The following is a 144179-nucleotide window of genomic DNA, read 5'->3' as shown; positions in this document are numbered from 1 at the left end:
TGCATGAATGAAATTCCCATAGATCTGACATTATTTGCATTTTCTAGCATATGTGAATGAATCTCTCTCCATAGTAGGCCGATAGTAACCCATACAAAAAAAATTCTTAGCCAATGTTAAACCACTTGAGTGTGTGCCACAAATACCTTCATGAACATCATTAAGAACTTTCTTAGATTCTTCTTGTTCAAGACATCTCAACAAAGTACCATCTAGACCACTCCTATATAGGATATCATCAATAATAGTATAGCGAGAGGACTGACGGATAAAATTCCTTCTCTGATTGTGGGATAAGTCAAGAGGAAGGATATTTTCTTTTAAATATTGATAAGTTTGCCTGTATGAGGATTGACTAGTTCCTGATATATCAAAAATTTGGTAGGTATGCTGGGATTGAATGTTAGGGGTTAAGATATCTTCCACGAGAAATTCGTAACGATGTTGTTTCTCCTTATTTTGCAAGAGAGATGCTATGTAGCCATTGCATCTGCTGCTTTATTCTCACTTTTTGGAATTTGGGTGAATGATATTTCTTTAAAGTGTTCTTTAAACTCCTCTACCAGCTATTTATATGGCATGAGCTTATCATCCTTAGTTTGATAGTCATCATTTATTTGGTTGATGATAAGTTGTGAATCACCATACACATGTAATTCTTTGACATTTCATATTGGCATATGTGCAAAGCATGATGACATGATGATATTGTATGTTGTCATTGATGTCAATATCTTGAAGTATGAACCGGTATGTTGTAGTAAGCAAACTAGCAAGAGAACCGGTATGATGATGTAAACCGGTATTTGTAAAAAAGTGAAGCGGTATGTTTGTCCAAGGTGAACCAGTATGTTGGAATGAGAACTGGTAAATGGAAGTTTTGTATCGGGGTTTCATTTGGCATGACTGCCAGTTGGTAGTCTCAACTTCAAGGTTTCCAGATGTTGCATTCCAAGATTGTGCAATTCAACCGATGAAATCTTTTGATGAGTTAGCATTGTATGAAGACCAAATAAGTGTTGCCACGTCAGCCTTGTGTGCATGGAGGATTTCCTTGAGGATATTGCATGGAGATTGATCCTATCTACCTTGGGAATGAGTTATCAGCTTCCTGAAGTGAAAAAGAATGAATGTTGAGAACATCTTGAGATCTGTTCAAGACTATTGTATTCGATGTAGTGTAATTAACGATCAAGATTGAACTGATTGGATTGTAAAACCTAAATGTTTAGGGTTTAGGGTTTATACTACTGACCTATTTGTTTCCTAAAAGGTCAATGATGTTTTTCATTTTGAAGTTGTTGGCAAATGTTATGTATGTATCCCAGTGAGTGATACTTGATTCTTGCCAGACTGAAGAAGTGTGTTGATACCTGTAGAGTGTGATTGCAAAAGAAAAGGAGCTAAAGGGGATATGCCTTGGCATTGAGTGCTATTATTAGATCAGTGCATTACTTGTTGACTTCTAACCATTTCAGTAGTTGGAAAATGCCTTAATTGGGTAGCTTTAACGGGCTTTTGTGTAAATCCTTTAACAGGGTGACTTAATTCAATGATTTCTTCAAATCCTCTTGTGAGGTAGCCTTTAACAGGATTCTAACCTTTAACCAAGTATTTAGCCATCCCTTAACCGAGTGATCCCTAGCAGGATTGGTTCCTAGTAGAACCTATTGTAATAGTCTTTAATCGGACTAGACTCCTAACAAAGTGGACTTCAAAAGAGTTCAAGAATAGCTTGTGGGTATTCATCCCCACCGTGGTTTTTCCCAGTTGAGTTTCCACATGAAAAATTAGTGTGTCATGTGTGATGCCTTTCATGTGATGGTTTAGTGTTTTATGTCAAACTGGTAAAATATGTTGAACTAGCAGTCATTATATTTTTACGATAGATTACTTGTTTATGCATAAGGGTGAAGTGGAGAGGAGGTATTAAATTGTATGGAAAGATAAGGGTTATTGGTTTATGTCTTTCACATTCTCACTGTGTTTTACCAATAGTAATCTGATTTAGACCGGTGTTATTGCTTGCCAATCAAAGTTCAGTGTGTGCAGTCAAACCGGTTCAGGAAAAGTGTTTTTGCATGTACTGATTCACCCCCCCCTCTCAGTACAAGTTTGGTACTTATTGTTCATCATTTATTCATCAATTGGTATTAGAGCGTTCTCCAAGTCCTCTGTGTTGTAAGCTTAATCGTTTGAGGAAAAAATCCTACTCTAATGATGAAGAGGGATGGTCCAAAGTTCAACAGAGATAACTTTAACATATGGAAAGACATAATGAAGATATACATAAGAAGCATGGGTGCTCAACACTGCAGCTATGTTGAGAATTCTTATGTTATCCCTACCGGTACTCTCACCGATGATCAAAAGAGAGACATTCATTAGAATGGGCAAGTCATGGAAGCCCTAATTAGCAGTCTATCTGACATCGAGTTTATTGATGTTTAGGATAAAGACAATCCCAAAGAAGTATGGGATGCTCTTGAGAATATCTATGGTGGTGATGAGCATGTGAAACAAGCTAAGGAAGAGAAACTTAGGGGAAATTTTGAAGACATGTCGATGGTTGAAGGAGAGACCATTCAACAATATGGAATAAGAATCAAAACTATTGTTGGAGAGATCAAGAGTGCAAGTGGTATAATAGATGATTCCACTATCATTAGCAAAGTCTTGAGATCCTTATTACTAGTCTATGAAATAAGGGTTGTTGCTATTCAAGAGTTGAGGTCTATAGACAAGACAAAGGTATCCCTAGACTCCATCATTGCTAAGTTGATAGACTATGAGCTAAATAATTATGATGGCAGTATTCAGAAGACTAAATCAACCTTTAGAGAATCTGCTGCACCATCTAGAAAGGGCAAAGAAGCCAGTACCAGTGGTGAACCAAGACAAAGTAGAGAAATGGATGATGAGGAGATCTTGATGGAATTTGAAGCTCTTCTTGCCAAGAGACTTTCTAAGGGAACCGATAAATACAGAGGTAAGCTCCCTTTGAAATGATTTTCTTTCAATAGGATAGGACACATTGCTGTAAAATATCATAATGGTGATAATAAAGACAAACCAGAGAAGTTCAAGAAGTTCAAAGGAGGAAACAAGAGAAACTATTTTGTAGCAGTTGATGAAGGTGTCACTGACGAGGAATCAGAAGATGAAGAAAGTGAATACATTGTGTTTGTAGCAGTTAAGGAAGATGTGTTAGACAACAAGGCTCTTGTCTCTAGCTTTGATAATTCCAATGAGTGGATTATTGATAGTGGTTGTTCTCACCATATGACTGGTGATGGAAGTAAGTTTCTATCTCTGGAAGAGTATGATGGTGGTGTGGTTCATTTTGGTAACGATGCACCATGTATGGTAAAAGGTAGAGGGTCCATCTCTCTGAATGGAAAAAGTAGTGTTGATAATGTGTATTGGGTAGAAGGTCTCAGACACAACCTTTTGAGTGTTGCCCAGCTAAATGATAATGGACTCAATCTGGAATTCAGAGATGGAGTGTGTAAAATAAAATGTAAGAGTGGTGAACTGATGGCCACCGGTATGCAGACCAAAGGTAACCTATTTCAGCTGAATGCAAACATCAGTACATGTCTAATGGCTAAGTTTGATAATAGCTAGATATGGCATAGGAGACTCTTCCATGTAAACTTTGATAATATTGTGAAGGCCAGTAAGATCAAGGCAGTTAGAGAATTGCCTATGCTGAGAAAACCAAAGAATCCTTTGTGTAGAGAGTGTCAACTAGGGAAAATGTCTTCCTCAACCTTCAAAGGTAAATCTTTCACTGCAGACAATTTACTTGATCTTGTGCATACTGATTTGTGTGGTCCTATGAAAACTAGGAGTGTGCAGGAGATAGGTATTTTATGATTCTTACTGATGATTGCTCAAGAATGATATGGGTCACATTCTTTAAGGACAAGTCTGAAGCCTTTGGAAAGTTCAAAGGCTTTAGAGCACTGGTTGAAAAAGAAAGCGGTAAGAGGATTAAGTGCCTAAGAACTGATCAAGGAGGAGAATTCACTTCCGGTGAATTCAACAAGTACTATGAAGAGAACCACATGAAGAGGCAACTGTCTTCCCCCCAGACTCCACAACAGAATGTCCTAGCAAAGAGAAACAATTAGACTATAGTTGAAGTAGCCAGAACTATGTTGATCCAAGGGAAGGTTGCTCACACTTTCTGGAGAGAAGCAGTAAGCACTATAGTCTACACAATGAACCGGGTACTCATCAAGAAAGGTAAGGATAAAACTCCTTATGAGTATTGGATCAGTAAGACACCAGTAGTAAGCTACTTTAAAGTGTTTGGTAGCAAATTTTATATCAAGAGGAGTGAACATCAGAGCAATTTTGATGCAAAATATGATGAGGGAATATTCCTAGGGTATTCCACAAAGAGAAAAGCTCTCAAATGTTTCAACAATAGGAATAAGAGAATTTTTGAAAGTATCAATGTTAGAGTTGATGAAACCTCTGAGAAACCTGAGGAAACCGGCAGTGAGCAAGTAGGAGAGGAACCGGTAGTAACCTTCTGGGAACCAGTTGCAAAACAACCTAGCACCAGTAACAGTGCTCCTACACTGGTAGATGCTGATGCTGATGAAGATGAGGATAAAGAAGAAAAGCAAGAAGAAACAACTAAGATCATTCCTAGGTATGTAAAGTTGAATCATGATCCAAAGCAGATCATAGGAGATAAGGATGCAAGAATTCTTAAAAGAAGAAAGGTCAGAGAAAATTATTGCATGATCTTTGAATTTGAGCCTAAAAGATTTAAAGAGGCACATAAAGATGAAGACTAGATAAAGGCAATGGAAGAGGAACTTGACCATATAGAAAAGAATGGTACATGGTCTTTGATACCCATACCTGAGCATTGAGCATAAAAATGTCATAGGCACCAAATGGGTTTTTCAGAAATAAGCTGAATGAAGATGGCATAGTGGTAAGAAACAAAGCCAAACTGGTGTGTAAAGGATATGCTCAAGAAGAAGGAGAAGACTCTGGAGAAACCTTTTCTCTAGTAGCTAGATTGGAAGGAGTTTGTATGCTTCTTGCATATGTAGCCTTCAAGGGATTCAAAGTATATCAAATGGATGTAAAATCTATATTCCTGAATGGAATACTAGAAGAGGAGGTGTATATAGAGCAACTAGATGGGTTTTCCCTATCAGAAGATAGTGACATGGTGTGTAGGCTACATAAAGCCTTGTATGGACTAAAGCAGGCACCTAGAGAATGGTATGAACACTTGCACTCCCATCTTGTGAAGATTGGAGTTGAAAGAACAAGTGAAGATAGCAATATCTACTTGAAATTAGAAGGAGATTAGATTCTGATATGTGAAGTATTTGTTGATGACATAATTTTTGGTGGAGATGACAAGATGAGTCATGACTTTGCAAATGAGATGAAGAAGGAATTTGAGATGTCACTTATAGGGGAGATTAAGTTCTTCATTGGACTACAGATTCAACAAATGAAAGATGGAATCTTTATCACTTAGTCCAAGTATGTCAAAGAGGTGTTGAAGACCTTTGGCATGGAAGACAGCAAACCAGTTGGTACACTGATAGTGACCGGTTGTAAATTATCAAAAGAGGATGATTTAGTGTTGGTAAATGGGAAGGAATACTGATCAATGATTGGTAAATTGCACTATGTAGTACATAGTAGACCAAACATTGCACATGCAGTGGGAATTACTTCACGGTTCTAGAAAACCCAAGAGAATCCCACTTTGTAGCAGTCAAGTGGATTCTGAGATATCTGAAGGGAACTATTGACTATGGATTATGGTATCCATACAGTAATGATTTCAACCTGAAAGTGTTTACAGATGTTGATTGGGCTGGTAATGTGGATGACTAAAAGAGCACAACCAGTGGTGCATTCTTTCTTGGTGGTAGACTAGTCTCATGGATAAGTAAGAAGCAGAGTTATATCTTTCAGCCTACAATAGAAGTGGAGTATGTTGCAACATTTATGAACTGCACCTAGACAATTTGGATGAAGCATGTATTAAATGGCTTCAAAGTTCCTGTATTTGAACCAATAAGTATATTTTGTGACAACACAAGTGCAATTAACATCTCCAAGAATCTAGTTTTACATACTAGAACCAAGCACTTCAAGCTCAAGTATCATTTCTTAAGGGAGAAGGTTTAGAACAAAGAGGTTGTATTGGAACATGTTTTCAGTAAGGATCAGTTAGCAGACATATTCACCAAGCCTCTACCGAAGGCTACCTTTACCTATTTGATAGGTGAATTAGGGGTACTGCCCCTTCAAGAGGTGAACTAAAGGTGTGTGATCCACATTAGTCAGGTCTTACATTGATATATATTTTTTAGGATTGGTGTGTTGAAGGATGCTACTCCTTAGGGGGAGAAACATAATGGAACATAGATGTGTATGCCTCCCCTTTGGTATTGTTGTCAAAGGGGGAGAATATGTCAAGCGGAGAAGATATCTATAGTATTGGAGAGAAGATGTGAAGCAGAAGTAGAAATATATCTTTTTATATTGCCATCAATACAAAAGGGGGAGATTGTTGGCATATGTGTAGAGCATGATGACATGATGATATTGTATGTTGTCATTGATGTCAATATGTTGAAGTATGAACCGGTATGTTGTAGTAAGCAAACTAGCAAGAGAACTAGTATGATGATGTAAACCGGTATTTGTGAAAAAGTGAAGCGATATGTTTGTTCAAGGTGAACTGGTATGTTGGAATGAGAACTGGTAAATGGAAGTTTTGTATTAGGGTTTCATTTGGCATGACTACCAATTGTTAGTCTCAGCTTCAGGGTTTCTGGTTGTTTCATTCCAAGATTGTGCGATTCAACCAATGACATCTTGTGATGAGTTAGCATTGTATGAAGACCAGATAAGTGTTGCCACACTAGCCTTATGCGCATGAAGGATTTCCTTGTGGATCTTGCATGGAGATTGATCCTATCTACCTCAGGAATGTGTGAAGTCTTTGTAAACGGTGGAGAGCACGTGATGAGTTATCAGCTTCTTGAAGCAGTAAAGAATGAACATTGGAGAATGTCTTGAGATCTGTTAAAGACTGTTGTATTCGATGTAGTGTGATTAACTGTGAGGATTGAACTGACTAGATTGTAAAACCTAAATGTTTAGGGTTTAGGGTTTATGCTACTGACCTATCTATTTCCTATAAGGTCAATGATGTTTTTCATTTTGAAGTTGTTGGCAAATTTTATGTATGTATCCCAGTGAGTGATACTTGATTCTTGCCAGACCGGAGAAGTGTGTTGATACTTGCAGAGTGTAATTGCAGAAGAAAAGGAGTTAAAGTGGATCTGCCTTAGCATTGAGTACTATTATCAGATCAGTGTATTACCTATTGACTTCTAACCATTTCAACAGTTGGAAAATCCCTTAACCAGGTAGCTTTAACAGGATTTTATGTAAATCCTTTAACAAGGTGACTCAATTCAATGAGTTCCTCAAATCCTCATGTGAGGTAACCTTCAACAGGGTTCTAACCTTTAACCAGGTATTTAGCCATCCCTTAACTGGGTGATCCCTTATAGGATCAGTTCCTAGCAGGAGCCTATTGTAATAGTCTTTAATCAGACTAGGCTCCTAATAGAGTGGACTTCAAAAGAGTTCAAGAAAAACTTGTGGGTATTAATCCACACTGTGGTTTTTCCCAGTTGGGTTTCCATGAGAAAAATCAATGTGTCATGCGTGATGCCTTTCATGTGATGGTTTAGTGTTTTATGTCAAACTGGTAAAATATGTTGAACTAGCAGTCATTATATTTTTTATGATAGATTACTTGTTTATGCATAAGGGTGAAGTGGAGATGAGTTATTAGATTGAATGGAAAGCTAAGGGTTAGCGGTTTATGTCTTTCACATTTTCACTATGTTTTACTAGTAGTAATTTGATTTAGATAGGTGTTATTGGTTGCTAGTCAAAGTTCAGTGTGTGCAGTCAAACCAATTCAAGAAAACTGTTTTTGCGTGTATTGATTCACCCCCCCTCTCAGTATCGGTTTGGTACTTACTGTTCATCATTTATTCATCATTCCATTCAATGGCCATTTTAAGCCCAATAGACAATGCTTCATACTCTATAATATTATTGGTGCATGGAAACCACAGTCTATATGATTTTAGAATTGTGTGTCCCTAAGGTGTGATGAAAAAGATTCATGCACCTGATCCAAATTGTGTATAAGAACCATCAAATTACAATTCCCAAAAGTTTGTAATTACTGTCAAGCTATCTGCATTAGGAAATTTGATGTGCAAAGGCATGTCATTTTGTAAAGGTGCATCAGCCAATTGATCAACAATGACTTGTCCCTTGATAATTTTTCGGTCAACATACTCTATATCAAATTCACTCAGTATCATAACCCATTTGGCTAGTCTCCCTGTCAAGGTTGACTTGCCCAACAAATATTTGAGGGGATCTATCTTTTCTATTAGTTTTACAGAATGAATCAACATATAATGTCACAGCTTCTGAGTTGCAAATACAACTGCTAGACATGTCTTTTCCATTAAGGAATAATTTAATTAATAACCAACAAGCGTTCTATTGATATAATATACTGCTCTTTCTTTTCCTTCTTCATCATGTTGAGCTAGGAGTGCTCCTAATGATACATTTGTTGCTAAGATATAGAGAAACAATGGTTTCCCTTTGGTTGGTGATACCAGTACTGGAGGACTCATAAGATATTCTTTTATTTGCAAAAAAGATTCTACACATTTTAGATCCCATTTGAATGGAATATTTTTATGTAGAAGATGGGTGAATGGAAGACATCTATCTGCTAACTGAGAGACAAATCTCCTGATTGATTGCAATCTTCCTTGTAAGGATCACAATTGACTTATGTTCCTAGGTGACTCCATCTCCATGATGGCTTTGACCTTTTCAGGATCTACTTCAATTCCACGAGCTGAGATATGTACCCAACGAGTTTTCTAGAGGTTACCCCAAATGCACATTTCTTTGGATTTAATCTCAATTGATATCTTTCTGGCCTATCAAAAATATTGCTTAAGATGTTCAAATGTTCTTGTCTTGTATGAGATTTTGCAGGGCCTGTCAAAAATATTGCTTAAGATGTTCAAATGTTCTTGTCTTGTATTAGATTTTGCAGGTATGTTATCGACATAATCTTTCATAAATGTATGCATCATATCATGGAAAATTATCGTCATAGCCCTTTGATAAGTTTCTCTTGCATTCTTAAGCCCAAATGGCATAAAATTGAAACAATACGTTCCCAATGCATAGGTGAAAGTTGTCTTTTCTTGATCTTTAGGTGTGATTTTTATTTGATTATATCCTGAGAAGCCATCAATTAATGAAAACATCTCAAGCCCTACTGACATGTCCACTATTATATCAATGTTTGGTAGTGGGAAATCATCTTTTGGACATGGTTTATTTAGATCTCTAAAATCTGTACAAACTCTTATACTTTTATCTGGTTTTGACACTGGTACAATACTTGAAACCCATTCTGGATAAGCAACAGGTCTTATAAAACCCACTTCTAATAGTTTCTTTAGCTCGATTTTTACAAGAAGAGTAATATGTGGATGCATCATTCTTAGTTTTTTCTTAATTGGTTTTTCTTTTAAATCCACATTAAGATGATGCATGATAAGATCTGGATTAAGATCTAGATTAAGTCCTGGCATATCTACATAGGACCAAGCAAAATTTATTTATCTTTGCTTAAAAAATTCCGTGTATTCTCTCCTCTCTTCTTCTGATAATGAGGCAGCATAATGAAGTATTTTAGGATCCTTTAATGTACCAATGTTTACTACTTCTGTTGGTTCTATCAGGATAGCAAATCTCTCCTAAACATATGCAGGACGAATGTCAAACTTTCCATCTTCTGGCACCTCAAAGAGGTTCTCACCATCAGATATGTCCTTTATTTTCTATTTTGATTGATCTAGTGTTGCCATGAAATGGTTTTCAACAATATGTCTCTTTCCTTATTTTATTTCACTTTTGCAATTGGAAAGTTTGGCATTCTCTTGACTACGAGAAACATTACTTGATTTTGCAATGGAAGATATCTTAGGTGTGATGGGTTCAACAACATTAAGGTACACAACTAAGTCATGATCATTGGAAAAGACATTCAGTTCAGGGTTGTCTAAATTATCCCAATCAATTAGTTCAGGATGAAGAAGGAGTAAATCATAATCATTGTCATCATTAGGTGCTTCAATGTTCATGACATAATGATCATAATTTGGCATAGAGTAGGTATTGTCATAGATTAAATGTTTTTGAGAATTGTCTTTCCCAAGCATCTCCCAATTAGTTCTAACAAAATCAATATTAGTATTTTGTAGTTCACACTCAAGTGGTTCTTCAACTGACGTTTGTCCCTTAAATGAATGGATTATGTCAACACACACATCTTTAATACTCCAAATTCCTTCTTGATTGATCTCATTTGCATTTTGGAGTTGACATACTTGTGTACATGATAAAGAGGATTCTTTTGTTAGAGTTTCTCTCCTTTCAAACTCAACTTCTTCTGGACTAATAGTCAATCCAACTTGACTATCTCTTAATTCTTCTATGGTTCTGCCACATCCGGATACATCTTGTTCCTCTTTTGATGAAAATCTTATATTCCTAGATGCTTGATCTATCCTTGTTTGTACTTCTTGTGGAATTACTTCTTTGTCTTTGTCATTCCCTTTCCTTTTTGCATACGCCTCTTTTCTCTGAATTCTGAGTTTTTCTTGCCTTCTTTCTAACTCCATCTTTTGTTTTGTAATAGACAAGTCTTCTTTTGTGATAGTTTCTTGGTCTTCATTGTTTTCCTTACTTGATGTAGTAGATAAGACATCTAGACACCATTCATACTCATTTGAATATGTCTCTAAATCATGATCTAGGATTACTCCACTATACCATATAGGAATATTGTATGGTGCAAAGAGTTCCTTGATTTCTGCCATCTCTATTTTTCTGCTTCTGGAATATCTTGTTCAAATTTTGCATTTTTTTGTATTTCCAGAACTTGTTGACAAGATTTTTCTTTACCCTTGATGGTAATCTCCTTGTCTTGTCTTTCATGTTATTCTTGCTTCTTTTGTTTATTGGTTACTATTTTTGCCACTTGATGTAGCTTTTCTTGCCAATTTTCTTCTTTAGAAATTGATTTCTTTCTCCACTTTTGTTGTTGATGATTATGTTGCTTTTGATTGGATTTTATATATCCAAGCTCGAATTTATCTTGTTTGGATTGTAAGTGTGGACAAATAGGTTCTGAAATACCTTGATGTCGCTTGCCAATTGGTCCTTTTCCTTCATATCCCAATTTTTGAATGATTTCATAACCTTTTCGATATTGCTTAGTGGGAATATTGACTTTTGTTTCTATTGCTATAGTTTTATCTTCATCCTTGTACAACCAACCAAGAATGTCTTTGTCTACATTTTCTTCTTCAAGTGTTCCAGCACTAACAAATATTCCTTTAAACATATGTTTTGATCTTTCTGATGTCTTTGATTGAATATCTGTAGGCTTTCCATATGACTTAGGGGAAAGTGGAAAATTATGCAAAGAATATTTTCCCATTCCTTCATCATTAATTTGATCTTTTCCTCAAAAGTTTCCCATAACTTTTCTTGAATTTGTTTAGTAGGATATACTGATTCTCTGTTGTGTGGATCTCTTGTATCTTTTGTTGTTTTCAAATTATTGCAATATTGACTAGAATCTGCAATTACAGTGATCTCTTGTCCTTCATGAGGAAATTTTACACATTGATGATATGTAGAAGGAACTACTTGCATCTTGTGAATCCATGGTCTTCCTAGAAGAATGTTGTAAGAGAGGTTCAAATCTAAAACCTGACACAATGTATTCCTTTCCACGGGTCCTATTTTTATTGGTAGCATAAGAGTTCCTTTAGAAGAACGTTCTATTTCATCATAAGCCTTGATGGTTATTTTCTTTTTCGAGTACTACATTTTTTGAATATCCCACAAATTTTATCAAACTTAATGCACAAATGTTTAAGCTGGCTCCTCCATCTATGAGTACACATTTGACACGAGTTTTATTGATGGTGACTTCAACATGTAAGGGAGCATTGTGAGGATGTTACAAGGATGTGTCATCATTTTTAGAAAATGATAAGCAATGAGGAGCTATAAGGTGTCCTACCATATTTTGGAACTGATCTATATCCAAATCTTTTGAAACTATTGTTTCCACTAAAGCTTTCTCCAAATTTTCCTTATGCATAGGTGAAACCTTGAGAAGTTCCAGAATTGATATTTGAGCAGGTATTCTTTGTAAGTGATCTACTAAATTGTATTGTTGTGAAGTGGATGTTGGGTCTTTTGTTATACGTGGAAAGATAACCTTTTCTTTGCTTCTCATAATAACATTGATTGGCTCTGAAGATGGATTATCTTTAACAATGATAACATTTACCACATCATCATATGTATAAGTGTAATTAACTTTGTCTTTTCCTTTGTCATCTTTTAATTGGGATGGTTCACCTTTGTCATAATTCAGAAGTGGAGTTTTGAAAACTAGGTGTGATTCATTTGTCTTATGGCTATCCACTGTGATGGTTTCATTATCGATTAGATCTTGGATAAGGTGTTTCAATCTTTGACAATCATTTGTTTGGTGTCCTTTATTCTGATGGTAATTGAAAAAATGATTGTCATTCCACCGATTTGGCTTGACTAGTGGTTCATAACTTCTTGCTTCTAGTAAAACAATCAATTTGTTGGCAAGCAGAGTTTTTAGAGCTGATTCCAAAGTTTCTCCAATGTTTGTGATTTTCCTTTGAGGATTAGAGAAGGACTTGGCTTTATTGTTTTCTGGATTGTTATTGCTTGGGATTTGACTTGATAGATTAAAAATTTTGTTGTTGTTGTTGTTTGTAGCACTATTATCGTCATTTCCTCCATTGCTGCCATTCCTATTCTTTGACCAGAACTTGGGTTTGTTATTATTTTTGTTGTTGTTGTGGTTGTTGTAGGAATTATTGTAAATTTTTAGCTTTCCTTTCTTTAGCATCGCGTTCTCTATTTTCAGACCATTCTCGATCATTTTGGCAAAAGAGGGAGGACATTGCATTCTTAGTCGATAACTCATTTCACTGATAAGATTGTCAATGAATATGTCCATTTTTTCTTGATCAGGTACGTCTCCATTTTTTATTGATCAGGTACATCTCGGGGATACTTATTAAACATGAATTTCCATCATTGTAAGAATATCATAAAAGATTCACCATTCTTTTGTTTAACATTGCATAGATCCAACATTGTTATCTCCTTCCTTATATTATAGGAGTATTGTGAATTAAATCTATTCACAAGTTCTTCAAAAGATTTGATTCCGAATGGTAATCTTGAAAACCACTCCATTGATTGTCCATTTAAACTCCTAGGAAAAAGATGCATAAGGTAAGTTTCATCATGAGAAAATTACATGCTCATAGCACAAAACTCGCTAATGTGATCCCGAGGATCAAATTTTCCATCGTATTTTTCATATTTAGGAATCTCTCAATGTTGCAGAAATGGTATCATATTCAAATTCTTATTGAAAGGATATGGGCATATATCTTCTAATGAATACTTCTTGAATCTTGTTTCATTTTGCATGTATTGTATCTGTTGTTGTAGAGTTTGCATTTGTTGAGTAAGGTTTAACAATGGATTATCCACATAGTTTCTCCTTGTTTCTTCATGAGTTCTCTTATAACTATGCTCTTTTCTTGTGTCATCCCTTTCTTTCCTTGTTTCTTCATGACTTTCTTTGTTCAAATATTCGTTATTTGTATCATCTATTTTTTGGGTGTTACTTGACTCCATATCTTATTTCAAGATTTCTATGTTAAAGTCTTGTGGTAGTTTAGCTCTAGATTTTGCCAACATTAAGAGATATTTCTCTTTTTGCTTTGCAAACAATTTTTCCATTAGCCTATCAAATTTTAAATCTTTCTCAAGGTCTCTAATGGTGCTATTGATTGCTTCTTCGTCAACAATAGTAAACCCAAAAGTTTGGAATGTAGGATCATCTTCTTCCTCCATTTGTTGTTTTCTCAGTTGTTCGTATTGAGCTCTAGTCCAAACTGGCATGTGATTATTTCAATTTTTTTGAAATTTCCAAAGGACAAAGTCAATAGGTGATTATTGGTTTAGGAAGATATTCTTTGTTGATTTTACTGCTATTGTTTGTTTGTTGTGATAAATCGTCTCTTTGTTGAAAAGCATGTCTTTGCAAAATTTCTCCATCAAACTTTGTACCGCAGCCATGTAAGTAGTGTAGAAAATGGTCTACGAATGTCCTATGTTTTAATAAGATCTTGTGATTGATATACAAGAATCTTATTCTTTTCTGAGTAGCTTTATAACTGGGTTTTCTTTTCTTAAGGTGATACTTAAAAGTCATATAAGCATCTGACAATTTACAAGTTTTTTTAATTCCAATGTGTGTGTGATTCTCATTTTGATATAACCTAGGTTCAAAATAGGGAAGATATATCCAAGATTATGAACCTAGTATAGATTGATCAAGCTTCGTGATAGAGTATTTGATTATCCTGATGAGAGACTTGACAATGATGTTGATTTGTTTTGCACTTAAGATGTTTGAATCAATAGCTTGTTGAATGTTTATATTTATATAAACCTCTTGGGAATAACCTGTTGGATTAGTGACCCAGTTGTTGAGCTAGTTTGAAAATACATGATGGTTTAGAGAAAAATCTACTTCAAGAATTATTTCGATACTGATGTTTTGACACTTTAGTTTGATCTGGTGTTTCAAATGTTGGAAAGCTTTTGTATTACCCTTTTGATCAATTTTTTTTTATAGAAATTTGTTGGATTTTTTCTTATGCGTAGATGATAATTTCCTTCAATTTTTGACCATTTGGAACATGTAACAAACATAGAAGATACAATGTTTAATAAACAAAATGCACAAGCAAGTACAAATCTTATGGCAGGCTGAGACAATAGTTGTTGAATCTCACATGGGGTTTCCCTGGAGGCTATGCTATTCAAAGTGGATATTTAGATGCTTGAATCCACTAGATCCACCCTCGACACTCACTTCTTTGGGGCAACCAAGCACTAGTTTCCATGAATACTCCCCATGGAAAACTTTATATCTCTTTTAAGAACCATATGTGTGTGAGTGACTTCAGAGGTCCAACCTCCTACGCCAACAACTAGAAGGATTTTGGCAACTAGTACTAGTGGTTTTTAGTAAAGGCTTCCAGTCATGTGGCCATACATGTGGCACTTTCAGCTCTATAAATACAGAAGGTTCCTAGCCTATAGAGGTTATGCTCCATAGGGTTTATGGGGAACACAGTGTCGGTATGAACTTATCAGCACATGTTGTTTGGGACTTTTATCACAAACATGATTTATTTAGAGTGGATTGGAAGGACTTGGCATTAGCCCATTTCCACTTTAGGTCGTTCCCCTCTCACTAGCCCCCTCAAGGCATCTCGGGAAGGCATGCCCTCTAAAGGATTTAATTGCTTGAAAGTAAAGAAAGTATAAAAGAGTGGGTTTGGCTTTTTGATCACCCAATTAAGGGGAGAGCATATACCTACTACTTTCGAGACACGGAATATAAGTGTTCTTTTTAACTTTCCATAGCAATGTGATCTATCCTCTATTTGGAGATGTTGCTCCAACAAGCATGGTGTTTATTTTAGCCTTTTTAAAAGTCTTCGTGCGACTATTTTAGACTAAATGAGAAAGACATGATATATTACGTCCCAAAATAAGGCTTTCAATTAACTAGGTGAGGAAATGCATAAAATTTGCCTTAAACACCATCCTGCACATACATGTTAGTAGTTCAAAAAATTTAATTTCTTGGACATTCAAACCTGCAAGAAAATTTTGTTAGTTGTAAACAAAAGCACTATCCTAACATATGCGCTATCTTTCACCTCAAAAGCGCTAATCTATAGAAAAAAAACACTAACCTGTACTATAAAAGCACTGCTCTGTGGACTCAAAAGCGTTATTTCTTTAATAAATGTGCTAACCTAGAGGACAAAAGTGTTAACTTGTAATGCAAATGCGCAAATTTTTAGACAAAAGCACTAACCTACATGGCATATGTGTTAACCTAAGATGCAAATGTGTTAATCTAAGATGCAAATGCACTAACCTATCGAACAAAAGAACTGTTAGAATTCACACATGCGTGAATCTGTATTACAAATGTGTTAATTTTACTTTTGTGAGATTTTTAAAGGTATATGCGAGGTCCATGAGCCCCACGGTGGGTGCCAAAATGTGTTGACTTGAATTTCATCCTCAGAATGCTACCTGCAACAAGTTAGTCTCACAAAATACCAATGGAAATGCTACAGAAAATCTAAACTCAATCAATGAAACTACATGAAATACATATGAAATAAAAATACTAATATTACCTTCATGGTTTATGTCTCATTGTGTCCTAACTCCACTATTCCTAGTTGCAAATGGTGTGCTCTCAGACAATGCATTGATAGCTTCCAAGATGGCACATGAAGAATGGATTGATAAATAATAGTTAACTGATACTATGATATGTAATACTACATGATTATGCTAAAATACTAATTGTTATTTTCTTCAAGATTAAAAATCATGAATGCATAAGTTTTTTTATAAATGATTTGCTTAAAAATGCACTTGAAGTCTAACTCTCTCTCAATTGAAGCTCTTGATTTTATAGACCTTGAGAGGATGAGATGATGTGGCTTAGATCAACAATCATTATCAGATCTGTAGATTTGGATCGTTGTGAGCAAAGGTAAAGGTTGAGAGAAAGGGGGAAGGAGAAGACAAGTGTCACTCATCTCACCTTGACTGGGTTGCTGATTGAGGGAATCTAGGGATGGTTGGAGAAGATTTAGGCATGAGAGGACAAGTGGACTCAAGTCCTTCCTAAGATGTAGGGATGTTGGAGAGAATATAGAAGGAGGTTATGAAATATGTGTACGTACACAATATTCATTAAGTTTGGTGGTTGGAGATAAATGATAAATTAATATTTAAGAAATATTAATTTCTTTAGCCACATGATGGATGAGTTGGCAAAGGGAAGATGAGGTGGTGATGGAAGGTGAGTTGGAAAAGAGGGATTAAATAATTTAGGAAATCATTTAATATTTGAGACTATAAGATAGGAGAATAACCATTAAATATTAGATATTTAATTGATTAGAGGAGATAATTAAACATTAGATATTTAATTAACTTGGTGAGAAGAATAATTAAATATTAGATAGAGGAATAGAATAGGTGAATTAATTAATAAATTATTAATTAACAGAAAGATGCGAAATGAATTAAATAAATTGCTTTCAAATTAACTATTTAATAGAAGAATAATTATTAAATATATATATAATATTTATTTAATTTCTCATAGCCATTTTTATGTGTATACACTTGTTGTCGGTGTGATTGGTTTCCTCTTCTACATGGGCTTCCGTAGCGGTGGTGGAGGTGCAGTAGGCTTAGTTGCCTTTCTAACAAGTCTCCTCCTTGGTTCTACCTTTTGTTTCTCTATCGGTGGTTTTACCACATCCTTCCTTTGCACCCTTTTGGAAGCCAGAGGCTCATTATCCTTAGGGTCAGAGTCAGAATTGATTGGGTAAATGTGTGTTTGTGGCTTCTTCACTTCTTTAGTGGCAACCTCTATCAGTTTGACTCCCTGTTTAGATTTTGAACCTAGTTGAGTGTCTATCTTGTAAATCACATTCTACACATATGCAAACATTTTCTTCTCTCTCCTTTTTCTAGTGAAACTTATTTTCACTTCAATAGCTTTTTCTCTTGTTGTACCGAAGTGGTCTATTTTGTCATCCAAAGGGTCATCTAATAGTGTCTTTGCATAGAATTCAAAGATCCTATCATCTACCTCATATCCTATCTCAGTGATCCAAATTTTTCTGGGTTCAACTGCTTCCTTGAGTGTTTCATCAGTTTTCACCACGAAACATATGTCAGTGGAATACTTCTCCACAATATTCTTAGATATTCTTATCTTTTGCCTCATGTTCTCCTAAATTTTCTTGAAGATACCCCAAAGCTTCTCATCTTTGTCACTAACAAGACCGGTGATAGCCATCTTGATTTGCATACCTACCGGTATGTCATGAGCCCATTGCTTCTTTCCTAAACCAGGTAGCTTATTCAGGAAATAAAGCATTAAACAAACAATTAAGTTACTATATCTGAATCTACCTTTCTTGGTTCCTTTTATCTTTTTAAGGTTTAACATTAACTCACTCCTCATCCATTCACATAGGTCATACTTCACATTATTTCTTAATATTTGATATGCAACATGAATGCATGTATTTGCAACAGAATTCAATCAATTTGATTGAGTTACCTTATATCCTATGATCATGATTGCAAATTTTATGTCTCAGTTGGTGATTGTGCTTATCCTCATAGATCTTTTATCTAGTGTGGAACCAATGAGTTTTTAAACCTCTGTGTTGGAAATTTTCTTACCAGGTTCTTGTCCAACCCTAGGTAAGCCGGTGACAACTTGAATAGCTTCCTTTGTGATCATGTAGGGTCTATCTAACCAAATGAATTCATTGTGAACCCTTCTCAAGACATATCTGATAACTTCATCCTTGAATTTTGATAAATACAAAATACCGGTTAACCCTAGATCCTCAATTACCTTAAATTATGATTTAATGTTTCTGGTGTCTCCCAATATCACTGATTGATACATTCTTTTTATGTCTTTGGTTCCCAAATCCTCAAGAGTGCAGTGGACGTATGCCCTCACATCTTCAATATACATTACTCCTTCAGGAACCCTAGAAAACACACCCACAGAGTCTTCCTTCTTCATAATTTTGGGAACCTCCTTAAAGATTGGCCTTAACCTATCCTTAAATTTGACGATTGTTGGATTTGCAATAAAAGTAGGAGCTAAAGATCTAGATGCCATTTCAGAAAATACCTAAGTGAATGTTGGTGAAAGATTTGAGTGCTTTAGATTACTGCTCGAAATCCTCTCTCCATACTTTTTTTTGCTCTTAGTTCACCTTTACTTCACTCTGATTGTTTGACTATTTGGTGAGTGAAAATGAATTCACTTAGCTTCTTTTATTAGTGAATAAAACCCTAACTTCCTATCATTAATGCTTCACCAGCAACCCTACGGATGTCGGTTTCATAGTTATGTGTCGGGGTAACCTTCATCGATGATGAACATAGTTCTCCAGTTTTCTTTCCGGATCTCCCTAGATCTCTTCTAGGGTAATATGAAAAATTTAGCACTGACTTTCTCTAAGGCTTATGCCTTAGTTACTGGTGGAATTTTCTACTGGTTGAGGATTACCCTGTTCTACTAGTGGATATATCGATATAGATTCATTTCCACTTTGTTCTTTGGATTTTCTAACCCATCTCTTGGTGTTATCTTGTTGTATTTCATCTACCTTCTTCTTTCCTTTCTCATTATCTTTATCATTATTAGCTAGTTGAGTCTTGCTTCTGCAATACCTAGCAATATGACCTATTTTGTTGCATACATAACATCTAACATTGTTCTTCTAAATTTCTTTGACATATCTCGTATTACTATTACTTCTTGACCTACAGTGTTTAGCAAAATGTCCAAACTTTCCACATGCATGATATTTAACATTCATTCTATAGTCTTCTAATCTATGACCATATTTCTTGCAGCTTGTGCATTGACTGGGAACAAATTGTAGTTTTGATTTTCCTTATTTCTAAATTGTTTAGCCATGTGCCCAAATTTAATGTAAACAAAACATCTACCATTGAATTTATAAGCATTAGATTTTCTTACTAGTTTCCTCTGTTCTGATGAGTTATGCATACTGATTGGCTGATCTTTATTAGTAGTACCAGAGCTTTCACATTGCACAAATCCAAGTCCTCTAGAATCATCAATTTGTCTTTGTCTTTTTAGTAAGTCGTCCAACTGTACAACACTAAACCTAAAATTTTCTTTATATTCTAAACTTTTCTTTATATTCACTTGCAGTAGTCAGATCATCTCTTAGAGTAGTTATTTTCCTTTCAAGTTCTTGTTCATTATTTCGTGAGTGTGCCAAATCAGTTCTCAACAAATTATTCTCATGAGTCAATCTTCCAAATTCATCAAACTTGTTCTTCAGAGATAAGACAAGATTATCTTCCTTCTTCTTTCTATCCTCAATATCTTTTGATAACCTCATGGTTAGATCTTGCATTTCATTCTACATGAGCATATTTTCTTGACTTAGTTTTTTACATTGTTCCTTAAGAGCATTATTCTCCTCATCATCCAGTTATTGCAAAAGTTCTTTCCTTTTAGCTTGAGCAGCTAACAACAATTCTCACAGAATAGAAATGAATTCATTTGCAAAATTCAGCTCTTCTTGCAATTTCAAGTTCTTCATCCTTTCTGTATCATAGTCCTCAAGAGCCATCTCAAGTTGTTTCTCCATAGCCATGTTCAAAGATTTCGGTTTCAGGATCTTCCTCAAGTTGTTAAGCTTCTTCCAAGGTACCAAGCTCTAATACCAATTGTTGGGATCTAAGAAGACTGAGAGGGGGGGTGAATTAGTTTTCTACCCAAATGAACTGTTTTCAACTTTCTACACCAAAAATGTATGTAACGGTAAACAAATAAGCATATAACAAGAAGAAAAATCATCCACATAAAGGAAAACCATAAAATTTATACGTGGAAAACCTCAATGAGGAAAAATTACGGTGGGATTTGTGACCCACAATATGAGTTCATTGGCCATATGAAAAGATGTTACATAAAAAGGGGCCTGCACTTGCAGGAAGGCACACTTCCTAGAGCATACTGCTCATCACTAAAGAGTCTCACTGACTACAAGCTTTCTACCAAAGTAGATTACTGAAAAATGAACTCAAGAATGCATCTCCTATGCTAGATAGAGTTCAAGTTCTAGTTCTTCTCTGTACCAGTTCACAGTCTTGAACTATTATCGGTATTACTTCTCCTCCAAGAGTGCTTTCCAAGCTAACTATAGATCATTGCTTGATATCATGTTTGCATACAAAACTAATCTCCTCACATAATTCACATCATAGTTCTGCTATACTTATTCACCTATTACATCATTCACATCCTATTTCATTTCTTACAAAATCGACCTAGTAGACTGACTTATATATCTATTACATATGATATGCCTTATGTCAGCTCACAATGCATTTATAAATAATATTCAATGTCAGCCTCAACAATAATTAAAAAATGATTTACTAAAATAAATCTTCCTTGATATCAGTTTCCTTGAAGTATTGATGTCGGTGCCAATGTCGGTGTAGCCCTGAATGCTTCCAGTGCCGGTATATGCCTCCTAGTGCCGGTTTGTGACTCCCATAAGATCTTGTTGCCTTCTATCTGATCTTGTTGCCATCAATGACAACAAAATGAATCCAATGAGTGTCAATTGCCAACAATCCCATCGTAGACTTAAACCATTGCACAATTGTTTCTGTATCTATCAACTCAGCACCACTTTCGTACTTCAATTCTTCTCTAGCTAGGGCTCTTTTTACACATGCTCCTGCTCCATCATTCTTTCCCTTACCATGTCCAACATCAATGAAATTCCAAAAATTTTGTTCACCATTTGTCATATGCATCCTTGTCAACCAATAAAACATCCTTGTATTCTTGAATTGTGTGGTGCAATTATCTGATCATATTAAGTGTTGGTTGTATCGTATGTTCCTTTCCCTTAAACTATCATAGAAAACTTTAAATCATCCTTATACAAACTTTGATGAATGAGTATGATCATAACTTATGTAGAAGTGACACTCTCTTACAACCTTTCTATCCTCCTCTATGTTATCATCTGCATGCATGAATGTTATGTGTACAAAAATAGAAACTTGTGTAGAATGATAATACATAGATTGCACTGCATTTTGAGGTTGTAGTGTATAATCTTCAATGAAATCAATGATAGAGACAATGGTGCAAAGAGGAAATGTTTCCTTACATAACTTGAATTTCTTATCTAACCATCGAGCTCTATGTGTATGCATTATGTACTCATAAACTATTTTCTCTTGAAACATTTTCATAATTTCAGCTACACATATATCATTTTTCACTAGTTCGCATCTCTTCAAATCTTTTCCATCTTTAACTCCATATGTTATTGTCTTGTATTTTCTGAAAGAAACTAGTTTCATACCAATTTCATGTGTGCTCTCCAAATGTACGCATCTTGGTAAACATTTTAAACCACCACATATAGAACACAAACCTTCCAAACAAGGAATCTTATAATAAATGAAACCATGATGTCTATTACATAGCACACTTGAAATAAATTCTCTTACCAACTTAGGAGGTGCTTGTATATTGTATTCCTACAAAACATCGTTAGTGTGCAAAGTAGAAAAAATATAACAAAAAATATCATAGTGCATGGAAAATTCAATACACATCCTACAAGAACACGTAGTACATAGATGATTAATCTTAATATAAAAATGTTTTACCATTTCAAAAAATCTTTGAGAAATTCTTATTTGAGGAAACTTTTGAAGGAATCTTTCATAAAATTTAGTTTGAGTCATATCCAAATAGTGTTTGGCATGTGGCTCACGATTTGTAGACCCAATTCTCCTTCTAACAACATCTCTTTGGTTGGGAGAAAATCTAGTGTTGTCATGCCAAAAAATTTCAATTAATGTTCTTAGTGCATCAACAACAACCTTGTCTTTGCATGGTAGTTTACCTGAGAATTCCCAAAGAGAATTATTGTTAGGTTCCTCTATTTTTTCCCACCTCTTTAATGCTTTACTTAATGTTGTTCTACTAACATTTAATAACTTACTTGTTTTTCTTATCAAATGATATTTTTTTATTTTCTTGCTCATTATGGTTGACGTAATGACACGTCGAGTAGCATTAGAATCTTGAGTACATGATTTGAACCAATAGCTTGATATGCATCAAATAGATTTCTCACAATAGTTCTTTCAATGTTGCTTTCAGGTGATCTTAGGCTTAGAATTTTCATTGTCTCTTTAAAATTAAAAATTTTAATCATTTGAACAATTAATTGACATCTTGCAGTTTGATTTAAGTGTTCAAAATAGTTTTTCCATATTCTTTTAACCATTTTCCGACAAGTTCATTCATTCATTTTATCAGGCATTGGCTTCAATATATTCTCATCAATGTCAATTAGATACTTTGGTTTCCTATGAATGATTCTAGGAGGTGTTAACATTGGTGCATTATATACATTCAATTCATCAAATAGAGAAAGTGTATGCTCATTATTTAATTGATTATTCAATGCGGTATCTTCTTCAATTGCATTAGGTTCATATAGTAAATCAAATGTCTCTTCTTTGATTGCATTAGGTGCATTATGTTCATTTGATAAATTGAATTGAGAGAGAGAGACACGGGGAGAGGGGGGAGAGTAGGGGGGAGGGAGAGAGAAGGAGGGAGGGAGGGAGAGAGGAGGAGGGGTGGAAGGGAGGGAGGGAGAGAGGGGGAGATGGAGGGGGGAGGGAGAGGAATGGAGAGAGAGAGAGAGGGAAGGAGGGAGAGGGAGAGAGAGGGAGAGAGAGAGAGAGGTGGGAGGGAGGGAAGGAGGGAGAGGGAGAGAGAGGGAGAGAGAGGGGGGGAGGGGGGAGAGAGAGGGAGAGAGAGAGAGGGGGGAGGGAGGGAGAGAAGAATGGGTATGGAGGAAGGGAGAGAGAGAGAGAGAGAGAGAGAGAGAGAGAGTAGGGGAAGGGAGAGAGGAGGGGGGTGGAAGGGAGGGAGGGAGGGAGAGAGGGAGAGAAGAAGGAGGGGGAGGGAGAGGAAGAGAGAGAGAGGGAAGGAGGGAGAGAGAGAGAGGGAGAGAGGGAGAGAGAGGTAGAGAGAGAGAGGGGGAGGGAGGGAAGGAGGGAGAGGGAGAGAGGGAGAGAGAGGGAGAGAGATATGACTCCATATGACACCATATGACTCCTTAGGACACCATATGACCCATAATGACACATAAGAGGTTATATAGAGTCCTAAGGGGTCATATGACACCATATGACCCCTTAGAACACCATACGACGCATAATGACACCAAATGATGTTTTAAGGGGTCATAGAACACTATATGACCTTTTAGGACAACATACGACCCATAATGATACCATATAGAGTCCTAAGGGGTCAAATGGTGTCCTAAGAAATCATTGGAGATCATATGACACCTTAGGATACCATATGACCCCCAATGACACCATATGGTGTCCTGAGGGGTCATAAGGTGTCATAGGTGTCATATGACACCATAAGACACATAACGACACCATACGGTGTCATAAGGGGTCATAGGACACCATATGACCCTTATAACATAATATGACCCCTAACAACATCTAAGGAGTCATAGGGTGTCCTAAGGGGTCATATAACACTATATGATCCCTTAACACATCATAGGCCCTATAATGAAACCAAATAGTGTCCTAAGGGGTCATAGATCACCATATTGAACCTTTAGAACACCATATGGTATTGTTATGGATCGTATGGTGTCCTGAGGGGTCATATGGCATCCTATGACCCCTTACAACACCATATGGTGTTGTTATGGGTTGTATGGTTTCTTAAGGATTCATACAGTGTCCTAAAGGGACATAAGACACCATATGACCTCTTAGGAAATAATATGACCTTTAATGATACCTAAGGGGTCATATGGTGGGCTAATAAAATGATATATTCTTTTAAGTCATGAATAGAACATCATACAATAGAACATTGGTAGTTTAGTTTTGATATAGCTAATTTAGACCATTATCAGCATAAGAGAGACTCCAAGTGAACAAATAATGAGGCTTCACTAAAAATCAAGTGTAAGAGATTGACCTAACCCTAAGAGTATTGCCTTTCTAAAACATATGATGCTATTAGATTTGCAAGGTTATAGGACTGATGTCGATTGTGACTATAGGAATTACACACTTGATTTATTTCATGGGTATGTACCCCTCCAAGCCTTTTGAAAATTGATGATCATCATAGACTACCATTGCCATGCTTACAACAAAATTTAATTTCTTTAGGTGATAGGCATTGTGTAATAGCATGGGAACTCTCGCATACCCACCACTATCATTCTCCAAGACATCATCTATGTTACTCTCCCTCTTTCTCTTCTTATCGGTTGTTTCCTTCTGAAAAACATATTGCAGGTATTCTGACTCATCATTTTTATTTGTTGACACTATTTTCCACATCTTCTCTGCTCATTAAAAACACATTCGAGAAGAATATTGCTGCAAGTTTCCTTGTTTGTCACGGTAATGCACCTGTGGTTCAATTTCAGACCCTTCTTTCTTCTATTCAATATACACACAAATGCATCAGTCAATTTTCTTAGGAGAGAATACATGATAAAAATCAAAGAGGAAGTTGCAGAGAAGAAATAAATTCACTTACTTCTATAGAAGTGTATACACAGTTGCAATGGGGTATGGAGGGAGGGAGGGAGAGAAGAAGAGAGAGAGGGATGGGGTATGGAGGAAGGGAGAAGGGGAGAGAGGGAGAGAGAGAGAGAGGGATGGGGTATGGAGGAAGCGAGAGAGAGAGAGAGAGAGAGAGAGAGAGAGAGAGAGAGAGAGAGAGAGAGAGAGAGAGAGAGAGAGAGAGAGAGAGAGAGAGAGAGAGAGAGAGAGAGAGAGAGAGAGAGAGGGGAAGGGAGATTCTTGGACTGGAAGCAACTATCCCCTCACAACATGAGTAACATGAAGGTTGGGATGCCAAACCTTAAAACCCTTGTATAAGAAAATATGCATCAGTAAAGAATTATACTTGAAATTCATTGACTTTCCTTTCTTAAATTAACAAAGAGCATTACTATTGGTATTATGGATGTGTTGCATTAGTTTTGTTATTGATGTCAACACTTATCCTTCTGGAGATCTATGGTTATGTTGAACCAGCACATTGTATTAACCAATAAGGTTAGTGAGTTATCTGCAGTCACCAGTATATGCTCACCGGCAGGTTACATGGTTCATCGACACTGATGAAGACTTGTTATCATCTGGAGATCACTTGATTCTATCAAAGACATGGTTTGGATACTTTGTTTTAGTGTTTTGGTTATTGATCTAATTGGGTTGATATATTTGTGGTTAGCGGTGGATAGGTCTAGGTTATAGACATGTACATGTTATCTACTCTAGATCAGTACAACACGTTATGGAGATGATTTATTATTGGTTGTTGTATTGAAGCCGACATCTTGTATTGCATCAAGATTTATTTTTTAATTGATTTTAATATAATATTCTTAGTGAGCCGACCTACACATTTGGTCTTAGGTTTTGTATAAATGTAAGATCTCATTTGTAAGATGAATGTAACATGTGAGAATGTGGTAGGGTATTTCGATATGAGTGAATATTGAAGATTATATGAGCATATCATAGATAAAATCAACCAAACATCATTTGAAGGTTAGAGGAATATTTGAAGGTGTTTATTAGAACTTAAACCGGTATTGAATCAAGCATTGGAGATTCTATTTTGAGCACTACATTATTCTAGGATTTAACCATCCTACTATAGTCATTGCGACTCCCATTTGAGCATTGTTCTCTAGGCGGTCGGCCTTTCTACATGTGCAGACCCCATTTGTATACACATACTATTTGTAGTAGTATCATCTAATTGTAGGTAAGGTTTCCCACCATGGTTTTTTCCCTTACAGGGTTTCCACATTAAAATCTTTGTGTTATGTGCTGTGGATGTTGTTTCTCTTTCTGTTTGATGCATTAAGTTTCATTGGTATTGTTATTCACTGTTAATTTGTTTAACCAGCATTAAGATTGGTTTACCAGTATTAAGTATAAAGTTAAAGTAATTTATATTTGGGTTTTAATTAATTGACAACTGATTCACCCCCCTCTCTATTGTCCTTCTGGTTCCTAACAATTGGTATTAGAGCTAAGTCCTCTTTTTACATAAGCCTAACAACTTGTGGAGATCCTATGACAACTAACATTTTCAGGAAGGATAGTCCAAAATTTGATGGAACTAACTATGGTATATGGAAGATCAGAATGGAGACACATCTAAATTGTATTGGAAGAGATATATGGCAAGTTACTAAGAATTCCTATGTTGGTCCTACTACAAATCAACATTATCCATTGACATTGGCTAAGGATCAGGAGAATGATTACAAAGTAATGGAAGCACTTTTGAGCACATTATTAGATCAGAAAATCATTGGATTATCAAACCGATCTACTACTAAATCTATTTGGGATAAGTTGGAGACTTTGAATGAAGGAGATACCACTATCAAGATTGCAAAACTAGAATGTTACTGGGTCAAGTATGAAAATTTAAAAATGGAACAAGATGAAAGAATTTCTTATTTTATGAAAAGAGTAAATGAAATTGTTCTGGGTATACAATGTTGTGGAGGTTCCTTAAGTGAAAATGAAATTGTTTCAAAAGTGTTATGAGCTTTTCCACCAGCTTACAAAATAAAAGTAACAACTATTAATGAATTAAGGACAATGCCTAATACATCAATTTCTAGAGATACCCTGGTTGGTAAACTTTTAGCATTTGAGCTTGAGGAATTTGGTCTTGTTGCTACAATAAAAACTAATTTATCCTTTAGAGCATCATCATCTACAGCATCATCATCATCATCTAATTGGAAAGCGCTTAATACAAGAGAACTTGAAGATATCAGAAGGGAAAATGAAGAACTGGAAGAACTTGAAGCACTATTTGCAAGAAAGATGCCTAAAGGTCCAGTTGGAAGTAAGTATGAAGGTAAATTGTCATTTAAATGTTTCAATTGCAATAAAGTTGGTCACATAGCATATAGATGTCCTGATAGACATGCAAGATTAAGAGAGGAAGCTAAAATAAAATATAAGCCTACCCCTGAATATCAGAGATACAGATTTAAGAAGAATAGAGATAAATCATGTTACTATGTTGATGAAGGAGTTATTGATGATTTTGATGAAGAATTGAGAGACAATGGATGGTATTTTGTTGCAATAATAGAAGATCAACCAACACCTATTGTTCCACTAGTAGAGCAAGCCCTGGCAACTAAAATTGAAGAGAAAGATGAATGGATCATTGATAGTGTAGGTTCACATCATATAACTAGTGATAAGAGTAAATTCTTATCTTTTTAGGAATACAATGGAGGTCTAGTAATATTTGGCGATGATAAAGCTTGTTTGATCAAAGGAAAAGGCACTATATATTTGGATGGTAAGTACAATACTGACAATGTTTATTATATTTAAGGATTAAAGCATAATCTTTTGAGTGTTGGTCAATTAGTTGAAAAGGGATTTCAGTTACAATTCAAGAATGGAAAATGCAAAATCAGAAATAGAACTAGATTGGAGATTGCAACCGGTAATCAGATGAAAGGTAATATATTTCATTTAAATAACAATGATAAAACATGCTTGATTGCACATATTGATGAAAGTTGGTTATGGCATAAGAGACTATGTCATGTAAATTTTGATTGCATTGTAAAAATCAGTTCAACTAAGGTAGTAAGGGATCTACCTAAGATTGTGAAACCTCATAATCTAGTATGTAAGGAATGTCAAATGGGAAAGCAAGTTAGAACAACTTTTAAGAGTATTTATGAGAAATCCAATAATGTTCTTGATTTAATTCATACTGACTTGTGTGGTCTGGCAAGAAAAAGAAGTATATAGGGAGATAGATACTTTATGCTAATTATTGATGATTATTCTAGAATGTGTTGGGTTACTTTTCTCAGGGAGAAATCATAAGATTTTGGAAAATTCAAGTTATTCAAGGAAATGGTAGAGAATGAAACTGGTAAGAAAATCAAATGTTTGAGATTTGATCAAGGAGGTGAATTTACATCTAAAAAATTTAATACATTATGTGAAGTGAATGGAATCAAAAGACAACTATTAGCAACCTGGACACCTCAGCAGAATGGGATTGTGGAAAGAAAGAACATAACTATTTTGGAAGTAGCTAGAAGCATGATATTGGAAGCTAATCTACCTCACATGTACCGGAGAGAAGCAGTAAATACAACAGTCTACACTTTCAATAGAGTTCACATCAAAGGTGAAACCAGTAAGACCCCTTATGAACTATGGTTTGGTAATACTCCTACTCTTAAGTATTTCAGAATATTTGGAAGCAAATGTCATATTAGGAGAGATGAGTATGCTGGAAAATTTGATCCTAGAAGTGATGAAGGAATATTTCCTGGTTATTCATCTAAGAGCAAGGCATATAGATCTTTTAATAAAAGATTGCAGAAGATCATTGAGAGTGCTAATGTGAAGATAGATGAATAGTTTAGAGGAAATAAAAGTTCTATAGATTTTAAACCAGTAGTTGAGATGATCATAAATGAACTACAACAGAGTTCACTAGTACAAAATGTGGATCCAGTCACACCGGCATCATCAGAGAATTCCATTGTGACTGAAGAACAACAACATCAGAATAAACCCAGGTATGTAAGACTGAATCACTTAGAAAATTAGATAATTGGGAATAAGTATCAAGGTGTTATGACAAGAGGAAGAATTGCAAGTGAAGAGGTATGCTTAATTTCTCAAATTTAACCAGCATCTGTTATTGAAGCATGTCAAGATGAACATTGGATAAAATCAATGGAAAATGAATTAGAACAAATTGAAAATAACAATACATGGACATTAATTCCCCGACCTAAAGACAAAAATGTAATTGGAACTAAATGGGTATTTAGAAATAAAATCAATGAAGATGGTAAGGTAATCAAGAACAAAGAAATATTAGTTTGTAAAGGATATTCACATAAAGAGGGAACTGATTATAATGAAACCTCTGCACCGGTAGCTAGAATTGAGGCAGTTAGATTATTTCTTGCATTTGCAGCTCATAAGAACTACAAAGTTTTTCTAATGGATGTAAAATGTGCATTTCTAAATGGTGAGCTTGAGGAAGAAGTTTACATTGAACAACTTGATGGATTTTCACTGACAAATGATAAAGATATGGTTTGCAGATTAAGGAAAGCTTTGTATGGATTGAAGCAAGCTCCTAAAGCTTAGTATGCTAGATTGGACAAATATCTTTTGAAGCTTGGTTACACTAAAGGTAATGCTGACAACAAATTATATTACAAAGTGACTAATGATGACATCTTGGTTATTGAAGTTTTTGTTGATGATATCATTTTTAGAGGTAAAGATGGATTGTGTAAGGACTTTGCTAAGAAGATGCAGGAAGAATTTGAAATGTCTATGATTGGTGAGATAAAATTCTTCTTAGGATTGCAGATTTCACAAATAGATAAAGATATATTCATATGTCAAACAAAGTACTTGAAAGAACTACTTAAGAAATTTGGTATGGAAAACTCTAAACTGGTAAGTACTTCTATGACTTCAACTAAAAAATTATCATTAAAGGATGATTTAGCTCCTGTTAATCTGACAAGATACAAATCTCTGATTGGAGGTTTACTGTATTTGACACAAACAAGACTTGATATAATGAATGCAGTATGTATTGTTTTAATATTTCAGAGTAATCCTAAAGAAAATCATGAATCAGTAGTAAAAAAGATTTTTCGATACCTTCAAGGCACAACAAATCTTGGTTTATGGTATCCTAAAGATGAAAATTTTGATTTATGTGCATACAAAGATGCAAATTGGGCAGGAGATGTTGATGACAGAAAGAGTACCACTATGGTGCATTCTTTCTTAGTAGCAGATTGATTTCTTGGTTAAGAAAAAGGAAGAGTTGTACTTCATTATCAACAACAAAATCAGAATATGTTGTAGCAACAACTAATTGTACTCATGTATTATGGATTAAGCAAATGTTGAAGGACATAAACGTAAAATGCAAAGAACCTATAATTATCTATTGTGACAATTCAATAGCAATTGATGTATCAAAGAATCCGGTATTTTACTTTAAGACTAAACATGTTTCTATTAAGTATAACTTTCAGAAAGAGAATGTTGAAGCAAAAGAAGTGAAATTGGTTTATGTGAATACTAAAGAGCAGATTGCAGATATCTTTACAAAGCCTTTTCCTAAGGAAACTTTTGAATATCTCAGAGAGTAGCTTGGGGTAATACCCTCATCGATAGAGACTTAGATAATTAAAGATTGACATCAAACTAGCAAAAACTAACAGAGAAACCTTTTTTTGACTTTGATGGAGGAGAGCCACTTCTCAAGGGGAGTAGTTGGTTGTATGTTCTGGTATATTTTCTTTATTGCTTTATCATTTGATGTCAAAGGGGGAGAGATATCTATGGAAAAAAAATTATCTTCAGGGAGAGATTATTTGTTGGGGGAGAGATATATACTCTCTGCATTTTTTATTTCTGGTATTGATCTCTACTCTGGGAGATTGTTGGTTTTTGATTTTTAGCATTTTTCTTTGGCACTTGGTTGTTTTTCCATTGAGTATTGCCATCAATGCCAAAGGGGGAGATTGTTGGTATTATGGATGTGTTGCATTAGTTTTTTCATTGATGTCAACATTTATCCTTCTAAAGATTTATGGTTATGTTGAACCGGCACATTGTGTTCACCGTTAAGGTTAGTGAGTTATGCATAGTCACCAGTATATGCTCGCCGATAGGTTACATGGTTCATAAACTCTAATGAAGACTTTTATCATCTTGAGATCACTTGATTTTGTCAAAGACATGGTTTGGATACTCTGTTTTAGTGTTTTGGTTATTTATCTAATTGGGTTGACATATTTGTTGTTACCGACGTATAGGTCTAGGTTATGGACAAGTACACATTATCTATTCCACATTAGCACAACACATTATGGAGATGATTTATTATTGGTTGTTGTATTGAAGCCGACATCTTGTATTGCATCAAGATTTATTTTGTAATTGATTTTAATGTAATATTCTTAGTGATCCGACCTACACATTTGGTCTTACATTTTGTATAAATGTAAGATCTCATTTGTGAGATGAATGTAACATGTAAGAGTGTGGTATGGTATTTCGGTATGAGCGAATATTGAAGATCATATGAGCATATCATAGACAGAATCAAGCAAACATCATTTGAAGGTTAGAGGAAGGTTTGAAGGTGTTTATTTGAGCTTAAATCAGTACTGAATCCAACATTGGAGATACTATTTTAAGAAATTGATTATTTTAGGATTTAACCATCCTATTGTAGTCATTGCAACTCCCATTTGAGCAGTGTTCTCTAGGCATTTAGCCTTTCTGCATGTGTAGACCCCATTTGTATACACATACTATCTGCAGTAATATCATCTGATTGTGGGTAAGGTTTCCCACCATGTTTTTTTCCCTTATAGGGTTTCCAAATCAAAAATCTATGTGTTATGTGTTGTGGATGTTATTTCTATTTCCATTTCATGCATTAAGTTTTACCAGTATTGTTATTCATTGTTAATCTATTTAATCGACATTAAGATTCGTTTACCGATATTAAGTATAAAGTTGAAGTAATTTATATTTGGGTTGAAATTCATTGACAACTGATTCACCCCCCCCTCTTAGTTGTCCTTCCAGTTCCTAACAATTGGTATCAGAGCATTGTTGTCCTTTCTTAAATTCACAAAGAGAATTACTATCTCAGTAACCAATGTAGCATAGTCAAAAGGTTTGTTTATATCTCTATCTTGGATGTCCATACATAGCACCAACATATAGTTTTGGATCATGCTTCTAAATTATTTAACACATACTTGACACAAAGCATAGTATGTGTCTTTAAAGTATCCAGTAAATAGATTATTATTATAGGGAGCAACCTCTCTTGAAGTTAATTTCCTTTTATCTCTTTTCAAACTTGCAAGCCTATGTAATGCAAGTTTCTCCCCGTACAAATTCTCATTATTCTTATATTCCCTCTCCAAGTCCACTGGATTGATGGTCCAATCCATATTAGGATTTAGCATGAATACTTCATGAATTACCTCTTTTGTAAGAGTTGTCAATCTACCTCCCTCTATGTGATAATATGATGAAACAATAAGGATCTGGTCAACAACTCAGAGTGGGGGGGAATGAATTAGTAGATATAAAATAAACTAAACTTTCACCAAACATAATCCTAAATTAGAAACAACTTTCTAAACTAACCGGTTTAGTCACTGTATAAAAAAATGCAACTGCACTATCAAAATTTACCGATTGACCAAAACATCAATGACACAATGTAATGGATATGAAAGTCACATACCATTTAACCAAAACATTAAACCACTTTACTAACATTAGTAATAGCTCACTTCAAATCACTTTTGGTCATCTAAACATATCTAAGTGGCTCTACTAGTTAATCATATAACCATATCAAAACACACCACCAAAATCATTCACCACTTGATACAATGTTTTTTCACATGGAAACCCAAATGGGAAAAACCATAGTGGGGATGAATACCCATAAAAAATTTTGAACTCTTTTGAATTTCATGCTATTAGGAGCCAAGCCTTGTTAGAAGCTTATACAATAATGTCCTGTTAAGAACACATCCAATTATGGACCACCCGATTGAGGGATTGACTACAATACCTAACTAAAGGTAATACCTTGTTAGGAGAAACCTCGGTAGAGGATATCAAATCCAAGCTAATGGAGCACCTGGTTAGAGGATTTAAACAACACCAAGCCTGTTAAAACTTACCCAGTTAAGGGATTTAACTGTTGTAATGGTTAGAGAACAACAAGTTGTTTGCTGATCTAGAAATAGCACTACCTTTCTTAGTCAGATCCTTTTATGCTCCTATCTAACTTCACAACATTTTGTAGACACTCCTTCTGGTTTGGCAATAGTCTCACTACCACACTTAACCAAATTACCAACACAATTATAAATAACTCATCGAACTTAAATATAAATATAATAGGTCGGTAGCACATCACAAAACCTACAAATCCCATAGAGATTACAAACATATCGGTTCAATCATAACCATTGGATTACATAGCAATCAACTACACATTGTTAAAGACAACATCAACCACTCTTGGATCACTACACATTGGATCTTGTAGCTCATCACGTGTTTTCCACTTCATGCTATGCATTTGATCATGCCCAAGATAAACGGTTATCTTCACACACCAAAAACCACTTTGAAACTCATCAAATGAATCAAGCATATGTGAAATATTCATCTCTGATCATCATTCGATCATAGATCATCACAACCAATTCACAAGGCTCCATCGGTTAGGGTTCTGCATATCAATTGGTTAGGGTTACTAGTTGATCACTCTACTTGAATAATAATACCAATAGTGATTGCCTTCACTACTTTACTATTGGTTGCATTATTGCATCATTACTGGTTGCAATAGAGCTCCATTGCCAGTTAATATTGACATCAATGAGAACACTATACTTCATCAATGCAATCTTCATGCAAGTTCCAATAATATTCCCCTTTGGCATTGATGGCAATACAAATATCAATACACTTTGATTGTGATGATTGAGAGTAATGCACATACATAGGTATAGGAGTCTTGGTTTACACTCTACCCATATACTATCCTTCAATTGTATCTTCATGTATTCAACTGGTAACTGGCTATTCAATCATATATAGTTCTTCTCTCCCTTTGACAACAATGCCAAAGTGAAGGTTAACCATTACATGCTTCACTGATCTCTAACTAGTTTCTCGCCCTATGGAGTAGCTCCACTCTACACCAATCCTCCTTCAAGATTTTCAATAAGCTCAATGAGTGATGTCTTCCACATCTTCTTAATTGACTTCATGTAGGGGTACAACCCCTAACTTACCTCTAAGATACTCAAATGTAGCCTTAGGGAGAGGTTTAGTAAAGATATTTTCTAGTTGTTCCTTAGTAGATACATGCTCCAGTGACACATCTCTACTTTGCACTTTCTCTCTCAAGAAATAATACTTCAGCTCAATATGCTTTGTCCTAGCATGCAACACCAAGTTCTTAGAAATGTTTATTGCACTGGTGTTATCATAGAAAATCCTTACCGAGTTTGAAATCTTCAACTTGAAACCTTCCAAAATATGTTTCATCCAGATTGCTTGGGTACAATTCATATATGCTGCAACATATTCAGCTTCTACAGTTGATTGAGAGATACAACTTTGTTTCTTGTTACTCCAAGACACTAGTCTACCTCCAAGAAAAAATGCTCCTTCAATTGTACTCTTTATGTCATCATCATTTCCTACCCATTCTGCATCTATATAGACTTTTAAATCAAAGTCTCCTACATATGGATACCATAATCCATAATCAATTGTGTCTTTCAGATATCTGAAATTCTTTTGGTGACTACCATGTGTGTCTCCTTTGGGCTTTTATGAAATCTGGCAACAAATCCTACTGCATGAGAAATGTCCGGTCTATTGTGGACAACATAATGTAGTTTACCTATCATTGACTTGTACTCATTTTAATCAATTGATGCAAAATCATCCTCTTTAGACAATTTACAGCCTGTAACCATTGGTGTTCTAGGTGGTTTACAATCTCTTATTCCAAAAGTCTTCAATACTTCTTTCACATATTTGGACTATGTGATGAAAATACCTTCCTTTGTGTGTTGGATTTGCAAACCATGAAATTTTTTATCTCACCTACCAGTGACATCTCAAACTCATTCTTCATCTCATTAGCAAAATCATGACACATATCATCATTTCCTCCAAAAATGATATCATCCACAAATGCCTCACTTACCAGTATCTTATCTCCTTCTGACTTGATATATATGTTACTATATTCACTGGTTCTCTAAAAACATATCTTCACCAAGTGAGAGTGCAATTTTTCATACCATGCTCTAAGTGCTTGCTTCAGTCCATATAATGCCTTAAATGTAATTTGCACACCATGTCTTTTTCTATGGTTAAAACATAATCATCTAGTTGTTCTATGTAGACTTCCTCTTCAAATATTCCATTTAGGGATGCTAACTTAACATCCATCTAATATACTTTGAATCCTCTATATGCTACAAATGCAAGTAGAGTCCTTACCCCTTCCAATCTTGCAACTAGTAAAAATGTCTCACCATAGTCTTCACCTTCTTTTTGTGCATATCCTTTGCATACCAATCTAGATTTATTTCTGACCACTACTCCATATTCATTCAATTTATTCTTGAATACCCATTTTGTACCTATTACATTATTGTTCTTGGGTTTGGGTACCAATGACCAAGTATTGTTCTTCTTTATCTGGTAAAGTTCTTCTTCCATTGCCTTGATCTAGTCTTCATCTGTGAATGCTTCCTTTGAAGTTTTAGGCTCAATAGTGGAAATCATATAAGGGTTCTCTATAAGCTTTGTTCTTGTTAGCACACCTGCATTCAAGTCTCCAATAATCTAATCAGGGTTATGATTGAGTCTAACATACCTTGGAATGACATGATCTTGTTCCAGGTTCTTCTTCTTCTTCTTATGTTGGACCTCCCTGTTCTAATTGTATTGGGGATTCTATATTTTTTTTAGCAACTTATGGCTTCACCAGTTCCGATTCTAAAAATAGTGTGTAAGTTTCTTCTTCTTCCTTCTCTTTACTGGTTTCTCCTGATTTCTCAAGAAATTCATCAACTCAGACATTTACACTTTCAATGATCTTCTTGGTCTAGTTGTTGTAATACTTGTAAGTTTTTCTATTGGTGGAGTAACCAAGAAATATGCCCTCATCAATCTTGGCATCAAACGTACCAACATAATCACTTCTCTTGATAAAATATATGCTACCAAAGATCTTAAAGTAACTGACATTTGGTGATCTACCATACCAGTACTCATAGGGAGTTTTATCGTTACCTCTTTTAACTAGTATTTGGTTCATTGTGTAAACGTCTGTGCTAACAGCTTCTCTCCAGAATGTGTTAGCTACACCTCCTTGAATTAGCATAGTCCTAGTAGCTTCTAATGGTATGATGAATTAATAAGGATCCAGACAACTACCAAGAGTGGGGGTGAATCAGTAGATACAAAACAAACTAATCTTTAAAAAAACTCAAAAACCAACTCATAAAACAATTCCTAAACTAACCGGTTCAAACACCGAACAATAAACTATAACTACACTTACAAGTTTTTTGGTTAACTGATATAACAAAATAACATATCTGAAATATCAAACCATTTTACCAAAACATGAAACCACTTTACTAACAACAACAAAAGCACATTTCATATTACTGTCGGTCATTTTAACACATCTAAGTGGCTTTATTAGTTAAGAAAATTAACCATATAAAAAACATAACCACAAAAAAAATTCACCACTTGACACAATGATTTTTGACGTGGAAACTGTTAGTACCCAAAGGCAACTGAGAGGGGGGGGGTGGTGAATCAGTTGTCTATTAATTTTAACCCAAATATAACTAAATAAAACTTGATACTTAATACTAGTAAACCAAACTTAATGTCGGTTGACAGATTAGTAGTTAATATTAATACCAGTGAAACTTAATGCATAGAACAAAAAGAAAAACAACATCCACAACACATAACACATATATTTGGACATGGAAACCCTATAAGGGGAAAAACCACGGTGGGAAACCTTACCCATAATCAGATGATTCTATTGTAGATAGTATGTGTGTACAAATGGGGTCTGCACATGCAGAAAGGCCAACAGCCTAGAGCTCACTTCTCAATCACAAAATAGGAGTCACATTGACTACAATTGGATGGTTAAATCCAATGATAATGTTTCACTTAAAGTAGCATCTTCAATGTTGGATTCAGTACTGGTTAAGCTTTGATAATCACCTTCAAACCTTCCTTGAACCTTCTCTATGGTCTGCTCATATGATCTTCAATATTCGCACATACCATAACCTTACTTATAATATTCTACTTCTACTCATACCATATGTCATCTCACAAATGAGATCTTACATATATACCAAAACCTAAGACCAAATGTGTAGGTTGGCTACCCAAGAATATTACAATTAAACCAATTACAAATAAGTCAAGATGTGATGTGTCATGTCAGCTCAATACATTTACAGCAATATCCAATTAATTAAATCATCTCCATAATGTGTCATGCTGATCTGGAATAGATAATGCATGTCGGTCCATAACCTAGACCAATTTGTCGGTAAGAGCAAATATGTCAACTTGATTAGACCAATAACCAAAATACCAAAATCAAGTGTCCAAACCATGTCTTTGACATAACCAAGTGATCTCCAGATGATAACAAGTCATCTTTAGTGCCAGTGAACAATATATCGGTGACTACACATAAGTCATTGAACTTGCCGGTGAACATAATGTGTCGGTTCAACATAACCAAAGATATCTAGAAGGATAAGTGTTGACATCAATGACAAAAACAATGCAACACATCCATAATACCAAAAATCTCCCCCTTTGGCATTGATGGCAACACAAGATGTAAAAACATCTAAGTGCCAAAACAGAATGCCAAAAACCAAAAACCAACAATCTCCAAAATAGATCAAAAATAAATTCAGAGAGTATATATCTCTGTCGCAATTAATAATATCTCCCCAAAGGATAATTTTTTTCCCATAGATATCTCTCCCCCTTTGACATCAAATGACAAATAAATATAACTACTAGAACATACAACCAATTACAATAACCAATTGTTTTAACCAACTATTCCCCCTAAGAAGTAGCTCTCCTCCATCAAAGTTGGAAAAAGTTTCTCTGTTAATTATGTCAGTTTGATGCCAAGCATCAACTGTCTAGGTCTCTACTGGTGAGGGCATTACCCCAAACTTCTCTCTGAGATATTCAAAATTTTCCTTAGGCAAAGGTTTAGTAAAGATATCTACAATATTCTCTTTAGTATTCACATAAACCAATCTCACTTCTTTTTCTTCAACATTCTCTTTTAGAAAATTATATTTGATAGAAACATGTTTAGTCTTAGAGTGAAATACCAGATTCTTTGAGTACAATTAGTTGTTGCTGCAACATATTCTGATTTTGTTGTTGATAATGATGTACAACTATGTTTCTTGCTCAACCATGAGATCAATCTGCTACTAAGAAAGAATGCCCCGTTGGTGGTTCTCTTTCTATCATCTACATCTCCTACCCAATTTGCATCAATGTATGTACATAAATCAAAATTTTCATCTTTAGGATACCATAAACCAAGATTTGTTGTGCCTTGTAGATACCGGAAAATCCTTTTCACTACTGATTCATGATTTTCTTTAGGATTACTCTAAAATCTTCAAACAATACATACTACATTCATTATATCAGGTCTTGTTTATATCAAATACAGTAAACCTCCAATCGTAGATTTATATCTTGTTAGATTAACAAGAGTTGAATCATCCTTCAATGTCAATTTATCAGTTGTAGTCATAGGAGTACTTACCAGTTTAGAGTTTTCCATACCAAATTTCTTCAATAGTTCTTTCAAGTACTTTGTTTGACATATGAATATACCTTTGTTAGTCTGTGAAATCTGCAATCCTAAAAATAATTTTATCTCCCTAATCATAGACATTTCAAATTCTTCCTGCATCTTATTAGAAAAGTCTTTACACAATCCATCTTCTCCTCCAAAAATGATATCATCAACAAAAACTTCAATAACCAAGATGTCATCATTAGTCACTTTGAAATATAGGTTGTTGTCAGCATTACCTTTAGTGTAACCAAGTTTCAAAAGATATTTGTCCAATCTAGAATACCAAGCTCTAGGAGCTTGCTTCAATCCATACAAAGCTTTCCTTAATCTACAAACCATATCTTTATCATTTGTCAATGAAAATCCATCAAGTTGTTCAATGTAAACTTCCTCTTCAAGATCACCATTCAAAAATGCACATTTTACATCCATTTGATTTACTTGATAGTTCTTGTAGGCTGCAAATGCAAGAAATAATCTGACTACCTCAATTCTAGCTACCGGTGCAAAGGTTTCATTGTAATCAATTCCCTCTTTTTGTGAATATCCTTCACACACTAATCTTGCTTTATTTCTGATTACCTTACCATCTTCATTAAGTTTATTTCTGAATACCCATTTAGTTCTGTAGTCACATAAATCTCCACTTAATCAAATGAATATTTAGTACTTATTTGATTATTTAACCATCAATCGATAATTAATTAAATTTACCTTAACCCTCTTCTCCTATTAATTAAATAAATTATTTAATTTATTTGATTTAATTTACTTAACCAAATTCAAACCATTAATTAAATAAATAAATGATATTTGTTTAATTAAATCTTCTCTCACATTTAAATAAATTAACATTTATTTAAATCACCTTTATCCTCCACCCACTTGCATTTTCCTACAAAGGATAGTTGCACAACTATTTTAAATAAATAAATTATTTATTTAAAATCCTATTTATCCTCACCCACTTGAAACCTTTAATGGCTTCCTTCTAGAGTCTTCTCAAGCCTTTAATGGTTTCCCTTAAAGTCTTCAAACTCAATGACTTCTTTCTAGAGTCTTCTTAAGCCTTTAATGGTTTCACTTAAAGTTTTCAAACTTAATGCCTTCTTTCTAGAGTCTTCTTAAGCCTTTCATGGTTTCCCTTAAAGTCTTCAAGCATTTAAATGTTTTATCTTCCTTTTTCTCATGTAAATAAATCAAGATTTATTTAAATAAAATCCAAAATTCACATTCACATTTAAATAAATTAATATTTATTTAAATATCCATTCAAATGCAAATTACACCATTTAATTGAAATAAATGATTTTACTTCAATTGAAAATCCCAAAATTCCTCCCACTTGCATTCTCCTACAAAATCCACTTGCATGCCTAAATCCCTTCTAGATTCTTCTAACTCCTTCTAATTTTCTTAATCTTATCCTAATCATTGTCACATTCCTAAATAAAAGGAAGTCGCTTCTCAAAAACCTCCAAAGTCTTCAATAACCATTAAAGGCTTTATGTCTTCAAATGGTTAACCTCTAAAGTCTTCCAAACCATTAAAGGCTCTTACATAACCATTTATGGTTAACTCACCTTTTACCTTTGGTTAGAGACTTTCCTCTAACTTAACCATCCTTTTGACTCATGGGTCTCTTCAAAGCATTTATTTCTTTGACTAAGGTAACCATTTAACCCTTGCACATTCATTTATCCCTTGGATAAAAGGAATATCCATTAACCTAACCCTAACCCAACCCCCTAGGGTAACCATCATGTCCCCTCAAGCATTTGATCATCCTTATCTCTCCTCTCAAGCCTCCTCATGGTGACACTTGTCAACATGGGATTGGGTTGAAAGTCTCACATGGATTGAATATATTTCAATCCTAGTCCTTGTTAAGATTGCTCAATCTTAACCCTTCATTTCCCCATTTCTTCTATAAATAGAACCCTTATCCTCAAGCAAAGAAGGAAGCATTAGAGTATTATTGTGATATTGGTATTAGCATAGAGCTTTTTCATAGCATCACTATCTACACTTGCATATAATTTGTTTATCATATTCAACCATCTTGAATCTCCATATGGCATCCATGGCTAGTGCTAAAAGCTGAGAGCTACACTCATTTGGGACTTGGAGAGGAGAGGAACAAGGGAGGAGGAGCTATGAGCATGGTGGAAGGCATTTGGAGATGTCTTATTGCATTTATTTTCATAGTTAATGCTTTATTGTGTTTTTAGTGTCTCTCTTGGTATGCATGCTTAGACTAGTCTTTGGTTGATTAACACTAGTAGTTCTTTGTTTCTTGTTTTTTCTCTTATGTGTTATAACACCACATGTTTTGTCTGACTACCATCCATTTTACAGAGCATCAAGTTCCCATTACATTTTTGTGTTTAGGCCAGGGAACCAATGTCCATGTATTGTTCTTTTCAAGTTGTTCTAATTCATCTTCCATAGCTTTAATCCAATGTTTATCTTCACACGCCTCAATAATAGATGTTGGTTCAATTTGACAAATTAAATAGACCTCTTCATTTTCTAGTCTTCCTCTTGTCATAACACCTTGATACTTGTTCCCAATTAGCTGACTTTCAGAGTGATCCAGTCTTACATATTTGGGTGTGTTCACTTGTTGTTGTTCTTCAGTCACTGTGGAATTCCTTGATGATGCCAGTGTGACTGGATTCACACTCTATACTAGTGCACTCTATTTACATTCATTTATGATCATCTCAACTGCCGGTTCAAAATCTATAGACCTTGAATTTCCTCTAAAGTGTTCATCTATCTTCACATTTGCACTCTCAATGATTTTCTACAATCTTTTATTAAAACATATATATGCCTTTCTCTTAGATGAGTAACCAAGAAATATTACTTCATCACTTCTAGGATCAAATTTTCCAATATACTCATCTCTCCTAATATAGCATTTGCTTCCAAATATTCTGAAGTATTTAAGAGTAGGAGTATTACCAAACCATAGTTCATAAGGGATCTTATTGGTTTGACCTTTGATGTGAACTCTATTAAAAGTGTAAATTGTTGTATTCATTACTTGTCTCCAATACGCATGAGGTAGATTTTCTTCTAATATTATGCTTCTAGCTACATCCAGAATAGTTCTATTATTCCTTTCCACAACTCCATTTTGTTGAGGTGTCTGGGGTACTGATAGTTATCTTCTAATTCCATTCACTTCATATCATGTATTAAACTCTTTAGATGTAAATTCACCTCCTTGATCTAATCAAGTAAACATTTGACTTTCTTACCAGTTTCATTCTCTACCATTTCCTTGAATAGTTTGAATTTCCCAAAAGCTTCTAATTTCTCCCTGAGAAAAGTAACCCAACACATTCTAAAATAATCATCAAATATTAGCATAAAATATATATCTCCCTATAGACTTCCTGTTCTTGCCAGACCACACAAGTCAGTATGAATTAAATCAAGAACATTATTGGATTTATCATAAATACTCTTAAAAGTTTTTTTAACTTGCTTTCCCATTTGGCATTCCTTACATACCAGGTATGTAATTCCCATACCCTAGTTAGACTTTTAAAACCCGTTTGACCATGATTGACTTCCTGTGTGGCATTCTTGAATGGTAGATTTACCAATATGCAATGTGTAGTTTAGACAATATAAATAAATTGTGCATACTTATTATTGTGCTTTTGCATCGATTTTCGTGTAAATGTAATTGCTTCCTAACCCTTGAAGATAAATCTTGAGCTAACGCCTTCATTGAATATGTATATGTATATGCGTGCTTGTATGAATTCATGGGTGCAGGAGATTGCAGGTACAACACCGCTTAGGGCAAGGTTCATCTCCTTTGGAATTTGCAAGGTTGAGTATGCTCCTTCATCTTTTGAATTTGGATTTAGTGGTCATATAACTCTCGTCTTGCCTTAGCCATGGTTAGGTGAGCATCGTGCGTGGATTCGTGGAGTTTGCTCTTCATTGGGATGTGTGTTGGGAGATTTGGAGGACTCCCTCGATTTGCGTGCCTTGCGCGAGGTAAGTGAGGTTTGTGATCCTAAGTATTAAATTCAAATTTATGAGTAGACGAGCACATTAGAAATTTAGAAATTTAAATGGGTAGCTTCTTTTATATGATTAATCATTAAATTAAGAGATTGCTTTAAATTGTTATTGTAGCAAGCTTAAGGTATTTAACTGGGGTTAGTGTGCTCATTTACGCATTTGTAACTTTTATGCATTTGTAGTTGAGAAATTTGAATAAACAAGACTCTTGCATTAGATTAGTCATTTATTTAAAAATGTCGCTTTATTATGTTATAGCGAGTTAATCTAATAGCTAATTTTAAAATAACGAATTTATTGAGTTATGCGTTTTAGAAAGGAAAATTTTAAAGTCCTTGGGAGATAGAAATAAATTACTCATTTTCGGATTTTGGAAGGAAAAGGGGTAAATTATTATTATTTAAAAGAAATTATTCCCTTTTTACTTGTATAGTTGATATAGTATAAAAAGATTGATTTTTAGAAAATTAAAATTTAATCAAAACGCCTCACCCGGTCAATAGTTCCAAAATATAAATGTAGAACTAAATCGATATTGAGAAATTAAAAATTTAAAAAGAAATAGAAGCATTATAATTTTAATAAGGAAAACAAATGAGATGTATTAAATAAGGTAAATGAATGACTTCCATTTCATTTTCATTCATTTTATTTCAAAAAATAAATGCCTAATTTCGAAATTGAAAATTAGGGCAAAATTAGGGTTCTCTTTTTAACCTAGTTTTGTAAGCATTTTGGGGGTTCTTGGCTTGGGAGTTTTTTTGGAGAAAAATGGGGGGATTTGCATGGGAGCAACAGATTGGGGAAGCTCTTCATCAAGATTCATGCCCGGAATTTGCACTATGAGGTAGGATTCGAATCCACTACCTTATTTATTTGTTAAATACAAAAAAAAAATGGTTTTACCCATGAATGATTTGGGGTTTAGTTTTCAGTTTACTTTCAGACTTGGCTGTTTCTTGAATCAAAACCTTGTTCTTAATGGATTTGTGATTTTAAACTTGATGAGGAATTATTTTTCCCATAATGTAGTTTTTGGTAAAATCCAAAAAATGAATGGATTTGTGAAAAAAAAGGATAATGGAAGATTTGTGGTATGTTAGTTGTTTCATTCTATGTTTTCCTTCAAAAAGAAAAAAAAAAAAAACACAGAAAGAATAAATATTTGGGGATTTTAGGGGGATTGTATTTGTTTTCTTTTAAATTTGTTATGACCCAGGAAAATCTGTTTTTTTGTTGCCTGTTTTTGTTTTGTTATTTTAAAAAAAAAAATTAAAAAAAAAAATGCTTTTTAAACACCCCCCCCCATCCCTGCTGGTAGCAACTGCTACTGTTAGTAGCAGCGCTACCAGAGGTAGCTGACTGCTACCAAATGGTAGCAGCGCTACCAAAGGTAGTGGCCTGCTACCATTTGGTAGCAGCGCTACCAATGGTAGCTGGGCTGCCAGGGGGGAGGGCCCACGTGGGTACCCTCCCACTCTTTATTTATTTATTTTTTTTAAATTAAAAAAAGTTTATCATATTTTATTTTTAAATTATTTATTTATTTTTATTTATTTTATATAAATGTTTTAAAAATAAATAAATGAATATATGCATATAGGATATAAAAAAATATAAAAAAAATAGAGAAGAATCAGATTAACAAGAGAATTCAAAATTAGTAAAGGGATTTACATTCAGTTCTTTGATATTATTTAATGTTAAATTCAGTTTCTTATACTAATAATCTAGGATTATTAATAAATATATATTGGACCTTAGGGAATCAACATGAGTAAATCCATACTTGAATACAAGTTTTCTTTTAAATTTCATATTGGTTTCAGCATACTCAAGTTAACACTTATTTTTAACATGGACTAAATAGTCATGGTGGACTAATACGAATTTTTTAAAATAAAAGTTAAATTATCAAATCCATAAACTTGGACGACATTAATGGTTAAACAGATATGACAAAACGAATACCTCTACCCGATAATGCCTATGCTGAATTAAACTTCTATTATTGAATTCGGTTATGAAATGGTAAGACTTGGCATGACAGTGTTTGGTTGAAAGTAGGTCAAGCCCTAGTTAGGATATCGTCAAACAAGAGAATCTAGGGTTGTTTGTTTTCTTTTGTTATGATTCAAATGACCCGCTTTTAAAAGGGATCACTATGTAATAATCTAACGAGGTAGATGTTGAATAGTGTATGTGCTCGCCTAAAAGGCAGAGTTGTAAAGACATGTAAATATGTAACTTTAACTATATTGAATGCCAAAGGGGTCTTGCAGTTGAGCAGACCCGGAGATGTAGCCCATCAGGGGTGAACTCCGAGATCATATCTGGGTTATGCGATGTTTATGGCGTACTTTGTTTTATGTTTTAAATTATCGTGAATGATTGTATTCTTGCATAAGTGTATGGTGAAAATTTAATGAATTCAAATTTAAGTGCATAACAGTAATCATCTGGATAAATGTAGTTATTGAAGTTCATAAAACGTTGTAAATTATGAGTATGACAAAATATTTAAATATTGTAATTAAAGTTGTGGAAAAAGTAATTTGATAATGTTAAACGTAGTAATAATGGAAAGGACCTCGCTAGATTACTTCATTGGATTAATTTGTTAATAAGTATGTTAATGGAATGAATGTAAAAGGGAAAACAAGTTAAAACTTATGTCACAACTCCCAGATTGAGATTAAAAGGTTGAACATTATATAAACATCTATCTTTTTACCTTAGTGAATGAAATTCACATCATGTTAATTTTGCTTCATTGCATTGGATGATTTGTTAAGTTATTTCACTCTTTAATCATAACCAATAACCCTCATCAGATTAATTTGATAATTCGTGTGGACTCAACTAGGCATCCATGTTGTATATTGGATGGATATACTTAATAATCCATGTTGTAATTATAATCAATAATTCTCACTAGATTTATTTTATAATTGGGTGAACTCAATTAGATATCCATATTTTTAATCCCTTATAAAAGGAATCCCTCATGATTGCTAAAATTGATCTAAAATGGGAAAGTGATTGATTTGTTGTTAATACATTAAATCTTAGTAAAAGCATCCCTCGCATATTAATTCATTTAACAAAAAGAAAAAAAAAAAGTGATTTGCAACAAGATAATTGTAATTCAATCCTAATGGAAGAGCATCTCTTGGAACTTATACCTGAATCTTGAAATGTTAGATATTATCTTGCTAACTATATCTTAAAGTTAAAGGATGAACTCTTGTGGCTCAATACATTTTCAACGTAATGATTCTAGCCATCCAGTAGTATTATTTTAAAACTCCAAATGAATTCCCATGGCTACTCACATCATACCTTTCATAAAGGAGCTTCGACTCATCAGTTGGCTATGCACGAAACCAAATGAAGGGACCTCACTCTATTAGTTGTAGTTAATCCTTAAGGAATGAACTTTTCTTATTAACCAAACTTTTTTTTTAATATTTAAAAAAAGAGATATCAAATGTGGGTATATATTTTAAAATCAAATGAAGGAATCCTCGTTTTATTAATCGTAGTTTAACCTTAAATGAATTAAACTCATTAGGCATATTCTTAAACATTAAAGGATGAAATCAATTGTGAATGGATACCACAACCCAAGGAAGAAATTACATGAACCCCTTTGGGGGGCCTCTTAATGTAATTATGAAAATTAGTGCATTGAATAAACAACTCCTCAGTGACCTCCTAACCACCAAAGTAAATGAAAGCCTCCTAAAATTTTAAGATGTCATATCTATGAACACTTATGTAATTAAGATCTATGCAATATCTCGTAATTAAGATATCCAGAATTAATGGATCTAATGACGCAAGTTGAGTTAGGTGTAAGGTTATGTAATCGCGTTAGGAAGCTCCTTAGGATTGTTTGAGCCTTCCGCGGTGATGTCTAAGTTGACAGATAACTCCAATGTATTTCAATGTCGTGTCTAATTATGAACTGAGTTAACTTAAAACTATCTTAATGTTGTAACTCTTCATCAACGCTCTTAATTATTATCTTTAAAAAAAAATAAAAAATTTTACACTCTAAATGAGTGTTTTTAACTTAAACCCTTAGGGGTTTCCTGGCGGGGCATTACACTTGGTATCAGAGCCCATGTTGCAACACTGGGATCTCTGGTTTCGCTTGTGCCCTTAGTTGTTGTGTGTGTGTCTATCTTATGTTGTATGCTGGTCCACCTTGATGTGAGGGTGTGATTTAACAAACCCTACTTGTGTGTAACGTGTGTGTTCACACTTTGTTTTCACCTCAATGATGTGGGTGTTTTGGGAATAATTATAGGTGTTTTGTCTGCTTAATGAGGTCTTGGTCTACGATTTCTCTTACTTCAAAAGGGAGTCGTATGTACCTTCATTTTTGATTTATTTTCCTCTTTGACTAATCCATCTAAGTTGGTTGTTAATATCTTGAACCTAAAAGTACGAAATGTGTTGTTTGTGGTTTTGGCTCTATTTTAATGATTGTCCACTTTAAAAACTAGTATGGCAAATATTAATGCTTATTATGTAGAAATTTAGAGATTATGACTCTTCCTCTTCTCCCTCTAGTAAATAAAAGGATTTGATATGGGTAGTTATCTCTTATTTAAGTTTTCTTATTGCAAGAAAAAGGATGATATTTCTTGAGCCCTTGTGTAAGCCTCATAATGTCTTGCGCTTTAGATTGTGTAAAAGAATGATTTGGGAGTTAATTTTCGGTTAATGATAGGAAATTGTATATTTGCATCAAAAAGGTTCTCCATGTGCTTGGTAGGAGTAATATAATTAAATTTCATCTTAAGTAAGGTGCTTCAAAATGCGTAAAGTTGATTTTGTGAAAAATTGCTTGATGTGGAAGGAAAACCAAAAGGGGACATGTTGTAGTAGCTTCAAGAGTAAGTTGATGTGCTCCTCAAAAGATTGTTTTATGTGCTTACTCAACTAGTGTGATTAGGACCTATTAAGTGGCGCACTTTTAACTTACTTTGGATATGGGTAATTGTCTTATTATGTTTCGAAATGAGTAAATAAAAGACTTGCTGATTTGTATGCACTAAATGTGTAAAAAATCTAGGAGATAGCTCTTCATTTACCTCCTTGTTATATTAAGAATTTCCAATGTTAGATTTGATGTATTATTGTATTGTATTGTATTACGAATAGTGACTGTGCTCTAGAAGACTTGTATTACAAAAAGAAAATTTGGTCATTTTGAATTCTTGTTCGGAAAACTAGAACATTATAGTGCAGCAATAATGATTAGAAATGTCATGTTAGGATGTTTTGGCACCTTCCTAAAGATAGCAAAATGAAAACCGTGCAACTCAAATGATAAACTTATATCCGAGTATATGGTGTGATTTTGAAATTCTTGTGTATTCGTAGGAAATAGTTGATTTTCCAACTCTCTTCCTCCTCTTGTCTAAAATATAGGAATTGTTGTTTTTGAAACATTATTTGGAATGCAGTGATTTAAAGAAATTCTTATAATGCATATGAAATATTATGTTGCTTTGGGCTTCTAATTGAAAGGGGAACATGTTTGCATCTTAAAAAAAAAAGAAATTGCATAGTTAGTAATGTGAGTGAAAATGCTTAGGGAAGATTGAGAAAGATATCAGAATGATGTTATTACTTTGTGTAAATTTGAATTGTTGAAAATATCAGTACGTGGATCTAGAGTAAACTTTGTTTGGTGGTTCATGTGTTAAGCATAATTAAAACTTCCCTTAAGTATATGTTAGCATAATGTAAAGTGCACCCCGTAAATGTGACTAAACCAGTAATGGTGCTATTCTGTGTGTGTTGTGAGAAAACCCGTACTTGCCTTGTGTGCCCATGGGATGGTGAAGTAATCAACCATGGGGAATATGTTTGTTTATGAGTATGGGAAACCATACCTATCTATGTGATGTTGCTTATTTGTTTCCTTACTGAGTGCCAACCCACAGGTTGTTGATAAGTCAGTATGTGAAGGGGTAGTAGTAGAAGTCACCATTCCTTGAATAGCATGAACAGCGTATGAGTAATGTCGACGCGAAGCGACTTTAGCTTCCCTATTTTGAGGAAAAGTATGGTTTTGTAACGAAACTATAACATAGGTGTACTCAATACTTCCCCTTGTGATGAACCGATTTATGAGGTTCATGTGTGCCAGCCTTATTCCTATCCCTTATCTTGAGCATATAAATGACAGTTTTTGAGCATATTGTTGGATTCCACTGGAGCATCTGTTGCCTTGTCTTCATGAGAGGCGTGTTATTTTCTTACATAAGTTGCCAACTGGCTAGTGTTGGTAGACTTATGGGTAGACCTTAGCCATGTATACCTCTGGCTTACGGTGAGTATCTTGAGAGGAACATCGCTATGCGGAGTGTGACCAGTGCGTGCCTTATCCGCGGGGTACACTGCCATGCGGGATACGTCCATTGCGTGCTTTGTCCGCTTGGAGTATTGCCATGTCGTGCTGAGACACGATGCGGGATGTAGTAGACATTTCCATGCGGCCTACCGCTAGGTATTGGGTAGAGCCATGCCACGTGACGACGTGATGCGGGGTGATGTTGAGGTGCACACTGCCATGCCATGTGGATGTGTGACTTGGCCACACCACATGATGAGCTACTAGGATAGCTAGACGATTGTTCCTTCCTTCCTCGTTGGTGGCTAGCTATTAGTCACATAGTGATGTAATGTGCACTTATGAAATTCTTTTATTTATTTATTTTCTTGTGGGCCAGCAATTTATTTTACTTTGATCTTGACAGTTTAGCCACGATCTTGCGATCTTGATTTTACTTGATTTGAAGTTGCAAATCCAGAAATTATTTTCTTGTTTTATTGTTGGATTTGACCAATATTATCTTTAATCTTTTGTACTTTGGTGGCTAAATCGGTTTATCCTTGTTGTTTTCGTATGCTGGTCTTGTGTTGTAATGTGAATTCCTCTCCAAGAACGTAGGAGATAGGCTTGGATGAGTGTATACGAGGAAGTAGACGCAAGGAACCTTGAGGATGGAGGTATGTGAGGCTGTGAAAAACAGCTAGGATCCACTACCTACCTATGAGAGGTGACTATCTCTTGGAGGCTAAACACCTTACACAACAAGGGATATTCACGAGGGACTTGTATGGAAGGTAGCACCGCTATGGTGTACCCTAGCACCATCAAGCCCTCGAGTGAGATGTTGGATATTTGTTGATCATGTATTTATTCTGAGAGCAGACATAGAGATGTGGATCATATATGTTACCTTTGACCGAGCATTAGACATGCTCACATGTGGCCTATTGTGTTGTGTAAACCAGTCTTGTGGATGGATATTATGTGTAATCATGGATTAAATGGTATTAACTTGTCACTATGTTATGGGGCATAGTCATTGGAAAGGTTCTTGTATGTCAGAAAAATGTAAACAATTGAGTTCTTACATTGCTCTTATTTGACGAAAGTTAACTTGGTTGTAAAAAAAAAAAAAATTGATATGTGAAGCTAGTTCTATGCGATAAAGTTTTGTGAAAGAGATGAATTGGTGAGGGAAATTGGCCTTGAGAGCATATTTTCTTGTCTTGTTTGATAAATGAGTATGATAACTGTGCTTATATATTTTAAATTGCTTAAATTTGGTGAAATAAAAAGGGAAAAAGTCTCGTATCCTTGCTATGATTGAGTGTAAATTATAGAATATTTGAAGGTGTGAATGATGTTAGATGCATTTTTATTGATGAATAATGTTTTAAAGTGTTGACAAAATAGTTGTTTGTGCAAATTGATAATTGTTAATTGAGTTTAAGGACTAATAAGTGTTGCAGGACTTCCGTTTAACTTTGCGACTTCCAGGAGTAAGTCGGAACCTAGGGGGGGAGAATGTAATGCCCATACCCTAGTCGGACTTTTAAAACCCGTTTGACCATGATTGACTTCCTGTGTGGCATTCTTGAATGGTAGATTTACCGATATGCAATGTGTAGTTTAGACAATATAAATAAATTGTGCATACTTATTATTGTGCTTTTGCATCGATTTTCGTGTAAATGTAATTGCTTCCTAACCCTTGAAGATAAATCTTGAGCTAACGCCTTCATTGAATATGTATATGTATATGCGTGCTTGTATGAATTCATGGGTGCAGGAGATTGCAGGTACAACACCGCTTAGGGCAAGGTTCATCTCCTTTGGAATTTGCAAGGTTGAGTATGCTCCTTCATCTTTTGAATTTGGATTTAGTGGTCATATAACTCTCGTCTTGCCTTAGCCATGGTTAGGTGAGCATCGTGCATGGATTCGTGGAGTTTGCTTTTCATTGGGATGCGTGTTGGGAGATTTGGAGGACTCCCTCGATTTGCGTGCCTTGCGCGAGGTAAGTGAGGTTTGTGATCCTAAGTATTAAATTCAAATTTATGAGTAGACGAGCACATTAGAAATTTAGAAATTTAAATGGGTAGCTTCTTTTATATGATTAATCATTAAATTAAGAGATTGCTTTAAATTGTTATTGTAGCAAGCTTAAGGTATTTAACTGGGGTTAGTGTGCTCATTTACGCATTTGTAACTTTTATGCATTTGTAGTTGAGAAATTTGAATAAACAAGACTCTTGCATTAGATTAGTCATTTATTTAAAAATGTCGCTTTATTATGTTATAGCGAGTTAATCTAATAGCTAATTTTAAAATAACGAATTTATTGAGTTATGCGTTTTAGAAAGGAAAATTTTAAAGTCCTTGGGAGATAGAAATAAATTACACATTTTCGGATTTTGGAAGGAAAAGGGGTAAATTATTATTATTTAAAAGAAATTATTCCCTTTTTACTTGTATAGTTGATATAGTATAAAAAGATTGATTTTTAGAAAATTAAAATTTAATCAAAATGCCTCACCCGGTCAATAGTTCCAAAATATAAATGTAGAACTAAATCGATATTGAGAAATTAAAAATTTAAAAAGAAATAGAAGCATTATAATTTTAATAAGGAAAACAAATGAGATGTATTAAATAAGGTAAATGAATGACTTCCATTTCATTTTCATTCATTTTATTTCAAAAAATAAATGCCTAATTTCGAAATTGAAAATTAGGGCAAAATTAGGGTTCTCTTTTTAACCTAGTTTTGTAAGCATTTTGGGGGTTCTTGGCTTGGGAGTTTTTTTGGAGAAAAATGGGGGGATTTGCATGGGAGCAACAGATTGGGGAAGCTCTTCATCAAGATTCATGCCCGGAATTTGCACTATGAGGTAGGATTCGAATCCACTACCTTATTTATTTGTTAAATACAAAAAAAAAATGGTTTTACCCATGAATGATTTGGGGTTTAGTTTTCAGTTTACTTTCAGACTTGGCTGTTTCTTGAATCAAAACCTTGTTCTTAATGGATTTGTGATTTTAAACTTGATGAGGAATTATTTTTCCCATAATGTAGTTTTTGGTAAAATCCAAAAAATGATTGGATTTGTGAAAAAAAAGGATAATGGAAGATTTGTGGTATGTTAGTTGTTTCATTCTGTGTTTTCCTTCAAAAAGAAAAAAAAAAAAAACACAGAAAGAATAAATATTTGGGGATTTTAGGGGGATTGTATTTGTTTTCTTTTAAATCTGTTATGACCCAGGAAAATCTGTTTTTTTGTTGCCTGTTTTTGTTTTGTTATTTTAAAAAAAAAAATTAAAAAAAAAAATGCTTTTTAAACACCCCCCCCCATCCCTGCTGGTAGCAACTGCTACTGTTAGTAGCAGCGCTACCAGAGGTAGCTGACTGCTACCAAATGGTAGCAGCGCTACCAAAGGTAGTGGCCTGCTACCATTTGGTAGCAGCGCTACCAATGGTAGCTGGGCTGCCAGGGGGGAGGGCCCACGTGGGTACCCTCCCACTCTTTATTTTTTTTTTTTTTTTAAATTAAAAAAAGTTTATCATATTTTATTTTTAAATTATTTATTTATTTTTATTTATTTTATATAAATGTTTTAAAAATAAATAAATGAATATATGCATATAGGATATAAAAAAATATAAAAAAATAGAGAAGAATCATATTAACAAGAGAATTCAAAATTAGTAAAGGGATTTACATTCAGTTCTTTGATATTATTTAATGTTAAATTCAGTTTCTTATACTAATAATCTAGGATTATTAATAAATATATATTGGACCTTAGGGAATCAACATGAGTAAATCCATACTTGAATACAAGTTTTCTTTTAAATTTCATATTGGTTTCAGCATACTCAAGTTAACACTTATTTTTAACATGGACTAAATAGTCATGGTGGACTAATACGAATTTTTTAAAATAAAAGTTAAATTATCAAATCCATAAACTTGGACGACATTAATGGTTAAACAGATATGACAAAACGAATACCTCTACCCGATAATGCCTATGCTGAATTAAACTTCTATTATTGAATTCGGTTATGAAATGGTAAGACTTGGCATGACAGTGTTTGGTTGAAAGTAGGTCAAGCCCTAGTTAGGATATCGTCAAACAAGAGAATCTAGGGTTGTTTGTTTTCTTTTGTTATGATTCAAATGACCCGCTTTTAAAAGGGATCACTATGTAATAATCTAACGAGGTAGATGTTGAATAGTGTATGTGCTCGCCTAAAAGGCAGAGTTGTAAAGACATGTAAATATGTAACTTTAACTATATTGAATGCCAAAGGGGTCTTGCAGTTGAGCAAACCCGGAGATGTAGCCCATCAGGGGTGAACTCCGAGATCATATCTGGGTTATGCGATGTTTATGGCGTACTTTGTTTTATGTTTTAAATTATCGTGAATGATTGTATTCTTGCATAAGTGTATGGTGAAAATTTAATGAATTCAAATTTAAGTGCATAACAGTAATCATCTGGATAAATGTAGTTATTGAAGTTCATAAAACGTTGTAAATTATGAATATGGCAAAATATTTAAATATTTTAATTAAAGTTGTGGAAAAAGTAATTTGATAATGTTAAACGTAGTAATAATGGAAAGGACCTCGCTAGATTACTTCATTGGATTAATTTGTTAATAAGTATGTTAATGGAATGAATGTAAAAGGGAAAACAAGTTAAAACTTATGTCACAACTCCCAGATTGAGATTAAAAGGTTGAACATTATATAAACATCTATCTTTTTACCTTAGTGAATGAAATTCACACCATGTTAATTTTGCTTCATTGCATTGGATGATTTGTTAAGTTATTTCACTCTTTAATCATAACCAATAACCCTCATCAGATTAATTTGATAATTCGTGTGGACTCAACTAGGCATCCATGTTGTATATTGGATGGATATACTTAATAATCCATGTTGTAATTATAATCAATAATTCTCACCAGATTTATTTTATAATTGGGTGAACTCAATTAGATATCCATATTTTTAATCCCTTATAAAAGGAATCCCTCATGATTTCTAAAATTGATCTAAAATGGGAAAGTGATTGATTTGTTGTTAATACATTAAAGCTTAGTAAAAGCATCCCTCGCATATTAATTCATTTAACAAAAAGAAAAAAAAAAAGTGATTTGCAACAAGATAATTGTAATTCAATCCTAATGGAAGAGCATCTCTTGGAACTTATACCTGAATCTTGAAATGTTAGATATTATCTTGCTAACTATATCTTAAAGTTAAAAATTGAACTCTTGTGGCTCAATACATTTTCGACGTAATGATTCTAGCCATCCAGTAGTATTATTTTAAAACTCCAAATGAATTCCCATGGCTACTCACATCATACCTTTCATAAAAGAGCTTCGACTCATCAGTTGGCTATGCACGAAACCAAATGAAGGGACCTCACTCTATTAGTTGTAGTTAATCCTTAAGGAATGAACTTTTCTTATTAACCAAACTTTTTTTTTAATATTTAAAAAAAGAGATATCAAATGTGGGTATATATTTTAAAATCAAATGAAGGAATCCTCGTTTTATTAATCGTAGTTTAACCTTAAATGAATTAAACTCATTAGGCATATTCTTAAACATTAAAGGATGAAATCAATTGTGAATGGATACCACAAACCAGGGAAGAAATTACATGAACCCCTTTGGGGGGCCTCTTAATGTAATTATGAAAATTAGTGCATTGAATAAACAACTCCACAATGGCCTCCTAACCACCAAAGTAAATGAACGCCTCCTAAAATTTTAAGATGTCATATCTATGAACACTTATGTAATTAAGATCTATGCAATATCTTGTAATTAAGATATCCAGAATTAATGGATCTAATGATGCAAGTTGAGTTAGGTGTAAGGTTATGTAATCACGTTAGGAAACTCCTTAGGAGTGTTTGAGCCTTCTGCGGTGATGTCTAAGTTGACAGATAACTCCAATGTATTTCAATGTCGTGTCTAATTATGAACTGAGTTAACTTCAAACTATCTTAATGTTGTAACTCTTCATCAACGCTCTTAATTATTATCTTAAAAAAAAAAAAAAAAAAAAAATTACACTCTAAATGAGTGTTTTTAACTTAAACCCTTAGGGGTTTCCTAGCGGGGCATTACAGGGTATGAGGTTTCACAATCTTAGGTAAATCCCTTAGTTCCTTAGTTGAACTAATCTTTATAATGCAATCCAAATTCACATGACAAAGTCTTTTATGCCATAACCAACTTTCATCAATATGTGAAATCAAGTATGTCTTTTCATTGTTATTCAAATGAAAGATATTACCTCTAGTCTGATTATGGGTTGCAATCTCTAAACTAGTTCTGTTCATGATTTTTCATTTACCATTCTTGAACTGTAACTAAAATCCCTTTTCAACTAATTAACCAACACTCAAAAGATTATGCATCAAACCTTCAACATAATAAATGTTATCAGTATTGTGCTTGTACCATCAACAGATATAGTACCTTTTCCTTTGATCAAACAAACTTTATCATCCCCAAATCTTACTAGACCTCCATTCTATTCCTCAAAACATAAGAATTTACTTTTATCACCAGCATATGATGTGAACATCCAAAATCTATAATCCATTCATCCTTTTCTTCAATTTTAGTTGCTAGGGCCTGCTCTACTAATGGAATAGTAGGTGCCAGTTGATCTTCTTTTATTGCAACAAAATCCCATCCATTGTCTGTCGGTTCTTCATCAGAATCATCATTAACTCCTTCATCAGCCTAGTAACATGATTTGTCTCTATTTTTCTTAAATCTCTATCTTTGATATTCAGGGTTAGGCTTATATGTTCTTTTAGCTTCTTCTCTCAATCTTTCATGTCTATCAGGACATCTAGATGCCATATGACCAACTTTATTGTAGTTAAAACATTTAAATGGTGTTTTACCTTCATACTTACTACCAATAGGACCTTTAGGAATTTTCCTTGCAAATAGTGCTTCAAGTTCTTCCAGTTCTTCATTTTCCTTTCTAATATCTTCAAGTTATCTTGCATAAAGTGATTTCCAATCAGATTTATTAGATGATGATGATGATGATGCAGATGATGATGCTTTGAAGGCTAAATACATCTTAATTGTAGCAACATGACCAAATTCCTCAAGTTCAAATGCTAAAAGTTTTCCAACCAAGGTATCTCTAGATATTGATGTATTAGATATTGTTCTCAACTCATTAATAGCAATTACTTTCATTTTGTATGCCAGTAGAAATTCTCTTAAAAAGTTAGAAATAATTTTATCTTCACTAAAGGAACCTCCACAACATTGTATTCCCAAAACAATTTCATTTACCCTTTCCATAAAAGCAGAAATTCTTTCATCTTCTTCCATTTTCAGATTTTCATACCTGACCTGGAAGCATTCCAGTTTTACAATTTTGATAGTGGTATCACCTTCATTCAATGTCTCCAATTTATCCCAAATAGCTTTAGCAGTAGATCGATCTCATAATCCCCTGATTTGCTGATCTGATAATGTGCTCAAAAGTGCTTCTCTTTCTTTGCAATCATTTTCTATGTTTATATCCTTAGCCAATGTTGGTGGATGAGGTTGATTTGCTAAAGGAGAAACATAGACATTCTTTGTAACATCCCATATATCTCTTCCAATGCAATTCAGATGTGTTTCCATTCTGATCTTCCTTATACCATAGTTTGTTCCATCAAGTTTTGGACTATCCTTCCTAAAAAAGTTAGTTGCCATAGAATCTCCTCAAGCTGTTAAACTTTTGCAAAAAGAGGACTTAGCTCTGATACCAATTGTTACGACCCGGAGGCAACTAAGAGGGGGGGGGGGGGGGGTGAATCAGTTGTCTATTAATTTCAACCCAAATATAACTTAATCAAACTTGATACTTAATACTGGTAAACCAAACTTAATGCCGGTTAACAAATTAGCACTTAATATTAATACCGGTGAAACTTAATGCATAGAATAGAAAGAGAAACAACATCCACAACACATAACATAGAGATTTGTATGTGGAAACCCTGTAAGGGGAAAAACCACGGTGGGAAACCTTACCCACAATCAGATGATACTATTGCAGATAGTATTTGTGTACAAATGGGGTCTACACATGCCGAAAGGCCAATTGCCTAGAGCTCACTACTCAATCACAAAATAGGAGTCACACTGAATACAATTGGATGGTTAAATCCAATGATAATGTATTTCTGAAAGTAGCATCTTCAATGCTGGATTCAGTACCGGTTAAGCTCTGATAATCACCTTCAAACCTTCCTTAAACCTTCTCTATGGTCTACTCATATGATCTTCAATATTTGCACATACCATAACCTTACTTATAATATTCTACTTCTACTTATACCATATGTCATCTCACAAATGAGATCTTACATATATACCAAAACCTAAGACCAAATGTGTAGGTCAGCTACCGAAGAATATTACAATTAAATCAATTACAAATAAGTCAAGATGTGATGCATCATGTCGACCAAATACATTTATAAAATATCCAATTAATTAAATCATCTCCATAAAGTGAAGTGCTGATTTGGAATAGATAATGCATACCGGTCCATAACCTAGACCATTGTTTTGGTAATAACAAATATGTCATCTTGATTATACCAATCACCAAAATACCAAAATCAAGTGTCCAAACCATGTCTTCGACATAACCAAGTGTTCTACAGATGATAACAAGTCATCTTCAGTGCCAGTGAATATTATAACCTTCTAGTGAACAATATACCGGTGACTCTACATAAGTCATTGAACTTTCCGGTGAACATAATGTGCCGGTTCAACATAACCCAAGATCTCTAGAAGGATAAGTGCCAGAAGGATAAGTGTTGACATCAATGACAAAACCAATGCAACACATCCATAATACTAATGAAAACCCAAATGGGAAAAACCACTTTAGGGATGAATACCCACAAGTATTATGAACTCTTTTGAAGTTCTCCTTGTTAGGAGTGAAGCCTATTAAAGCTTTACAAAAATGTCTTGTTAAGAACAAATCTTGTTAGGGACCACCCTGTTAAGGGATTGACTATAATGCCTTGTTGGAAGAAATACCCTATTAGGAGTAACCTCAATAGAGGATTTGAAATCCAAGATAATGGATCACCTAGTTAGAGGATTTAGATAGCACTAATCCTGCGAAATCTTACCTGATTAAGGGATATAACTATTGTAATTGTTAGAGAACAACATGGGTTTGCTGATCTAGTAAATAGCACTACTATACTTGATCAAATCCTTTTCATGCTCTTATCTACCTTCACACATACTGTAGATACTCCTTCTTGTTTGGTATTCAATCACACTAACACTTAATCAACATTGCAAACACTACAGCAAAACAACTCATCGACCTTATAAGAAAAACAATAGATCGGTAACACATCACAAACCTAAGATCTCATAGAGATTACAAACAAATTGGTTCAAACATGACTATTGGATTACATAGAAATCATTGCACATTGTACAAGATAACCTTGACCGCTCCTTGATCACTGCTCATCGATTCTTGTAACTCATCACACAGTTTCCTCTTCATGCAATGTACTCTCTTATTCCCAAGATAAAACCGTTATCTCTGCATGCCAAAAAACTTCTTGAAACTCATCACATACAACATGCATATGTGGCATAATCATTACCAATCATCATTTAATCATAAATCAATACATCTGATTCACCAAGCTCCATTGGTTAGGGTTAGTCATATCAGGAGGTAGGGTTACCGGTTGATCTCACTACTTCTAGAGTAATACTGGTTTACTTCACTTGCTCAACTACTAGTTTCATAACAACATCATTACCGGTTACAATTGACATCAATGACAATACAATAATTCATCAATGCAATCTTCAATCAAATGCTAATAATCTCCCCCTTTGGCATTGATGGCAATACAAATATCAATACCCTTGATTGTGATGATTGAGAGTAATTCACATACATGGGTATAGGAATCCTAGTTTACATTTTACCATGTACTCTCCTTCAACTCTCCATGTATTCAACTGGTAACTGGCTATAGTTCTTCTCCCTCATAATCATACAATTCTCCTCCTTTGACGATAATACCAAAGTGAAAGTAAAACATGTAGTGTCATACTTCACTATTTTGCATCAAGTTGCTCCCCCTGTGGAGTAGCTCCATTCTATACCAATCCTTCTTCAAGCTTCTTCAGTTAGCACCAGGACTGATGTCTTCCACATCTTTTCAACTGACCTCATGTAGGGGCACAACCCCTGGCTGACTTCTAAGGTATTCAAAAGTAGCCTTAGGTAGAGGTTTAGTAATATATATCCACCAGTTGTTCCTTAGTGGATCATGCTCTAGTATCACATATTTTCTCTACACTTTCTCTCTTAAGAAATGATATTTCAACTCAATATGCTTGGTTCTAGCATGCAACACAAGGATCTTTGAAATATTTATTGCATTAGTGTTATCACAAAAAATTCTTAATCGTTATGTGATCTTCAATTTAAAACCTTCTAGAATGTGTTTCATCAAGATTATCTGGGTACAATTTATATACATTGCAACATATTCAGCTTCAATAGTTGACTATGATGTACATCTTTTCTTCTTGCTACTCCAACATACAATTCTTCTTCTAAGAAAGAATGCACCACCGACTATGCTCTTCCTATCATCAACATTTCCTTCCCAGTCTGCATCTGTATAAAATTTCAAATCAAAGTTATCTTCATATGGATAACATAATCCATAATCAATAGCACCTTTCAAATATCTAAATATCCTTTTAGTTACAATCATGTGTGTCTCCTTTGGGTTCTTCTAAAATTTGGCAACTAATCTAAGTGCATGAGAAATATCTAGTCTATTGTGAACAACATAATGTCATTTCCCTATCATTGACCTATAATCCTTTTCATCAATAGATGTAGCATCATCCTCATTAGATAGTTTACAACCTATAACCATTGGTATCTCATTTGTTTTATAGTCTCCCATTCCAAATGTCTTCAATACCTCTTTCACATATTTGGACTGTGTGATAAAAATATCTCTTCATTTGTTGAATTTACAAACCTATGAAGAATTTTATCTCTCCTACCAGAGACATTTCAAATTCACTTTTCATCTCATTTGAAAAGTCATCACTCATGTCATAATTGCCTCCAAAAATGATATCATCCACAAACACTTCACTAACTAGTATCTTATCTGCAAAATCTTCCTTTGTTGATCTGGGCACAATAGTGGAGATCATACAATAATTCTCTCTAATTCTTCTTCTGGTTAACACTCTAGCATCTTTATCACCAGTAATGTGATTAGGATCATGATTAAGTCTTACATACCTTATAATAACATGATCAGGATCATCATATTCTTCTTCCTCACTATCTTCATCTTCTATAGAATCTACCTATTCTGATTGAACTGGTACTGCAACATTCATCTCACCAATTTCTAGCTTCACCGGTTCTAGCTCCAAGATCAAAATTTAAGGTTCATCTTCCTTCTTTTCTTCACTGGTCTCTCCTAAATCTTCAGGACATTCATCCACTCAAACATGAGCACTTTCAATAATCTTTTGTGTCTGGTTGTTGTAACATTTGTAGGATTTTCTCTTGGTGGAGTACCCAAGAAATATGCCTTCATCACACTTAGCATCAAACTTACCAACATAGTCACCCTTCTTGATAAAACATTTACGGCCAAAGACCTTAAAGTAACTGAAATTAGGTGATCTACCATACCATTATTCATAAGGAGTTTTATCGTTACCTCTTTTAACCAATACCTAGTTCATAGAGTAGATAGTTGTGTTGACAGCTTCTCTCCTGAAAGTCTTAGCAATGCTACCTTGTATTAGCATAGTTCTAGAAGCTTCAACAACTAACTGATTATTCCTCTAAGCAATACCTTTCTATTGTGGTGTCCTGGGTTTAGAAAGTTGCCTCTTAATTCCATTATCTTCACAATATTTAGTGAATTCCTCATAAGTAAATTCACTACCTTGATCGGTTCTAAGACATTCTATCTTCTTTCCACTTTCCTTTTCAACTAAGGCCCTGAATGCCTTGAACTTACTAAAGGATTTTGTTTTGTCCTTCAAGAATGTGACCCACATCATTCTTGAGAAATCATCAGTGAAGATCATAAAATACCGATCACCTTGAATGCTTCTGGTCCTAATTGGTCCACAGAGATCTATATGAACCAAATCTAGCAAATGTTCTGCTGAGAAGGATTTTATCTTAAAAGTTGTGGATGTCATCTTTCCTAACATTCCTTACATAGAGCATTCATTGGTTTATTCAATTGAGGCAAACCTCTTACTAATTTGGACTTACTGACTTTAACAATGTTATCAAAGTTTACATAACAAAATCACCTATGCCAAAGCCAACTATCAGCTACTTTAGCAATTAAACAGTTGTTAACTTTAAGATTTAGGTGAAACAAATTACCTTTTGTCTGCTTTCCAATTGCAATTAGTTCACCTTTGCTTTCATAGGTTTTGCACATTCCATTCTTGAATTCCAATGGATAACCTTTGTTGTTGAGTTAAGCAACACTTAGAATATTGTGTTTCAAGCCTTCAACCTAGTAGACATCATCTACACTTCTCTTCCCATTAAGAGAAATGGTTCCTTTGCATTTTACCATACAGGGTGAATCATTTCCAAATCTTACTACACCTCCATCAAATTCCTCCAGAGTAATAAATTTACTCTGGTCATTAGTCATGTGGTGTGAACAACCACTGTCAATAATCCAATCATCAGAACTATCCATGCAAGATAATAATGTCTTTTGATAATATGTCTCATCTTTAATGGTAACAAAGATAATGTCCTCATTAGCATCATCTTCGGATTCCTCAATTGTGATTCCTCCATCAACGGCAATGAGATAATATCTTTTGCCTTTGCCTTTGCGCTTCTTATACTTCTCTTGTTTACGCTCATTGTCTTCATTTGGACAGTTAGTTGCAATGTGTCCAATCCTTTTACATGCAAAACACTTCAAAGGTAATTTACCTCTATACTTAGCAGTACCTCTGGGTAACCGTTTGGCCAGCAGTGCTTCAAGCTCAACCAAACTATTTTCATCATCAAATTCTTTGTTGTATCTAGACTTATAACTGTGAATGGTTTCTCTACTTTTCCTTATTAGTGGATTAGAAAATGAATCTCTAAATGTAGGCTTGGATTTCTAAATACTTCCATCATAACTATTTATCTCAAAAGGAATCAGTTTGCCAATGATGGAGTCAAGAGTTACCTTAGTTTTATCAATAGACTTTAGTTTCTGAATCATTGCGAATCGGATAGTGTAGACTAGTAGAAGGGTTCTCAACACCTTTCTAACCATTGTGGTATCCTCCACTTTACCACCAACACTTTTAATCTCACTGAATATCTCCTTGATCCTCTAACCATGATGTTGAATATTCTCACCTTCATCCATTCACATTTCATCAAATTTACCTCTCAAACTCTCTTCTTTGGCAATCTTCACATGCTCATCACCGCTATAAATATCTTCAAGTTTCTTCTACACATCATGAGCAGTCTCCAAACCATGGACATCAACATACTATGCATCAGACAAGGAACTGATAATAGCCTCATAATGCTTGACTATTCTCTTGTAGTTCCTTCTTTTGATCATCAAACATAATCCCACTAAGTAAGGTATATTTGGTAACCACATGTTCCCAATATTGGCTTTCTAGACTCTTAATATAGATTTTCATCCTATCACTCTAGATTCTATAGTTTTCTGTATTGAACTTTGGACCTTCTTCTTTCATCATGTTCTCTTAGATCTTTACCTCAAGTTGTTACGCTTAGACACTACAAGACCTAAAATGCTTTGATACCAATTGATGGTATGATGAATTAATAAGGATCCAGACAACTACTGAGAGAGAGGTGAATCAATAGATAGAAAACAAACTAATATTTTACAAAACTTAAAAACCAACTCATAAAACAATTCCTAAACTAACCAGTTAAAACACTGAACAATAAATTGTAACTGCACTTATAAGTTTACCGATTAACTGATATAATAGAATAAAAGATCTGAAACATTAAACCATTTTACAAAAACATGAAACCACTTTACTAACAATAGAAAAAGCACATTTAATATTACTGTTGGTCATCTTAACACATCTAAGTGGCTTTATCAGTTAATAAAATTAACCATATCAAAAATATAACCACAAAAACCATTCACCACTTGACACAATGATTATTGACATGGAAACCTAAATGGGAAAAATCATGATGGGGATGAACACCCACAAGTATTCTGAACTCTTCTAAAGTTTACCTTGTTAGGAGTCAAGCCTGTTAAAGCTTTACAAAAATATCCTATTAAGAATAGATCTTGTTAGGGACCACCCTATTAAGGGATTGACTATAATGCCCTGTTAGAAGCAATACCCTATTAGGAGTAACCTCGATAGAGGATTTCAAATCCATGCTAATGGATCACCTGGTTAGAGGATTTAGATAACACTAATCTTGTGAAAGCTTACCCGGTTAAGGGATTTAACCATTGTAATTGTTAGAGAACAATAGGGGTTTGTTGATCTGGTAAATATCACTACTTTGCTTGATCAGATCCTTTTCATGCTCATATATGCCTTCACACATACTATAGATACTCCTTCTAGTTCAGCAATCAATCACACTGACACTTAACCAAAATTGCCAATACTATAGCAAAACAACTCATCGACCTTATAAGAAAAATAATAGGTCAGTAACACATCGCAAACCTAAGATCTTATAGAGATTACAAACAAATTGGTTCAAACATGACCGTTGGATTACATATAAATCATTGCACATTGTACAAGACAACCTTGACCACTCCTTGATCACTGCTCATCAATTCTTGTAACTGATCACACGGTTTCGTCTTCATGCAATGCACTCACTCATTCCCAAGATAAAACCGTTATCTCTACACACCAAAAAACCACTTGAAACTCATCACATACAACATGCATATGTGGCATAAACATTACTGATCACCATTTGATCATAAATCAATATAACCGATTCACCATTTTCCATCGACTAGGGTTAGGTATATTAACAAGTAGGGTTACCGATTGATCTCACTACTTCTAGAGTAATACCGATTTCCTTCACTTTCTCAACTACCAGTTGCATAACAAAATGATTACCGATTATAATTGACATCAATGACAACACAATATTTCATCAATACAATCTTCAATCAAATGCTAACAACTTCAACAACTGACTGGTTGTTCCTTTCTACAATACCATTCTGTTGTAGTGTCCTCGATGCAAAAAGTTGCCTCTTAATTCCATTGTGTTCACAATATCTAGTGAATTCCTCTGAAGTAAATTCATCACCTTGATTAGTTCTTAAGAATTTTATCTTCTTTCCACTTTCATTTTCAACTAAGGCTCTAAATAGCTTAAACTTGCTAAATGCTTCTATCTTGTCTTTCAAGAAGGTGACCCACATCATACTTGAGCAATCATTAGTAAAAATCATGAAGTATTAATCACATTGAATACTCCTAGTTCTCATTGGTCCATAAAGGTCAGTATGAGCCAAATCAAGAAAATGTTTCACTGAGAAAGATTTTCTCTTGAAGGTTGGGGATGTCATCTTCCCTAACTAACATTCCTTGCACAGAGCATTCACTGGTTTGTCTAGCTATGGAAAACCTCTTACTGATTTGGACTTACTGACTTTTATAATGTTATCAAAATTTACATGATAAAATCTCCTATGCTAAAGCCAACTATCTTCTACTTTTGCAATTAAACAACTATTGCCTTTAGAACTTAAATGAAACAAGTTACCTCTGGTTTGTTTGCAGGTTGCAATCAGTTCACCTTTGTTTCCATAAATCTTGTAGATTCCATTCTTGGATTCTAGTGGGTAACCTTTGTCATTGATTTGAGCAACATTCAAAAGATTATGTTTTAGTCCTTCAACCTAGTAGACATCATTTGCACTTCTTTTTCCCTTCAAAGAGATGGATCCCGTTTCTTTCACTATGTATGGTGAGTCATTTCCAAATCTCACAACACCTCCATTAAACTCTCTCAAAGTAAGAAACTTACTCTGGTCACCGGTCATGTAGTGTGAACAACCACTATCTATAAGCCATCCATTATAACTATCCATGCAAGAGACTAATGCATTTTGATTTGACGTCTCTTCTTTAATATCAACAAAGAGAATGTCCTCATTTGCATCTTCCTTGGATTCCTCATCTATAATTCCTCCATCCATTGTAATGAGACAATCTTTTTAACTTTTTCCTTTATACTTCTTATACTTCTCATGTTTTTTCTCGTTATCTCCATTGGGACAATTAGCAGCAATATGTCCAATCTGGTTACATTCAAAACACTTCAAAGGTAGTTTAACATTGTACTTATCGACACCTCTGGGTAACCGCTTTTCCAACAATGCTTCAAGCTGAATTAAACTATCTTCATCAGCTACCTCTCTGCTAGATCTAGACTCGTGACTGTGACTCACTTCTCTACTTTTCCTTACTGGTGGGGTTGAAACTAAGGCTCTAAATGCAGATTTTGATCTCTAAACACTTCCCTTAAAGCCATTTAATTCAAATGCAATTAATTTACCAATTATGGAGTCAAGAGTTACCTTTGTTTTATCATTAGACTTGAGTTCCTGAATGGTTGCAACTCGAATAGTGTAGACCAGTAGAAGGGTTCTCAACACCTTGCTAACCATTGTGGTATCCTCCACTGTACCTCCAACACTTTTGATTTCTTTGACTATTTCCTTGATCCTCTCACCATACTGTTGAATATTTTCTCCATCAGCCATCTGCATATCATCAAATTTACCTCTTAGACTTTCTTCTTTAGCAATCTTAACATGCTCATCACTGTTATTGATATCTTCCAGTTTCTTCCATACTTCATAAGCAGTCTCCAATCCATAAACATCAACATAATCTAAATCAGACAAGGAACTGATAATAGCCTCCAATGCTTGATTTTTCTCTTGTTGCTCCTTCTTTTGATCATCTGACAAAATCCCACTAGACAAGTTATATTTAGTAACACCATGTTCCCAGTATTGACTTCCTAAGATCTTGATATAGATCTTCATTATATCACTCTAGATTCTATACTTTTCCCTATTGAACCTCATACCTTATTTCTTCATCATGTTCTTCTAGATCTTTTCCTCAAGCTATTAGGCTTAAACACAAGAGGACTCGAAATGCTCTGATACCAATTGATAATATGATAAAACAATAAGGATGCAGTCAAATACTCAAAGGGGGGGGGGGTTAATCAATAGATAGAAAATAAATTAAAATTTCACCAAACTTAATCCCAACTCAGAAACAACTTGTTAAACTAACCGGTTTAGTCACTTTACTAAAAACCGCATCTAGACTATCAAACTGTACTAGTTGAGCAAAACATCAATGACACAAGGTAATAAATCTGAAACTCACATACCATTTAGCTCAAACATTAAACCACTTTACTAACATAAGTAATAGCTCATTTCAAATCACTTCTGGTCATCCAAACATATCTAAGTGGCTTTACCAATTAATCATATTAACCATGTCAAAACACATCACCAAAATCATTAACCACTTGCCACAATGATTTTTCACATGGAAACCCAAATGGGAAAAACCATGGTGGGGATGAATACCAAGAATTTTGAACTCTTCTGAAGTTCTCCCTACTAGGAGCCAAGCCTGGTTAGAATATTATACAATTATTTTCTATAAAGAATAGATGCGGTTAGGGACCACTCGGTTAAGGGATTGACTACAATACCCTGTTAAAGGTAATACCCTATTAGGAGTAACCTCGATAGAGGATTGCAAATCCAAGATAATGGATCACCTAGTTGGAGGATTTAAACAACACCAAGCCTATTAAATCCTACTCAGTTAAGGTATTTAACTGTTGTAATGGTTATAGAACAACGAGTTCTTTGTTGATATGGAAATAGCACTACCTTCCTTAGTTAGATCCTTTTCTACTCCTATCTACCTTCACAACATTCTGCAACACTCCTTCTAGTTTGGCAATAGTCTCACTACCACACTTAACCAAATTTCCAACATAATTACAAACAACTCATCAACCTTAAATTCAAATACAATAGGTCGGTAACATATCACAAATCCTACAATTCTCATAGAGATTGCAAACACATCGGTTCAATAATAACCATTGGATTACATAACAATCAACTACACATTGTTCAAGACAACATTAACCGCTCCTAGATCACAACACATTGGATCCCGTATCTCATCACATATTTTCCACTTCATGCTATGCATTTGATAATTCCCAAGATAAACGGTTATCTTCATATTCCAAAACCACTTTAAAACTCATCATGTGCATCATGCATGCGTGTAATCTTCATCTGTGATCATGATTCGATCATAGATCATCACAACCGATTCACCAAGCTCCATCATTTAGGGTTCTGCATATAACCTAGTTAGGGTTACCAGCTGATCACTTTGCTTGAATGACAATACCAATATCGGTTGCCTTCACTGCTTTACTACTGATTTCATTACTTCATCTTTACCGATTGCAATATAACTCTATTACCGGTTACTATTGACATCAATGACAACACTATAATTCATTAATGCAATCTTCATGAAAATGCCAACACTATGGTCACAATTTTCCTAGTTTCTAGCCTATAGTTATTGGCAATGGAAAAAACTAATTCAATATTTACATAAACATTTGGAATCAACAACTTTGAAAGATTATAATTTTAAATGTTATATAGAGAGACACGTTCCTTCGTATCACTATAACCTCATCTCCATAGGCTGAAACCAAAAGGTGGGATTAGAGAATCCCTACATCCAGCAGAATGATCAATTATAAATTCATCAGGTCTAGCCCCTATCTTAAACCTCTTTTGTGTTTCTATAGATATAGGAAGATACACAATTATCTCCTCTGAGAACTTCCTCTTTCCCATGCTAGAAGATGATCATTTTGAGAGTTACCCTAGGGTTTGTGTAAATAAATATAAGAAATAGGTAGGGTTTCAAAATAAAGTTTAGAATGATTCTCTCTACTAATCTATATGATCAATTAGACATGAATTCAGAAGACACACATAGAGAAAACAATAGTTAATGTAAAAGATACAACTATAGCCTGCACTAAAACTTTAGAGCATAGAAACTGCAATGGTGAATTCAAATTATAAAAGAAATGCAATTCACTTTAAAGAATAGTAAGTGTAAAATTTAATCAATCGAAGCTAATATACTCAAGAATTCTAAATTACAATGGAAACTAGGCACATTCACTATAGGCACATATGCAAGTGTGGTGGTAGGAAGTAGCCATTGAAGTTTGTATTTGAATGTTGGGGCCTCATCAAGTACAAGATCTTTGTCAGCCAATGATGAATGAGAGACAATCACATTGAGACCTTTATTATTTTTTGTTCGCCATTGTTTGTCTATCTTTTTAGCATTGCAAAGTTAACCTCTGTGAGCACTCCTAGCTAGTTGCACAATCACACAAAGATATTAGCCATTGATCTTACAGAAGATAGACATAATTAATCATATTTAGGAAGAAGACAAATTGGACCCACATCCTCACCATGTTATGTGGCTTTCCATGTTTCAATAATTTATTGGTCCAAGTATATGTCATCATTGTTGGTAGGGCCCACATGCCACATCTGCAGACATAGTTGCGAGTTAGCTCTGGCAAGAAAATTTAGTTAATCGCACAACTATGCAATAATTTGGGACATCGAATAAATAGGAGATGATAAACCAATACTATGAATTATGAGGTAGATATATTGGACCGACCCTTCCAATGTGTCCATTGACCTCTAACATGCAAAAGCTTATTGGTCTACTTAAGAAGAGTAATATCTCAGTGGGGTCTACATGTGTAGATGGAGCTATAGAATTAAGGTGAGCAAGCATTTTGGAATAACTGCACATTCACATGGTGATTTGGACCATTGATCTTAGAAAAGGTGCATGACAGGGTAAAAGCTTGAAAAATCAAAGTGACTATGTGGCTAAGAAAGGGGGGTTGGTTACAATGACGATGGAGGAAACTTAAGTTATAACTTAGAATACTAAAAAACTGGCTACCAAATGTCACCATATAATTAAAACAAAAAGAAAAGGATTTTACAAATAGCCATAGGGTTTAGAGTTTAAGGCTTTTAGGCCTAAACTAGTAGTAAAATTATAAAAAGAATTAAAACCATAAACCAAGCTCTTTTTCGCATGCTGAGAAAATTTTTAGTATACATCGCAACACACCCAATGCCTTGGTCCTCCCAATCAATACCTACTTTGAGGCCCCTTAATGGTCATAACATTTTGGTATGAACCTAGATCCCGTGTGAGCTAATGTTAAAAAAATAATTTTTTTTTTATGGACAAGTATAAAAGGAGGTCTACACCTCACATTTTGAGATACATTAAAATACACATACATCAATTCAATTTAAAATTAAGCAATCAATAATTGAAACTCAAGTGGGCAAGCAATCAATCTTATTTCAAGTATTGGAGCAAAGATAAGGTCAAGAGTCAAGAATTATAGTTGACATTCATGTTCTATATTTAGGAAGACTTCATGAAACCCTAATTCCTTGTGGAGACAAAAAAAATCCATTAAAAGGTATTTCATTAGTGTTCCAATCATTATTCAACCTATCCCTCAAAAGGAGAACATTTTCATTACTGCAATTCAATTCAATTTTATTTCTATTTAATGGTTAATTCTAAAATCATGGTTTGTCCTAAGGCAAACCCCTATTCCCAATCTATTTTCCTTCTTTACTAAGTGTAGGAATAGGTACAGAGCTATGATCTTTAGAATTGGCTTTATTTACAGTGGCAAACTAATCCCCCATTGCAGTGAACAAATTACAGAGGACTAGACATCTTGGTTTTAAAAAATCAAGAGCTCCTTCTAGAAACAAATATGAATATATTTGCATTCCTTAGATCTAGGTTTGTGGCTCGATCCAACAATTGTAGCTCACTGTTCATGCATTTTTACATCAATTCCAACATATTTACCCTAATTTTAGTAAGTCAATTTAAAAGAGGATTAAACCTATTTACCCTAAAAAAATTCACTAAGAACTCTCTTCCCTATCATTTATGATTTGTGGCTAGATATATTGGGTTTGCATTCCTCTTTAATTTAATGTTGTCCCTAAGAAAAAATAACAATTTCTTTGTTCTATGGAAAAATACCTAGTTTTTCACCACATTATAGAAGATTGCTGAGAAGGATGTTTGGTTGGAATACATTTCTACAAAAGAACTAGTTGTAGGTATTTTCAGTAAGGTATTGACAAAGGATAAATTTGAGTTTCTTTGGGAGAAGCTTGGGGTTATTGACGCTCCTTTTATCTAGGCACATTATGAAGATGCATCTTTCGAGAGGAAGCTTTCATACCTATTTCTTTTCCTAGATTGATGTTTTGGCTACTCTCAGGGGTCAATAGAGTGTGTAGTGTTGTTGTGGCCTTTGTTTTTTATGGAAAAGGGGGAGAGTTAGAGAAATTTTAGGAGAGATAGAGAAATTTTGGGAGAGATAGTTATTTGGGAGAGATAAAGCAGTATTTGCAATGTTTCTGATCAAACTATATTGTTGTGCAGATTGGTCAAGTTTTGGTTGAGTGTTGATTTTAGTCAAGTGTTACCATCTATGACAAAGAGGGAGATTGTTGGAATTATTTGTTGTTGTGGTTACAGTCATTGATGTCAATATTGAAGTTTTAGATAGTTGTTGGTTGGGAAAGTCTTTTGTGTAGAAATATCTTGTTATGTTAGTATTGCAATTATTCTATTGGTTGTTCCAAAAGTGTCTGGGTCTAAAAAATATTGTTGATGATGCTTGATATTGTTATCTTATTTGGCAATGATTTTGGCATTATGGATATGTTAGTTTGGTAGTCCATAAATATCTTTGTGTTCTCTAGATGTTGTGGCATTTTTTCATAACTAGTTGTGATATTCTATGTTAACCCTATCTTTGGGTTTGGGTATGATTTATCAAAGGTAATTTGATGTATTATGGGTCTCACCATAGTGTGTGGAAATTTAGATTAGAGTTATTTTCATAGGAGGATATGTTTTAACCATTAATTATCTATAAGGATATGTTGCATGTTGGTATTCTACTAGTTATGTTTCAGTGATTATGGATCGATGAATTGATATTTGGAAGATGTGTTTTGGTCCCCTCTTTCTCTTGGAGTGCATTAGCATGTTCTTTTTGTTGGAATCCAAGAACACTAAGAAGGGGGGGTGAATTAGTGTTCTGCTAGTAACATATGATTTTACCATTTTATAACATACACATATAAACCGTTAAATGAAGAAAAATATAACTTTAGGTAAATAAACCATCCACATGAATGAACACCATAAAAAAATGAATTTATATGTGGAAAACCTCAAAGAGGAAAAACCACAGTGGGATTTGTGACGCACAATATCAATTCACTGGCCATATGAAAGATATTACATAGTATGGGGGCCTGCACATGTAGGAAGGAACACTGCCTAGAGAACATTGCTCAACACAAAAGAGTCTCACTGACTACAAGCTTTTGCTTAGATTAAACAGTAATAATGAACTCACAAAATGCATCCGCAATACTGAAAATAGTTCCGGTTATAGCTCTATTCTATACCAATTCATAAACCTGTAACACCTCTACCGGTATCTCCTTTCCTCAAAGAATGCTTTACAAAACATCTACAGATCATTGCATGATATAATATATACATACAAATGATCTACATACATATCCTTCACATTACACAGTTCTACTGCCTTTTCATATACTCTCTTATTCCATCATATCTTTTTCCATATCTCACAATGTCCTAATAAACTGACTTATATACCCTTTACAAACAATATGCCTTTTTAGTCTTGCAATACATTACAAAAGATATACAATGTCTTTCCAATACAATAATTACAAAATTATTTTACAAATAAAACTTCCTTTGGATCCTAAACTGATGCCGGCTTCACTAAAGTGTTGGATGTCGGTGCCGGTTGTAATCCTAAATACTCCAAAGCCAGTATCTTTTGATGAATGCCTCCTAATATTAGTGTATGTCTTCTATATAATCTTGTTGCCATAAATGACAACATATGAATCCAATGAGTGTCAATTGCCAACAATCTCCCCCTTTGGCATTGATGGCAACACTCATGTGAAGAATGGATTCCCTATTGGTTCAATTGAAATATGAAACATGCTCCCCCTGAGCAATGCACTCTGTCTGATATCCTTGTCACATTTTTCACATATATATACACTCCCCCTTTAGCATCAATGCCAAAGACCAGTGAAAGAAATGAAAGAATTTGGTTAAGAACTATAAAAAATAATGAATAAATATAGATTATTTTATCTGAGCTTGACCAATTTCAAAATTTCAAGATAAGCTTTCTCTAGCAGCTGTAAGTATGTATCCCATCCAGTTTTGAAAGTTTCAGATATGGATACAAGTCCACTCAATAAGTGTGCAAGTGTTTTTTTCTTAGTGAACTTCTACTGGTGTGGGCTTTGCAAGGATATCCATACATTCCTTCTTATGTACACCAAGTGAATCCAATATTGGACTCACCAAACCTCTAAGACTCCTTACTCTCCGAATGATCTTGTCTCTCTCTTTTTCAAAAGAAAAAATTTGGTTCTCCAAAGGCAAAATTTGTCCATCAATGGATGTTGTGAGTGAGGTTAGTCAATCAAAAGAATTAGCAATATTAGCAATCTTTTCATGTAGCTCCTTTAACTTGTTATCTACATTTGCTGTAAGAATTTCTATATTATAACAGACCCTGTAGATGTTACTACACTGTTTCAAATAATTTTCAATAAGTATAAGTTTTTCTTCAATCTTTCTCTTCTCTGTTTCAATAATCTGGTCAAAAGTAGGTTTCTTATCCAAACTGAATCTCTCAAGTGCTTTCTGGTCATAAATCTACTGCAATGATTGAAAGTGCTTAGATATGTGCTTTGTTAATGTCTTACGCTTGCCAGAAGGGCTTGCTTCATCTTCAATCATACAATCAAGAATCAATTAGTGCAAAACTGTAATTGACTGATCTATTATTCCTTTGTCTGCATATCCCTCCTTTATTAGCTTTTGAGTAGCCACCATCATTAACTCTATGGGACTCATCTCAGTGATTGATTTCTTCTCAACTTCAGAAGTGTCAATTGCCAAAAGTTTTGTTAGGGAATCAACATCAACTACTGGTATGGTACTGGGAGTCTTATTAGTCCCCTTTACCTTATCCTCTTTTGCACCGGTGGCTTCGCCACTTGGTGGAGTATCAGGTATCGTTGGTGGAGTACTATCCACAATATTGTCAGTACCCTATACATTATCTACATTTCCTTTCTCAAACTGTACAAATGTTGTCTCTCCTAGTATAGACTGTACACTCTCATCAATTTTGGGTCTATCTATCGGTGGTTTCTATACACTCTTATTTATTGTCGGTATATGCAAAATTTGTCAAGAAATTCCCAAAATTCCTTTCCCTTTAGATTTGTCTAGAATGGTGGAAGTTGTTTCCTTAAAAAAATCTTCTTGAGAAGTGAGGAAATCTGGATTCTTTTGGAATAATTTGGACCAACCATCTCTGGTCTCATTTATTATCTCATTTACCCTGCCCGTCATTAGGCTTATTTATCGGGGTTTGCTGCTAAAAATTGTTATGTTTGCAACATCAATACATTGTTTCATTTCCTCATTGTTTATTGAGCCATACATATTCAAAATTTTGACTTCCTTAATTTCCCTATCCCTCTTGACTGCATCTAGTCTTCTTGCATATAACTTATTATACATTGATAAGGGAATTTCCTTCAAAATCTCTACTAAAGCTTTATTATATATATCTATATGTAACAAAATTGCTTCTTCAATTGCATTCTGCTCATTATCATCTAAATTTTCATAGAAATTTGACACATTCTTCAAAGTACCATCTTTTATTACCTCATCTATTATTTTAGCACAGGTCATTGTAACATTATTAGATTCAATTGCTTCATCACTCTTTTTCTTCTTGTTGGGGGTTGTAGGAGTGGATGAGACTGGTTTTCTTTTCTACGTAGGTCTCTTTGCTGGAAGTGTGGGTGAAGTAGGTTTTGTTACTTTTCTCACAAGCTTCCTCCTTGGCTCCACCTTCATTTCCTCTACCGGAGGTTTGTCAACTTTCTTCCTTTGTACACTTCTGAATGCTAGAGTTTTATTATCCTCTGGATCAAAGTCAAAAGTGATAGAAGAAATTAAAGTTTTAGGCCTCTTTTCCTCAGGATCACTAGCCACTACCGGTTCATTTGTTGGTTTGGATCCAAAACCTAGTTCTTTACCTATCCTATGAATTACATTTTGAACAAATGTAGACAATTTATCAATTTTCTTTTCTCTCCTTTTCTTGTTCAAGACAATTTTGACTTCAAGAGCCTTTTCCTCCGTAGTGCCAAAATGTTTAGTCTTGTCATCTAATGGAGCTTCAAGTAGCATTTTTACATAAAGTTCCAAAATGTTGTCATCTACTTCATACCCTAGCTCAATGACCCATATGGTTCTAGGTTCCACTGCCTCCATGAGGGCTTCATCAATTTTTACCATAAAGAAAATATCAATGGAGTATTTCTCCACAATGTGCTTTGAGATCCTCTCCCTTTGTCTCATGTTTTCTTGAAAAGTTTTAAAGTAGCCCCAAAGCTTCACATCCCTGTCGGTACCAAGATTGGTGATTGCATCTTTGATTTGCATACCTACGAGCATGTCATGAGTCCAACACTTCTTCCCTAAACTAGGTAGCTCATTTTTGAAGTACAACATTAAACAAACAATAAGATTCCCAAACCTAAAAGTTCCTTTCTTGATACCCTTGATTTTGCCAAGATTCAACATTAATTCACTTCTTATCCATTCACATAAATCATATTTTCCATCATTCCTTAGCATTTTTTGTGCAACATGGATTCATGAACTCGCAATTGAGTTCAATCGACTAGATTGAGTTAACTTGTAGCCGATGATCATACTAGAAAATTTCACATCTGTGTCTTTGACGGTGCTGATCCTCATCGATCTTCCATCATGGGTTGCGTTGGTGAGCTTTTCAACCTTAGTGTTGGAGATCTTCTTCCCAGGTTCCTATCCAACTTTGGGTAAGCCAGTGAATACCTAAATTGCTTCCTTGGTGATCATGTAGGGCCAGTCCAGCTAGATGAATTCATTGTGGACCTTGCTCAGAACATATTTGATCACTTCATCCTTGAATTTTGGTATGTATAGGATTCCAGTTAACCCTAGGTCTTTGATGAATTGATATTCTAGCTTGATTGTTTTGGAGCTACCTAGTATCATAGATTGATACTTTCTCTTGATCTCCTCAGTGCCTAGATCTTCCAAGGTGCAGTGAATATAGGCTCTTACATCTTCTACATTGACTACATTGTTGGGAAACCTTGAGAATGCACTCGTAAAGTCTTCCTTCTTTTCTATCTGGGAAACTTTCTTAAAAATGGGTCTCAGCCTATCCTTGACTTCAACAATGGTGGGATTTGCAATGAAAGTAGGAGCAGATGATCCATATGCCATTTCAAAGAAATAGCTAAAAAATGATCGCTAGTTTGAAGATTTGATTACTTCTTAGATAATTGCTGGAAATCCTTTAGAATGCCTTTGCTCGCTCTTGATTGCCTGTGATTTGAATTTTCTTTACTCTAGTTTGTTTGATTGTTGGGTGAGTGAAAATGAGTCCATTTTCCCTATTTATTAGTGAGTAAACCCTAATGCTTCATTGTCATAAATGCTTAGCGATGTACCCTACCAGATGATAGTTTCATAGTTTTATGCTAGGTAAACCTTCATCAATGATCAATACACTCTCTAGATCTCTTCCAGATCTTATCCGGGGAGTATGCAAGATTTGCAATAAATTTTCCAACCCCTAAGGCATATGCCTCAGTTACTGGTTGAATTTCCTGTCAGTGTAGGAATACTTTGTTCTACCGGTGGAGTTACTAGTGCAGTTACCAGTGTAGTTGCATATCCACTTGGTTCTTCAGACTTTCTAACCCATCTTTTGGTGTTATCTTGTTGTATTTCATCTACCTTGTTCTTTCCTTTCTCATTTTCTTTATCATTGCTAACCGGTTTAGTCTTGCTTCTACAGCGCTTAGCAATATGACCTATTTTTTTGCATGCATAACATATAACATTTTTATTTTGAATTGATTTAATATATCCGATGTCATTCCTTGACCTACATTGATTAGCCAAATGTCCAAAGTTTCCACATGCATGACATTGAACATTTATTTTGTAGTCTTCTGACTTATGACCATATTTATTACAATTTTTGCATTAAGTTGGAACAAAATTGTAGTTTTGGTTTTCTCTATTTCTACATTCTTTGGCCATATGCCCAAATTTATTACAAACAAAGCATCTACCATGGAATTTATAAGCATTAAATTTCCTTACCGGTTTCGTCTATTTTGATGAGTTCTGCATACCAGTTGTCTGATCTTTATTTACAGTACCAGAGCCTTTACCTTGTACAAATTCAAGTCCTCTAGAATCATCACTCTGCCTTTGTCTTTTCAATAAGTCATCCGACTTTGTAGCACTAATCCTTAATTTTTCTTTATACTCACTTACATTAGTCAGATAATCTCTCAGAGTTATTAATTGTCTTTCAATCTCTTGTTCGTTATTTCAGGATTGTACCAAATTAGTTTTCAACATATCATTCTCATGAGACAATCTATCACACTCTTCAGATTTGTTCTTCAGAGATATAGCAATCCTCATTGTCAGGTCTTGAATTTCATTCTTCATGAGCATGTTTGCTTGACTCAATTTCTGACAATGCTCCTTGAGTGCATTTTAATCATCCTATTTTTGCAAAAGTTCCTTCCTCCTAGCTTGAGCTAATGATAACCTTTCTTGCAAGACAAGAATGAATTCATTAGATAAATTCAATTCATCTTGCAATTTTTAGTTCTTCATCTTTTCAGCATCATAATCCTTAAGTTCCATCTCAATTTTCTTTTCCATAGCCATGTTTAATGATTCTAGTTTCAGGATCTTGCTCAAGCTATTAAACTTCCTCCAAGGCACCAAGCTCTAATACCAATTGTTGGAATCCAAGAGAACTTAGAGGGGGGATGGATCAGTTTTCTGTCAATAACATATGATTTTACCTTTTTATAACATACACATATAAACCGGTAAATGAAGAAACATATAACTTGAAGTAAATAAACCATCCACATGAATGAAAACCATAACACATAAAATTTATACATGGAAAACCTCAGAGAGGAAAAACCACAATGGGATTTGTGACCCACAATATCAATTCATTGGCCATATGAAAGATATTACATAGTATGGGAGCCTGCACATGCACGAAGGCATACTGTTTAGAGAACACTGCTCAACACAAAAGAGTCTCACTAACTACAACCTTCTGCTTAGATAAAATAGTAATAATGAACACAAAATGCATCTACAATGCCAAAAATAGTTCTGGTTATAGCTTTGTTCTATACCAGTTCATAAACCCTGAACACCTCTACCGATATCCCCTTTCCTCCAAGAATGCTTTACAAAACATCTACAAATTATTGCATGATATAACATTTGCATACAAATGATCTACATACATATCCTTCGCATTACACAATTCTATTGCCATGTCATATACTCTCCTATTCCATCATATTTTTTTCCATATCTCACAATGTCCTAATAAACTAACTTATATACCCTTTACAAACAATATGCCTTATGTTTTCTTACAATACATTACAAAAGATATACAATGTCTGCCCAATACAAAAATTACAAAATTATATTACAAATAAAACTTCCTTCAGATCCTAGACTAATGTCGGCTTCACTAAAGTGTTGGATGTTAGTGTCCGTGATGGTTGAAACCCTCAATACTCCAATGCTGGTATCTATCAGTGAATGCCTTCTAATGCCGATGTATGTCTTCTATGGAATCTTGTTGCCATCAATGACAACATTGTTGGTATTATGGATGAATTTGTCATGTGTTGCATTAGTTTTATCATTTATGTCAACACTTATCTTTCTAGAGGTCTACATTATTGATTTGGCATTCTGGTTATATTGGTTTGTTGTTGAATCAACATATTGTGGTCTCGGTATGGATATTGGCTTATGCAAAGTCACAAATATATATTTCACTGGCAACTGAGGAAGTTTATGATGACTTGTTATCATCTGTAGATCATTTGGTTATGTCGAAGACATGGATTGGATGTTTAAATTTGGTGTTTTTCATATTGGACTAATGGGGTTCTCATATTTGCCTTTACCGGCAAAAAGGTCCAGGTTATGAACTAGTATAGGAAAACATGTTCTAGATCAGCACGACACATCTTGGAAATTATTTATTGATTGGATAATGTGTAAATGTATTGAGATCGACACATTGTATTGCACCAAGACTTATTTTGTAATTTATTTAAATCTAATATCTTTTAGGAGCCGACCTAATGATTAGGTCTTAGGTTTTGTATAAATAATTGTAAGATCTTATTTGAAAGAAGTGTGAGTGTGTGAGTATGGGTGAATATTGAAGATCATTGTGAAGAGAAGTAGATCCTTGTGCGAATCACGTAGATATTATCTGAAGGTAGAAGGAAGGTTGTTGAAGGTCATGAAGGTGTTTGGCACTCATGCACAGAGCTTAAACTAGTACTGAGTCCAACATTGTAGATGCTATATTGAAGCAGTATATTGATTATTGGATTTAACCATCCAACTGTGTAGTCAGTATGACTCCTATTTTGTGATTGAGTAGTGAGCTCTAGGAAGTTGGCCTTTTTGCATATGCAGACCCCATTATTGTATTCACTTACTATCTATAGTAGTATCATATGATTGTGGGTAACATTTCCCATCGTGGTTTTTCCCCTTACAGGGTTTCCATGTCAAAATATCTATGTCATGTGTTCTAGATGTTGTTTTCCTTTATGTTTCATGCATTAAGTTGTACCAATATTGCTATAACTATTAATCTGTTTTACCTGCACTGAGTTTTAAGTTGGAATAATTTGTTTTGGGCTACAATTTTTTGACAACTGATTCACCTCCCCCTTCTCAGTTGTCCTTCTTGGTTCCTAACAATTGGTATTAGAGCCTAGTCCTCTTTTTATAGAAGCCTAACAAGTTGAGGAGATCCTATGGTAGCAAATATCTTCAGGAAGGACAATCCCAAACTTGATGGAACTAACTATGGTATATGGAAGAGCATAATGGAAACACATCTGAACTACATTGGAAGAGATATATGGGATGTTACAAAGAATGGCTATGTTGCTCCTAATCAGAATAACCCTAATCCACTGACCTTGGCTAAAGACTTGAAGAATGATTGCAAAGCAAGAGAAGCACTTCTAAACGCATTATCAGATCAACAAATCATGAGATTATCAAACAGATCTACTGGAAAAGCTATTTGGGATAAACTGGAAACATTGAATGAAGGAGATTCCACCATCAAAATTGCAAAACTAGAATGTTACCAAGTTAGGTATGAAAATTTAAAAATGGAAGATGATGAAAGAATTTCTGCATTTATGGAAAGAGTTAATGACATTGGTTTAGGAATATAATATTGTGGAGGATCTTTAAGTGAAGATAAAATTGTTTCTAGATTTTTAAGAGCTTTTCCGCTGGCTTACAAAATGAAAGTGATAGTTATTAATGAGTTGAGAACAATGCCTAATACATCAGTATCTAGAGATACATTGGTTGGAATTTCAGCATTTGAGCTTGAAGAATTTGATCCTATTTCTATAGTCAAGACTGATATAGCTTTCAAAGCATCATCATCAACACCATCATCATCATCATCTGACAAATCTGATTGGAAAGAACTTTATGCAAAAGAACTTGAAGATATCAGAAGAGAAAATGAAGAACTTGAAGCACTATTTGTAAGGAAGATGCCTAAAGGTCCAATAAGAAGTAAGTATGAAGGTAAAACACCTTTCAAATGTTTCAATTGCAATAAAGTTGGTCGCATGGCATCTAGGTGTCTTGATAGACATTCAAGACTAAGAGATGAGGCAAAAAGAACATATAAGCCTAACCCTAAATATTAGAGATACAGATTTATGAAAAATAGAGATAAGTCATGTTACTATGCAGATGAAGGTGTTAGAGATGATTTTGATGAAGATCCAACAGATAGTGGATGGGCATTTGTTACAATAAAAGAAGATCAATTGACACCTATTGTCAAACCATAGAGAAGGCATTAGCAGCAAAAATTGAAGAAAAGGATAAATAGATCATTGATAGTGGATGCTCACATCATATGATGGGTGATAAAAGAAAGTTCTTATCATTACAGGAATGTCATGGAGGTCTAGTAAGATTTGGAGATGAAAAAGCTTGTTTAATCAAAGGAAGAGGTAGTATATCCTTGGATGGTAAGCACAATAGTAACAATGTTTATTATGTTGAAGGTTTAAAGCATAATATTTTGAGTGTTGGTTAGTTACTGGAAAAAAGGATTTCAATTACAATTCAAGAATGGAAAATGCAAAATCATAAATAGAACAAGATTGGAGATTGCAATCAGTAATTAGACTAAAGGTAATATCTTTCATTTGAATACCAGCAATAAGACATGTTTGATTTCTCATATTGATGAAAGTTGGTTATGGCATAAAAGACTCTGTCGTGTGAATTTTGATTGCATTGTAAAGTTTAGTTCAACTTAGGCAGTAAGGGATTTACCTAAGATTGTGAAACCTCATAATCCAGTATGTAAGGAATGTAAAATGGGAATTCAAGTTAGAACAACATTTACGAGCATTCCTGAGAAATCCAATAATATTCTTGATTTAATTCATACTGATTTATGTGGTCTAGCTAGGACACAGAGTCCTCAGGGTGATAGATACTTTATGCTTATAATTGATGATTATTCTAGAATATGTTGGGTTACTTTTCTCAGGGAAAAATCATAAGCTTTTGGGAGATTCAAGATACACGAGGCAATGGTAGAGAATGAAACCGACAAGAAAATCAAATGTTTGAGATCTAATCAAGGAGGAGAATTTACATCTAGGGAATTCAATGCATACTGTGAAGAGAAGGGAATCAAAAGACAACTATCAGCACCTCAAATACCCTAGCAGAATGGAGTTGTGGAGAGGAAGAACTAAACTATACTAGATGCAGCAAGAACCATGATGATGGAAGAAAATTTACCTCATATGTACAGGAGAGAAGCAGTAAATATAGCGGTTTATACTTTCAATAGAGTTCACATCAAAGGTGAAATCGGTAAGACCCCTTATGAACTATGGTTTAGTCATATTTCTACTCTTAAATATTTTAGAATATTTGGAAGCAAGTTCTATATTCGGAGACATGAGTCTATTGGCAAATTTGATCCTAGAAGTGATGAAGGAATATATCTTGGTTATTCAACTAGAAGCAAGGCATATAGATGTTATAATAAAAGATTGCTAGAAAATCATTGAAAGTACTAATGTGAAGATAGATGAATATTTTAGAGGGGAATCAAGATCTATAGGTTTTGAGCTGGTAGGAGAAATGATTATAAATGAACTAGCACAAATTGCACCAAAACAAAATGAAGAACTAGTCAAACCGGCATAATCGAAAAACTCAACTGTGACTCAAGAACAACAACCTATGAACAGGATAAACCCAGGTATGTAAGATTGAATCATTCAAAAAATTAGATAATTGGAAATAAAAATCAAGGTGTTATGAAAAGAGGAAGATTGGAAAATGAAGAGGTATGTTTAATTTCTCAAGTTGAACCAACATCAGTTGTTGAAGCATGTCAAGATAAACATTAGATAAAAGCAATGGAAGAAGAATTAGAACAGATTAATAAGAATAATACTTGGACATTAGTTCTCTGGCCTAAAGACAAAAATGTAATTGGAACTAAATGAATATTTAGAAATAAACTTAACAAAGATGGTGAAGTAATCAGAAATAAAGAAAAATTAGTTTGAAATGTTATTCTCATAAAGAAGGAATTGATTATAATGAAACCTTTGCACCGGTAGCCAGAATTGAAGCATTAAGACTATTTCTTGCATTTGTAGCTCACAAGAACTATAACATTTATTAGATGGATGTAAAATGTGCATTTTTGAATGGAGATCTTAAAGAAGAAGTTTACATTGAGCAGCCTGATGGATTTTCATTAACAAATGATAAGGATATGGTTTGCAGGTTAAGGAAAGCTTTATATGGATTGAAGAAGCTCGCAAAGCTTGGTATGGTAGACTAGATCAATATCTTCTAAAGCTTGGATACACAAAAGGTAATGTTGATAGTAATTTTTATTACAAAATTACCAATGATGACATTTTGGTTATTGAAGTATTTGTGGATGATATCATTTTTGGAGGAGAAGAAGAGCTATGCAAAGATTTTACTAACAAGATGCAGAAAGAATTTGAAATGTCTATGTTTGGAGAGATAAAAAAATTTCTAGGTTTGTAGATTTCCCAAATAGATAAAAGTATATTCATTTGTCAAACAAAATACTTGAAGGAACTCTTGAAGAAATTTGGAATGGAAAACTCCAAATCGGTAAGCACTCCTATGACTGCAATTGATAAATTGACATCAAGGGATGATTCAACTCCTATAAATCCAACAATGTACAAAACTATGATTGGAGGGTTACTGTATTTGACACAACTAGACCTGATATAATGAATGCAGTGTGTATTGTTTCAAGATTTCAAAGCAATCCTAAAGGAAATCATGAAACTATAGTAAAAAGTATTTTTTGGTACCTGCAAGGAACAACAAATATTGGTTTATGGTATCCAAAGGATGGTAATTTTGAGTTATGTGTATATATAGATGCAAATTGGGCAAGAAATGTGGATGACAGAAAGAGTACCACTAGTGGTGCATTCTTTCTTGGTAGAAGATTAATTTCATGGATTAGCAAGAAGCAAACTTGTACATCACTATCTACAACAGAAGCAAAATATGTTGGAGTAGCAACTAATTGCACTCAGTTATTATGGATCAAGCAAAAGATGAAGGATATTAAGGTAAAATGCAAAGAATTAGTAATTATTTATTGTGATAGTTCAGTAGCAATAGATATATCAAAGAATCTAGTATTTCCCTCTAAAACAAAGCATGTTTCTATTAAGTATAATTTTTTGAAAGAAAATGTTGAAGAAAATGAAGTGAGATTGGTTTATGTGAACACTAAAGAGCAAATTGTAGATATTTTTACAAAGCCTTTGCCTAAGGAAACATTTGAATATCTCAGAGAGAAGCTTGGGGTAATCATTGTTGGCATATGATGAAGCGGTGACAATGTATGTTGTCATTGATGTCAATAAGTGCTCAAGCAGGTGAACCAGTATACACCAGTATGAAGATTGGAGGCGGCTATGGTCAATTGGGATGGAGTGGACCGGTGTCTGGGTTCACTAAGTGTGACTACTGGTTGGTAGTATTTGTTCAGTTCTAGGGTTTCCAGTTTGGCTTGTGCGGTGCAATCAATGATGTTTTGTGATCAGTTAGTTAAGGAATAAGGATAAGAATCGAGATGCCATTTCAACTATGTGCACATGAAGGATTTCTTTGTGGTTCTTGCATGTGAAGATTGAATGCATTGAATGTGTACCTTGGGAATGAGAAATTTTCTTAGCAGTGTGTGAAGAGCTTGTGATGGGTTATTGACTTTCAAATGCGGTGAAGATTGGATGATGCAGAATGTCTTGAGATCTGTTTTAGATCATTTCATTCTATGCAATGTGTTTGGATGGTCAAGATTAGACTACTTGTAAGTGTAAACTTAAAATATTTAGGGTTTAGGGTTTATGCTACTAACCTAGTTGTTTTCTATAAGGTCAATGAGTTTTGTTATTGCAGTGGTTGGCAAAAGTTGTGTTTGTGTCTCCGTGTTAGAGATTTTATACTTGCCAAACCAGAGTGAGGAATCTGCAGAGTGTGATTGTAGAAGAGAGGAACTAAAAAGGATCTATCTTAGTAAGAAGTGTTGTTATCAGATCAGAGTGTCTTACACATTGTCTTCTAACCATTTAAATAGAAGGTAAATCCCTTGACTGGGTAACTTTAACATGCTTTGTTGTAAATCCTCTAACCAGGTGGCTCAAGTTCATTAAGCTATTTAAATCCTCTAGCAAGGTAACTCTTAACAAGGTTTTCAACCTTTAACAAGGTATATAGCCATCCCTTAACCAGGTAATCCCTAATGGGATTGGTTCCTAACAGAACCTTTATTGTAAAGTCTTTAACCGAACTAGGGTCCTAACAGAGGGGACTTCAAAAGAGTTCACAAACAAGCTTGTGGGTATTCATACCCACCATGGTTTTTCACATTTGGGTTTCCACATGAAAAATATGTGTGTTATGGGTTGTGAGTTTTTCATGTGATGATTGTGTGATTTTGATTAAGTTAGATATGCATGCAGTGTGTGGTATTATTGATACAACTCATGCATGATTATATCGATGAAATAGTCATCAATATTTGAGATCTATTGAATATTGTCTGAACTATTTTTGTTTAAGTGATTTACCTATCTGAAGTATTTCTATTTAACTCGTATTTCTATGGTTAAGTACAGTGGTGAAGACAACTGGTTAACTGTGTTTTAATATGATAAAGTGTTGAAGTAGTTGTTTTTGTGTGTACTGATTCACCCCCCCTCTCAGTACCGGTTAGGACCTTAGTAGTTCATCATTATTCATCAATTGGTATTAGAGCACATCCAAGTACTTGGTGATATAAGCTTAACCACTTGAGGCAAAATATCCTATTGTAATGATGAAGAGGGAAGGTCCTAAGTTCTATAGGGACAACTTTAAAATATGGAAGGACAAAATGAAGATATATATGAAGAGTTTGGGTGCACAACATTGGAACTATATTGAGAATGCCTATGTAATCCCCTCTGGCACTCTAACCGATGATCAAAAAAGAGAGATACAAGAGAATGGGAAAGTCATGGAAGCCCTTATTATTAGCTTGTCCAATATAGAGTTCATTGATGTACAACATAAGGACAATCCGAAAGAAGTATGGGACAAACTAGAATCCATTTATTATGGTGATGAACATGTCAAGTAGGCTAAGGAAGAATGCTTTAGAGGAAAGTTTGAAGATATAAGGATGGTTGAAGGAGAGACCATTCAACAGTATGGCATAAGAATCAAGAAAGTGGTTGGAGAGATCAAGAGCACTGGTGGAACAATTGATGATTCCACAGTTGTCAGTAAAGTTCTCAAATCACTTTTACCGGTCTATGCAATCAGGGTTGCCGCTATTAAGGAGCTAAGGTCTATCGACAAAACCAAGGTATCTTTAGATTCAATTATTGCAAAGTTGACTGCATATGAATTAAATAGCTATGATGGCAGTGCTCAAAAGACCAAGTCAGCCTTTAGAGCGTCTGCTTCCTTCGCACTGACCAAGAAAGGAAAAGAGGGCAGTACTAGTTATGAATCCAGGTCGAGTAGAGATATGGATGATGAGGAGATTCTGATGGAGTTTGAAGCTCTTCTTGCCAAGAGACTTCCAAAAGGCACCAAAAAATATAGAGGTAAGCTTCCTCTGAAGTGTTTTTCCTACAATAAGATAAGACATATAGCTATTAACTATCCTAACAATGACAATAAGGATAAAATGGAGAGGTTTAGGAAGTATAAAGGAGTAGGTAGGAGAAATTGTCTTGTTGCAGTGGATGAAGGTGTTACCGATGAGGAATTTGAGGATGACGAGAATGAGGACATAGTGTTTGTGGTTTTCAAGGAAGAGTTGTCTGACTAGAAAGCTCTTGTCTCACATATTGACAACTTTAACGAGTGGATCATTGATAGTAGGTGTTCTCACCACATGATCGGTGACTGAAGAAAGTTTCTATCTCTTGAAGAATATGATGGTGGTGTTGTCTAGTTTGGCAATGATGCACCTTGGATGGTGAAAGGAAAAGGATCCATCTCACTAAATGGAAAGAGCAGTGCGGATGATGTGTACTAGGTAGAAGGCCTTAAGAATCATCTTTTGAGTGTTTCTCAACTGAACAACAAAGGACTCATACTAGAATTCAAAGGTGGAGTCTGCAGAATAATTGGAAAGAGTGGTGAACTTATTGCCACCGGTAAGCATACTAGAGGAAACCTATTTCAGCTGAATGCCAAGATTAATCAGTGCCTGATGGCAAAATTTGATGACAGTTGGATATGGCATAGGAGACTTTGTCATATAAATTTTGACAATATTGTAAAGGCTAGTAAGATCAAGGCAGTAAGAGGATTGTCTTTGTTGAACAAACCAGAGAATGCGTTGTGCAGAGAATGTCAACTTGGGAAGATGTCTTCCTCAACATTCAAAGGTAAGTCTTTCTCAATAGAGAACTTACTTGATCTAGTGCACACCGATTTGTGTGGTCCAATGAAAACTAGAAGCATTCAGGGAGATTGGTACTTCATGATTCTTACCGATGATTGCTCAAGAATGATGTGGCTCACATTCTTGAAAGACAAATTAGAGACATTTGGAAAGTTCAAAGCCTTTAGGGCATTGGTGGAGGAGAGCGGTAGAAGGATAAATTTCCTAAGGAGAGATTAGGGAGGTGAATTCACTTCTGCTGAATTCAATAAGTACTACGAGGAGAATGAGATTAAGAGGCAATTTTCTGCCCTAAGGACACCACAACAGAACAAAATAGCAGAGAGAAACAACAGGACTATGGTTGAAGCATCCAAAACTATGTTGATCCAAGGAAATGTCACTCACACATTTTGGAGGGAAGTAGTGAGCACTGCAGTCTATACCATGAAACAAGTACTCATTAAGAAAGATAAAGACAAAACCCCCTATGAGTACTAGAATGGGAGAACTCCCAATGTGAGTTATTTCAAAGTGTTTGGGAGTAAATGCTATATCAAGAGAGGTGATCACCTGTCTAAGTTTGATGCTAAGTGTGATGAAGGAATATTTTTGGGATATTCCACTAAAAGATAATCTCTCAAGTGCTATAACAACAAGACTCAGAAGATTGTTGAGAGTATCAATGTCAGGGTTGATGAATCCCCTGAGAAGCCTGAGGAAACTGATAGCAAGAAAATGGAAGATGAACCGGGTTTAGCCTTCTGGGAACTGGTTGAGAATGAAACAAGTGACAAACATTGCAAAGACCTTAGTGTTTCTGCACCACTAGAAGCTTCTGTGGGTGAAGAAGAAGATGAAGCAGAAAAAGAAGAGGAAAAGCAAGTTGAACTAGCAATGGTCATTCCTAGGTATGTAAGACTGCATCATGGTCCAAAGTAGATCATAGGAGACAAATATGTAGGAATAATTACAAGGAGTAAGGTGAAAGAAAATTCTTGCATGATTTTAGAGTTTGTGCCTAAGACCACTAGAGAGGCACTCACTGATGAAGACTAGATAAAGGCAATAGAAAAGGAGTTGGATTAGATAGAGAAGAATGCAACATGGTCCTTGGTACCTAGACATGAACACAAGAATGTCATTGGTACAAAATGGGTCTTCAGGAATAAGATGATTGAAGAAGGCACAGTGGTAAGGAACAAGGCAAGACTTGTATGCAAGGGATATGCTCAGGAAGAAGGAGAAGACTATGGAGAAACCTTTGCCCCACTGGCTAGACTAGAAGGTGTTCAAATGGTACTTGCATTTACAACATTCAAGGGATTTAAGGTATACTAGATGGATGTGAAGTATGCCTTCTTGAATGGAATCCTGGAGGAAGAAGTGTATATTGAGCAATCGGATGGGTTTTCTTTGTTAGAATATAGTGACATGGTATGCAAATTACACAAGTCCCTGTATGGATTAAAACAGGCACCAAGGGCATGGTACGAATAGTTACACTCTCATCTTGTGAAGATAGAATTTCAGAGAACAAGTGAGGACACCAGCATCTACCTCAATTCTGAAGGTGATTAGATTATGATATGTGAAGTTTTTGTAGATGATATAATCTTTGGTGGAGATGAAGATATGAGTCATGCATTTGTTGATGAGATCAAAAAGGAGTTTGAGATGTCTCTGATTGGAGAGATAAAGTTTTTCATTAGTCTATAGATTTAGCAAATGAAAGAGGGTATCTTCATTACCCAGCCCAAGTATATCAAAAAGGTATTCAAGACCTTTGGCATGGAGGAGAGAAAACTTGTTGGCATGCCGATGGTGATCAGCTACAAACTAACAAAGGAGGATGATACAACATTGGTGGATGAGGAGTACCAGTCAATGATCGATAAATTGCACTATGTGGTGCACAAAAGACCAGATATTGCTCATCCAGTGGGCATAGTGGCCTATTTTCAGAAGAGTCCAAGAGAATCCCACTTGGTTGTGGTAAAGAGGATTCTTAAATACCTGAAAGAGACAATTCATTATGGATTGTGGTATCCATACAACGTCAAATTTGATCTCAAAGTGTTTATAGATGCAGATTAGGCAGGTAATGTGGATGATCAGAAGAGAACAACCAGTGGAGCGTTCTTCTTTGGTGGAAGACTAGTCTCATGGATGAGCAAGAAGAAGAGTTGTATTTACTAGTCTACAGTTGAAGTAGAGTAGGTGGAAGAATTTATGAACCGCACTCAGGAAATCTAGATGAAGCGTGTACTAAATGGATTCAAAGTGACTATACTTGAATCGGTGAGTATCTTTTGTGATAATACTGGTGTAATAAATATATCCAAAAATCTAGTATTTCATGCTAGGACCAAGCATATTAAGCTCAAGTATCATTTCTTGAGAGAAAAGGTTCAGAGTAAAGAGGTTGTTTTAGAACATGTTTCTAGTAAGGAGTAGCTAGCAGACATATTCACTAAGCCCTTACTAAAGACTACATTTACCTATTTGAGAGGTGAATTAGGGGTTTTTTCCCTTCATGAAGTAAATTAAAGTTGTGTGCTCCACATCACTCAGGTACTATCATGTCAGATCTTACATTATTGATGTGTTGAAGGATGCTACTTCATAGGGGGAGCAACATAATGGAGACTGAAAGCTTGTGCCTCCACTTTGGTATTGTTGTCAAAGAGGGAGAATATATCTGATGATGAAGATATATGCGGGAGAAGATATATGTTTGAAGGATAATATGCAAGTGTGAGAAGTGATTGTACAAAGCGCACATTGACTAGTCTAGGTGGTGGTGGTGATCTTTTTAAGTTTAACCGGTATATGTTATTGAGCATGGTGCAAATATGGACCAATGATACACTGAGTATTGCCATCAATGCCAAAGGGGGAGACCGTTGGCATATGATGTAGCAGTGACAATGTATTTTGTCATTGATGTCAATAAGTGCTCAAGCACGTGAACCAGTATGCACTGGTATGAAGAATGTAAGTGGTTATGGTCAATCGGGATGGAGTGGACTGGTGTCGGGACTCACTAAGTGTGACTACTGGTTGGTAGTCTTTGTTCAACTCTAGGGTTTCCTATTTGGCTTGTATGGTGCAATCGATGATGTTTTGTAACTAGTTAGTTAAGGAATAGGGATAAGGATTGGGATGCCATGTCAGTTGTGTGCACGTGAAGGATTTGTTCGTGGTTCTTGCATGTGAAGATTGAATGCATTGAATGCCTACCTCAAGAATGAGCGATTTTCTTAGCGGTGTGTGAAGAGTGCGTCATGGGTTAGTGACTTCCAGATGCAGTGATGATTAAATGATGCAGAATATCTTGAAATCTTTTTTAGATCATTTCATTCTATGTAATGTGTTTGGATGGTTAGGATTGGACTGCTTGTAAGTGTAAACCTAAAATATAGGGTTTACGGTTTATGCTATTGACCTAGTTGTTTTCTATAAGGTCAATGAGTTTTTTTATTGCAGTGGTTGGCAAAAGTTGTGTTTGTGTCTGTGTGTTGGAGATTTGATACTTGCCAAACCAGAGTGAGGAATATGCAGAGTGCGATTGCAAGAAGAGAGGAATTGAAAAGGATCTGCCTTAGCAAGAAGTGTTGTTATCAGATCGAAGTGTCTTACCTATTGTTTTCTAACCATTTCAACAGAAGCTAAAACCCTTGACCGAGTAGCTTTAAGAGGCTTTGTTGTAAATCCTCTAACTAGGTGGCTCAAGTTCATTGAGTTATTTAAATCCTCTAGCGAGGTAACTCTTAACAGGGTTTCAACCTTTAACAGGGTATATAGCCATCCCTTAACCTAGTGATCCCTAACAAGATCGGTTCCTAACATAACATTTATTATAAAGTCTTTAACCGGACTAGGCTCCTAATAGAGAAAACTTCAAAAGAGTTCACAAACAAGCTTGTGGGTATTCATCCCCACCATGGTTTTTCCCATTTGGGTTTCCACGTGAAAAATCTGTGTGTTATGGGTTGTGAGTTTTTCATGTGATGATTGTGTGATTCTGATTAAGTTAGATATGCATGTAGTGTTAAATGGTTGTGGTATTATTGATACAACTCATGCATGATTATATCAGTGAAGTAGTCATCAATATTTGAGATCTGTTGAATGTTGTTTGAAGTATTTTTGTTTAACTGGTTTAGCTATCTGAAGTATTTTTGTTTAACTGGTATTGCTATGGTTAAGTAAAATGGTGAAGACAACCAGTTAGCTATGTTTTAATATGATAAAGTGTTGAAGAAGTTTTTTTGTGTGTGTACTGATTCACCCCCCCCCTCCTCAGTACTGGTTAGGACCTTAGTAGTTCATCATTATTCATCAATCACACCACCGACAGAGACTTAAATGATGAAGATTGACATCAAACCGTCAGGGACTAACAAAAAAATCTTTTTTCAGTCTTGATGAAGGAGAGGTACTTCTCAGGGGGAGTAGTTAGTTGTATGTTATGTTTTGATTTTGATTGTTAACTACTTTGTTATTTGATGTAAAAGGGGGAGAGATATCTATGGAAAAACATTGCATTTTTTAATGTTGGGGAGAGATGTATTTTGGTTTTGGTTACATTGTTTTTGTTTTTAGTACAAAACTTTGTGTTGATTTGTTTAGAGGAGATTGTTGGCATTCTGTTTTTGGCACTTAGATGTTTTTCCATCTAGTGTTTCCATCAATGACAAAGGGGGAGATTGTTGGTATTATGGATGACTTTGTCATGTGTTGCATTGGTTTTTTCATTGATGTAAACACTTATCTTTCTAGAGGTCTACATTGTTGATTTGGCACTCTGGTTATATTGGTTTCTTGTTGAACCGGCACATTGTGGTCTTGGTATGGATATTGGTTGATGCACAGTCATCGGTATATGTTTCATTGACAGCTCAGGAAGTTGATGATAACTTGTTATCATTTGGACATCATTTGGTTATGTCGAAGACATTGATTGGATGTTTACATTTGGTGTTTTGCATATTGCACTGATTGGGTTCACATATTTGCCTTTACCGATAGATAGGTCTAGGTTATGAACCGGTATAGGAAAACATGTTCCAGATCAGCACAACACGTCTTGGAAATGATTTATTGATTGGATAATTGTGTAAATGTATTGAGACCAACATATCTTTTAGGAGCCGACCTAATGATTAGGTCTTAGGTTTTGTATAAGTAATTGTAAGATCTTATTTGGAAGAAGTGTGAGTGTGTGAGTATGTGTGAATATTGAAGATAATTGTGAAGAGTAGCAGATCCTTGTACGAATCACACATATATTATTTGAAGGTAGAAGAAAGGTTGTTGAAGGTCATGAAGGTGTTTGACACTCATTTATAGAGCTTAAAACAGTACTTAATCCAACATTGTAGATGCTATATTGAAGCAATACATTGGTTATTTGATTTAACCATCCAACTGTGTAGTCAGTGTGACTCCTATTTTATGATTGGGCAGTGAGGTCTAGGCAGTTGGCCTTTCTAAATGTACAAACCCCATTATTTTATTCACTTACCATCTATAGTAGTATCATCTCTTTATTGGTAAGGTTTCCCACCGTGGTTTTTCCCCTTACAGGGTTTCCATGTCAAAATCTTTGTGGCATGTTTTATGGATGTTGTTTTCCTTTCTATTTCATACATTAAGTTGTACTGGTATTGCTATAACTATTAATCTATTTTATCGATATTGAGTTTTAAGTTGGAATAATTTGTTTTCGGTTACAATTTATTGACAACTGATTCACCCTCCCCTCTCAGTTGTCCTTCCCGATTCCTAACAAACATATGAATATAATGAGTGTCAATTGCCAACACTTTTTGGTCTGGAAGGTATATTTTGTTTTAAGTCGACTTCATTCAAGCTTTGATGATATATCTTGTATATAAAGAATGAATATAATTGAGTTTAATATGATGACAATGATGATAATGATGAGGTGAAGAGAGAAGTTAAAGAAAGATGATGTGTGTGTTGTAAATATATTCAACTGAATTCAATGAAGAGTAGAGAAGAAGATTTGTGATTGAATTATATGTGAGTTATTTGAGACTATATCAGAGGTATGAGCCAGATTGTTTATAGATGAGCTCTAAGTTATGTGTGTTGACATTAGTCGCTTGATGTAGAGTTCAAGGACAAATTCATGATCTAGTGATCCTTCTTTTCAACTCATTTTTGTATCTTTCCTTGTAGTTAGCACAAGATTTGCAAGTACTCTTTTGTATATTTCCCCAAGAGTAGTTAGCCTTGGTTTGCAAGTCCAAACTAGTGAGCTCATTAATTGTAATCTGATATACATAGTGGATATATTTTGTGGGCAAGTTCTCATCATGGTTTTTCCCTATTTACCTAGTTTGCAAGTAGAAAATCTAGGTGTTAATATGTTCAATATGTGATATTGATTAATTGTTAATGTGTTGCATTAATTTTTATTTAGACCAATTCTCCCTCTCAGTCCTACCTTGGGTTCAAGATTATCAACATCAACAAGCTCATACATATAATCAAAAGCATTAGAATCAATATTGTTAGCATGAACAACATCCTCATCCACATCATTATCAAGATTAATAAAAATAGGATCTCTAATATGAAAAGAGCATGAACCATCATTTTTCTTAAGCATTTTTAATCTTGGTGATTTAGGTTTAACTTCCTCCCTAGGGTTCGGTGAGGGTTGGAGACATGGGACCAAGTCAACATTTGGTGTCTTTAGGGATTAAATGGTCTGGGAAACAAGTTTACAACCCTTAGCATGACGTCTTTGTTGACATAATCTCACGCAATGATTTATTTTAGTTTTAGCCAAATGTTGTGAAGGTTGATGACCAATGGACATGGGTTTCTTTTCTTCCTTTGAAGGAGGAGGAATGACAAAAGGTGTAATAGGTTGAGAAATAGGATATTCCAGGAACTTTCCTTTGAAAGATGTAAGAGGTAGGACTACTATATATATGGAAGGAATAGAAGGTGTGGGAAATATGCCAAGTCCATCATGAGAAGGAGAAATAGGTATAGGGTCTCTAGGCTTACTCAAAGATAAGATCATCTCATTCTTCAATTTTTGATAAGATAGAAAAAGAGCACAACTTCGAGGCTTAAGAGGCTCAAGTTGTTTGTGCCAATAATAATCAAGGGTGAAATTTCCATGCCTTGCCATGGGTTGATACATGTTATGATGAATTTTTATGATAGTTGCATTATGAGGGAATTTTATGTTGGTATTTTGATGATGTTTTGATTGTCATTGATGGACACACACTTTCTTGATATATGAGTTATGCTCAACCGATAATTGTTCCAACCAGTATTGTGTATTATTGAATGTATAGTCTTTATACTATCGATGTTTTGTAGAAGAAGGTTTACCGATCATAGATTGACTGAAAACACCAAGTGGTTCAAGGATCTCAAGTGGTTCGAGGATCCCAAGCAGTATAAAGGACCCAAGCGGTAGTTAACTTTTGATCGGAACACTTCAATCTTCTAGTCTTCATTTTTGACAATTGGTAATCGGTATATTGTATTAACCGGTATATATCTGTGATGAATTACCAACCGGTATTGCTATAATGTGTGATGAGTTATCATCCACCGACACTTTGGTGGTGTTTTTGTGTCATGTTACCAAATGTGTCTAGATGCACTGAACCTAGGAACCTATAGTCTAATTCTATTGGACCGACATGAAATCAGATTCCTTTATAAGGACATCATGTCTAGGGTTTGCATGTATGAGATATAGAAGAGAGAAAATTATGTGCAATCATTGAAGAGATGATTAGGTCTGTGTGAAGAGATAGAGTGTGGAGATATAGAAGACTGAAGTAATGTTGAAATGCATTAACAAGGAGCTATCAAGGATCTAATTAAGCATATCGTGCTATTATCTAGATCATTCACTTGTTGATTACTCACATCTTCAACAAGTGTGAAGCCCTTAATTGGGTAGGCTCAACAAAGGCTTTGTAAATCCTCTAACAAGGTGGTTCACAACTATAGATCTTAAATCCTCTAAACGGGTAGTCTTTAATAGGACCTATTGCCTAACATAGATCTAGATTCCTAACAAGATCTGTTCTGGTGAAGAACATTGTATGACCTTAACTGGTCTGACCTTAACCAGTTTGGTTACTATTCTACAGATAGTTACTTGTGAGTTTCTTCTCACCATGGTTTTTCCCATTTGGGTTTCCACATCAAATATCTTGTGTTATGGTGATTGTGCTCTTGTGGGTGAATGATTTATTTTCTATTTGGTTTGGATTTGTCTTAACCAGTTTATTAGTGAATTTGCTACACCGGTTATTTGCTAAACTATTTAAGAATTTGTTGTTGGCATTTTGATGATTATGTTGTGATTGTCATTGATGGACACACACTTGCTATGAGATCACTTTGAGAATGTATGAATTATTCTCAACTGGTAATTGTTCCAAACTGATATCATGATTATAGTCTTTAGACTATTGTTGTTATATAGAAAGTGTTTACCGATGTCAAGTGGTATAAAGACCCAAGTGGCATAGAGAGATCAAGTGGTTTAAGGATCTCAGGTGAAGCAAAGAAAAAGAGTCAAAAGCAACAATTATCTTTTTTTTAGTCTTCAATTTTTGTAAACTGGTAATCTGTTTGAACTGGTATTACTCTGAGTCACCAACTGATAATAAGAAAATTGGACAAACTGGTATATTTGTGTGATGAGTTACCATCCACTGACACTTTGACGATGATTTTGTGTCGTGTTACCAAATGTGTCTAGATTCAATGAACCTAGGAACTTGCAATGTAATCCTATTGGACCAACATGAAATCAGATTCCTTTTAAGGACATCATGTCTAGGGTTTTGAGATAGAGAGAGAATGTATGTGTGTAGCTAATAGGGTTTTTGGTGGTTGATGAGCTCTTGAATATGCGATCTTCATTGAGAAGATCAAGTTTGTGAGTTGTAAAAGAGTAAGGAGCTACTGAAGACTGAATTAATGCTGAAATATATTATCTATGAGCTACAATGGATCTAATCAAGTAAGACTGTGCTATTTGTGATAGTTCTGATACTTAATATAAGTACAAATCTAATATCCAACAAGATGAGAGGGGGGGGGGTGAATCATACAAATTTAATCATCCATAAAAACATTAGATTCAACCTATATAACATATATATCAATAATATAACCAAAACTATTAAACATGCAAACTCAAAAGCATATAAACATCATAAACCTCATAACACCAGATTTAACCTGGAAACCCAAATAGGGAAAAACCACTATGGGATTTTGGACCCACTAAGAAATATACTCTTCTAGAGTATGCTCGGTTAAAAGAAAATCCTGTTAAAGATTACAAACACATTGCTAGATGTGACCCGGTTAAGGGATTTCCCTCATATTTGTTAGGATCTTCACCTTATTAGAAGTGACCTTGTTAAAGGATTTTAAACACTCAATCAAAATGTCACCTTGCTAGAGGGTTTTACAAATAAGACTGTTAAGTCCACTCGGTTAAGAGATTTTTTGTCACTTTCACAAAATAACAGTAATAAAACTCTATCTACAACTTCACATCTAAAATGCTAAAGTAGATTCCTATTTGTTCAATACAATCTAGACATAAAACTAATCTTTTGTATTTGCTAGGCTTCTATACTCTATTATTCAAATAGGTCTTCAAGCTTTTGTGCTGGATAATCACTATGTAGCATCCCTGTGCATACACTTGCCCGCATACATTGTTTATCAACAATTTCCTATTTATAAACAATTAGGTAACTGCTTAATCTCCTAGATCACATTTTCCATGATCAATCATATCCATCAGATCTTCAATCTTGTCCAGGTTCAATGCATCTTTCGATCTGAAAATGTTTTACCCTACCTTGGAACTTGCATACATTTCTTGGAACTTGTGCCAGGGTATTACGATTCAATCTGTGTTGTAGATCTTCATCCACGGCTCACCAATCATTTAATCAGTTCTAGCTCATCAGCTTCCTTCATTAAATAATGCATGCAAACATTTAATGCATTCTGTTATAGCTCGATTACAACTCAGTTATAACTCGGTGAATATTAAACTTCACTCGGTAAACATTCTGCCTTCATTAACCGATAGTGATAACCTTAGGGTTTACCGACTAGGTTCCTTGCTTGGTAACATAGTATAGTATTAACCTTTACAATTTACAACATATGTATGATGTTAAAACAATCTAAACATCATGATCTCATCACTATCTGACTCAATAGTAGTTGTCCATTGAATACCTTATTCATCCCCTTATTCATCATATTCTTTCCTGTTTCTTTTCCCGACATCTTTATATTCTTTAAATCATACTTCTCAAGATATGGCAACATCATACTGAATTAGAAAATCAATTTCTTGACATCAATGACAAAATAATAATATCAAGACAGTAAACATCTTTAATCAGTTTTATCCATAATCATCAACAACCTTCTGAATATCCTTATGAAATGCTAACAATCTTTCATTGTCTGTTATAATGCAATATTGCCAACAATCTCCCCCTTTGGCATTGATGGCAAAACCAATTGATTTGACATTTAAAAGATTCGGATAGCTATGATTCTGTAATGCTGAAATGCTCTCCCCCATACATTAGACTTCTCCTCTTTCTTTAGTCTTCTTTCCAATCTGTAGTCTGCTTAGTTTTCTTTTAGTCTTCTCCCCCTTTGACAACAATGCCAAAAAGTAAAGAACTAAAACATAATTTCTTTCTATATGAAGTGATTTCCTGCTGTTGTGTATCAACTGAGTCTTGGTCAGAGCATTTTTTCTTTAATTCCTATTCCCTGTATTGTTTCTTGTAATAATTCCTGTACACCTTTAGAAAACATCCTAAAGTGTGTAATGTAGCATCAACTCCTAAAATATATTCAATAGAGTTATCGGATTGATGCTTTCACCAAACTCGGTTAGTGAGTAGAAGATAGGGGTAGGACCCCTAACTTACTTCTGAGATATTCAAAAGTGTCCCTTGGTAGTGGCTTGATGAAGATATCTACTATTTGTTCCTTTGTTCTAACATACTTGAACACCACTTTCTTCTCTTGAGTTTCTTCTCTAAGATAATGATATTTGATAGAGATGTGCTTTGTCTTAGAGTGCATAACAGGGTTTTTTTGAAATATTAATGGCACTAGAATTGTCATAGAATATAGGTACTGGCTCGGTAACTTTCTCATTTATACCTTCCAACAGTTGTTTGATCCATGCAATGTTGGTACAATTTAGTGTTGCAGCAACATATTCAGCTTCTGTTGTTGACTGTGAAACACATCCTTGTTTCTTGCTAAGCCAACTCACTAGTCTTTCTCCTAAAAAGAAAGCTCCTCCACTTGTGCTTTTTCTGTCATCAATGTTGCCTACCAAATCAACATCAGTATAAACTTTTAAATCAAAATCTTTTCCTTTCTGATATACTAAGCCATAATCCTTAGTGCCTTTCAAGTATCTAAAAATTCTTTTGATTGTTGTCATGTGTGTTTCCTTAGGATCTACAGAGAATCTTGCAACTATACCTACTGCATGTGCTATGTCTGGTTTGTTGTGAACAACATATTGTAGCTTTCCGATCATGGATCGGTAAAGTGTCTCATCAACAGATGCAAATTCATCATTCTTTGATAATTTATAGTTGCTAGTCATAGGAGTACTTACTGGTTTTGAATCCTCCATTCCAAATTTCTTCAAGATTTCCTTTATGTACTTGGATTGAGTAATGAAAATCTCATTTTCATTTGCAGTATCTGTAAACCTATAAAATACTTTATCTCACCGATTAATGACATCTCAAATTCCTTGCTCATTTTATTTCCAAAGTTCTTGCATAAAGAGTCATTACCACAAAATATAATATCATCAACAAATATGGCTGAGATCAGTATTCCATTTTCATCATTCTTCATGTACATGTTGTTGTTCTCACTTGTCCTTATAAAACCAATCTTAATCAAAAAAGAGTGCAATCTTTCATACCATGCTCTAGGTGCTTGTTTCAAACCATATAAAGCTTTGTTCAATTTACATACCTGATCTTTATTATTGTCTTCAACAAATCCTTTAGGTTGTTCAATAAAAACTTCTTCTTCTAATATTCCATTCAGAAATGCAAATTTGACATCCATTTGGTATACCTTGAAATTTTTGAAAGCAGCATAGGCCAACAATGTTCTTACTCCTTCCAGTCTAGCAACAGGTGCAAAAGTTTCACCATAATCAATTCCTTCTTCTTGAGCATAACCTTTGCAAACTAGTCTTTCTTTGTTTCAAATGACCTCTCCTTTTTCATTTAGCTTGTTTTTGAAAATCCACTTTGTACCGATTACATTTTTGTCCTTTGGTCTTTGGATTGGTGTCCCTTGAAATTTTTGAAAGTAGCATAGGCCAACAATTTTCTTACTCCTTCCAGTCTAGCAACAGGTGCAAAAGTTTCACCATAATCAATTCCTTCTTCTTGAACATAACCTTTGCAAACTAGTCTTGCTTTGTTTCGAATGACCTCTCCTTTTTCATTTAGCTTGTTTCTGAAAATCCACTTTGTACCGATTACATTTTTGTCCTTTGGTCTTTGGATTAGTGTCCATGTGTCATTCTTCTTGATTTGATCAATCTCTTCTATCATAGCATTTATTCAATCTTCACTGTCAAATGCCTCTTTCACTATTCTCAGCTCAAATTCAGATATCAAACATGTGTTCTGTCTTAGTTTGTTCCTTGTCATCACTGGATCATCCTTATCTCCTATAATCTGACTTGGTGCATGATGTCTTCTGACATACTTGGCAATACAGGCTTGATAGGCTCTGTATGGTCTTCTTCATCACTCGGTAACTAGATATTCTCTTTATTTTCTTCAACAGTCTTCTCGGTAAGACTTCTCGGTTGAACATAGAGAAATTCATCATAGTCTTCTAGTTCCTTGGAATTTCCTTCATTGTTTCTTTCTGCAAATTCATCAATTTTCACATTTTCACTTTCTATTATTTTGTTAGATGATTTAATCAGACATTTAAATGCTTTGCTTCTAGAAGAATAACCTAGAAATGTTCCTTCTTCACTTTTTTGATCAAACTTGCCATTTCTATCATCTTTGTGAACATAGCATCTACTTCCAAAGATTTTAAAATAACTTACATTAGGTTTCTTATCATACCAGATTTCATATGGTGTCTTCAAAGTACCTTTCTTCAATTGAACTCGGTTCAAGGTATAAGATGTTGTGCTTATTGCTTCTCTCCAAAATGTTTGTGGCACCTTCTTTTCAATCATCAGTGTTTTAGCACAATCCGCAATAGATCTATTTCTTCTCTCAGCTATTCCATTCTGCTGTGGAGTTCTCGGTGCAGAGACTTGTCTTTTAATACCATGATCATTGCAAAATAAGTTGAACTCATCAGATGTGAACTCTCCTCCTCTATCTGATCTAAGACATTTTAGTTGTCTTCCTGTTTCATTTTCAACTCTTGCCTTGTACCATTTAAACATTTGAAAAGCTTCTAATTTTTCTTTTAAAAACATTACTCACATCATCCTTGAATAGTCATCCACAAATAATATGAAATATTTATCACCATAATAACTTTGAACTTTCATAGGACCACAAAGATCAGTGTGCCCTAGATCTAAAATTCCCTTAGAAGTGTAAGAATTACTTGTAAAGCTTGATCTTGTCATCTTACCCATTTGGCATCCTCGACACATAGCATTCTCAGGTTTTTCTAGACTTGGTAGACCTCTTACTCAGTGCTTCTTGCTTATTTTGATCAAATTATCAAAATTGACATGACAAAACCTTTTATGCCATAACTAGGTATCATCTATCTTTGCATACAAACACTTGTTACAAGTTGAGTCAAGGTGAAATGTGTTACCTTTTGTTTGTGTCCCAGTAGCAGCTAACTTTCCATTCTTCTCATGAACTTTGACAATTCCTTTCTAAAATTCTATTCGGTAACCTGTGTTGTTTAGTTGTGCTACACTCAACAAATTGTATTTCAAACCTTCAACCCAATAAACATCATTGCATCTTGCATTGTCAAGAAGTGTTATAGATCCTTTACCTTTTACCGGACATGGTGCATCATTACCAAATCTAACAAAGCTCCATCATAATCTTCTAATATAACAAACTTGTGTTTATCTCCTGTCATATGATGTGAGCATCCACTATCTATAATCCAAGAATCATTAGTGTTTATGTGAGATATTAAGGCTTTTTCTTCCTACCTTTCTTCATCTGATCCATCTTTGATAGCCACATAAACTAATTCCTCTATATTTGTATCATCTGATTTATCATCATTGGATTCCTCATCAACTATTAAGCATGTCTTTCTATCTCTTCTTCTGAAGTCTTGGTGTCCTCTGTAATGATTATCTTTCTGTCTATCATCTTGGTAATCTCTCTTTTCAGTAAAATATTTATCAGGACAGTTAGAAGGCATATGACCTATCTTGTCACAATTGAAACATTTCAAAGGTAGTTTTCCTTTATACTTACCTTTGCCTCTCGGTAACCTTTTGGCTAGTAGTGCTTCAAACTCTTCTTGCTTTCTGATCTCCTCATATAGTTTGTGTACTTCCTCCATGTTCTTACAAAATATTTCACTTGCTCCATTGTGATCTCCTTTAGAGTACTTATACTTTCTTTCATTGTAATCATTAAATTCATCAAGATGAAAAAAACTAAATGCAGATTCAACTTTATTTACCAAAGATCCACTCTTATCAAAATTATTTAACTCAAATGCATGTAGCTTACCAATAGTAGCATCTAAAGAAACTACCATATTAGGTACAGACCTCAATTCATTGATTGTAGAGACTCAGATTGCATAAGTAGGTAGAAGGGTTCTCAACAACTTACTTGTTATATCCTTTTCTTCAATAGTTCCACCTACTCCTTTGATTTGATTGACAATCTCCTTTAGTCTTGTATTGTATTGAGTTATGTTCTCACCTTCATTCATCCTCATAGTTTCAAGTTATCCTCTTAGACTATCTACTTTTTCTCTTTGAACATTTTCATCTCCTCCTTATACTGATATGAGCTTATCCCACTTTGCCTTTGCATCATTGCAGCCTTCTAGGTCATTAAACTCTGAATTGGTCAATGCAGATGTTATTTCAATCATTGCTTGAATATGTTCTTGCTTTTCCTTTATCTCTTCCATAGTCAATGGATAGGTGCTCGATGTAACAAAATCATTCTCCAGATAGTATACAACATATTCTCCAACTCCTGATAGATGTAGCTTTATCCTTTTCTTCCATGTAGAGAAACTTGACTTGTTCAACTTCGGTGCATCCCTCTTATACATCTTTGGATCTTTAACTCAAGTGCTTTTAAACTTTTCCTTCTGGAGTCCAAAGCTCTGATACCAATTGATAGTTCTGATACTTAATATAAGCATAGATCCAATAGCCAACAAGATGAGAGGGGGTGGGGGGGGGGTGAATCATACAAACTTAATCATCCATAAAAACATCAGATTCAACCTCGGTAACATATATATCAATAATTGGGCTCGAGAAGCATGGCGAAAGTGGGAGCAGCTGGCAGTAATGGGGGAACTCAAATTTCAAATTCTCAACAAGGCAGGAACCTTGGTTCCAATGGTGGGAGTGGCCAGATCAAAGCTACTGATCCCATAGGTGATAAGGATAAGCCTCCAGACATCCCGGAGGCTGTTGTTGACTTACAGTCTGATGGTACTCTACCAGAGGAGACAACGGGTTCATCTGGGCTTCTGGGGGAAGGGTCCAATGGGGGGCCCATTCCACATGATGACTCCATTGACAGCGGAAGGGAAAAAAAGAAATGGTCATCTCTTTTTGGAACTAGACCTACAGGTAAATCTTCCCTACCTCCTGTTAAGAATATTTTTGACCCTTTTGGTGATAAGTTCGCTATCTCTATCCCTGACTAGATTCTAGACCATAATATCAATAGTATGTCAAACTCCTTGGTAGGGAAATTTATGGGTTTGTGTCCTAATATTGAAGTTGTAAGGGCTTTTGTCAAACAAAAATGGGTCCTCAAGGGAAATGTTGAAGTATCAGCTTTACCTAAAGGCCTTCTATCTTTTTCATTTTCATGTGAAGAAGATAAGGTTAAGATTATATGTGGGAGCCCTTGGATGGTAGGAAAGATAGCTCTGGTCCTTAGAAAATGGCATCTAAACCTAAACATGAATGATTCTCTCCTGGTGCAAGTTCCAGTCTAGATAAAGCTACCAGGATTACCTCTTGAATATTGCGCAAAAAGTATTTTCTCTGAAATAGCAAGCTCCTTTGGTGAGTTGCTCTCAATAGACCCAGTCACTGCTTCAAAAAGAAGACTAACTCATGCAAGGTTCTGTGTAGGAGTAGCCCCTGAAGCAGATATGCCAGAACAGATAGATCTAGTTTCAAAGCTGGGAACTTGGAAACAACACATCAAATATGAATCTATCCCTTTTACATGCTTCCACTGTAAAAAAGTAGGTCATTAGGCAAAATCTTGCCCAAACAAGCCAAAGGTGGAACCTAAGTAGCCTAAACCCCAGATGGAAAATCAAAAGGTGCTAGAGAAAATGGTGTGGCAAGTTAAAAATCTAGAGAATAAGGAAGAAAATTCCAATCGCTTTAATCCTTTGGGGGAAAAGAAGGAAGTCACCTCAAATTCTATCTCTAGTCCCTCAACCCAAGAAGTAGTGAGAAATGAACCAACCAAAGTTAGCCCCATGGGTAGAACTCAAAAAAAGGAAATGAAAGATCAGAATGATCCTTCAAATGAGATAGTTGAAGTGGTTGATGACACTTATGAAGGCAAGGAACTGGAAAAAAAAGATTACCAACTTGAGGAAGGAGAGATCCCTGACCCCCAAGAAGAAAGGACTAATTCTTCTCTAGCCATTCCAAGTTTTGAAATTCAAGAAGCCCAAAAATGTGCAATTTTGGGTATGAACCTCTCAGACTCAGAACAGAGCTCAAGAACAGTGAACAATGTTTCAACTAATTCTAGAACTCCTAACTGGGGCAATGAAGAAGAAATCTCCAAAATTCTCAACAACATGGAAGCGGCTCCTGTGATAGAAACTGAATGGAAGCAACCAAAATATAGGAATAAGAAAGGATCTACTCCCTCGACTTCTCTACTAAGGAAATATAGTAGAATAGCTCAAGTTGATGTGGGGTATATTTCCTCTTCCTCAGGATAGCCCTCTAACCACAAAGTCAGAGAAAAGGAGGCCAACAAGAACATTGCAGATGGAACCCAAAAGACTCTCAAGGAGCTAGGAATTGGTAAGTAGCTATGAAGATAATCTCTTGGAATATTAGGGGATTCAATAATCCCCATAAACATGATATTATTAGGAATATGATAAGAGGTAGTAATCCTGATATTTTTCTAATTCAAGAAACCAAAATGAGTAGAGAAAAAGTTGAATCTTTTAAGTTCTTCAAAAATGGTAATGTTAATGGTGGCAGTTCCGAAGGTGCTTCAAGAGGCATTGCTACCATCTGGAACCTTAATACTGTTAAAGGTCAGGTCATAATTCAGGACAATAATTTCTCTTGTATTAAATTTGAGCATTTAAAAGATGGTACTTCATGGGTTCTTACCAACATTTATGCTGCTAATACCTTAAAGGCTAGAAACTCTTTTTGGAAAAAAATTATACAGGCTAGGGACAGCTTCAAAAATCTTAGTTGGATGGTTATGGGGGACTTCAACACTCCTTTGAGAGAGGAGGAAAAATTTGGAGGTAGTCCTCCTCAATTGGAAAGTAGGATGGCCCTTGTGGATTTTATTAATTCTCAGGCTCTCAATGACTTAGAAATACAGGGTTGTAATTACACTTGGACTAACAGAAGAATTGGTAATGACCTTATCCAAGTGTGACTTGATAAGACTCTCATCTCTGATGACTGGTATAGTCAGTATTTCTATTTTTTGTCGGCCCACATACAGGTTGGATCTGATCATTTCCCTATCACCTTCATTGCTGACTCAATAAATAGAAAGAGAAACATTCCCTTCAGATTTGAAAAAATGTGGACCCTCCATCCCGAAATCAAAAGAAATATTAAAAAATGGTGGAGCATCCAAGTTGAGGGAACAACTATGTTTAAAGTTGTCAAGAAACTCAAAAGTGTGAAGGACAATATACAACTCTGGAACAAAACCAGTTTTGGAAATATATTTGAGGCTAAGAGTAAAATTTAGGAAGACCTTAAAGAAATACAAGATCAGAACCAGAAGGATGGTTTCAGTACTGTGTCTATTGCTGATGAAAATAAGACTCAAAAATTACCATGATATTATTGCCAAAGAGGAAACATTCTGGAAGCAGAGATCAAGACGCATCTGGCTTAAGGAAGGAGATAGGAATACAAGATTCTTCCATATGTCGACTATTAAGCATAAAGCAGTTAATAGGGTGAACAAGCTAGTTGTGGAGAATGGGGAGCTGGTCAAGGAGGATGAAATAAGGAATGAAGCTAAGAGGTATTTCTTGAACCTCCTTAAGAGGGATCACAGTCTGGATGCTGAAGCCCAATCCTCTTTTCTTCAGAACATTCCTTGTCTCATTGATGCTCAAAAGAATGCCTCCCTCTCCTCCATTCCCTCTAACTTAGAAATAAAAAATGCTATTTTCTCCTTTGATGGTAACAAAGTGCCTGGTCCAGATGGCTTCCCAATGTTCTTTTTTCAATATTTTTGGGAGATTGTTGGAATTGATGTTTCCAATGGGGTTAAGGAATTTTTTGGGGCTAGAAAACTCTTGAAAGAAATCAATGGAACTTTTATTGTTCTCATCCCCAAGATTCAAGGTGCTGATTCTTTGGACAAATTCATACCTATTAGCCTCTGCAATTCTTTTTACAAGATTATCTCCAAGGTCCTTACCTCTAGAATTTTGGCTATCCTTCCTGCATTAATTAAACACCAACAAAATGGGTTTGTTCCTGGAAGACAAATTCTTGACTCCATTATTACGGTCCATGAGAAAATTCACTCTCTTGTTAGAGCAAAGAAGCAGGGTCTCATCCTAAAGCTAGATCTCTCCAGAGCCTATGATAGGGTTGACTGGTCTTTACTTCAGAAAATCCTCACTTCTTTTGGGTTCTCCTCTAGAGTTGTTGACCTTTTCTCCCAACTTACCACCTCTGCTACTTTTGTTGTTCTTGTCAATGGTTCTCCTTCTACTTTTTTCCAAGCTTCTAGAGGTCTTAGGAAAGGAGATCCTATATCCCCCATCCTCTTCATTATTATGGCCAAATGCTTTGGAAGGACCATGGAAAAAATGGTGTTGCAAGGCTCCTTTAAGGGCCTCCAACCATCCTCTGTTGACCTTATCTGCTCCCACCAGTAGTTTGTTGATGACAATATTATTATGGGGGAATCACGTATTTTAGAAGCTAAAGTTTTGAAGAGCACCCTATGTAAATTTGCCTCTGCTTTGGGTCAGCTTATCAATTGGGCTAAAAGTGAAGTCTTTTTCATTAATACTCCAGAGAGAAGACAATAGAGGATTAGCAGAATCTTGGAGTGTAGGACTGCTGACCTTCCTACCAGCTACCTTGGTCTCCCCATGGGAATTTCCCCTCCTGATCCCTTCTAGAGTTCTCTAGTAGACAAATTTCATAAAAAACTTGTTGGTTGGAAAGGGGCCCTCATAAGTCAAGCTGGCAAGCTCCAACTCCTTAAGGCTACTCTTCAAAGTATTCCAATTTATGCTCTTAGTCTTTTCAGAATTCCAGTTAAGTATGCTGAAGCAATTGAGAAAATTCAAAGAAGATTCCTATGGTCTAGTGTTGAGGATAAGCAAAGAACATCCTTGGTGGCCTGGGACTAGGTTTGTAGGCCGAAAAGCAAAGGAGGTCTAGGCCTCAGGAGGATTCGTACTTTAAATGAAGCTCTCTTGTCCAAACAACTCTAGAGAATGTTTCATTTCGATTCTGAATGGTGCAAAATTTGGCAAAGTAAGTACTCTCTTCTGTCCTCCTCTCTCTCCTCTTTTCTCAATTTGGATCTCAGTATTAATGGATCCCACATTTGGAATCATGCCTCTAAATGTAAAGAAAGTATAGCTAAAGGAGTGATATGGAAACTTGGAAATGGTAGGAAAGTAAAATTCTGGGAGGATCCCTAGCTTTTTGATAGACCTCTAATGGACTTCAACGAATGGGCCCCCCATGCTTTCTCCTATATTATATCTTTTGGCTCCTTAGTTGCTGAGTACTGGGATGGTAATGAATGGTAGAACATTGAAAGTATCCACCCTAGCCTTTCTAAGCTCAAGATCCATCTGTTTGCGGTATGGCTGAATAATGAAGAGGACTCCCTTATTTGGAAACATGATCCCAAAGGAACTTTATCTATGTCTTCTATGTATTGTGTCCTCCCCCCCCCCCTCCTATTAACCCTTATTGGTCTAAAGCCTGGATTAAGGGTCTTACCCCCAAAATCAATTTTTTCTTCTAGACTATCCTCCAAAATAAGATCCTGACCCTTGACAAGCTCAAAGGCAGAGGTTTTGCCCTCCCTAATAGACGTGTGTTGTGCCTTCAAGAGGAAGAGTCTATGAACCATCTTGCTCTCCACTATTCCTTCTCAGCCTCTATTTGGGAAAGCTTCCTCAAGAGCTTCAATATCGCTTGGGTGTTTCCTAATAACATTAGAGATATGTTCTCCTCTTGTCTATTCAATGGGCTAACCCTTTTTTGAGATGTTTGTGGCAGCTTTCTCTTCCTCACATCTTGTGGGGTCTATGGAAAGAAAGAAATAACCAAATCTTCAGGGATGTCTCCCTCAATCAAGATATTGTTTTTTAGAAAATTCAATGGTCTATTCAGGAAAATATAGGGATCATTGAGGGTCCTTGTTACTCGAACAATTCACTAGATTCAAATATCTTAAGGGTATGGAATATGAAGATCACTGATGGTCCTAATCTCAACCAAGATAAAAGGCTTGAAGCTAAGTGGCAAACCCCTCCTGAAGGTTGGCTCAAAGTTAATTTTGATGGTGCTGCCAAAGGTGACCTAGGTCTTTCAGGTTGTGGAGCTATTTGTAGAGATCATAGAGGAATTTGCAAGGAAATGGTTGTTGTCCCTATTGGAAGCCAAACCAATCATAAAGCTAAAGCAGTGGAAGCTCTTTAAGGCATCATCTTGGCTGAAAAATGGAAATGCCCCTATCTATGGATAGAAGGGGATTCAAATAATATAATAAAGTGCCTTAATGGGACTTCAAAACCTTCTTGGTCGATTCAGAACATGGTCACCTCTGCTATTGATATTATTAGCACCTTTAAAAAATGCCATATCTCCCACATCTACCAGGAGGCCAATGGCTCTGCTAACGGGGCTGCCAATGCGGTGGTTAAAAGTGAGGCAATTACCACGTGGACGGGTGAAAGTGGACTCCCCAAAGATGTCAGACAAATCATTAGCAATGAGCGATATAAAAGCACTCCAAAGACTCTTGATGGACAGGATAATTATGAAAAGTATTAATGTGAGTACTTTGAGTTATTTTAATAATGAGAAAATCATTCATTATAACATCAATGCCATAAACTCTCATGCTTTTTGGGTAATTGTTATATCTCTGAAAAGCTCTTAGTTTAATCAGCTCTGTAAGTTTCAAAATTTGGCTGGGAGTAGCGACAACATGGGCGGAAATAGGAGGCGATATGAACCAAGTAGTTGTAAAGAATGGAAATAGAAAGAAGAGGTTTGGAGTATTCTGCAACAAGGTGGTCTCTTGAACTTCATGGAGAGACTCCACGACTGAGATGGTATGGTAACCAGTCTTTTCTGCAAGAACTGGAAGAAGGGCATGTTAAAAATGGGTGATCATATGGTTGAAATTGACAAAGATTTAATTGCTCAAGCTATGGGCCTCACCAGGGAAGGTTGCAACTTCTACAAAGATAGGAAGGTTAGCAAGGAAGCTATTGAAAGGTACCCAATAAATAAGAAAGAGAAAAAATGGCTGGTAAAGTTGAGCAAAACCTACTACCCACCTAGGGCTTTTGCCAAACCCTGGCGAGAGATTATTTTTGTTTTAATGCGATATATCACTCTAGATGGTAGGTTTATGAAAGTTTATGGGTATCAATTTGTTCTATTAAATCACTTTAGGCACAATGATAAGGTTAATTTCCCTTATTTCCTACTTTGTTCGATGAATGCATCCCTTAAGGCTTACAAAGAGAATCCTCTGGGTGATATTGCTATGCACTAAGGTCTAATGGTAATAATTTATGACCATTTAAAGGCCACTCAAATTACTCGTATGCAGCCCCCTATGGATTTTGAGGAAGAGATGTCTGATTCTACCTTTTCTGAGGAGGAGGAATCTGATAGTGACTCTTCATATGATATAGAGGATAGTTTTGATGACTCAGAGTATGAAAGTGAGAAGAAGAGGAAATACAGAAAAATAAGACCCTCTTCATCCAAGGGCAAAAAGCCTCAAAGCAAACCCCTGATTAGCATCTCTTCGGAAGGGGAGGATTCAGATGATTCTGAGAAGGAGAACCCTAAAGGGCTACTGAAGAATAAAACAAAAATCCATACCTAGACCTAGAAAAAGCACAAGAAAAAAGAGGAGACTGGTAAGGAACCGGAAGCTAACAAGCAAGCAAGGACCCTGGAAGCTGAGCACAGCTTGGAAAAGGAGACTATGGAAGAGACTCTCAGGGCTTCCGACATAATTTCCACCCTCCACATCCCCAAAGAAGAATAGGTTACTCTTGGAAAAGCTGTTCCCTCATCTAGCCCTCCTCCCGAGGGTTTGCATGGTTTCATGGAAACTATGGAGTGGCTCATTAATGGTTACAAGAAAGCTATGGATGAATATAAGAAGCTCTGTAATAGAGTCTTGATTCTAGAAACCATTAATATTGGGGAGGGAAATACAATGGCCGACTATATTGAGGACTTGAAAAACACCATCCCCAAAGCTGAAGACATCAAAGATGCTTTCAACCCCAGGTTTGAGAAGATTGAAAAGGAGATGATAGATAGAAAAAAGCCTTGCGGACACTAGCAAAAAAACCCTCTCGAACACTATCACCAAAGTTGATAAAATTAAGGAGTGCCTGAAGAACATCATTGAATAGAGCCTAAGTATTTTGAAGATCTCAGCCAACAACACCCACACCCTCACCAACAAGATGGATGACGAAAAGGAAATCTAGGAATTAGAACTGGAAGCTAAAGGAATGGGGGAAGCTCAAGGTCCCAGAACCCGCACCAGAGGCAAGAGGAAGGAAAAGAAACCAAACAAGGATCTAGAAGACCTAAAAGTTGTTGGGGCCACCTATGATGAACTGGTGACAAAGGCAGAGGATCTGCTAAAGAAAATCACTGTGTAGCGCATTCTCTGTTTCTTTGTTGTTATTTTGTTAAGCTGTTCCTTTTGTTCGTTGGTCTTTTGGCCAGTCTTTTTGTCTGTGGACTCTTTTGTTCTATTCTTCTCGGTGTTTTTTCTCTATCTATGATGTAAAGGTTTCAGGTCCTGAAAACCTATTTTTTAATTATTCAGAACAAATATATCAGTAATATAACAAAAACTATTAAACATGCAAACTCAAAAGCATATAAACATCATAAACCTCATAACACCAGATTTAATGTGGAAACCCAAATAGGAAAAAACCACTGTGGGATTTCAGACCCACTAAGAAATATACTCTTCTAGAGTATGCTCGGTTAAAAGCAAATCCTGTTAAAGATTACAAACACATTGCTAGATGTGACCCGGTTAAGGGATTTCCTTCAGATTTGTTACGATCTTCACCTTGTTAGAAGTGACCTTGTTAAAGTATTTTAAACACTCAATTAGAATGTCACCTTGCTAGAGGGTTTTACAAATAAGACTGTTAAGTCCACTCGGTTAAGAGATTTTCTGTCACTTTCACAAAATAATAGTAATAAAACTCTATCTACAACTTCACATCTAAAATGCTAAAGCAGATTCCTATTTGTTCAATACAATCTAGACATAGAACTAATCTTGTCTATATATTGGGATTCTATACTTTGTTATTCAAACAGGTCTTCAAGCTTTTGTGCTCGGTAATCACTATGTAGCATCCCTATGCATACACTTGCCCGCATACATTGTTTATCAATAGTTTCCTATTTATAAACAATTACATAACCGCTTAATCTCCTTGATCACATTTCCCATGATTAATCATATCCATCAGATCTTCAATCTTGTCCAGGTTTAATGCATCTTTCGATCTGAAAAATTTTTACCCCACCTTGGAACTTGCATACATTTCTTGGAACTTGTGCTAAGGTATTGCGGTTCAATCTATACTGTAGATCTTCATGCCGACTTTCCATTGCCTTAGATTCATTAACAAAATTCATCCACAGCTCACCAATCATTTAATCAGTTCCAGCTCATCAACTTCCTTCATTAAATAATGCATGCAAACATTTAATGCATTTTGTTATAGCTTAGTTACAACTCGGTTATAACTCGGTGAATACTAAACTTCACTCGATAGGCATTCCTCCTTCATTAACTGATAGCGATAACCTTAGGGTTTACCGACTAGGTTCCTTTCTTGGTAACATAGTATAGTATTAACCTTTACAATTTACAACATATGTATGATGTTAAAACAATCTAAACATCATGATCTCATCATTGTCTAACTTGGTAGTAGTTGTCTATTGAATACCTTATTCATCCCCTTATTCATCATATTCTTTCCTATTTCTTTTCCCAATATCTTTATATTCTTTAAATCATACTTCTCAAGATATGGCAACATCATACTGAATTAGAAAATCAATTTCTTGACATTAATGACAAAATAATAATATCAAGACAATAAACATCTTTAATCAGTTTTATTCATAATCATCAACAACCTTCTCAATATCCTTATGAAATGCCAATAATCTTTCATTGTCTGTTATAATGCAATATTGCTAACAATTTGCTAGATCATTCACTTTTTGATTACTCACATCTTTGACAAGTTAGAAACCCTTAACCGGGTAGGCCCAGAAAAGCCTTTGTAAATCCTCTAACAAGGTGGTTCACATCTGTGGATCTGAAATCCTCTCACAAGGTGGTCTTTAATCAGACTTATCTCCTAACAGAGATTGAGATTCCTAATAGGATCTGTTCTGGTAAAGAACATTGTATGAACTTAACCGGTCTGACCTTAACCAATCTAGTTACTATTCTGCAGATAGTTACTTGTGAGTTTCATCTCACTGTGGTTTTTCCCATTTGGGTTTCCAAGTCAAAATTTCTTGTGTTATGGTGTTTGTGCTTCTGTGGGTGAATGCATTATTTGCTATTTGGTTTGCATATGTGTTAACCAGTTTGTTTGCTAAACTGTTTTACCTATTTACTGCTAGACTATTAAAGTGTTCAAGTACAATATTTTTTTGTATACTAATTCACCCTCCCTCTTAGTATTCATCAATTGGTATCACAGCCACCCTTTCTATAAGTCTAACTACTTGGAAAGAGATATGGGGGAATACACTGTGAGGGAACTTACTCATCAGCTCACTCAGTCTGAGCAAGCCTATGATGAGCTTATGGTCAAATATAAGGCCTCTTAGGAAAAAAAAGAGAGCATGCTGAAAAACAGATGGATCTAACTGAAAACAATTCTTCTGATGAAGCAGACATGGAAGCCCTAATTCAAGAAGTTGAAAAACTGAACGAGTCCAATGCCAACCTAAGAAGGGAAATTGAAGGCCTAACTATCAGAATGTATCAAGAGCTTGAGAACCAAAGGAAATATGAATATCTGGTAAAAGACAAAGATCATGAGATCTCCAAGTTGAAGCAAGAGATTAGTGCACTTACCGCTCATCTTCATGGAAGCAAAATGGAAAAAGAAGAAGTGCAAGGTGAACTAAACATGGCTATCTTTGAGAATGCAACCTTGAAGGAATCCAATGCTGCCATTTCCAAAGAACTCAATGAGTCAAAGGAAATACTTGCCAAATTCAATAACACCTTTGTCAAACTAGAGCAGAAGCTTGAATCAGCTAAACTGGTAAAGAATACCATTGGACTTGTTTTCTCTGAATATGAGGAAGGTGAGACCTCTGAAACAAAAATTGGAGCATCAAAGAGGCAACCGACATCAAAGGATAAAGGTAAGAAAAAGTTCAAACATGTTTGTTTTAACTGTCTCAAGGAAGCACACACTGCTAATGTATGTAGAAGTAAGGCTTACAATAATTTTCCTTATTTTCTAAATGATAAGCCTAGATCCAATAGATTCAATGGAAATTGTTATGCATGCAACAAGTTTGGGCATAGAGCATTTGAATGCAAGTCTCTCATGCACAATACCGGAAGGTATCCTCAAAGGAATCAAGGAGCTTTTCCTGAACCCTCTAGGAACCAGAACCCAAACTAGTTTAATACCTATAGTCATCAGTCAGGCAGCAGTGGCTATCAAGCGGAAACTAGATGGAGAGAAATCTGTATGATTTGTCATGGTCATGGTCACACTACTGCAACATGCAGAAGGAAGAATGGAAACATGAATAATAAACCTTGGAGAGCACCTGGAATGGTTTGCTATCAGTGCAACAAATTGGGTCATATAGCAAGATTTTGTAGAGCAAGAAAGAGTATATCGGATGATATACTAGTCATTCTGGAAGGAAAAATTGATGTTGAAATTGTTCAAGCATATATGAAGAAAACCTGGAAGAAGAAGCCAGAAGAAGTGATTCAAGAAGAATCGATTTCTGCACCCAGTGTGGAAGTCGCTGAACCGGCAAACTAAGCATCAAAAAATCTTAGGGGGGAGAAAACGGTGAAATATCTCGAAGCCCTAGTTGACACTGGTAAAAGACCTTAACCAGTATGAGATACCTGTCAAATTGGCAGAAGATTGGAAATGGTATAAGGAAAAATTAGGGTTTATGCCCTAATAGTGGAGCATTTATTATGGTAGGTGGAGAATTTGTTTAAAAGGAATTTTCAAATCATTTTTCACTATCATTTTATTTTGAGCAAAGAAGTTTTCAAGTGCAGAGCGATGAAAAGAGATTTACATTGTGATTCAAGGAATTTATCAAAATCCTAAAGAAGAATCTGAAGCAAACATCTATAAGAGAAGTGTAGAACACAAAGCGATATTTCAATAACTGAAGGAGTGTGGAGCGAAGTTCAAATTGCGAAGCCCTAAATTTTGATCTAGGAATGTATTTTGCAAAATTCCTTGTTGATCATGGCTTCAGCATCACATGCTAGCTCTAGTGCACCCATTGATTCTATAGACTTGATTCAATGGAAGGCAAAATACAATGTCTTATCTCAAATACCTATTGGTGTCATAGTGGAAGAAGGCATTTCAAATTTCATTGACTGGTAGATTGAAGACCTAGGATCTCTGATGATCCATTCCCAGTTGAGTCTATTTTGCAAAAAGGATAAGAAGATTAAACCAAAATTCAACATTCTGGAAAAGAAGAAACTTCACAACGCAACCTATTTTCTTGAAGAATTTTTGGATGATCACATTTGAATTATTCTGAGTAGAGTACATGGTGATAAGATGTACTTAGAGAAGACACATGATATCACACTGGAAGCGATTCATGCCGTCACCAGTTTCTGCAATGTCGGTGAAGTGCCAGCCCTAAGAAAGATTAGCAAGATAGAAATGACTAAACTCACTGGTTCTATGAGCGATTCATGAGGAATGACTGTCAATTCAATCAAGGATGACCTTGTCAAATATGCATGTATGGTGATAGGATACTGGATGTTACATGCCAGTAGAATTAACTCTATCTCTGCTACAATGGTAAATGCCACCTACAGGATGATAAATGAGGATGCCTCGTTTGATCTATGCACTGGTATGCAAAGACAACTCTTGTTGAACCTCAAGTCGATCAAATAGGACAATGCCCTAAAATTTAAGTTTGGACAACTATTGGTTGGGTTGTTCTTCTACTTCCAAGGCTACTTTACAAGAGTAGGTGATATTCAGTGGTCTGCTGACCAACCGGTGACAAAGCAAATCAAGGAAAGCCTACAAGCAGTAGGAATCGGCTATCCAGAAGTACTGAACAAATACTTTGATGAGTTCAGATGTAAAATGAACCAAAGGGTAAGAATATTTGGTGATATAGTCAAAAAGTATGAGGAAGACATTTGCTTCACCATCAAAGTTGATAAGTGCATAATGGAGGCGGTTGAGCCTAGATAGGAAGAAGTGGAACCAATGGGATATGAGGTAATGAACGACATGTTAGATGGGTATGCCTCTAGCCTAATCAACTCGCCCCTTGATCCTAAGGAAAAGAGAACTGCTATTTGGTTTTCATATGTGTTAACCAATTTCTTTGCTAAACTATTTTATTGGTTTACTGCTAGACTATTAAAGTGTTTAAGTACAGTATTTTTTGGTATACTAATTCACCCCCCCTCTTAGTATTGATCAATTGGTATCAGAGCCAAAATTTCTATAAGTCTAACCACTTGGAAAGAGATATGGGGGAATACACTATGAGGGAACTTAGTCATTGGCTCACTCAGTCTGAGCAAGCCTATGATGAGCTTATCATCAAATATAAGGCCTCTTAGGAAAAAAGAAGAGAGTATGCTGAAAAACTAATGGAGCTAACTGAAAACAATTCTTTTGATGAAGCAGACATGGAAGCCCTAATTCAAGAAGTTGAAAAAATGAATGAGCCCAATACCAACCTAAGAAGGGAAATTGAAGGCCTAACTATTAGAATGTGTCAAGAGCTTGAGAACCAGAGGAAAGCTGAAAATCTGGTAAAAGACAAAGATCATTAGATCTCCAAGTTGAAGCAAGAGATCAATGCACTTACCACTCATCTTCATGGAAGTAAAATGGAAAAAGAAGAAGTGCAAGGTGAACTAAACCTGGCTATCTTTGAGAATGTAACCTTGAAGGAATCCAATGCTGCCATTTCCAAAGAACTCAATGAGTCAAAGGAAATACTTGCCAAATTCAATAAGAGATCTGTCAAGCTAGAGTAGAGGCTTGAATTAGCTAAATTGGTAAAGAATACCAATGGACTTGGTTTCTCTGAATATGAGGAAGGTGAGACCTCTAAAATAAAAAGTGGAGCATCAAAGAGACAACCGACATCAAAGGATAAAGGTGAGAAAAAGTTCAAACATGTTTGTTTTAACTGTCTCAAGGAAGGACACACTGCTAATGTATGTAGAAGTAAGGCTTACAATAATTTTCCTTATTTTCTAAATTATAAGCCTAGATCCAATAGATTCAATGGTAATTGTTATGCATGCAACAAGTTTGGGCATAGAGCATTTGAATGCAAGTCTATCATGCATAATACCGGAAGGTATCCTCAAAGGAATCAAGGAGTTTTTCCTGAACCCTCTAGGAACCAAAACCCAAACCGGTTTAATACCTATAGTCATCTGTCAGGTAGCGGTGGCTATCAAGTGGCAACTGGATGGAGAGAAATCTATATGATTTGTCATGGTCATGGTCACACTGCTGCAACATGTAGAAGGAAGAATGGAAACATGAATAATGAACCTTGGAGAGCACCTGGAATGGTTTGCTATCACTGCAACAAACCGAGTCATACAACAAGATTCTATAGAGCAAGAAAGAGTATATCGGATGATATACCAGTCACTCCGAAAGGAAAAATTGATGTTGAAATTGTTCAAGTAGATATGAAGAAAACCTAGAAGAAGAAGCCTGAAGAAGTGATTCAAGAAGAACTGGTTTCTACACCCAGTGTGGAAGTCGCTGAACTGGCAAACTAAGCATCAGAAAAGCTTAGGGGGGAGCAAACGGTGAAATATCTTGAACCCCTGATTGACACCAATAAAAGACCTTAACCGATATGAGATACCTATCAGATTGGAAGAAGACCGGAAATGGTATAAGGAAAAATTAGGGTTTACGCCCTAATTGTGGAGCATTTATTATGGTAGGTGGAGAATTTGTTTAAAAGGAATTTTCAAATCATTTCTCACTATCATTTTATTTTGAGAAAAGATGTTTTCAAGTGCAGAGCGAAGAAAAGTGATTTACATTGCGGTTCAAGGAATTTATCAAAATCCAGAAGAAGAATCTGAAGCAAACATCTATTAGAGAAGTGTAGAATGCAAAGTGGTATTTTAGTAACCGAAGGAGTGTGGAGTGAAGTTAAAATTGTGAAGCCCTAAATTTTGATCTACAAAGGTATTTTTCAAAATTCCCTGTTTATCATAGCTTCAGCATCACATGCTAGCTCTAGTGCACCTGTTGATTCTATAGACTTCATTCAATGGAAGGCAAAATACAATGTCTTATCTCAAATACCTGCTAGTGTCATAGTGGAAGAATGCATTTCAAATTTTATTGACTAGAAGATTGAAGACCTAGGATCTTTGATGATCCATTCCTAGTTGAGTCTGTTTTGTGGAAAGGATAAGAAGATCAAACCAGAATTCAACATTTTGAAAAAGAAGAAACTTCACAACGCAACCTATTTTCTTGAAGAATTTTTGGATGATCACATTCGAATTATTCTGAGCAGAGTACATGGTGATAAGATGTACTTAGAGAGGACACATGATATCACACCAGAAGTGATTCATGCCATCACTGATTTCTGCAATGTCGGTGAAGTGCTAGCCCTAAGAAAGATTAGCAAGATAGAAATGACTAAACTTGCCAGTTCTATGAGCGATTCATGAGAAATGACTGTCAATTCAATCAAGGATGATCTTGTCAAATACGCATGTATGGTGATAGGATACCGGATGTTCCATACCAGCAAAATCAACTCTGTCTCTACTACAGTGGTAAATGCTACCTACAAGATGATAAAGGAAGATGCATCATTTGATCTATGCAAAGACAACTCCTTTTGAACCTCAAGTCGATCAAATAGGACAATGCCTTGAAATTTATGTTTGGACAACTATTGGTTGGGTTGTTCTTCTAGTTCCAAGGCAACTTTCCAAGAGTAGGTGATATCCAGTGGTCTGCTGACCAACCGGTGACAAAGCAAATCAAGGAAAGCCTACAAGCAGTAGGAACTGGCTATCCGGAAGTACTGAACAAATACTTTGATGAGTTTAGATGCAAAATGAACCAAAGGGTAAGAATATTTGGTGATATAGTCAAAAAGTATGAGGAAGACATCTGCTTCACCATCAAAGTTGATGAGTGCATAATGGAGGCAGTTGAGCCTAGATAGGAAGAAGTGGAACCAAAGGGATATGAGGTAATGAATGACATGTTAGATGGGTATGCCTCTACCCTAATCTCCTCACCCCTTGATGCTAAGGAAAAGAGAACCGACACCTATTTGGAAAAGGTTACACCAGTTTAAGAACCCTCAGTAAAGAAGGGAAAGGTAGTTCTTTCAGCATCAACATCGATTACTATAACAAGTCCCAAAGTGGCCAAGTGGTCACCAACAAAGAAGAAACCGGAAGTGGCACCCACCAAAGTCTTTGAGAGGAAGCAGAAGACAAAAATCAACTCCAGACTCAAAGGACACTATCCCTAAAGAACAGCCTAAGAAGACTAGGCAAGCGAGGAAAAAGACAAAGAGTGAACTGACATCATCTACACCAGTAAATATTGATATTTCCTCTTACAAACCTTTGACACATTGTCAAAGAACAATTAATAATATTAGAAGAAAAGTACTTGGTGATTTAAAAGAGTGCTTTGATGATTTTAATGATGATGAAAAGAAAGAAGTTAAACAGGAAGTCATCAATTATTTATGTATTAATGACCGGTGGCCATCAGAAATTAAATCTAAGGCACCTGATTCTTTGTATAATTCTTTAGACAACAAGTGGCACATTTCCATTGAAAATGAACAAGAAATAAGAGAGGAAGTATTTGCACAATACTTTCCTGATGTACCTAAAATAGAACTCTACGAAGTGGTGGAGAAATATAAGGGCCTCTTCTTCATGAGAAATATAACTCCTATTAATGGAAGGAAAAGTTCTAGAAGTGGTCAAAGATACCCACTCCCTTGCTCAATCAGCTTTAAGACTACATGAAGTGGCTGAAGCCAATAGGAAAGTAGAGAAAGAACCAAAAATCACTCAACCGGATGAAGTATACAACAGTGAAGGAGAACTGGTCACCACTCAAATGGAACTGATTGATGTTGATGCCTTAAACAATGACAATGTTACTCCAGATGCACCAGTAGAAATAGAAGGTCGGGAGAAACAGGAAGAAGACAAGAGAAAATAGGCAAAACAAGAAAAGGAAGAAAAGAGAAAAGAAGAGGAGAATAAGAAACAACAGGATGAGAAGAAAAAGGAGGAGGAGAAGAGAAAGGAAGAGGAGAAGAGAAAGGAAGAGGAGAAGAAGAAGGAAGTGGAAAAGGAAGAGGAGAAGAAAAAGGATGAAGAGGAGCGGAAAGAAGAGGAGAAAAAGAAGGCAAAACAAGACAAGAAGAAAGCTGAAGAGAAAGAAGAAGTGGCACAAAGCACTCAGATGGAGACTCCAAACATAACCGGTAGTCAAGCCAAAGTGGTTGGCATTACCATTCTTATTAACCTCTAGTCTGCAAATGAATCAGAGCTACTGCAGAGCATTAAGATTTCTCAAGAGAGATTGGATGCTCTAAGGAGGAAAAAGGAAGAAGATGTTATCCAAACTGCAGTGGAAACACTCACCAATTTGATACCTAGTACAAACCTCCCCAGTAATGATTTCTCACTTGCCCAATTAAAGCTTCTATGTATAGTTGTGGAAGACTAGGTCCAAAGCCTGGAAGAAGTTGCAGAAACAAATGCCAAAAAGGAGCATGCAAAGGCTTTGAACATTGCCTTGGTCAAGAAGTTTAATGAGATTTGGTCAGAACTTTAGAAGGCACAAAAGGACATCAAAGACACAATAGATGAGGGCAACCTACTACTCAGCAAGATTTGTTAGCCTCATTTGTTCTATGATGATGTGCTCACTCAGAAGGTCAAACTGCAATCTGATATGCAGTCATTTATTAGCACCTTCAAGATGCCATATATTCCTTCTCCACATATGGACAAACTACTCATCGATTTCAACTTTAGTCTACAAGATTAGAGGTAGAGATAAGCAACCAAACATGTAATTTGTAGGAACTTCAACTAGTCCTACTGCCAAGACTGCAAATTCTCCAAAAATGCTACCTCAATATAGATGCCCTAACGGTTACTCAAGAGATGAGTGTCATGGATGCCATGGAGGAGCAAGTTTATCATATGCAAATGAAGAATGAGGTTGCTACCTCATTTCTTGAATCATGGTCTTTATCCATGAAGACATTTATGCAGGATTTTAAATAAATTTTTGACAAATTTCACTCTTTATTGTCATAAACTTTTTAAATCAGTTTTTAATGCAAATGGAACAGGGGTTTTTCAACTATACTTTGTCATTGTTGGCAAAGGGGGAGTAGTATTTTGTATTTAAAATTTTGATGCATGCTTTGCATACTTTCATGTTTATCTCAGTAAGGAACTAATAGACATTGTATTTTCTACAAAAGGGATAGTGTATATGCTTAGGGGAGTAATTTTTCTTATGGCATAATTTTGTTGTAAAACACTTGGATGTCAAAAATTTTCCTAAGTGTTGCCATCAATGCCAAAGGGGGAGATTGTTGGCATTTTGATGATTATGTTGTGATTGTCATTGATGGACACACACTTGCTATGAGATCACTTTAAGAATTTATGAATTATGCTCAACTGGTAATTGTTCCAAACTGGTATCATGATTATAGTCTTTAGACTATTGTTGTTATGCAGAAAGTATTTACTCATCTCAAGCAGTATAAAGACCCAAACGACATAGAGAGATCAAGTGGTTTAAGGATCTCAAGCAGAGCAGAGCAAAGGAGCCATAAGTGGCAATTATCTTTTTTCCAGTCTTCAATTTTTATAAATCAATAATCTATTTGAACCGGTATTACTCTAAGTCACCAACCGATAACCAGAAAATTGGACAAACTGGTATATTTGTGTAATGAGTTACCATCCACCGACACTTTGATGGTAATTTTGTGTCATGTTACCAAATGTGTCTAGATTCAATGAACCTAGGAACTTGCAATGTAATCCTATTGGACTGACATGAAATCATATTCCTTATAAGGACATCATGTCTAGGGTTTTGAGATAGATAGAGAATGTATGTGTGTAGCTGATAGGGTTTGTGGTGGTTGATGAGCTCTTGAATATGCGATCTTAACCAGGACGATCAAGTTTGTGAGTTGTAAAAGAGTAAGGAGCTAATGAAGATTGAAGTAATGCTAAAATGCATTAGCTATGAGCTGCAATGGATCTAATCAAGCAAGATTGTGCTATTTGCTAGATCATTCACTTGTTGATTACTCACATCTTTGACAAGTTAAAAACCCTTAACCAGGTAGGCCCAGAAAAGCCTTTGTAAATCCTCTAACAAGGTGGTTCACATCTGTGGATCTAAAATCCTCTCACAAGGTAGTCTTTAATCAAACTTATCTCCTAATAGAGATTGAGATTCCTAATAGGATCTGTTCTGGTAAAGAACATTGTATGACCTTAACCAGTCTGACCTTAACTGGTCTGGTTACTATTCTACAGATAGTTACTTGTGAGTTTCATCTCACTGTGGTTTTTCCCATTTGGGTTTCCACATCAAAATTTCTTGTGTTATGGTGTTTGTGCTTCTGTGGGTGAATGCATTTTTTTCTATTTGGTTTGCATATGTGTTAACCAGTTTGTTTGCTAAACTATTTTACCAATTTACTGCTAGACTATTAAAGTGTTTAAGTACAGTATTTTTTGGTATACTAATTCACCCCCCCCTCTTAGTATTCATCATTTGTTTACAGTCATTTTTGGCATACTAATTCACCCCCCTCTTTGTATTCATCAATTGGTATCAGAGCCAACCTTTCTATAAGTATAACCACTTGGAAGGAGATATAGGGGAATATAGTGTGAGTGAACTTACTCATCATCTCACTCAGACTGAGAGAACCTATGATGAAAACAAAGTCAGGTATAAAGCCTCTTTGTCCAAGAGAAAAGAGAATGCTAAGAAATTGATGGAACTTATTGAAAAATAGCTCTTCTGATGAAGCCGACATGGATGCCCTAGTTGAGGAAGTTGAAAAATTGAATGAATCTAAAGTCAATCTAAGAAGGGAATTGGAAGGACTGACTATCGAAATGAGTCAAGAGCTTCAGAACATAAGGAAAGCTAAATATCTAGTAAAACACAAAGATCATGAGATCTCCAAGCTGAAGCAAGAAATCAGTATCCTTACCGCTCATCTCCAGGAGAGTAAAGTGGAAAAAGAAGAAATACAAGGTGAACTAAACATGGCTATTTCTAAGAATGCAACCTTGATGGAATCCAATGCTAATATTTCCAAGGAACTTACTGAGTCAAAGGAAATACTTCCCAAATTCAATCAGAGTACTGCTAAGCTAGAGCAAAAGCTAGAATCAGCAAAGCCAACAAAGGATACCACTAGACTTGGTTTCTCTAGGTATAAGGAAGGTGAGACCTCTGGAACAAAAGCTGAAGCATCAAAGAAGCAACCAACATCCAAGGATAAAGGTAAGAAAAAATTTAAACCTATTTTATTTAACTATCTCGAAGAAGGACATACTACCAATGTGTGTAGAAGCAAGACCTACAACAATTTTCCTTATTTTCAAAACAATATGCCTAGATCCAATAGATTCAATGGAAACTATTATGCATGCAACAAGTTTGGGCATAGAGAATTTGAATGCAAGTTTTTTTTGCACAACATTGGAAGATATCCTCCAAGGACTCAAGGAATTATTCTAGAACTTCTTGTGAACCGAAATCCCAACTAGTACAATACCTATGACCATCGGTCAGTTGGTTATCAAGTGGCAACCAGTTGGAGAGTAACTTATTTGATCTATCATGGTAGCGGTCACACTACTACAACATGCATAAGAAAGAATGGAAGTATGAATAATGGACCATGGAGAACACCTGAAATGGTATGCTATCATTGCAAGAAACTGAGACACACTGCCAGAACTTGCAGACTGAGAAAGAACCTATCAGATGATATACCAATCACTCCAAAAGGAAAGATTGATGTTGAAACCATTCAAGCAGAAATGAATAAAACTTGGAAAAAGAAATCAGAAGAAGAGTCATAGAATGAACCTGTTTCTGCACCTAGTGTGGAAGTCTCTGAATAGGCAAACTAAGCTTCAAAAAAGCTTAGGGGGAACATATCGGTAAAATATTTTGAACCCTTGATTTATATCGGTAAAGACCTTTATCGGTATATGTTACCTATCAATTGGTAGAAGACCTGAAGTGGTAAAAGGCAAAATTAGGGTTTGAACCCTAGTGGCGATGCATTTATTATGGTTGGTGAGAGTTTGTTTTAAAGGGTTTTTCATCATCATTCTCACTTATCTATTTTCAAAAGAAGAATTTTCAAGAGAAGAGCAACCAGAGAAATTTGTTTAAGAAGTCAAAGAAATCTTGTGCAAAATCTTGCAATCATCTTCAAGAAATTAGTGAAGGACACTAAGCGGTGAACTAGCAACCAAAGTGTATTGTGCGCGATATTGGAAAACCTAAATTTCAGATTGTGAAGGTATTCTCCGAAATTATTTCTTATCATTTAGGTATGGCTTTTGCATCACATTCTAGTTCTAGTGCACTTGTAGATACAACTAAATTTCTTCAAAACAAACTGAGATACAATGCCTTATCTCAAATTCCCATCGGAGTTATTGTCGAGGGAGATATTTCAGGGTATTTAGACTGTTAATTGGAAGACCTAGGATCCCTAGTGATTCACTCCCAACTAAGTTTTCTATGTGGACATGACAAGAAGATCAAACCTAAGTACAACGTCCTTGAGAAGATGAAACTATACAATGCAATATATTTTTCGGAAGAGTTTACAGAAGAACATATTTGCATTATCCTTAGCAGAGTGCATGGTGACAAGATGTATCTCGAACAGACCCATGACATCACACCAGAAGAAATTCATGTCATCAATGGATTTTGCAATGTTGGAGAAGTACCAGCTCTATGAAAGGTCACAAAAGCTAAAATGACAAAGCTCACTGGTTCTATGAGTGACAAATGGGTGATGGTTGTCAACACCATTTTTGATGATCTAGTAAAATATGCTTGCATGGTGATTGGCTACAGGATATTTTATGCCAGCAGAATGAATTTTGTCCCTGTTGCTACGGTGAATGCTACTTATAGGATGATCAAGGAAGACACTACATTTGACCTATGTACTTCAATACAAAAGCAATTATTGTTGAATTTAAAATCCATCAAACAGGAAAATTCATTGAGGTTTAGGTTTGGACAACTTCTGGTCGGTCTATTTTTCTACTTTCAAGGTTATTTCCCTGGAGTAGGTGATGTTCAATGGTCTACAGACCAACTGGTTTCCAAACAGATTAGGGAAAGTCTACAAGTAGTGGGAACTGCATATCTTGAGGTTCTTGATAAGTATTTTGATGAATTCAAGCAGAAGATGAACCAGAGAATGAGAATATCTAATGATATAGTGAAGAAGTATGAAAATGACAACTGCTTCACAATAAGGACAGATGATTGCATAATGGAAGTGGTGGAACCTAGAAAGGAAGTAGTTGAGCCTATGGGGTATGAAGTGGTGAATGACATATTGATCAGGTATGCCTCTACCCTACTTGCCTCACCACTGGATGCAAAGAAAAAGAGAATTGATACCTACTTGGAAAGGGGCACACCAATTGAGGAACTGAAGCAAAAAAAGGGCAAAGCAGTACCATTGGTATCTGCACTGGTTACATCTGCCAATCCAAAAGTGACCAAGCGGTCACCAGCTAAGAATAAACTTGAGATTATTCTAGTAACATTATTTGAGAGGAAGTGGAAATCCAGGAATCACTCATTAGAGTCAAAGGACACTGAACCGAAGAGTGAAATAAAGAAGTCAAAGCAATCAAGCAAAAAGGCAAAATCTACTGGTAATGTACCAACAACTTCTGCACTGGTAAATATAGATATTTCCTCTTATAAGCCAATGACACATTGTCAAAGGACAATAAAGAATATTAGGAGGAAATTTCTTGATGATTTAAAGGAACATTTTGATGATTTTAATGATAGTGAGAAAGAGGGGGTAGAATAGTGGTCATTAAATACTTATGTATTAATGATCAGTCACCATCTGAGATTAAATCGGTTACTCTATATTCTTTGTATAATTCTTTAGATAATAAATGGCCCATTGCCATTGAAAGAGAACAAGAGATTAGGGAGAAAATTTTTGCTCAGTACTTTCCTGATGCTTCAAATTCTGAATTATTTGAGATTATGGATAAGAACAAAGGCATCTTCTTCATGAGAAGAAGACGACTCAGGCTACTAGAAGGTAAAACTTCTGAAGTAGAAAAGGATACACATATACATGTTAAAGCTGCTATCAAAATATACTGAGTAGATCAAGCCACTAAGAAGGCTCAACAAGAACTTGACCTATCCTCAGACAAACCGGATGAGGTATTTGATAGTCAAGGTGAAAGAGTGATAGAACAAATTGATCCTATTGACGTTGATGAATTAGATATTGAGGATGTCACTCCTGACAAAGAAAAGGTTGAGAAAGAGAAACAGGACAAGGAAAAAGCTGAGAAAGAGAAACAGGGCAAAGAGAAAGAGGAGAAAGAACAAGAGGAAAGAGAAATACAAGAAGAAATCAAGAGAAAAGAGGTAGAGAAAAAGAAAGAAGAAGAAGACAAGAGGAAGGAAGAAGAAAGGAAGAAGGAGGAAGAGAAGAAAAAGATGGAATAGGATAAGAAGAAGGAAGAAATGGAGAAGAAACAAGAGATGGAGAAAAAGAAGAAAGAAGAAGAAAAGAAAAGAATGGAAGAGGAGAAGGAGGCAGAGAAGAGAAAAAAAATGGAGATCAAGACCAAAGAAGGAGGGAAGACCCCTCAGGCAACTGGTGATCAAACCAAAAAGGTTGATATCACCAATCCTATTGATCTTCAATTTGTGGATGAGTCTGAGCTACTTCAAGGAATTAAACTTGCATAGGAGAGATTGGAAGAATTGTGAAGAAAGAAAGAACAGGATGTCATACAATTTTTTTTTGACACCCTTACTAGTCTAATTCTCAGTACTAACCTCCCCAGTACCGACTCCTCTCTATCTAAGCTCAAACTTCTTTGTACCATAGTGGAGGACTAGGTACAATGCTTGGAAGATGTTGCTCAAGCAACTGCTAGAAAGAACCATGAAAAGGCACTCAATATTGCCTTAGTCAAGCAACTGAATGAACTCAGGGCACAACTACTAAAACAATAGAATGATATTAGTGTTTCTATGGGTGATGGTAAATTACTATTGAGTAAAATCTGCCAACCCCAACTATTTTGTGAATGTGCTCAAACAGAAGGCTCAACTCCAATCAGAGTTACAGGCATATATCAAAAACTTCAAGATGCCCTATGATCTATTCACTACCTATCAGCAAAATGTTCATCATTTTCAGCATTAGACTGCCAAGATGGACTTAGAGATCAGCAACCAGACTCAAGACTTGCAGGAGCTTCAACTTCTCCTATTGCTAAAACTATAGGTACTTCAGAGATGTTTTCTCAACTTGGAAGCTATCATGGTAACTCAAGAGATGAGTACCATTGATGCAATGGAAGAACTAGCATTCCAGATGAAGACTGAAAGTGAGGTTGCTACCTCATTACTTGAGTCATGGATAGTGGACATGAAAGCTTTTGTGCAGAACTTTAAATTAGTTTTTGAGAAATTTCATTCCTTATTGTCATGAACATCTACTCTATTTTATTGAATAAGGAAAAAGCATTTACTTTGCATTAATTTGTCATTGTTGGCAAAGGGGGAGTAGTGTACATTAAAATTTTGGTGAATGTTACTATTTCATGCACTTATTTGTAATTTTTGCAAAGGTAGGAGTATATATGCTTAGGGGGAGTAATTTTGATTGTTGTAAAAACACTTAGGTGTCATAAATTTTCTAAGTGTTGCCATCAATGCCAAAGGGGGATATTGTTGGCATTTTGATGATGTTTTGATTGTCATTAATGGACACACACTTTATTTCATGCACTTATTTGTAATTTTTGCAAAGGTAGGAGTATATATGCTTAGGGGGAGTAATTTTGATTGTTGTAAAAACACTTAGGTGTCATAATATTCCTAAGTGTTGCCATCAATGCCAAAAGGGGATATTGTTGGCATTTTCATGATGTTTTGATTGTCATTGATGGACACACACTTTCTTGATATATGAGTTATGGTCTACCGGTAATTCTTCCAACCGGTATTGTGTATTATTGAATGTATAGTCTTTAGACTATCGATGTTTTGTACAAGAAGGTTTACTGGTCACAGATTGACTGAAGACACCAAGCAGTTCAAGGATCTCGAGTGGTTCGAGGATCCCAAGTGGCACGAAGGACCCAAGCGGTAGTTAACTTTTGATCGGAACACTTCGATCTTCCAGTCTTCATTTTTGACAACTAGTAATTGGTATATTGTATTAGCTGGTATATATCTGCGATGAATTACCAACCGGTATTACTATAATGTGTGATGAGTTATCATCCACCGACACTTTGGCAGTGTTTTTGTGTCATGTTACCAAATGTGTCTAGATGCACTAAACCTAGGAACTTGTAGTCTAATCCTATTGGACCAACATGAAATCCGATTCCTTTATAAAGACATCATGTCTAAGGTTTGCATGTATGAGATATAGAAAAGAAAAGGTTATGTTCTATCATTGAAGAGATGATTAGGTCTGTGTGAAGAGATAGAGTGTGGAGATATAGAAGACTGAAGTAATGCTGAAATCCATTAATGAGGAGCTATCAAGAATCTAATTAAGCATATTGTGCTATTATCTAGATCATTCACTTGTTGATTACTCACATCTTTGACAAGTCTAAAGCCCTTAACTGGGTAGGCTCAGCAAAGCCTTTGTAAATCCTCTAACAAGGTGGTTCACAACTGTGGATCTTAAATCCTTTAAACGGCTAGTCTTTAATAGGACTTATCTCCTAACAAAGATCTAGATTCCTAACATGATCTGTTCTGGTGAAGAACATTGTATGACCTTAACCAGTCTGGTTACTATTCTGCAGATAGTTACTTGTGAGTTTCTACTCACCATGGCTTTTCCCATTTGGGTTTCCACATAAAATATCTTGTGTTATGGTGATTGTGCTCTTGTGGTTGAATGCTTTGTTTGCTATTTGGTTTGCATTTATCTTAACCGGTTTATTAGTGAATCTGCTGCACCGGTTATCTGCTAAACTATTTAGGAATTTGTTTTACAGTAATTTTTGGCATACCAATTCACCCCCCCTCTTAGTATTCATCATTTTAAACATTTATGAATAGTAGAAGGGATTTGTTTCATTGAAGAGAGCCAAGGATGCCCCATCTTCAAATGAAATTGATATGATTTAACAATTATAGAAAAGGTCACATATAAGCACTTAGTACCAAGCTTAGATTTATCATATGTTACTTGATGGAAGTATAAATTCTAGAGATATTATGTAGCGATCACATTCACCTTACATGCTAGATCAATGAGAACTCATTGTGAGAGTTTGTCTTTGATCTTTGCAGTGATATACAGTGGGCAATCAAGTGCAAAAATCATCTCACTAGCATTAAAGGTAATGCATAGGTCCTTAGGAGGTGTAGGTTTGTCAAAAATATTCACAAGATTATTAGAATTAATGCCAAGGTCACTGGGAGATTATGCAAGAGGCTTAGACTCAACTACATTTGTAGAGTGGGAAGGCAAAGGATTGGTGAAAATTTGGATATTTTGATTAAGAGGAGCTATAGATTTAAATTCCTTTTTCATTGACACATCTATAATTATGGTATTTTTATTTATAAAGTCTTGAATCTTAATCCTTAAGGTATAACACTTCTTAATATTATGACTGGGTTGACGATGATATTGGCAAAAGGCTTTGGGATCATTGATAAGATGGAAATTTTTTGGAGGTATCAAGTGGCTTGATGGGAGGAAGTTTGAGCACATTATTATTTATCAGTCTTGACATTATACTGTGCACAAACTTAGAAAGAGGAGTAAATTCTTTTTTTAAGTATTTGGATAAAGGGGCCACACCTGATGTTGTGTTTTCCACATGAGTATTGATGTTGTCATTTATCTTGATGTATCCCTTGTTCAATTTTAAATTCAGAAAAATATTGTTGAGAACTCTCATTCTTATCAACCAAAGCCATTGAAGGAGAAGATTCAATTTGACTCACTTGAAGTTGATAATTATGAACCACTACAAACAATGATATAAAGTAAACTAAGAAAAGAAAAGCTTATCCCTAATGCATTTCTATAGATTAGCGATAAAAATTCTTTGAACATCATTCTTAGGAATAGGATAAGCATTTTGAGAATACAAATGTTTATATCTCCCAATAAAATCAGTCATTCTCTCTTTAACTCCTTTCCTACAATGAATTAAATCAATCAAAGTAATTTTAGGACCAATATTATTGTGAAAGTGATGAATGAAATCATTTGTTAATTGTTGAAATAATCTAATAGAATTGTTTTCTTACATATTTGTCCATTTTGAAAGATAAAAATAAAACCCTTTGTGTCCTATTGATAGAGACAAATATGCAACAAACAGTTGGAGAAATTGCTAATTAAATTAACAAATTTCCCTAGAATTTTAAAGGTACAACTCCCTCTTATGAAATAATTGGGATTTTTATAGGGTGTGATTTTAACCAAAAAGAAGGAAAGACAAACATGAAGTAAAACAAAGGAAAGGAACAGGGTTGATAATAACACAAACATGTGACTCAAAGTCCACCCATTTGTTACACATGACAAACGACCATAGAAAGCTAGTTGACATTCCTCTCAGACAATGCAAATGCATCATGAATCAAAGTTCTATAAACATGCACATCCATAACATAATATGCAAATGAATTCAAATAATTGATTGCAAATCTCAATTTAAATTCTAACTAGAAAAACATGCATGAATAAAAAATCTTAAACAAATTCCCCATTCTTAGAATCACATTCAAAACAACAAAGTCTATATTTTATGGATATAAAATTACATTTCTAAAAGGGAAAACATACAGTCAAAATTCTAAAGATTAACTTAAAAACAACACAAAATTTCTAACTGATTGATTCTCACTCATGCATCAAAGTGCGAGGGGTATCAATCCTCCCTTTTCTTCTCTATCTATAGCTATATAAATAAAATAAAATATCTCCCTAAAATATTACGATTTCTTGGATATAACTATTTTTGTAGAGACATCAAAATTTCCATTAATATTGTCCTCTTCAATCAACTTTAATTTTTCCAATTATTAAGTGGATCCAAATTATTATATTTCCTTGAATTATTATATTCATCCATAATATACTCATTTTCCATTATTTTGTCAATTAAATTTAATAATATAATTGATTAAATAGTACATATTTCATTATTCATTAAAATCACAAATTTCTAAATCCTTTTAGTATATCAAATGCATCCCCTATTTATCCTATCCCACTCTATACATTTCACTTATCTTATGCATATGGGATAAACAATCTTCATTTATACATCAAAATTTTATCCCATACTTATCCTACAATCTAGATTCCACCCTGAGGACATCTATAAATACCTTGCTCCTTGTTATTTCTAAGCTCGACAAGTCAATCTATCATTTTCATAATTGTATTTTTGAATCTTTCTCTTGCATTTTTTATAGTTTTATCTTTAATCTTTCTTTCTCTTGCATCTTTCATTTCTTTGCATCATGAATCTCCATTCACCATAGACTCTTGTGCATGTGTGTTTCTAAGAGCACTTTTTATTAAATATGAGACCTCGGTTGATAGGACTTCAATGGAGTCAGAAATCCATTTGCATGCATGTGTGCTTTAATAGTTCATTTTGTTTTGCATGTGTGTGTTTATTGCAGGAACTCCATCGTTGGATGTTGGAAGTTTTGAATATTGATTCAAATCATTTCCCTCATCTATAATTTTTACTAAAGAAAAAATGAATGCTACCTTAAAGCACATGTGTCATTACACGAGTTTATAATTCAAAGCCAAAATTAGAAAAATTGTCCTAACTATTCTAACTGGTATTGAAATGGTAGGTGGAGAAATATTCCTGAACATGTCAAGCTCCATCTCATGTCTTTCATCTTTCTCCTCTTCCTCTTCAAGCACAACAATCACCTGCATGTATTTAGCATAGCTATGCTTGCAATGCCAAGAAAAGTTTGTTAACCCAACAAGTATGTCTCCTATGAATTTTCAATGAATTTTGTATCTTCTTGCATTGTCACTGTAGGATCATCTCCTTGAAGTACCATTTTAGTACTTGATTGTTATACTAATTGCCTATCTATTTCTAGCTGTAGTAATTTCTTCTTGTAATTGGTGATTGTGATTATCAACTTACCTTTCTATCTTTCCCAATAGTGTCACTATCTGTTGGGATCCAAGAACACTGAGAGGGGGATGTGAATCAGTGTTCTTCCGATATGAACATATTTTATCCATTTATACCATACACATATAAACCGGTAAAAAAATAAGAATATAACAAGAAGTAAATAAACCATCCACATAAATGAACACCATAATGCACAAAATTTATACGTGGAAAACCTCAAAGAGGAAAAACCACGGTGTGATTTGTGATCCACAATATCAGTTCATTGGCCATATGAAAAGATATTACATATAGTGGGGGTCTGCACTTGTAGGAAGGCACACTGCTTAGAGCATACTACTCATCACTAAAGAGCATCATTGACTACAAGCTTTCTGCTAAATTATATTACTGAAAATGAACTCAAGAATGCATCTACTATTACAAATAGAGTTTCAGTTCTAGCTCTGCTCTGTACTGGTTCATAAACCCTGAACTACTATCGATATCTCTTCTTCTCCAAGAATGCTTTCCAAGCTATTTGTACATCATTGCATGATATTAAATTCGCATACAAAATGATCTTCACAGTTCTCCTATACTCTCCTCTATCTATATATTCCATCTTATGTATGTCCTCTACAAAATGACCTAGTAGACTGATCTATATACCCATTACAAACAATATGCCTTATGTTGGCTTACAATACATTTAAAAAAAATATTCAATGTCTGCCTTGACAATAATTATAAAATGATTTACAAAATAAATCCTCCTTGATGTCAGTGTAGGTCCTGAATGCTCCAAAGCTGGTATCTGTCGATATATGCCTCCTAGTGTCGGTATATGATGTATATGAATTCCATCATATCTTGTTGCCATCAATGACAACAAAATGAATCCAATGAGTGTCAATTACCAACACTATCTCTATACCTTACAAAACAAGTTTGTTGTTTCTAGGTGAGAGCATATAATCCAAGGATAATGTCTTCTTGTTTGTTCTTTGACCAATTCAAATTAGAGTTAACTACAAGAAATTGAGCATTATGGGGTAGAACCATTCTGATAAGAATAATTCATGTTGATATGTTACTTCAGCCAACTTCAAAGATCATAATGAGCAAGTGAAAACATATTTTAAATTCCTTCTACAAGAAAATACATCACTAAATTCTATAACATGTGCCACCACCTTTGCATGTCTTTCACTATTTAGCTAGCCATTATGGAAACGTACGTGCAAATATTCATATGATTAGGTCTTGGAAAGAGTGCAACATATGGTGATTGGCAAGTTAAATATTTTCAAAGCATGGATGCATAAGTTCTCAAATTCTTTGATGTCCCAATTTACTATTATGACTCCTTCATTACTTAGTATGACCCATTTATTCTAGAGGAGTATCGGTCACTTGGAGAGGTCAGGAAATTGATCATAAATGAAAGTGATGTGAAAGTTATTAATTTGATCGAGCAACTGATAGGTACCAGTAATCATTATAATGATCACACAGTCTGGTCTTTTTAGAATAGAGGAACCTTAAAGATAGTTCCAAACTACTAAGGTTTGTTGATGATCACTTGAGCTAGTGCATGGACGAGAGGAATTGGGGAAATGGTCCTCTAAATAAAGTTGGAAGTCACAAGTCTTCATTGCAAAGGGGAGTTAAGGACTGATAGTGCAACATAAGATGCCTATGAGATAAGTTTCAAGGTGGAGGTGGTAGTTGAAAAATTGGTGAGGGGGAGTGGAAACTTAGGCTCTGCATGGGGACAAGGACCACAAGGACATAAAGAACTCCAAAAACTCTGATTATACTAGTTATTTGTCCATGGGGATATATAGTCTAAGAGTGAGAAAGACTGAAGAAAATAAATACAATGGAAAACAAAGGAGAAAACTTGAGAAAACCAAAAACATGGGTTTATACTGTTGGCATTTCAATAGAAGGAGATTGTTGATATTCATTAAGGATATTGAGAAGGTTGTTGAAGATTATTTATATAACTGAAGAAGGATGATAACTATCTTTATAACATTATTTTGTCATTGATGTCATGAAATTGATATTTTGATTCAGTATGATGTTGCCATATCTTGAGAAGATTGATTTGAAGAGAATTAAGATGTCGGTAAAAGACATAGAAAGAATGTGATGAATAAGGGGAGAAATAAGTTATTCAATGGGTAACTATTACCGAGTTAGACAATGATGAGATCATGATGTTTAGATTGTTTTGATATCCTACATATGTTGTTTGAATATCCTACATATGTTGTCTGATTGTAAGGTTAATACTATACTATGTCACTGAGCAAAGAACCTAGTTGGTAAACCCTAAGGAACCTAGTCGGTAAACCCTAAGGTTATTGATATCGGTTAATGAAGGCGGAATGTCTATCGAGTAAATTTTAGTATTTACCAAGTTGCAACCAAGTTATGACAGATTGCATTGGATGGATAAAAGCATTATTTAATGAAGGATGCTGATGAGTTGGAGATGAATAAATGATTGGTATGCCGTACAGAAGTTTTGTTAAGGATCTATGACAATGGAAAATATAGGAGGAAGATCTACAACACAGATTGAACTGCATTAACCTAGCACAAGTTCCTAGGAAGGAATGCAAGTTCCAAGGCAAGGTAAAACATTTTTTAGATCGAAGGATACATTGAACCTAGTTAAGATTGAAGATGTGATGGCTATGAATTATCTTGGGAAATGTGATCAAGGAGATTAAGCGGTTAGCAAATTGTTTATAAATAAGGAATTGTTGATAAACAATAGATGCAGGCAAGTGTAAGCATAGGGATGCTACATAGTGATTACCGAGCACAGAAGCTTGAAGACCTATTTGAATAATAGAGTAGGGAGCCCAATAAAGGGACAAGATAAGTCCTATGCCTAGACAGTGTTAAGCAAATAAGAATATGCTTTTAGCATTTTAGATGTGAAGTTGCAGATATATTTTTATTATTGTTATTTTGTATGTGATAGAAAATATCTTAATCGAGTGGACCTAACAGTCTTATTTGTAAACCCTCTAGCAAGGTAAAATTCTAAATGAGTGTTTGAAATCCTTTAACAAGGTCACTTCTAACAAAGTGAAGATCCTAATAGATCTGAGGAAAATCCCTTAACCGGGTCACATCTTGTAATGTGTTTGTAATCTTTAATAGGATTTACTTTTAACCGAGCATACTCTAGAAGGGTATATTTCTTAGTGGGTCCAAAATCCCACAGTGGTTTTTCCCTATTTGGGTTTCCATGTTAAATCTGGTGTTATATGTGCTATGATGATTATGTGTTTATGAGTTAGCATGTTTAGTAGTTTTTGGTTATATTGCTAAAGTATAAGTTACCGAGGTTGAATCTGTTGATTTTATGGAGTATTAAGTTTGTATGATTCACCCCCCCCTCTCATCTTGTTAGTTATTGGCATCAGAAATTAACATATACATGGCCATAAGACCCTACCCTAAAAGAATTAGTAGGCATTTAGATGAATCCATTAATGGGTAGGGAAAAGTATGAACCTTTGTGAAATAATGGAGTGTGGCTATCTGATTTGATTTGGAACTAGTGACTCCATGCGACTATTGCAAGATCACTTTTTAAACTAATGAGGCAAGAAGAAATTTTAGGGAGGTGCCCTCATTTGAACAACCATTGTTTATTGTAGACCTCTCGAGCAAACACAAATGTATCCTCATTGCACCCAATAATCCGACTAGAAACTGCATTAGAGATATTTTTGCCTTTTTCATATGGTAGAGGCTTGTCATAAGGGTGGCTCAAATTCCAAAGGGGACACCCTATGTGAATATTGATACGATGAACAAAATTAACCACATTTCTCAGTTCATTGAGCATCTCAATAGTTCCTACAACTCCATGCTTGGTATTGAAAAAATATTCAGTCTCATGCACAACCCTATCAACATTACCAGAGGAGAAGTCTGAACTGAAAGATTCCTTCTGCACATTATCAATTACAATCAACCTATGGATATTACATTCTTTGAGCACAAGATCAGATTTTATGGGAATGACTTCTTCTCTTCTAATACCAAGAAAATCATCATAGATAGAAGTAGAAGAAACTAGCTCATTGACATTTATAACCTTCTTAGTTTTAATGTCACTTGGGTGCATTGAATTCTCCATTCCTTTGATCATTTTCTTCTTTCCCTAGATAGGTATTAAATTAGGAACTAGCATAGTCAAAGCACAACTTAAGAATATTTCCTTGACTTGTTCAAGGATATTGGAATCATACAAGGCTATGTTGACTTCAATGATATGACCATCATTACCCACAACACTGTTAGTATTACACTATGTGTTTTCATTGATGTCAAATTCATTAGTTTCTATTAGGTCTAGATGCGATATGATGAACAAAAGTGTTTGATTAAGGTATGTTGTGTGCTTGGAGGTTTCTTTATTTTACTAGATGAGTTTGGTATCTCGAAAGATGTTTCTTAGTATTAGCTTTGGGTTCAGATTGGTCTGAAACTCAAGGTCTTGGATTGGATATTGAAGTTGTATAATGTGTAGATGCATTTTGGATCAGGCTTTGGTAATGTATGTAGCATGTTGATATGTTAAATGAGGAACAATGTGATATGATCTACTTCTTATTCCTTCCCACCACTAGAATGTTTAGTGGAGATCTATTTTAGATCTTTGTCTTAGATGACATTGACAATTATTATTTTCAGAGACAGTATATATAAAAGTATGATATGATGGGTTGAGATATGGATTTTTATGTTAAAGACATGCGAGATTGAAATAATTCAGCAGTTGTGTGAGTATAGTATTGTGGATTGTCATCAGAAGTATTTTCGATAGTGCAAAGTATGTTTGAGTGGTGGATTCTTTTTATTTTTCTTTCTTCTTTGGTAGTGAGCCTTTCAGGGTAGTGAGCCCACTAGCAGTGAGCATATTAGCAGTGAGCCTTTGAGGGAAGTGATCCCACCACCAGTGAGCACCTTGGTAGTGAGAAGTCCTTTGTAAAAATCAACTTAACTAGTGTCACCTTAACTGATGTTCATATATTGAGAATTGGAATTCTTTGTGTTTTTTCCCTTCTTGGGTTTTCCAAATAAATTTTGTTGTTTCTTGTGTCTAATATATTTCTTGCATGCACTTTCATGCTTTATTAATTTTGTTAATTATTTTGGATCTGTGTATTAAGGTGAAAATAAAATTTTATTGTAAATTGATTCAAGGCCCCCTCTCAGGTGCTCAGATATTCAACAAACACCACATTGAAAGTTGACATCGGGTTTATGTAGATGCCAGCTAGGAAAATAAATCTTCTTGAGATCTGAAGATCCTTTTTCTTCAAAAAAGAAGTACGATTGCTTGATATTATCATTATGTGCACATGGAAGCATAGGTTCTCACTTCTTTTCTATTGTATGAATTCCAAGATCTTGTACTTGTTGGGAGAAAATATTATCCTTCTTAGATTTTTCTTTGGATAAATTGATAGGTCTGATTGTTTCCTGTAGCTATTGAATCTCATACTTAAGGTCTTTAACCAAATAAAAATATCTATCAAAACCCTTAACAAGGACATAGATCTACGATCTTTTGAAGGGAGAAAATTCTCCTTTTTATCTCTAAAAATACTCTCTATAGTCATCCCATAATGTATACATGATTTTGTCATCTAAAGTCAAGATTTCTTGAATTGTTAGTGTGGCTTGCTTCTTAGGTAGGTTTCTTTGGTTTAATTGGTGCTACACCATCTTTATGAGGTCTTCAAATGAATAGAATTTCCAACATCCTTTTGAAGGGAGACACCGTTAGAGGTTTAAAGGAAAAGAAACATTTTCTTCATTGTTCAATTTCCCCAGTAGAGTCACAGAAATATATTTGTTTACAGATTTGTCCCCTTTGAAAGATAAAACAAAACCCTCTCTACCCTATTGATAGAGACAAATATGCAACAAACATTTGGAGAAATTGCTAATTAAATTTAATACTTTTCTCTGAATTTAATATGTATAACTTCCTTTTATGATATAATTGGGATTTTTATGGGGTATTCTTTTAACTAGAAATTAGGAAAGGCAAACACAAAAGAAAAATAAAGGGGAGGAACAGGGTTGATAATAACACAAATTTATGACTCAAATTCAACCCATTTATTACACATGACAAACAACTATGGAAAGCTAACAAATATTCCTCTTAGATAAAGTAAATGCATCAAGACTCAAAGTTCAGGAAACATGTACATCCATAACATAACATGTAGATGAATTCAAAGAACTAATTGTAAATCTCAAAGTAAATGCTAACCAAAATAAAATGCATGTATAAAATGCTTCAAACAAATTCTCCATTCTTCCAATCACATTCAAAAACACAAAGTCTCCATTTTCTACATATAAAATAATGTTATTAAAAGGGAAAACAAATTGTCAAAAAATTGCTAACTAATTGATTCCCAGTCATGCATCAAAGTGTAAGGGGGGATCAATCCTCCCTTTTTCCCTCTATCTATAGCTATATAAATAAAAGAAAATGTCTTCATTAAATATAACAATTTCTTCATAAATATAACAATTTCTTGGAAAAACAATTTTTACTAAAGAAAAATTGAAAGCTACTTTAAATCACACGTGTCATTACATGAGGTTATAATTCAAAGCCAACATTTGAAAATCTATCTGAAATATTCTGACTGATACTGAAACAACAAGTGGACTAGGGTTTCCTCGCATGTCAAACTCCCTCTCATGCCTTTCGACTTTCTCTTCTTTCTCTTAAAGCACAAAAATCACCCACATGCATTCAACATAGTTGCGCTTGCACTGCCAATCTAGGTTTGTTAACCCAATAAATGTCTTTCTATGGATTTTCAGTGAATTTTGTATCTAGCTGCATTATTGGTGCATAACCATCTCCTTGAAGTACCATTTTTAGCACTTTATTGTTGGAATAATTGCTTGGATTTTTGGTTGAAACAATTTCCTCTTGTAATTGATGATTACATGATTATCATCTTGCCTTTCTATTTTTCCTAGCAGTGTCATTGTCTCTCTACACCCTAAAAAATAATTTTATAGTTTCCAGGTGAGAGCATATAATCTAAGGATAATGTCTTCTTGTTTGTTCTCTAGCCAATTCAAATCAGGGTTAGCTACAGGGAATTGATCATTATGGGGCATAACCATTTCGAGAAGAAAAAATTGTGCTTATATGTTACTTTGGCCAAATTCAAATATCATAATGAGCAAGCGAAAACATTTTAAATGCCTTCTTCAAGAAAAGACCCCATTAAATGATATAACTCGTGCCACTACCTTTACAGGTTTTTCACCATTTAATTAGTCATTACGAAGACATGCGCACAAATATTCATAGGATTAGGTCTCAGAAAGAGTGCAATGTATGGTGATCGACAAGTTAAAGATCTCAAAGCATGATTGCATAAGTTCTCAGATCCTCTAATATCTCAATGTCATTGTGGCTCTTTCATTACTTAGAATGACCAATTTTTTCCAAAGGAGTATCAGCCGCTTGGAGAGGTCAGACACTTGATCATTAGTGGAAGTGATTTCAAAGTTCTCAAGTCAATTGATCAACTGATAGGTACCTATAATCATCATAAGGATCACAAAGCTAGGTCTTTTTAGAACTCAGTAACCTTAAAGATAGTTCAAAACTTGTAAGGTTTATCGATAATCACTTGAGCTAGTGCACGGATGAGAAGGATCGAGGAAACGATCCTCTAAGGAAATTTGGAAGTAATAATACTTGGTTTCAAAGAGGAGTTAAGGGCATATAGTCCAACATAATATTCCTATGAGATAAGTTTGAAGGCATGAGGTGGTGGTTGAAAAATTGGTGGGAGGGGAGTAGAAACAAGAATAAGGGGTCAAAAAACAATACTGTTGCAAAGATTTATACCTAAAGGTTTGAGTAAACAATTTAGCCATAAGTCTTTGATAATGAATAGAGTCACTACACAAAGTTTGTAATGTTTTCACATGAGTCAATGGGTCACTTTTTCATTTTATAACTCAAATTGAGGAAGCTCCATATATTTAGAGAGGATAAAATAGACAATATCATTAAATAATGGGCTCACTACATCAAATGTGGCCATGTTAAACTTGGATTAGGTAATGGAAGCCAATTTATATTGTACGAGTGTAACAATTTGAGCTAGGTTGTTTATGGTTGGTTTAGCAGATGGATTGAAATTGGAAATGTTGGATTGTGATGGAGGAGTAACATTGTTGTATGTAGGTGGAGGTTGAAAGTAAGGAGGTGGAACACTATGATATGTAGATATGTGAGATGATTGGGATCCAAATGGAAAACTCATGGAAGGAGATATATAAGAGTGTTGATTAATGAGATTTATCCATGACTAACATGTGTAGGATGAACATTTTGTATGGAAGTAGACATAATAGAAGATGTAAATGTATGCCACTAGGAAAGCATGTAGGCATAGGAATAGAATGATTGGCTTGACTAGCGGATTGAGAATAACCAAGAAATTTAGCACAATTTTTAATAAGAATATAATGATATTAGTGTCAACAATATGAGCACGACCACACAAAAAATCAACACCAATATTATCACTTTGCATCATTATTTTTAATCTTTCAATCAATCAGATTTGTAAACAGTGAAATTAGAAGACTAATTTATTGTAAAACTAAACAAAGATCTAACCACATAAAACCTTAGTTCAACAATTAAATCCACTATACACCAATGAAGAACCTAAAAACATGCAAAATAAAAAACATGAAAGATTATACCAATCACATGCTCATTAGGGTTTGATCTCCATTGATCTTGATTTGATATGTTGGTTGCTCTCAGATTTTATGTGTGCACAAGATCTCAATAAAGAATGAATTATGGTTGTGTAGTTACTTGAGTGATTGATTTATTATGATGTAATTAAGGATTGATAAGGATAAAATGATCATCTTTTATAAAGAGTGCCCTAGAAATAGAAGGATAAGATTAAGAGGTGAAGGGATAAATGGCTGGCTAGGATTGGAGAGTATGTATATAAAACAAGGAAAAAATAGAGAGATGGTTAAAGGTAAATTAAAAGATGAATGACAAGTGCCATGGAGGGAAAAAGCTAAATAATTAATTAAATAAAGGTTTATTTTATTAATAGAATAAGAGGGGACCAATTAAATAAATAAAATATTTATTTAATCTAGGAAAAGGGACAATTTAAATAAATGAAGATATTTATTTAAATGGGAACACAGTAGAAGAGGATTATTGAATAATTAAATAAATAAAAATACATTTAATTAATAGAAGGCTTAGGATAAATAATTAAATAAATAAAATATTTATTTAATTAGGCTAGGACAATTTTAGGTGTCTACAAGATTGTCTCACTATCCAAGTATTGTTGACTCATCTAATGTTGAAGATTTTCAAATTCATTGTCAACCTTATCCAATTGGTAAATGGTAACCCTAGTTAGTGATTCATCCTCATCATGAGAATTATGAAAAGAATGAGGATAAATGACATAATTTGCTGGGTTGGAGGAAGCACCAACTTTCTCATGAAATAAGCTATCAAAATTAGGCTCCATATCCTTAGTAATTAAAACTTGGCAAGCCTTAATTATACAACTTCTTCTCACAATAATATTGTAGGTAGGACTAATAGTAACAAACCTCAAAAACAAATGAGCAAGATTTAAATGCACAATTTGAAGATTGTGATTAAACAATGAAATTTTTTGTAAAATTGATTGATTAACCAATTAAATAAGCAATTTGATTTGTCAATTTGAAAGATAAATGCCTCTAAATCATAGCATAACATGTTATAAATATTAGATCTGAAAATAGACTTAAAAAATTATGCAAATCACAAGTGAATTTTATAATTATATGTTAGGGTTTTTGTGAATTTAACCTCGAGATTTATGTAATTTATTTGAAAATGAGATGTATGAGTGAAAATACATAAACAATTAGATCTAGACAATGAATCCAAATTATACAAAAAAAAGAAGTTCAATTTTAGAATTATAAATTAGGGTTTGTGTAAAATTAACATTTAAATTTATGTAATTAAATTGAAAGTAAAAATTGTAAGTGTAAATTTATATTTGAAAATGCATAAATAATCATATCTAAGAACATAAATCAGAAATTAAGGTGCAATAGGTTGAGCTCATCAAAATGTGGTGGTGAGAAAATTAGGGTTACGGTTAAATCAAGATTATAAAACCACTAAGATACCTAATTAACCACCACATTAAGGAGGAGAGGAATCTAATAGATCTAGCCTTGATAGATATAGATTTTGATGAGATTATAGACCTCTTAGATAGGGCTCTATCCTCATTTAATTGAATTTAAATTGAATTATTGAAAATCAGGGCAAGATAGTGAATTATTGAAGAAATATGATAGAAACAATGAGTTGTAGACATTGTATGGATCCATCAGCCTCAATTTGGCTAGAAGAAGATGATTCGGATATGTTTCTAGAAGTTCAACCTAATTTTTTTGGACAAATAGTATCAATTTGCCACAGTGCTCTAAAATTATTGTCATCAAAAGGTGAACCTTTTCATCTCTATGAATCTTACCAATCTTCCCAAACACACCTCTAAACCTATTCTTGTACAAAATGAAAAGGGCAAATTTTCTTGGAATAGGGGTTTGCCTTAGGTCAAATTTTGGTTTTGAAATTAACAAAGAAATTGAATTTAAAAATGTAAATGAAGTACTTCAATAAAATACTTTCCTTTTGAATGATGTCTTAGTGGGCTCCTATCACTCTTCACTTATCCTTTAACAAGTCAAAACACTCAAACTCTCTTGGAGTGCTCCCTATCAATCTGTGCTCAATAGTTGCTTCAAGCATGGTTGAGATTCACAAGGGTAAATCCAACAATTAAACTATCCAAACCTCTAACATGTACTTGCAGGGGTTGTAGGTGGTATTATATATATATATTGTTAGGCCCAATATGGAAAGCTAATGTACTAAGAGGGGAGGGGTGAATCAGTACTCCAAAACTTTTCTTGAATAATAACTTTACTATTATGCATAAACAAAATAGTGCAGTAACATAAAATAAAGTTAAAATAAATAGATAACAATCATGCATGATTCACTCCATAACACATATATTTTGGTTATGCAGAAACTCTTGGTTAGAGAGAAAAACTGTGGTGGGGATGGCACCCACAACTTCACTACTGCAATAATAAAGAGTGCTCGGTTAGAGCTACATATTAGCTATTTCTAATAGCTTACCCTGTTAGGAGTAACAAGATCTATTAGATCTACCTTGCTAAAGGATTTTACAACATTTAATCTAAATGCTACACCTAGTTAGAGGCTTTACAATTTATAGACTTGATTAGAGTCTTTTACCCTGTTAAACGTTTCTCTTACAACTTCACAATATTACAATAAAATCATTACAAATATCTGCAACTTTACATCTGAAATGTTATAGCAGATTCTATGTGCTCAGAATAGATTACCTTGCTTATAGCATACCTCGATAACCCATATAGTAACTCGGTAAACCCTTCTATTTACTCTATTCTTCGACTGTTCTCTGAAAACCTTCTCGGTGACCTCTGTGTCTCTGTAACAGTCTTCTTACACTTATGCACACACCTTTAACTCATGTTGTATAAATAGATCTCTTAAGACGGTGATCTAATTCATTGCTTCGATCTTACAAACATGATTCCTTGAATGAATAACTATACAAAATGTTTCATTGGTTAGATTGATCTCAAAATCATACACAATCTCCTAGTGCAATTTCCAATGTGATAACGGTTAGATGTGCCTTGATCTTGTAACATGTTTTCATATGCATGTCTAGGTTCAATGTATCTGGTAACATGTTTCACTCGGTGTATATCAACTCGGTGTGTCATCTTTGCTGCTCAGTAGACATAAAAAGATACTCGGTAGACAACTTGGTGTATACTGCGTTCTGTGACTGCTTTCTTCTGTAACCGACTAGACTGTGCATACCAACTTCTCTGTGTATACTGACTGCATGATTCGGTAGTGTTAACCGACTAGAGTATATAGTATGACTTTGAATATAAAAACTAATGGCAACTTGATAAGTAGTAACAATCTCCCCTTTTG

Source organism: Cryptomeria japonica, chromosome 10 (assembly GCF_030272615.1).
Source record: "Cryptomeria japonica chromosome 10, Sugi_1.0, whole genome shotgun sequence".
NCBI classification, from domain to species: domain Eukaryota; kingdom Viridiplantae; phylum Streptophyta; class Pinopsida; order Cupressales; family Cupressaceae; genus Cryptomeria; species Cryptomeria japonica.
This window is presented reverse-complemented; position numbering follows the sequence as displayed.